At 40.1% G+C, this 121,896-nt stretch overlaps 2 protein-coding genes and 1 long non-coding RNA gene across 11 annotated transcripts; 2 read left to right on the top strand and 1 right to left on the bottom strand.

Moving 5' to 3' along the window:
• Positions 1–430: 430 nt before the first annotated feature.
• TRIM55 (tripartite motif containing 55) lies at positions 431–44,839 on the top strand. Of its 9 annotated transcripts, XM_045455050.1 has the most exons (11): positions 431–771; positions 1,352–1,524; positions 7,909–8,074; positions 10,273–10,368; positions 21,870–22,103; positions 22,449–22,471; positions 22,575–22,699; positions 23,974–24,248; positions 25,607–25,894; positions 27,208–27,295; positions 43,813–43,926. In XM_045455050.1, the coding sequence occupies exons 1-11, from the start codon at positions 604–606 to the stop codon at positions 43,821–43,823; spliced, it is 1,647 nt and encodes a 548-aa protein (XP_045311006.1). In that variant the 5' UTR covers positions 431–603; the 3' UTR covers positions 43,824–43,926. The 9 variants fall into 9 exon arrangements, with proteins under 9 accessions (XP_045311006.1, XP_045311004.1, XP_045311005.1 ...); XM_045455049.1 differs by lacking the exon at positions 27,208–27,295 and having other exon boundaries at positions 432–771; positions 43,813–44,839; XM_045455053.1 differs by lacking the exon at positions 27,208–27,295 and having other exon boundaries at positions 432–771; positions 25,607–25,859; positions 43,813–43,920.
• An 895-nt stretch (positions 44,840–45,734) lies between these two features.
• On the bottom strand, positions 45,735–47,906 carry CRH (corticotropin releasing hormone). Its single transcript, XM_045455059.1, has 2 exons — positions 47,607–47,906; positions 45,735–46,852 (listed from the first exon to the last, which is right to left on the bottom strand). Exon 2 carries the CDS (start codon positions 46,836–46,838, stop codon positions 46,242–46,244), a length of 597 nt encoding a protein of 198 aa, XP_045311015.1. The 5' UTR covers positions 46,839–46,852; positions 47,607–47,906; the 3' UTR covers positions 45,735–46,241.
• Positions 47,907–48,059: 153 nt separating this feature from the next.
• Positions 48,060–66,214, top strand: LOC123586132. The gene is made up of 5 exons (XR_006706612.1): positions 48,060–48,830; positions 56,168–56,301; positions 62,084–62,184; positions 63,941–63,983; positions 66,167–66,214. It is a non-coding gene; the product is annotated as an uncharacterized LOC123586132 (long non-coding RNA).
• The last annotated feature ends 55,682 nt before the right edge of the window (positions 66,215–121,896 follow it).

Below are 121,896 nucleotides of genomic sequence, written 5' to 3'. Positions count from 1 at the left end.
TGAAGTCAGGAAAATGATTTTTGAGACATGTTTTGTTTGTTTTCATGTAAGATGGTATGATCACACTACTTTTGGTGACCTGCTTCCTCAATTCTCCAGACAGAAATGCATTCGTTATACAGTTAGACTCTTGGGCTGCATTCTCCCCAGTCCTGGAGAAACCCGTCACCACGTTCTTATTGAGTGCTCACAGAGGGCATGGCTCAGTGACTAGGCATGCATATTTGCATTTGTTGTTGACAACTGTCAGCTTCAACATCCCTCTCCTCACAACTCTGTCTAAATGGGGTTTGTAATCCTTCTTCCCACTCACTCTCTTCACTCCCTGGGGCAGGAATGTTGGCTCCTGTTCTCTGTCACCTGTCAGAATCCATCTTCCTGTCACTGGCTTATATGGACAAGTCAGCCCACTGTCACGTGACCCCCCCTGCTGCTAAAAACAGCTCAGGCACCCCCTCTGAACCTGGGCCTGAAACAATGTCTTCCATCGAAAAAACCGTAAAGGACACTTGATCACCCAATCCTTGGAATTATTTCCAGGAAACACTTGCAGAAACCATTCGGAGCACTTTCCCTGGCAGTGCACACGGGGACGGCCAGGAGATGAGCGCATCTTTGAATTATAAGTCTTTTTCCAAAGAGCAGCAGACCATGGATAACTTGGAGAAGCAACTCATCTGTCCTATCTGCTTAGAGATGTTCACGAAACCCGTGGTCATTCTCCCCTGTCAGCATAACCTGTGTAGGAAATGTGCCAGTGATATTTTCCAGGTAGGTTTGTTTGGAATTTAGGGGGTAAAAAAGATTCTCTCTTCTTGGAATCAAGTCCTTAACTTGTAGGTGAATTCTTTCAGAAAACTTTATAAGGCTACATTCGTTTTTAAGAAAACCATTTTTTTAAATGATTTGCTTTGTGCTTTGCTGTCTGCCTCCTCCTTACTCCTCCTTACTCCCAAATCTAGTTTTAACTTAAATACTAAGAATCCTATTTGTTTAAAAAAAAAAAAAACCAAAAAAAAACCAAAACCTTCAAAACATTGAATCTGCTTCAAAATTGTAAATGAATTGCTTCCTAAGACATTAATGTTAGAGTTTCTGGCTAGAGCTTTTGGTAATAAAAATGTTGGATGGAAAAGTGCCTCATGCTGAAAATGGTACATGGCGGTTGACTGTGGATAAAGTGCTGGGCCTGTATTTTAGGACCACTTGCTGCTAAAGCCCTAAGGGATTATCTTATGGCCAGCTTAAAGTAGAAGTTGATCTTGTTTGTAGTAACAGAGAGTGAAAAGAAGTCTCAGAAAAGCTACCTGTGGCATTACTTAATTCCTCTTTTCTTGCTTGGCAAGAACAGGCCTCTAACCCGTATTTGCCCACAAGAGGAGGCACCACTGTGGCATCAGGGGGCCGGTTTCGCTGCCCATCCTGTAGACACGAAGTGGTTCTGGACAGACATGGGATATATGGCCTTCAGAGGAACCTGCTGGTGGAAAATATCATTGACATCTATAAGCAGGAGTCGACCAGGTACTGTCCCTTCATGTGTCACACCCATCTGAAGCTTGGTTTTGTGTATTTGTTTGTTTGTTCTAACAGATCAATCTGTCCAATGCTCATTTGCCAATCACAGACATTGTCTTACAGGAAAATGTTTTTCCAAGTGAGTCCTTACCAGTGTGAGAATCACTCATGGAAAGAGAAGGGAGCTGGTGCCCAAGACTTTGCATCAATTTAAGAATGAAGTAATTCATTAACACTAATCTGTTCAGTAATACTGAGAGAGGCATAATGCGGCCTACCCCTCTCAGCCCTGTGTTACACATATTGTAGACATTTCTGCACTTCACAGGTCCTTCGTAGCTCCCAATTCTACATAGCAGAAAATTCACAGTACAAAACTTTAAGGAGAACTAACAGAAATGGCATTTTCCAAAATAGTCCGGTTCCTAGTTTAGACAACAGTCTCACCTTAAAATTGTCTAGATGATCATAATAAAAAACAAATTTCTCTAACATAGTTAATCATTGTATGGACTCTGGGAAGTTACAAAGCAATGCATAGTCCTGCCCTTCAGCAACTTAAAGTTTAGTGACATGGGTGGGTGGGGGAAGAAGATGGCATTTGGGTTATGTTTCTCTACTCTCTAGATTGTATTTGCTGCATACTCTCAGCATTCACCTGTTGGATTGATACTCAGTATATGCATCCATTCATTAAAAAAAAAAAAAAAAAAAAAAAAAAAGGCTTCTTCCTCATCTAATCACATTGGCTATAGAGTTCCTTTCCTAGAGACAACACCGTAGTAGTTCATTCCTAGAAGGCATGGTATGAAGAGCCCTTTTTCAATTGTACACAGGTCAGTCCAGTCCACAAAGCTTGATAGCAATATTGAGACCATCTGGAAATGAACTCATTGTGATTCTTATTAGGAGACATGTATTTATGGAACATCTGCAGGGCTTTAAGAGCCTAGCACTCTTAGAAGGAAAGCTGTTCCATAAATCTAACATATAATTATTATAATCATTATGGCTATTAGTTTCTGCTTAAGATTCAAACTAAATTAGATAGTGCCAGGATCTAGATGGAAGTGGGGGAAGAAGAGTAATTACCGATGACATATTACAGAGATACAGAGTCAGCTATTTCCTTTGCTTCCAAAGTGTCTGCAGAAGAAGGAAAATACTGTTGTTGCTGCTGTTGCTTCACAGATCTGATTTCATTGTTTTACATTACTTTAAAATGCGAATACACACATTGTCTCTTAAAAAAAAAGTCAACTAATAACCAACCAATTATTAAGGGTGTTGATATAAGAACTGATTTAGTGCCTAGTACAGTGTCTTGCATAGAATAGTTGCTTCATAAGTGCCAGCTAATTAAGCAACACCAAAAAGCTTCTTACATGTTCTATTTATTGCAATAATTTCCTTTTGCTACTTGCTACAGTGAGAGCTTGAAACATGGGAAATAATAACAATGTTATGAAATCCAGAGAAGAAAGATGTTAAAACCTGTAGCATTAGCAAAACCAAAAGACATGTCCTTACTTTAACTATAAAGTCTACATGTGCATCTGCCAAAAAAGTGCCCAGGTGCACAAACGGTATAAAGGTAATGAACCAAATTTCCAACAATGAAGCTTATAGCTGGGTGGACCAGTGATGTTTTTCTGATTATCAAGTTCTTCTTACACTGTTATTTCTTGAACTTGAGACTCACCTTGGGACATTTTTACTTGGTAGTAAAATCACAAGTTGCACAGAGGGCCCAGGTACATGTTTGGGCATACACCCAGGTGTTCCCTGGAGGCTGTCAGCCTTGCCAGCCCAGAACCCTGCGCCTCAGAGAACATTAGGCAACCTTAGAATAACCTTGGATATTCAGAGTGAGAGGCACCCATCTCTGGCTCACAGTCATTGGTGTGGGGGCAGAAAGGAGAGGGGCTGGTCAACTCTGACCTCCCACAGAAAGACCAGACATTGTAGGTCTCAACAAAACCTGGCCTTATCTCGAATAACTGCCTGGTGCTGAACTAGCCACAGTTTGGAGAGGTGGACACGAGAAGGAATTTATTTCATTAACAGTAATCACAAAAATCATAATTAACTTTATAATAAGTAAAACTAATATGTGCCAACCACTGTTCAGGGTGCTTTACACATGAATCACATGTAATTCTTTAATCTGCACAACAATCCTGTGAGATTGTGATTATTATCATTACCTTATTAAAAACTTTGAATATTCTACCCAAACTAACTCATATACATAATTTAAACATTCAAATAGTACTAGGACACCTCTAATGAGGCCCACACTCCCACCCCACTCTCCACCCCCAAGTCTCACTCCCCAGAGCCAACCACTTTTAATTGTTTTAGCTGTTTTTCTGTTCTTTATCCCCCGGTGACATCTGTATATTACAGATCTGTGTACTCCTATTTCTGATTTTTCAATTTAGACATTCTCTATGGACTTTTCACTGCAGAAAGTCAGGACAGTGCCCTCACGTCGTTGGGCTTCACCTACTTTTCCTCTTCCCTGGGTTGAATCCTTATTTCCTAGAGCCTACGTCTCTTTGTTGGTTTTTTCTACTGTTTTATATGGACCACATCCTCAAGCAATCTTCCGAAATATGCAAAAAAGTGCCCCGCTTTTTAGCCTCCCCCCACACTCCTGCCTTCGAAATACCTGGCTGCCGCAGTTGCAGAGCCTTTCTGGGGTCCCTCAGCTCAAGTCAGCTTGCTCCTCTCAGCCTTCTCCCCCGCAGGCGCTTAGCAGAAAGAAGAGTCACTTCCTTTCATCCAGAAGTTCTCAATTTCCCACATGTGGTTGACATCCCTTATCTGCTGTCATGTTGCTCATTTTTTGTCCTTCTTGACTTATATTAGAATGCGATTTTTAAAATTTCCCTACTCTCATTTTAGTGGGATTTCCATAGGAAACACAAATAAAAAAGGCACATGTTCATTCTGCTGTATTTAATTAGAAGACCCTCAGGCCAATTTTCAGATATGAATAAAAGCTGAGCCTCAAAGAGGTTAAGTAACTTGCCTGAGGTCACACAACCACCACATGGAGAAGCTCAGCTGGAATTAAGCTTTGAGATAAGTTTGACTTCAAAGGTACCACCTGTAATGCCTCACCAAGACCAGATGCCAACCCTTCAGGATTCACCAGGATGGTTCCAGGAACCTGAGACCAGAGACAGCAGGCTACAGACTCCTGGAGACTAGGCAGCACTGAGTGGCTAGGGGCCACTGCCAGCATCTGAAGCTGAGTTCTGAGCCACAACTGTGAGCTCAGCTACCCTCACCTCATGAAACTGCATTTACATCTTTATTCTACATGCCTGTTTGACCCAAGTCTGTTATATGTTTTAAGTTGTCTAAAGGTCTCTATTATACACTCGCTTTTAAGTGGGGACGACTCTGGGCCTGTGTAACCACCTAAACAAGAAAAACCTAATAAGGAATATGGGACATCGTTCTCAGTCTGTATTGCATTATGGAAAAATAATCACAACCAAAAACTAAGCATACAGCCTTATGGCTGTTGCCACATTTCCAAAGTGTTTGCGCGTACTGTATATATATATACACATATATATATTGTATACATACATATATGTACTCACAGACCTGAGCTCTGGTCCAGCTACTGACATCAGAACAGCACTTGGATGCAAGCTGCCCTCAGGAAATGCTTCAGGGAAGTGAGCCACAGAGGCATCACCTGTGCCATTTTCCAGGACACATACTCCAGATACATGCTTGACATTTATTATTATGAGGTGGAGATATATGGGACAGAAGGTATAGGAGGTGGAGAAGCCTTTGAACAAGCGAAGAGCAAACCACTTCTAGTCTCTAGAGAACCTCCAAAGGGCTTTGTCATTTATAAATGGAGTCTTCAGAATGTTGTCTGGTTTCTTTGCCACTCATGAGTGCCAAGTGACCCTGGTTTTCCCCCATATTTCACATGCTTTCCCCAGATGAATTAGAGCACAAGGAATACTGTCCATTAATCTGGCAAAGTCTCTTTCATTTCTCATTCATTCAACAAATATTTACTGAGTACCACTCTATGCAAGGCATTGTTCTGTTTTGGGCACCAGGGATCCAGCAAAAAAAAAAAACAAGACAAACCTGCCCTCATGGAACTCACATATTTGTGGAGGAAACAGATAGACCTGGGAAGGAAGATACATTTCTTGGTTGCAGAGTTCACTTTCCTCAATTGACTTCCAAGGATATGGCAGAATTTCAAGTTAGGAAGCCACAGATTTCATGGAAACCATATTGTTACGAGACCAGGTGAAAATTCTTTTCACAAAAATCTCAAAGCTGGAAGCCCATACAATTTCCTCACCAGACCCAGGTCTTACCCCCACAGCCCGGTCTCCTTGACTTGACTCCTACCTAGTGATTTATAGATATAAATCAGTATATTTTCTGCCTTTCTCTGAGTTCTGGGGCTGCAGGTATGTGGTACCACACATCAGTATCAATGGTTTACAAACCATTTTATTCATGTCTCACACTAGAAGTACATTTTACATTGTGATCCAATGACCATTACATACATGGATGGATATAGATATATAGACATGAAATATATACTTTTTGTTTCCAGTGCACTTAGATACATGTACATACATATGCATGTAAAACATACACATGCATCTATGTACACCAGAAATAAAAGTTTCAGGTATCATTACTTATTCTTACTAGGTGTAGCCCATGTATTTACTGTCTATTTTAGTTTGATTTTTAACAATGCTGGTCATGACCTCTAAATTGATTTCATGGCCCATAATAACCAATTTCACAGCCCATAAATACCTGCGGTTTTTTAAAAAGTGGATCTTGGTAACAACAGAAAAATTCAGTCCCAATCTTTTTTTTTTTTTTCAACGTTTATTTATTTTTGGGACAGAGAGAGACAGAGCATGAACGGGGGAGGGGCAGAGAGAGAGGGAGACACAGAATCGGAAACAGGCTCCAGGCTCTGAGCCATCAGCCCAGAGCCTGATGCGGGGCTCGAACTCACAGACCGAGAGATCGTGACCTGGCTGAAGTCGGACGCTTAACTGACTGCGCCACCCAGGCGCCCCAGTCCCAATCTTTTAAATAACGATGCTTATAAATATGTGTTTGGGAATATGAAGAAAGGTTTTGGATTTGTATTTACATTTTTCAGATACCTCTGAAAACTATTAACAACCTTGGTCTTAGATAGGATGTATAAGAATTCCAGGTTTTTGCGAGGCAGACTACACCCACATCTCTCACCATGTTCTCCAGAGGGGGCCTAGAGCACTACAATTTGACATAATTTTGATCTTGATCATCACACATAAATCACACTGATCATTAGGAGAATATACAGGGCCCCACCACACGCTGTGAACTTGAGCCGTTCCAGGTGATTCCACAGCAAGTTATTCTTAAATAGTAATGACTTGTCACTCCCCTTTCATGCTTTCAATTCCTCATCGCTTGGTCATCGTCTCACTAACACATACAAACCCAATGCTCCATTATTACCTGTTGCAGTTCCGAAAAGTTTGGCTGATGCTGAACTACTGGGAAAACTAAAACCTGGGGATTATCTGTGAGGTCCTTACTTCCAAGGTTACCACCATGTCCCAGAACAGCATTTTGCATTTTTCTTATTGCTTAAAGTACTGTTCACAGTCACTGAGCACACAATACCCACTCTTAGTCCCTGCCAAGTCCTCAATCGGGAAATTATTTACATTTAATGTTCTTAATGGCAGGAAGAGACCCAAACAAATTAATGAAGCACACACGGACATGTTCCTTCTTACACAGAGCTATTTCCATCAGTGCCTAGACTAATAATCAGAGATTTGGACTCCTCCAGCCCACCTCTATCTTCCTTTTGGTGGGAGAAGTGTTTGCTGGAGGTTGTAGAGTTGGGACCTAGTGCTTCTGCAAAGCCAACGTAAACTTGAGATTTAGCTTATCAGCAAACACTCCTTCTTTACCCATAATTGGGAAGTATCTCAAGAGACTTGTAAGTGTGTGCAGACAGTGCTGGAGCACACTCCTAACAATTTTCAGGAATTTTACTAGCTGTGTTTTAAACCGTCAATAAGTTTAAATCAGCCATGATGGGAACCCTCACCACAGAAATTGTCAAACACTACAGATCAGAGTGTCCATGTCCTATCCCCTACTCCAGGCTGGTCGTTAGATATCTATCAGCACACCACTGCTAAGCCCAAAGGGCAACTGAATTTGGAGGTTTCCGAGGACAAGAACAGGACCTTGGAAGTTTTCTGGAATAGCAATACTAATCCCACCCCCCCCCACCCCCCACCAACTCTGCTTTGCTGCAATGGGAGCTGACACATTTATCTGCCCACCTCCTCCCAGACCAGAAAAGAAGTCTGACCAGCCCATGTGTGAGGAGCACGAAGAGGAACGCATCAACATCTACTGTCTGAACTGTGAAGTGCCCACCTGCTCTCTGTGCAAGGTCTTTGGGGCACACAAGGATTGCCAGGTGGCTCCCCTAACTCACGTGTTCCAGAGGCAGAAGGTAACAGAGCCTCTCTTCCTCTTCTCCAGCCCCTTCCGAATTTCTGTGTGATTGGCTCTCTTTGCTGAAGGGGACTGCCCAAGCCACGTAGCCCTGAGGCCTGGCGGCTCAGAGCGTGGAGTGGTGTAGTGCTGGTGCAAACATGGCCACACACTAGATCCTCAAGAGAGTAAGGGGACTGCTAGCGAGGGAAGGGGTGCCGAGGCTCAGGAAGGTGTGCAGAGGGCAAGGGTCGCTTGTTATTTGTGCATCTGGGAGGTTGCTGAAGACAAGCAATGTGTTGGGACCTGGTCAGAGCTGTTTGAAGTTTAGACTATAGATAAGAAAAGGATTAACTTTTCACGCCAGTCACAGGAATTTTTCTTCATTCACTAAAAAAAGCTACTGTTTCCTGCACCCTTCCCAGGCCTTTACTCCCCCAACTCCTACTGTATTAGCCTTCAAGTCCAGGTTAAACTGGCTTCCTAGGCTTTCAACCTAGGCCGCTTGCTAAAAGGACTCCTCTCAGTTTGGCACATGTCCCAACCCCCCGCCAGGGCATCAGCCTCCTCACCCTGACCAACCACAGCATGTCCCCAGCTTATCACTAACCTGCCAACCCAGTTTCATCCAATGGCAAGTAGCAACTTGCCCATTTGATGCAAATAAACGTGCAGTTGTGTGCTTAAATAGATGCAGCCACTCCCCACACCTAGAATTTGAGGAGCTCCATATCTAGCTCCTGTCTATGAAGAATCACACGTCCCACATTTGGTAGATATTTTACTGTGAGGGTCAGAGTTGGAATCAAATGTGAAAGCCAAACTTTTGGGCAATACCAGTCATGACCAGTGAGTGCTAACTGCCAAAAAAGCAGAATTTAGCAAGACATCTGTAACATTTATTTATTTTTCAATCCATTTGTGGTTTATTTCCCCTTATCCTTCCACACCCACCCATCCCCCTCAAGTCATGGCATGTTAGAACTGAATGGTACTTGTTTCACACGATTTCCCTCAGAGCCCTAGGAACTCGAGTGGGATGGACAGGACAGACTGGCAGGACTTCTACCCCACTCCTGTTTGGATAGAGCAGCTTCACTCTTATCTACTGGGATTCCACATTAGCTTCCTTTTTCTGAAGAAAGGGTTCTGAAGCTTTACAATGTTTTACAACCACTGTTCTGGTCCAACCTTCCCACTTTATATCCAAGAAATTTAGGGTCCACATTGATTACATGTTTGGCCAACATCATAAACAAGTTAAAGGCAGAGTTGAATCAAGCAGGTAGGTCTCCAAAGTCCCCATTCAGTGCTCCCTGATAGCCAGTCTTGGAAAGCAGAGAGGAATTTCAAGTTGAAAACCCTCCCCTTAGAACCAGTCAAATGCTAGAGTTTCAAGTTTGTAATAACTTAGTCTAGTACGTATGTATTTGCACACCTAGCACATAGAAGGTGCATATTAGTTGAGTCAGTGAATAAATGAATATTTACTATTGAGTCAGTGAATAAATGAATATTTACTATTCTCATTTCCCTAGTAAAATGGATCCTGAGCTACACTAGGAAAATAATTCATTTCGGGTCTCTGAAGTCACATATCGGACTCCACTGAATTTATAAACAATATTTATAATTACTTAGCTTGAATATGCTATTCTCTATAATCTATAATTTAGTGTTTATGATGTTATTAGCAAGGTCAGATCTCAGTCTCCATTAAGAATTTGGTGAAAACTTCTTATGTGGATCTTGAGAAACTTAACAGAAACCCATGGGGGAGGGGAAGGAAAAAAAAAAAAAAGAGGTTAGAGTGGGAGAGAGCCAAAGCATAAGAGACTGTTAAAAACTGAGAACAAACTGAGGGTTGATGGGGGGTGGGAGGGAGGGGAGGGTGGGTGATGGGTATTGAGGAGGGCACCTTTTGGGATGAGCACTGGGTGTTGTATGGAAACCAATTTGACAATAAATTTCATATATTGAAAAAAAAAAAGAATTTGGTGAAAACTATGAAACTTCTTCCCAAATACATTTATATACACATCTAGACAGAATTTTATTACAAGACCAGGAGGTTCACAGGCCTTATAAGCCTGTTACTCCTATGGGGTTCAGTGGACACTGGATTAGGAATCCATGAGGATAATACTACAATTTATCTACAATCAGGGCTGACTAGAAAACTCCTAAAACTTTGCACCCCTCCTTTCTCTTCATTAGTCTGAGCTCAGTGATGGCATTGCTGTCCTTGTGGGAAGCAATGATCGAGTCCAGGGAGTAATCAGCCAGCTGGAGGACACCTGTAAAACTATTGAGGTAAGTCAAACAACTCCAGCTGGTACACCAAGTACACCAAGCCTGAACTCCTAGGGGGTTGTGGCTGCCTCAGTGCCACACAATCTTTCCTTATAGAATGACTGCCTTCCTCATATGTCTCTAAAACATTCTCCTCCTGGCTCAGGAAGAGAAGTTACCATGTGAGTCAACAAGGCAGATTTTACCACATCTACTGGGGTGGTTGTTACATTTGCTGTTTTTTTTTTGTTGGTCAATCCATTTTAAAAGATTAGTTAGAAGAAAAATCAATTCCCAGTAATGAAAATAAGTGTTATCCACCATTATAGTACTATTTCTTTGTGGAAATCCAAATTTCTTAAGGAGTACTAGTTAGTGCTTTGGAAAATCATGTGCAGGTTTGAGCTGCATATCTACACTCTGACAGCGGGGCCACAAAGGGGATAGCAGAAGGAGGAAGATGTGTCTGTGGTTACAGAATGATTTAGTCATGGATTTCATTGAGACCAGAGCTCTGGCTCATTCATATCTGCCCTCTGCCTGGCCCAGTGCCTGGAACATAATAAACACTTGATACAAACTTGGTGAACAAATGCATAAATGACTGGCTATTTAGCTCACACTGAAGCTTGGCATATAAGAAATACTGTAAATCCACCCTTCCTCAAGATCAAGTATAAACTGTGTAATTGCTGAAGGCAAAAAGCTGAAACCTAAAGAGATTTAGCTATGTGGCAGATACCTTTTCAAGAACTGAAGATTCACAGACTAGTTAAGCCAGGCTGCACAGAGGACAGGTGCAAGACAGCTGGGTTGAGTGCAGGTCTCTGGATCTGTAACCTGGAGCCATTTATTACTCCCTGCTTTAAGTTTTGGGGTTGTTGGTTCTTGTAGTTGGACCTCAGATGCAGTGTTGAGGCATTGTACTGCTCAGTCTGTAGCATATTGTCTGTATTGCTGTAGGCAAAGCCCCTCTTATCTACTTATTTCTTTTTATCTCCATATCCCAGTCCTGTTCTCTTCTCTGTACATAACCACTCTAACATGTTTGGTGTTCTGTTCACTTATACTCTTATAAAATGTTGATTATTTTATATGCACATCTTTTACTTTTATAAATGGTAATGTACTATATTTCTCGTTCTGCTTTTTTTAAATTATGTATTATGTTTTAAAGATCCCTTCTCATGTATGTTCAATCCTTCATTTTTCTCCTCTGTAAAAATGGGGCATAGTACCCACCTTACAGAGTTACTGTGAAAAATTAAGCATAAGCAAAATGCTTAGCACAGTGCCTAGTATATGGTGAGTGCCTGATAAATACCCTGTTTTATTTTATCATTAGAAAGGCAAATTCTATCAGAAGCCAAAGGCTGGTTCCTGGATAATCACTTCAAGACATTGGCCATAACCATCTCATTTTAGATTTCTACACCATTAAAATCAATGTCCTTTCTTCTCCATACCTATATTCCTGTAAAGATCATGATAAATCTGGGATCCATTTACAGAAGGGAGGTTTTCTTTTGGTGAAGAGCCCAAAGAGATTACAAAATGGACAATATAAACTCTTACCTTTTTACTTATTTACAGTAAAGGCCAAATACAACTTAATCAGTAAACCATGAATCAGCACTCCAGTGTGGTGCCATGTTGAGTCTTGGGTGTATAAATAGGAGTGGGTTGCTTGTGGGTAAGTGAGGTAATCTCTATACTCATCTCTGGTCAAGCCTTCATCAGAGATCTCTGTCTGGGACATCAAGGCTGCAGAACACATACAGGAGAAAAGCTCTGGGGGTCACATTTGGCCTTGAGCAAAGAAATGCAAACAAACCGGGCTCCCTGTAGCCAGCATGGGGGGGTGGGGGACACTGAGAGGGCGGTGAGAGATTTGACAACTGGTTTTCTTCCTGGAGGCTGGTCAGGGGCACAATAGGGAGCAGCTGTTTTTTCTTTCACTGTGAACAAGACAAGCAGGAACAGGTTTGAAATTAAGTCAGGAGAAGGGATTTAGTGCAGATATCAGGAGGAACTTCCAGGCAGTGAGGTTTAGGATTATTACTCCTATTATTACTGATAAAAGTATTCATCAAACATGACACACTTTTATAAGTACTTTCACAGGCTACTAGACAGATGTAATTGTTCCCTGTAGGGCTTTCAGATGAAGCTGTAAATTGGCAGGAGTCTTAAAAGTGTCCATCCCTTTTACCTATTTATTTCACTTCTGAGATTTTACTTTAAGGAAATAAAACAGTATAGAATGTATATATTCATAAATAACCCCTATATATATTTATATGGGGAAAAACTCCAGAAACCAAAAGGTTAGGAGTAATGAACAGTGGGACTACTGTCTTCCTTATATATTCCTATATTTCGCATTTTTGTAAAGAGACCTGGACATTTTTTTAATAATCAGTAAAATAAATATAGAATGAATGTTGCTCAGAAAAGCACAGTTCTTTCCGATCAGTTTAGGAGGCTCATCTGCAGATGTAGGTATTGGCTCAGAGCCTCATGGAGGTCTCTGATTTTATGATCCCTATTTGATGCAAATATCCTCCATTTGAAGAGGACAGAGGACAGAGACACTGCCACAAGTGGCCACATGGTGCACCTGTAATCACTAAAGTGCTCTCCCACAGAGCGTGGGCAAAACACCAGAGGCTCACTTTGCGAGCACTAGCCTGCAAAGCTGCATGTAGTGAAGCACACGAGGTTCTTGGCTTAGAGTGAAATGATCCTACCTTGCAGAGCAGGTGAATTCTGTACCAGAGTTCAGGGTCACAGAGCAGAGCTCCTGTGTCTCCCATTCTCGCTGGGGTAGTTGTTTTCCTTCCTGACTTTGCTCACCACCTGCCTGGAAACATTTTCTGGGAAGCCATTGGTGGCTCCTGGCCAGGGGGTGGGGAGCTGTTGTTTAAAGAAGTCGCTCTTCTGATTGGTGAAGAACCCCTCAGGGATGGGAAATGGAGTAGTCCCTGGGTGGGCACTATCCTTCCCCAATTACCTTGCCTCTTCCCACATGGGGCCCAGACACCTGCCCTTTGGTAGGAGTGCCCATCCCTTGTACGTGTCTAATTTTGTCCTTGATCATGTAATGTCTTGCAGGGCTGGTCTGGTCAGGCACCTGGCCCAGGATCAGCCCTGGAGAGCTGCCGAGCTTAGGCTAAATCACACTGTGGAATCCTTGTTATCATTTAAAAATAACGTATGCTTTCCCTTTCTCCCTCTCTCTCTGCTGCTCCCCAGTTCATGCATGTGTGCTTGCTCACTCTCAAAATAAGTAACATTTTAAAAATTAAAATTAAAAGGGGCACCTGGGTGGTTCAGTCAGTTAAGTGTCCAACTCTTGATTTCGTCTCAGGTCATGATCTCCCAGTTTGTGGGAAGAAGCCCCGCATCCGGCTCAGTGCTGACTTTGCAGAGCCTGCTTAGGATTCTCACTCTCTGCTCCTCCCCTGCTCTCTCTCTCTCTCTGTCTCTCTGTCTCTCTCTCTCTCAAAACAAATAAATAAACATTAAAAAAATTTTTTTAAATAATGTATGCAATTGATATGAGTTTACAATGATTATGAGAGTGGCTTTGAAAAGAGCTGTAGTCATGAAAGGGCAATCTGAACTGTGTCAAAAGGAGGAGTGGCATTTTTTTTCTCTTTGCTGTGGATCTGACAGTGGGTGAAGGAGCCTTCAGCCTTTTTAGTACTCCTAGCTGAATGTCGCACAGGCTGAGATGTTCCCAGAGCTCTCGACTGCAGGTTGGAGGGCCTTCTAGGCTGTTCTATATAAGCCCAGCATGGTCTGGAGCTATACTTGCCTTTCCAGCCCAGGAAATGTTCTGGGATAGGCTAGGACTCAGAAAGAGAGCTGCTGGTTGGAGTGGACAAGTGCACTGCCTTGGGAGCTCTCTGTTTCCAGAATACTGTGCTTGGCTTTCCTTCCTCATTGCTAAAAATCATAACCTCTGTCTCTGTCTTATAGTCTTTACAAAGGGCATTTATCCTATGTCACTAGATACCCAAGAGAGTAGCCTATTAATTCCGGTCCTCCTGAGGCTGACAGACAAGCAGACCTAGAAATAATCCTGTTTTGTATGGATGCATGTCTAAAGGAAACAGCTACAAGTTGAATAATAACTATTTGATCTTGAGCATTTCCATTATCTGAAAAATGAGGACTTTAATAAGATCCGCCAATGATTCTTCAATGACAACAAACCTATTGTATTTCCAAAACAATAATTTTACCCAAATAGCTTTTAGGACACTGTCCATGAAGTTACAAATATGACATATAAATATTGTAAGAATCACTTTAATAAGCATTCCAGAATTTTTAAGGCAACATTTCAAAGGCAATAGAACATATGCTTAAAAGAACAGGTTTCAGAGTTAGACTTTTAGCTGTCATTTAACTATGTGACCTTGGGAAGTTACTTAAGCCCTTTGTCCCTCAACTTCCTCACTGGTACACTGGGGTTAATACTACATTCTTCACAGTGTTATTGAGATGACTAAATTGGGGTAAGAGGCACATGCCAGGGGCTTGATAAGTGTTACCTCATATTATTCTCATAGTCAGCTTGGAAAGACGACACTTATTGTAACAATGCTAATAATCATTTGAACCACTGGAGCATCTGGAGCATCTTTTAAGCAGTATCAGAGTAAGACCTTCAGGGTCCTGAGTAATTATGATGCAGAGCTAAGCAACCCCCTTCAGATGGAAAAACTGAACATGAATGGCAGGAGATATTAGCCCTATTATTTATCTAAGAGGCAAAATACTGGCAACCAAGGGAGGCTGAGGCTCTTCTGGGAGACGAGTTGACTCTCTACTACGTATGGGAGCAAATTAAATAACTTCTCAGCTTGCCATGGGGCTTGTGGCTTTCACTGAACCAGAGGACCCAAGTCAGTATGGCTCACTGGGCTCTCTGCTCTAGAGAGTTTGCTCAAGGAGTTTTAAATGATCTGGAGAAGAACCCCAGGAGTAAGTTTTAGAGACCCATTGATTAGAACATAATTGTTCTTCTAACATGAAGTGGGTGGCAACGTGATATGGTAGAAAACAGCATGAGTTTGGGAGTCTGGAGACCCATGGCTGCTGGGTAGAGTTGCTCTGCTGAGCACTGCACAAGGGGACCCCGCTGATGGGAGAGGAGCTGAACTCCAGTTCATGTGCCTGGAAGGAACACCTTATCCTCATTTGTCTGCCTCTTTTCTTGTATAGCCCGGTGGAGACCCACTTTTTCATCCTAGTCTGCACTTGTGGAACTTCTCCCAAGTGCTAGAAATTGGGGCTTTACCAGTAAATGTTGACTGATTTCCTCAGGAGAATCTTTCTATTTTAATACAGTTCTCTCTTTAGTAATATTAATCTGCTTCCCCCCCTTCTTTTGGGGGTGGTGGGGAAAGGAAACCCTATTTGGCTTAATGAAGGGAATTCTAAAGTACTGTATTTCAAATGTAGCTAACTGAGCACTTCCAGACCCAGAGCTGCAGCCCCAAACGAGAGTGTGCGGATGAGTGCTGGAGGTATGCAGTGCGTATGTGAATGGGCTGGGTAGAGCCACAGTTGCTCAGTGACAAATGGTGGGCTAAGAGCTTATCTTCAGCTCTATTTTGGTCACAGAGGCATGTTCCTTACATGGTAAGAGCAGTGGTTACAATTGTCTTAGGTTTTCCTGTCATAGCCCTGGCACATTCTCAAGCTGGGACTGACATTGCAGGGTCCGGACATATAATTTATGTCTTAATACTGTAGATAACCACTCTGAAACTTGCCAGGAATAGGAAGAGGCATTTTAGAGACTTAAGACACTGAAATATCCCCACATTTATCTGAAGTCATAGAGTCTTGGAACTGTAGTCAAAAGGGACCTTGGCAATCATCCAATCCCAACCCTTATTGTACAGATAAGAAAATCATCCTGAGATTAAATGGCTTCCCTAAGGTTGCACAGTTTTCTTTTGAGCACTAAACGAAGCAGAGTCTTGGAGTATCTACTTAAATATCTATTTTCTGGGAACATAGAAACTTTTGAGGACTGAATATCCCTAGATACAAATCATATTTCATTCATTCACTCAGTCATTCAGATCATATTTCTCAGGTGTGCATTATACACCATATTCTGCACACATAATACTGGAAAATAGTGATGAACTAAACATAAAAGATTCCTGCTCTCAGGAAGGTTTTATTCTAGTACAGGAGTTAGACAATAAAACAAATAAATAACAAGATCATCTCAGAGAGTAATAAGTGCCTGGGGGAAAAGGTGAGTGACTGAAAATCTAGCCATTAAAAACAACAGGATGATGGTACTTTGCTTGTCTAACTATCTACTCTTTAGTATAAGATTGTCTATTGTTGATTTTTTTCCATGGAAAGCTCCTTTTTGCAACTGCATATCTTATATCTTATTACCATTAAAATATAAAGCAGACTAAAAATTAGAACTTGTCAGTTTTAACATTTCTATGAAAGCAACAGCTAAACAATGGGCTTTAGATGAATATTAAAGATTACCTACTCACTTCGAAGGAAATGACCAAATGATTACTTGATTTTTTTCTTTTTAGCCAAATATTATGACATTGGTTAGAAACAGATATTCTACCTGTCATCATTTTGCCTTTTTAATATGGGCAGCATAGTTTTCCCTTTATAAAATCACCCCTTTTTGGTATATTGCATCCATACTGGGTTCACCTTAGAGATGGGATGGATTTTATTTTCATTCAAGGATCACGGACAACTTTTATTTTGTTCTTCTAAGAAGCCAATACATATAACTGTCCTGGCAGACCCAGGAGGTAGGTCATGTTGCAGCTGGAGGCTATGCATCAGAATATGCTTGGAGGCCAATGCCTAGGGCATTCATGATGGAAGTTACTTCAGTTGCTAAACACACTCACCCAGGTATGCATGCATGCACATGTACATGTGTACACACACACACACACACACACAGGACATAGGAACCACAGATATCAAAAGGAAGAAAATGGAGAATATTTGAAAACATAAACTTGAAAGTTTAAAAAGTATGTATCTTGATTCAATTACTATCCAGAGACGTTGGGGGAGGGAGAAGGTACAGAGCCAAGAATTTTTACTGAAGACTTTTTTTTAACCCAGCCTTTTTACTGAAATAAGTAAAATAGAACATTAAAAGCAAAAAGAAATCTTTGAGGTGAGGAAGTTTTTGTGGAGAAGAGATAAAGACGGTTGCTATCACGCTTTTGCAGGTAACAGTCATCCTTTAAAGTGTGCTACCTGCAGACATTTTGATAATGCAGAAGTCCACGTTTTTCCCATTCCATTTTTCAGGTTACTGGAAAGTCACTGTTGAAAGCATTTCAGGTCCACATTTACAAAGGCACAGTAGGTACTGAAATTCAGAGTAATCACTCACTAGTGAGCTGGCCTCTAAGAGCATATTTTTCTTTCATAGCATATACTTGTTCCCTAATTTCCTCGGAGGAGGGAGTTGATAAGCTGAGGCGTTTGTTGTTAACTGACCTTCACAGCATTTTGAAGGTCTTGTAGTCCAGAAAGATGGAAGGGTGCCCACCTTAGTCTTAATGTATTGCTTCTACCTCAGAGAGAATAAAAAAAATAGAAGAATTTTAATTTCAGGGAATTATTTCTCATTTTAATCTGACATTAGGTTAACCTGAACATCTCAAGTTCATTTCTAAAAGTCTGTAAGTACTAGTTTCATAATTCCAAGAAAGAAGCATACTTTCTCTATTTCAGAAACCGATTTGTCTGACTCTTAGCATATTTTGCACAGAATTATACTAAAGGCACATTAATGAAGAAAAAAAAGAAGTTAAGGTTTTTTTTAAATTAGAGATTAGAAAATATAATAATTTTTCTACCCTTCTTATGAACACTGGAAAACTACGGCAGGTTTTCAGATCTTCTAATGCCTGGTACATAGTAATTAGTGAATTTTGCTGAAAGAATGAACTAATGAATATAATTCTGAAACAATTGGAGTTTTCTCATCTTTAAAAACCTACTTACTACAGAGTAGATTTGTTAAAAGACATATATTCAGTTCACAGTACTTCACATAAAATTTTTTTCAAGTTACTTTCAAGTATTTCACAGCAAGGTGTGGTAGGAGTAACAATGACCCAGGAGTTCAAAGTCTTTGGCTATAGGCCAGGAACTAACAATAAATGGCAGAATGCCTTGAGAAAGTGATTTAACTCTGCTGGGTTTCAGTTTCCACATGAGTGAAATGATTGGTTTGGAGCAGGTTACTTCTGATATTCCATGCAGCTTCAAAGTTCCACAATTAAATAATTCAAATCAAGGAAAATAGGCTTCAGCACTTCTTTGTTTGAGAGACCTGGGAAGTATGGATCCCCCTACTTCTCTGCCAAGTTGACCCCTCCCTCAAATCAAGGAAAATTGGATCTAAATTTAATAAGCACTGATATAGTACCTATAATATGTCATGTAATATTATAAGTGCTTTATACAGTATATAGTCATATAATAATAATAATAATAATGATAATCAAGCATATGCCATGCACAGGATAGAATTTCCTATACTGTAAATAAGTAAATAATATAGATGCTATTAAAATGATAGATTCAATATAGTACAAATCAATAGAAAACCAGAATGTAAATAAAATAATACTTGGAATTGAAAATAATGTATAAATAAAGTGGCTATTTCACTTAAACCACTAAATCAAACACTAGCCATGACACATGACATCAGTCTCATAAATAATTTGGCTTAGAAGAAAACGTTTGAGAAACAAAGACATTGTACCAGTATCACATCTTAATACTCAGTATATATGTTTCAAGTGCACAATTCATAAGCTAGAAACCATCATATGTTTGCAGTAAACAGTAGAGCTTCTGAATGTCAAAGAGACATATTTCAGGAATGCAGTGGGCTCAAGTTTGCCTGTAAGCTTAGAACAGAAAGCAGTCCAGTGAAAGAAAGTTTGATTGGGAAGCTACTAATTGGCTTCAGTTCTGAGGCCTCGTAATAGTCCAGATCTCATGCTAAAGGGCTGGAAATAGACGCAAATTTGGCAAGCCCAGCAATTTCCATGTCTGGACATGCTGTATGGACCCTAGTACTATTACTTTGACAACTGCCAAGGTGCTCCATGGATTTTCATCCCCTCCTCCAATCTCCTCTGTTCCTGCTCTTTCTTTAGTCAGGCATTACTTCCACTAGGAAGTTTTTCCTGAGCCACCCACCCACCCCAGCTCCCTTTGAATGGCCCCCATCCACATACTTCTATAAAACCTGGTATAAAGCTCTAAGATATTTAAATTATTCAGCCTACTAGGTTATTATTGTATTATTGGCCCATAGTCTTTCTCATTCAGTGAACCTGAGCTCCTTAAGAACAGGAATTATGCTTTAGTTCATTGTTGGGTCCCCAGAACCTTGCATAGTGCTTGACACAAATGACATGCTTAAGAACCGATTGCTAAATGAATGAATGGATGCGGGATGATAGCATTAACCAGTAATTACTATTAAAGTGGTTAGAATCATTGGATCTCCATCATGCTTTATTATTGGTTAGAAAATGTGATGAGAATTGTGTTCCAAAGGAGGCAATGGAGTGAGGGGTGTTATTTCTTGTTAATTTGTGGAATATCTTCATAATCAACAATTTGCTTTAGGTTACCCATTTTTTCCCTTACTCTGAGAATAGTAGAAAAATTGTGGAGAAATGAAACACATTTTTAAAAACACAGTTTTAAAAAACCTGTTCAACAATATATACTGAACATCTATTGTCCGAAGTGGTATGTGTCCCAGAGAGACTCAGATTCTATCTTTAAAGAGACTATACTTTAGATATTTAAGAAACTCATGTGAAAGAAGAAAGTGATACTTGACATCTAAGAGACCAATGTTTACTAAAATGAAAGAACATGTAATAAGGGTTACACAAAGTTCAGAGATGTCAAATCAATTGGCTGCATTCCCAAGAAGCCCCCACCAGACAGGAAAGCTATGTTGGATCATCAGGTCTCAAAACTTGCTGTTAGCTATAAAGTTCCTGGACACAGAGATGGTCAGGTCCAATGATACTGGCATGTATACATAACAAGCTTACTGGAACTTGAAAAAGCAAAAGGACAATGACCAGGCCATCTGGAAAGTTAATGATGTTTTAAACATGGACTCAAAGAGAAGGGAGCTAGATGGTACTGGAGGTGCTTCCGGCACACAATGCAAATGCATAAGTTTGAATTCCCATACAGCCTTTCTCTCCAGGAATCAAAGACCAGATCCCATATTTCTCTGTCTCAGACAGTATTGGATAAATAGAGGACCAGGTGAATATAGGTGTATGGCATAAGTGGTAACTATTATGGGATTTCAGAAGAATTAAAAGACGGCATTCAGTCATTGAGATCAAAGACAGTTTTATGGAAGAAGTGGTATTTCAACCATGTCTTTAAGATTACTTAGAGTTTGCAACTATGAATTGGGAAAGAACATTCTATACAGAGGGATGATGATGAGCAAAGAAAGTGAGTGGTTCGTTTTTGCTGGACACAGGGTATGTGATGAAGAACAGTGCAATGTTATGAAGGAAAGTTGGAACCAGGTCAAGGAGAAGCTGGAAAGCCAGTTATGAAGTTTAAATATTATTCTCTGGACAATGATTAGTCAGAGAAAAACACTATTCCCCAGACAAATGTACTCCAGGAAAATGAATTTGTTTGTAGTGTATGAGTTTGCTTGAAGGAGGGAATCCCAGATACAGAGGCTGGTGGGAAGCTTCCGAATCTCCAAGGGAAGACTGAAACTAGAACAGCAACAGTATAAGTGGAGCAGAGAGAGACTGAAGGGTACAAATCAGGAAGTACCATAGTTTTTCCTTATACACACACATATACACACACTCACTCCAAAGCAAAATATAAGCCTTAAGCTATATAACCAATATATATATATATAAGCTATATAACCAATATATACATATATATAACCTATATATATATATATATATATATATATATATAAACTGTTTTAATTTCTATGAAATTCCCCATTTACATAGAACATATTGAAAATTCGTTGGTCCATTTAGTCAATTTGGTTGATTTTAGATTGTCTGAGTATCAAAGTGAGATTTTCAAAACATCAGCACAATGGGAATCTATACCCAAAGGACAACTTCAAGGGAAAGAAAAAATATACTGTATAAGTAAATTTATCTCCCGAAGTATCCAGGTGATTTTTTAAAAATATTTATTTATTTTTGAGAGACAGAAGAGTGGGCAGAGAAAAATGGAGAGAGAGAATCCCAAGCAGGTTCTGTGCTATCAGCACAGAGCCCAACAAAAGGGCTCGAACTCATGAACCATGAGATCATGACCTGAGCCAAAATCAAGAGGCAGTTGCTTAACCGACTGAGCCACCAAGGCACCCCAAGGTGATTTCTCCAAATAGGCACTCTTTTAAACACTTTCTAACATGAGCTAACTTCAACTAACAGGAATGCTGCAAAAAACAGAAACAGGAACTTTGTGAGAAGTTTGATTACCTGTATGGCATCCTGGAGGAAAGGAAGAATGAAATGACCCAAGTCATTACCCGAACCCAAGAGGAGAAACTGGAACGTGTCCGTGCTCTGATCAAAAAGTATTCTGATCACTTGGAAAATGTGTCAAAGTTGGTTGAATCAGGAATCCAGTTCATGGATGAGCCAGAAATGGCAGTGTTTCTGCAGGTAAGTATTCTTTCAGTACCTGATGGAACTAACCAAGAAGGTGGGTGCTGGAGAAGTAGTTGTCATCATATTTTTGTTATTTTATGCACACAGCATTTTGATTTATTTTACCAACTAAACTATAAGCTCATTATGTGTTCATGTCTCCATCTGTTTAAACAATTTCATAAGCATATATTTAAGGGACCATGACATCGCTTAAATATAAGAGGGTTCCGGTATAAAACAGCAGTTATTCATGGCATTTAGAAACTAAGCTCTGAGATTTTCAGAGTCAGCGGAGGAAAGAATAAAGTCTTTGATGAAAAGAATTTAAGTAGGTCTGTCTTTTGTTTGCTTTCACAGAATGCCAAAACCCTGTTACAAAAGTAAGTAATTTTCATTTTATGGAAAAATGCATACTTTTCATTTTTACCCAAGGCTATCAAATGTTAAACGGTGACAAAAAGTGGCAACTTGTCTTTGTTGCAGAATTTCTGAGGCATCGAAGGCATTTCAGATGGAGAAAATAGAACATGGTTATGAGAACATGAACCACTTCACAGTCAACCTCAATAGAGAAGAAAAAATAATACGCGAAATTGATTTTTACAGAGGTTTGTTATTCTTGTGACCATTTGGCCAAAGTTGCAGGTGTGTGAAAGCTGCAGATGGATTCAGCAGGAGAGAAGGGGGATTCAGAATCACCTCCAGAATGGATGTCGACAATTATACAAGGATCATAATCCAATGTGAAACTCCATTTCATTACAGATTCATAGAGTTGGTTGACAGTGTTTATTTGGCTTTGCACATCACAGTGCCTGTTATAATGCCATGACTGGGCATTTGACTCTGGGTAGTCAAATACTTAATAATTGATGGTGATGATGATGTCTCAACATCAACCCTACACAAGGTATTGACTACAATGATGTGAAGTGTCATAAAGTGCAAGGTTAAGGATGAGATAAAAACAAAATGTAGATGACATTTGGATAGATATTGTAGCACATCCACTTAATCAAACCTCAGAGGGCAAGAATAGTAATGAGTCATAGAATAAAAAAACATCTGGAAATAAAACTGGCTCTATGTGACCAGCTATATTTCATGAGTTATAAATGCACCCCTACCATGTGGTCCAGAGACTCTCCTGGAAATTTGTCCTCATGAAGTAATTAAAAAGAGGAAAATAACCTTGGAGCTGATCAAAACTTTGATTGTCTTGATTCATCCTAGCCCATCTAGGTCACAAGACTCCTTGGCTAGACCTCTAATAATGCCATGAAGCTGTATTAGTGTGTACAGATGTAACTTCAGAAGCAAATCTTCAAGATGAATCTTCCTAAAATAATTACTTAATATTGTCTCTCCTTAATATTGCCTGAGGGAATATTAAGATCAATGTGTTAGGAAAAGACTCATGGCATAAACTGTGGCAAAAGTCAGCATTCACTGAACAGAGGAGGTAAGAAAGTAAAAGAAGGCAAGGGTAATGTATGTGTTCTGAGATAGGGAAGAGAGTTGCATTTCCATTTAATTTGGCAGAGATACATTAGTGACAATCCCAGTCCTCCAGGAGCTTGCAGATGTGACAGAGCATGATATAAATGTGACCAGGCTCTGCACAGTGGTACTGAAGACGCACTTTGCACTGGAGAGGGAAACAAGGAGGATGGTGATGATTGGGCCCATCATCACATTTCTCCTGCCCACATTTAACTAGAAGCACAAGCCCCAGCATGACATACTTGGGCCACAGTCCAGTATCTGATGGAGAAGATTTCCCTAGCCCTGACCTTAATCTGGGCTGGAAGTACTGGCCATTAATTGATATAATAGCTGCAGTGGTAGTTATAATGATTTTAAAAACACGTTACCTTACCAGAAGATGAAGATGAAGAAGAAGAAGAAGAAGAAGAAGGAGAAGAAGAAGGAGGAGGAGAAGGAGAAGAAGGAGGAGAAGAAGAAAGAGAGCAAGTAGAAGTGGAAGAGGTAGAAAATGTTCGAACAGAGTCATCAGGAGAGGATGAAAGTCCAGAGAAAGCCTCGGAGCCCTCTCAGCTGGCCTCAGAGCTCCAGGCTGCCCCAGGGGCGCTTCCAGTTTCCTCCCCGGAGCCACCTCCGGCCCTCCCACCTGCCACAGATGCCCCAGGGACACAGGTAATTGTTCACAAATGCCTTCCTACAGGATTCACAGGTGTGTCCTTGCTGAATAGGCTAAACAATTTATTCTGCCTTAAGAGAAAGGTCATACAAGGCCAGACATTTGTATCTGGAAGACCAAAGAATTCAGCACAGGCAGTGTCAGGGAGAAAAGTCCTCTAGATGATTCAACAGGTTTGGTGTTATTATAACTGGTTGGCAAGACCTAGTTTAACACGATTTTCCCACTAGAATCTGAGGCAATCTTTGGAAATTGTGTGTGCATGGGGGAGGGGTATGTGTATAACATGTTAGTTCACAGCCATGTCACGCAGATTGAGTCTGCTCTGGATACAGAGATGGAGTACAGAGTAATAAATAATCTAAGGTGAGAAATAAAAATGAATGTCCCTTCAGAACTTTGAATTTTCTGTAGATAAAAAAGGAAGTAAACAGAGAAGCCATGTTAGTTTATGTCCCTATCACCTACCCTGAAATATAACCATATCTTTCATTAAGTGGGCAAACAAATGCCATCTAGTTTTCTAGGTATCTGTCATTTGATGAGATTGTGTGTTAATAGAATTGTTTTAAAATTTTCTTAGGAGATAACTCATCCCAAATTCTGTATCTGATTGGCTGACTCTTAGCTTCTAAGATGTCACTGTCCAGTTTTCAAGTCCTTGTGCTGACTTCATGGCACCTTCAGCAGAGAGGTCTCAACCTATGGAGTTTGTGGACAATGTAGATTCATCAAAAAGGAATCCTGGTTTTGCACCTGCTTTCAAAATGGATTGAGATTATCTATAGAAACAAAACCTCAGAGGGGAAACTCTGAATTACAGAATTATATTCTATGCTCTGTCTCCATAGGAAACCAGGCTGAAATACTGTTAATGGTTCCTAGAATCTTGAAATCAAATTGCACTGAATTTGAAAGAGGTGTGGTAACTTAACAAGACTTGGATTTGATCAATAAGACCAATCTGGGATTTTAGGAAAGAGGTTTGGGGAGCCCACCAAGAATGTCAAAAAATTAATCGTGGCCAATAATTTGACCTTTCTCCTATATCTGCTATTTTATAAGCAACCTTCATTTTAGTCGTCCACTGTCTTTCTGCCCAGGCTGCCATCTAGGGAAGGACAAGCCCAGGAAAGAGAAGGCACATGCAGGTGCCCAGAGAGAGGAGTGCTATCGTCTTTCCTTCCCTTAGCACTTGCAGAGGGTGGGATGAACTAAAACATGCGCTAAATCAGACACTGCACAGAGAGCTCACAGTTTTCAAACCCAAAGGGAACTAAAATCAACTGCATTTTCTTCTTCTTCTTCTTCTTCTTTTTTTTTTTTACTTTTGAATTTATCTGTCCTGATTAAGGGGGAGGTTGTGCCCACTGGCTCTCAGCAGACCACAGAGTCTGAAACTCCAGTCCCTGCAGCAACGGACACTGCGGATCCCTTGTTTTACCCTAGTTGGTATAAAGGCCAAACCCGGAAAGCCACCACCAACCCACCTTCCACCCCAGGGAGCGAAAGTCTGGGACACATAGGGCCTCCTGGTTCTGAGGATTCGAATGTGCAGAAGGCAGAAGTGGCAGAAGCTGCAGCCAGTGAGAGGGCAGCAGTGAGTGGTAAGGAAACTAGTTCACCAGCAGCTACTTCTCAGGTTAGTGTTGATGCTCTTGTGTCTGAATGCTTCCCCCTGCCATCTAGCGTCCTGCTGGAATCACAGCAAGAAAGAAGGGCTTCCAAAGGGGCAGAAAGAAACCATGGCCTTGGGAAAAACACAGAAACAACTCATTCCCCAATTTTGGCTTGTTTTTTAAGCCTTGTAAAACAAAACAGAAAAAAAAAATTGACTTCACTCTACCCATATGTGGTGACCTCACACCTGGTTCCCCAGGGAGGTGGTCCACGCAAGCCTGGCCCTTAAGCATGCAGTTTAAAGCTGCTTTGTCTGCAGTGACTGGTTTCCCTTCGCAAAGGCCACTTGCCCTTGCTCAGCCTTTTGTGTCCTCCTTGGGCTTCTAAACACTAATCACCTGCTTTTGTGTCATTCCCAGCAACCCTGAAGGAGCACATTTGAACGGAGTTCTAAGTCTGCTCTGGAAAATAACCTCTGGTTAATTCATGGATTCTGGGAGTGTGTTGGCTATGGCTAGACAAAGATAGTCTTGCTTGATTAAACCAGTGCTTCCTAAACATGTGCTGCTGGGAGCAGAAAAGCACAGGTTTTCCTACTTTTGGGGTTTTAAGGGTCACTTAATACTTTTTTTTTTTTTTAAATATAATATACTTTGAAGGCCATGTCTTTTTCTTATAAGGAGTTAAGAAACTCCTAATGTTTGCATGGCTCAAAGATTCCACAGAAGAAATATTCTACAATTTCTTTACAAGGAAGGATGCTCATGGTTGCTCCATACCCATGAACATTCTTAAATGATGTGTGGATGTGAGTGTTGCTCAGACAAGGGATGTGAAAGAAATACTCTGTTTCCATGCTCCTGGGTCATCAGGTGATTATGAACAACAAACAGCAATTTTAAAAAATCAGAAAAGTACTCATTGTCTTGACTATCTGCTCAAGTAAACCTTAATTTCATGAGATAATAAAAGGAAATTATGTTTGGGAAACTAAAAGTAACATGCTTTTGTGTCATATATTTATTTTCACAAATGAAAAATGACAAAAAATAATTGGTATGAGGAAACATCTTGAGGTAGTTTTTAGGTTAAAAAACGGAGTATAATGTTTTCTAGAAAATTTATGGGAATTTTATTTCTAGAAAGTTAATTAACTTTCTTATCTATTTAGTGGAAGTTGAGTCAGGAAGAGCTGTTTTCTGAAAACCGTGTGAAATACCCCATAATAGGAGCATATAATAGGGCTCCAAACCAAAATGCAAAATCCATCTAAATGATGTTGAAAAATATTATTTGTGATAATATCAGTGAAGCTTTCTTCTTGTTTTCTCACAGGAGTTAGCAATCTGCCTAGCACTTTTGGCTTTTCTTATACTTCACTACATCTGGCGTCAGATTCAGTGCTTGATTTTTACTTTAATGGGTAGGAAATATTTTCTTTTCCCTTAACTAACATCTCATATAGTTTCTTCCATAATGTCCCTACTCTATAGGCTCAGAGATAAATTTCTCCCCAACTTTGAGGTTCAGCCATCTAAAAATTTGAACCAAGTTCTAGATAATAGTAATGGCTTCAAACTCTCTACAATGTAATCATCTCAAGGTGACTTCCGGAGGGGTAATTGCTCCATTATCTAAACCTGCATGGAGGGGCAAATCCTGACTCAGAATAGAGACTCAGTGGGCAATTATTCAGTAATCCAGTATAAGTGGACCCTCCAAAATGGCCATTAGGACAGGCCAGTTTCAAAAGTTGTCAATAATGCCATGAGGATTCACGGCTTTTAAAGTAGAGGGAGGACCAGCAAAGGACTTGTTCAGGAATATTCAGGGTTTCCACAGATTAAGAAACCACATTTCATTTGCTTACATCAGAGGCACCCAGGAGGCAGCCGGATGACTCCTGTCAAAGATACATAGGAAATTCTTGGCACTGGTGGGAATGTGGGCCAGGTGACTTCTCAGTCTCTTTGAAACCTCTACAGTCTTTCCTGAGAGAGATCTCTGAAAGATATCCTGGGTGCAGCAACATCAAGGGGATTTCAGCCAGGTCAGTTCTGAATGAATAAAAAGCAGAAGGAGCAATGTTCATCTACCAGACACAAGAAATGAGAACCAAAGAAGAGTCATAAAGCCAGCACCCTTTATTTTTGAGACACCTTTCTCAAAGTCAAGCATTTTCTTAATTACTGTTATAAGATTTGCTTAGGGATGAACATCTTACTCTTTTAATAGCCTTTTGAATATTATCAGCTTAACAATATTTAAAGATTCAAACCTCACATGCTTTTGAGTAAATGACCCTGCTGGACCTGATGCCCAGCTCCCTGTGCCTGTAGCTCAAAAGCAATTCAGGGTGACTGGTACTGAAAGCCCTCAGCTATTTCTGGCTCATTGACTTTTTCCTGCGTTGACATTGACTCTTCTGGAAGCTCCCATCATAGCTCCTTTCTGCCTCATTAGCTGTCTGTTCAGCAATGACAGTAGGATCTCCATGGGTCCTTGTCGTGTCTGCAACTATGTGTGAGTAGGAACTGCCCCCAATGTCTAATAGCCAGACACCTTGTACCCTAGAATGTTCCTAGTGTCTTTATAGTCTGCTCATTATTTGCAGTGAAGAGCAGTGGGTAGAAGTATTGGCCATGGACTCAGTGGGGCAAATGGAGAGAGAGAAAACTCCATATTTTATTGGAATATCCTGAATAATTGTGGATCTGAATAATTGTCTGAAGAGTTCAGTTTACATTCTGAGAATTCAGGTTTGGGGCTTTGTTGCCATACATTTTGTAATGCGTCTCAGAGGCTGCAGGGGGAGAGTCATGCTTCTCGTCTGCCATCCACTGAGCCCATGTGGTGCGCCTTCACATTCACATGCCTGCAAGATAAGGGTGAGGCAGATGGGAGAGCAGTGGAGTAGGGTGATTGACATTCAGTACTGCAAAGAATATGGACAGGTTGATAGAGATCTCACCATAGTATCAGATATTGCTGGCCTCTGTGAATTTTTTGCCGGCCTGATTTACTTTCAACACCTCAGAATCCAACTCACTAGACTAGTATTTGTTCAATGCAAAGTTAGCTTATTGGAATTTCACACTTTATCATTAGTCATTCCCTGGACACTTAGGATGCGATACAAAAGTTCTTGATTTCACTGATGGTCTCAACTTTCTTTATTATGTCAGGGAATAATGTTGCCTTAGAATCTCAGAAGCATCTCAGGCCCACTTGCTGATTTGTAAACTCACTTCAGTCACCTTCAAACTTTTAAGAAGGCAAATGTTCTGTTCCCACATGCTTTCTTCATAGCCATCCACATAGTGAAACCTGCCCTTGCTTTTGCTGCCTGTGATTTCTGATACCATATAATCTCTACTTTATCCTGTTTATTTTAATGTTTATTTATTTTTGAGAGACAGAGCATTAGAGGGGAAGGGGCAAAGAGAGAGGGAGACACAGAACCTGAAGCAGGCTCTGAGCTCTGAGCTGTCAGCACAGACCCGATGCAGGGCGCAAACCCACGAACCGCGAGATCATGACCTGAGCTGAAGTCGGATGCTCAACTCACCGAACCACCCAGGCACCCACTACTTTAACCTGTTTACCTTCTCTCTTCACCTAATCATATAGGCAGATTATGTGTTAGAAACTGGTCATGGCAAAAACTAGACATCAGCAGTCTCCACCAGTGGCGAACTGGGGTTTTGCTTTTTGTTGGATCAGAGGAGCACTGTTGTCTTCCCTGCCTTCATTCTTGAAAAAAAATTTTTTTTTTCTCAACAAGGCTTGGGTTCAGCCTTGTGGAAAAACTGAATCTCACAGAAGAGAGATTCTTCTGCAGGATGCACTTTGAGCCCTGTTAACATCAGATTTCACCCAGGAACCCCTGTGAAAGAGGTCACAGGTCACATTGTGCAAAGCCCCTGTGCATGAACTACAAAATTGCCCTCTAAGTCTCCACCTTTCTAGGCTGTACGCTCCCTCAATGCAAAGAGAGTTTGGGGAAAATAACATTTGATCTACTTCATGTGTTAATTTTTAAATTTATTTTGCAAAAGTGACATCCCACCCTAGTCAATCTTAGACAGCAGGGCAATAATAAGGTGGGAAGAAAGCAGGTCAGCTGTCCTTGGAAAGCAGTCTCTGTGAGCCTCATCTCCCAGGCATGCCTTGTTGTGGCCATTTCTGGGTCCAATCTGCTTCCCTCCATTGCCCTTCCTCTTCCTACACAACTTTCATGCAAATTACACCCGGGTGTTAACACAGGGACCACTCCCATCATCGATACCCGAGGACAGTTAAGTATTTTATCGGGAATACATGTGGCAGTGTGATTTTTCTAGAAGTGGGAGCAGCAACAGTGAAAGATACCCCCTGTTCCCCTTCCTCCCTTCCTAATGAGGGTTAGCAGCCTTGTGTGGAAGAATTTGTCCAAGCTGTTTAATGGGAGCTATTCAGGGCACAAGACTTTCCAGAGAAATGTCTTCTTATTTGGTGGATTAACCTGGCAGCTGCCTCAATCAAGGTCACAGGACCTCCCATTCCCCCCCCCCCCCCCACCACATCCCAGTGAGAGTCACTTGCTTTGGAGATAGGGACTTTCACATTAAAATCTCTATGATTTCTGTCTCTATAGAGAACCACAACTCATATATTTCACTCATATATTTCTGAAGTTACAATTATAAGAGAACCTAAAAGTTTTACTATATTATAACTATTTGTTTTTTTAAGAATAGAATATCTACTTTTCACATTCCATTTCTCAAGCCTGAAAACAGACAAACAAGTTGGGTAGAAATTCTGCTAAGTCTCGGGCACTGGAAAGATCAATGAAGTTAAAGTTAGTAAAAAGGACTTAGGTTCCCATCCTGCCGCTTCTCTGCACTGACTCTGGGCATTTACTTTTATTTACTTTCATCTTCCCACTGAGAAAAGGAAGCAACTACTCAATGAAAAGATTCATCTATTTACACATTAGAGAGTGAGAAATTTAGTACTGAGAACTTTATAAATTGTTTCAGGATGTTTTCGTTGGGAGGGTTATGGAGTCAGGCCTGACACAAACCATGCTGAGTGACAATAATAACAAGTTCTCAGTGAAATAGCTCAGTGCATTTCTCAAAATATGTCTTGCCTTGAAGCTCTTATATAAATGTCCATTTCCCAAACTGTTTTCTAAATCTCTTCCTAGGTACCCCTTTGGCTGAATGTTTCCACAGCTGCACTTATCCCCTTCGATGCTGTAAACTCCATAAAATCTATGATGGTTCAACACTGAAGTCCTTCTAAAGGCACTTACAGCCCTCACTGCCCGGTATAGCAAATTATTAGGATATACAGGAAGTAACAGAACACTACATGTATGAAGAGATGCAAGATATGTGGTTTAAAATTTTACTGATTTTAAGTGTTACACAGTACAATCGCTTTTGACAAATATGTAGCCTTAGATAGTCACTACCACATTAAGATGTAGAATATTTCCATCTCTCCCCAAAGTGCCCTCATATGCCTTTGCAGTTAATCCCCTCCCTGCATCCCAGTTGGTACTGTGTCAATCTTTTACTTGGTAGCCATTCTAATGGATATATATGGTACATAGTTTTAATTTGCCATTTTCCCAATGACTAATGATGCTTAGCATCTTTTCATGTGCTTCTAAGTCAGTTTAATATTTTCTTTGATGAAGTATTTGCCCACTTTCTTTGGGTTGCTTATCTTATTAGAGAGTTGTAGAAGTTCTTTATGTTATTTTGCATAAAACTCCCTTATCAGACATGTTTTGCAAATATTTTCTCCCAGTCTATGGCTTGCCTTTTCATGTTCTTAAGTGTATTTTGAAGAACAAGCATTTTTAGTTTTGATAAAGTTCAATTTTTCATTTTCCCCTTTATGCTTTGTGTTTTAAGAAATCTTTGTTTAACTCAAAAACCACAAGGATTTTCTCTCACATTTTCTTCTAGAATTTTTATAGTTTCAGCTCTTAGGTCTAAGATCATTTTAAGTTAATTTTTATATTGTGAGATAAGGATCAAGGTTTTGGATCTTGTTTGCTTATTTTCTATATAGATATTTGTTTATTCCAGCACTATTTATTAAAAAGGCTATCTTTTCTCCCCAGTGAACTACCTTGATGATTCATAGAAATTCAAATGACCATATATGCTCAGGTCTACTTGTAGACGATCTGTTTTGAACCATTAATCTGTATCTTTGTCTCTCTACCAATACCACACTGTTTTGATTATTATAGCTTTATAGAAGTCTCTAAATCAGGTAATGTAAGGGGTGCCTCGGTGGCTCAGTCTGTTAAGTGTCCAACTTCAGCTCAGGTCATGATCTCACAGTTTGTGAGTTTGTGAGCTCTATGCTGACAGCTCAGAGCCTGGAGCCTGCTTCAATTCTGTGTCTCCCTCTCTCTGCTCCTCCCCTCCTTGCATACTCTCTCTCTCTCAAAAATAAATAAACAAACAAAATTAAATCAGGTAATTTAAGTTCTCTGCTTTATTGGTTTTATTTGGCTTTATTGGTTTTGCCTACTTTTTTAAAAATCTATTTTCTATTTCATTCATTTCTGCTCTTTATTATTTTCATCCTTATACTTACTTTCGATTTGATTTTCTCTTCCTAGTTTCCTAGGGTGAAAACTTAAGTTATTGATTTGAAATCTTTCTTATTTTCTAATACAAGCATTTAATGCTATAAATTTTCTTCTAATCACTGTTTTAGCTGCATCTCACAAGATTGGTATGTTGTATTTTCATTTAATTCAAAATATTTTCTAATTTACCTTGGGATTTGTTCTTTGACCCATGAGTTATTTAGATGAGTAGTGTTTATTTTCTAGATATTTGGAGATTTTTCCAGACATCCTTCTGTTTGATTTCTGGTTTGATACTGTTGTGTAGAGACAATACTCTTTATATGATCTCAGTCCTTTTAAATTTAAGATTTAAATTTAAGAAGCTTAAGGTTTTATGGCCCAGAATATGATCTATCTTGGTGAATGTTCCAAGTGCACTTTTGAAAACATAGTATTTGTTTAGATAAATGTTCTGTAAAGGTCAATTAGGTCAGTTGATCAAGTCTCTGATATCCTTATTGATTTTCTGTTGACTTGTTTCATCAATTACTGAGAGAGGAAGTTTGAGGTCTCTGATTATAACTGTGGGTTTGTCTATTTACCTTTGCAATTCTATCACTTTTGCCTCATGCATTTTGAAGTTTTTTTTTTTTTTTTTAATTTTTTTTTTTTTTTCCAACGTTTATTTATTTTTGGGACAGAGAGAGACAGAGCATGAACGGGGGAGGGGCAGAGAGAGAGGGAGACACAGAATCGGAAACAGGCTCCAGGCTCTGAGCCATCAGCCCAGAGCCCGACGCGGGGCTCGAACTCGCGGACCGCGAGATCGTGACCTGGCTGAAGTCGGACGCTCAACCGACTGCGCCACCCAGGCGCCCTGCATTTTGAAGTTTTGTTTAGGTGCATTCACATTTAGCATTGTTACATTTTCTTAAAGAATATATCCCAAGATAAGTGTTAAACAAAATCCTTTTCTATCTCGTGTGTGTGTGTGTGTGTGTGTGTGTGTGTGTGTGTGTGTGTACCTGCTTTAATGGGTATAAAGAAGGTCCTTATACACATGTACTATCATTTAAAGTAGCTTAGCAAAGTTAGAAGGCAGGTGGGGAGAGCCTGGAGGAGAAAGGTGCTGATAATCTTTAAGATGTTCCAATGTCTGGCAATGGGGAAGGCCTCATAGCCCAAAACCAACAATCCTGTCTCCCCTTCCTCACCTAGCCATGCCCGGGGCCAAGCATAGCAAGAACTGAGATAGCTGAGGTACCTAATGATTTTAAGTGACTAAGCTGAGCTTAATGATTCAATGACTACTCGTCACTGGTCTGTGGTTCCCTATTTTTAGTTCTGATATAAATTGCTCTATAAGCTAATGTCTCTGTATATTTTCATGACACACTTATGCCCTAATTCACTCCTTATCTTACCTAAACCAGATTTTACAGAACTGCAGAGGCCACCCTGTCATGGGCCAAGGACTTCCAGCACCAAGCTGTCTTCTTGCTAAGAAGTCCAAGATTCCCAAGCCAAGTGTTAGCAAGCAGGTGTACATGGTACAAGTGTTTCCAGATTCTTCCTATCTAGAGTATCATGAGCTCAGGCACAGAACATCAGAACCACATTGGCCTCCTACACATTTGAGCTCTTTACTCTAAAATAGCAAAAGGGATGTGTGGAAGTCAAGGCCAGTGGGAAAGTGTCACCAAGGAACACCAGCCCATACTATCTTAGTTCCCAACCCAGGCACTATAAATGTTGTCCTATGAGGTTACAAAGGTGCTCCCAGAGGAAAATAAAAAAAAAAAAAAAAAACATTTCATGAGAGAGAGAGAGAATGGGGGAGGGGAAAGGAAGGAAGAAAGGAAAGAGAAAGAAGAGGAGAGGAAAGGAGAGGAGAGAAAAAAAAGGAAAGGAAAGGAAAGGAAAGGAAAGGGAAAGAAAGGAAAAGAAATGGAGAGAAAGGAGAAAAATAGGAAAGGAGAGAAGGAAGGAAGAAAGAGAGAGAGTGAAGAAAAAAAAATCTATGGTTTAAATGGTTAAAAAGACAGGCAGCGGCTAGCAAAGAGTCTTTTCCCTTCTTGAAGGGTTTATTTCCTAGGTTCTCAGAAACCAATACATGTGTCCCCGGATTTGAGACCTTATCAAATTTCTCATCATCCCAAAATTCAGTCTCCTTGAAAATATTCATATTTTCCTAAACCAGGATGAACACTAGGCTAGAGTTCCAAAGAAAAGCAGCCAGGTGGAGCCCTGGGTTTCCATAGGTATCACAGGCCAAAAGATAAAATCATTTTCACACAAATGACCTCTGAGATCAAACCATTCATCCTGATTTCAGGGGCAAGCTCTACTTGCCACTTGAGACTGAGAGGTGAGAGATGTTGGAGGCTAGAGGGCTGAAAAGCTGCTTTTCTGAGTGAGATTAATCTCACAAAGTATTATAGAACATTTTTAAAAATAAAGCAGGAGACTAGGAACATGATTTCCCATGAGTGTGACTATAGGTCCTGTATTCTTTGAAATGATCTATTTAATTTTCCAAAACAAACTGAAATGAATGAAAATTTAACTATGTTCTCTCAATTTAATTGAGGGATTCAAGGTGTCAAATTATTTTCAAACAGAAATCCCTGCTGAGAGTGACTGCTTGTGTTTTACAAATTAGAGGAGATTCGAGCTTACAAATCGCTGATATACCAGCGCCCTGACTGTGCTGGAATTTAAGCTTGGTAAAAATAGAAAATTAATCAGTGCTCAGGACTGGCCTACATTTACTGCATAACACTATCCAGGACTTAATAAACCTGGCAATTATAAGAAGCTATGATAATAAAATGCAGTCATTTTACATAAAAAACTATAGGAGAGAGCAAGCTATAGGAGAGACCATTACATAAACATTATTAATGCTTTTTCATTTGTATCCTACAACCGCAATTCTTTCTCTGGCTTTTTTTTTCCTGTTGGGAAAGTGACATTCTAATCACTGTCAATTTGGGGGCTTTTCTAGAAGGACAAAAAAACCCCAAACAAACCCTACGCTAAAACTGTAGGCTGTATTTCTCAGGATCAAATAGCATCCTTGTAAAGGTTACTTTAATAGGAAGCTAAAATGGATGTATCCATTTTAAAGAGGGAAATGTAATATACATTGTTTGTGAGGGGTGTAATGAATTCATCCCCCCTGGCAACCTGTACCTGCAGCTCCACAATTCCATGAAAACAGTAACGCAGGCACCAGGGAGAGCTCTCTGGGGGAGTTGTTATGACACAGCTAGTTGAGTTTTGCTTCCTGTGTTTGAAAACTGTTTATTATTCGGATTTAACCTTAAGACCCTTGTTAGTGTTGTACATCCTGTGGATTTTTTCTGTCTTTATTTACATATCTCAGTGGATTCCATGAAAAATGCCTTTTCCCCCAGTGCAACCCACAAAGCAGGGAATTCATCCACCATCGTTAATGCATCTGAAAAACCAATGCCGCGTGGCAAGACTGTAACCAATGTGTGTACGTGACTCTATCATTTAGTCTTTCACAGAGGTCCTCTCAGTAATACCTCAGGACAGTCTTGTAAAGTAGGAATTGTTAAACTTGCACATTTTACAGTGGAGGACCACAGAGGAGGAGTGACTTGCTCAAGGTCACAGAGCAGCTGGAGCTTAGGGCCCAGTGATCCGCTGCCCTCCGCCATGGCACAGAGTGCGCATGTGCAGTGTACTGTTCGCCAAGCCCGCATCTAGGAAACGTGAGTGAATCCCCACTTTACCCGGGGTGATTGATGACTGAAGCAAAAATAGTGTGACGAAGGGCTCCCCTGCTTTGACTGACCACTCTTGGCGCATCGGCACAGCCTCACCGGGCAAAGAGAGGACGTGTCTAGGCCTCCACTGCTTGCAGGACTGTGGCTGACCGTTGCAGTGACAGCATTCCTGTCCCTTAGTTGCACCCGTGCTACTGCTGGCTCTCAGTCTGACTTCCAAGGGTGGAGCTGGCCCCTCCCTTGAGTCTCACATGCTCGACAGCTCTAGCTTTGTTCTTTGGATTTGTAGTCATTTATATTAATAACCCTCAGCTCTCTCGTTAGAGTTACTTTGAGCAAGTTCCTCAACCTTCCTGAGCCTGAGATTTCTCATCCATAAATTGGGCATAATAATACTATCAACCTCCCATTGCTCTTGAAGACAGCCTGTTTGGCCTATTTATCTAACACAAGGCAGGAATTAATGATCTAACCAGCAGCTCTTTGTAATTCAGTTCTGTCAGAAAGGGTGAGAACACACACTCCATATTGAACACATAATCGGCAGGTCCATATCTGAGAAGAATGCTGGCTTTAAGTTTGTGCCAGGCTGTGATACCAATGTTTTAGCTTCTTCCTGCTCCCCACCCCATCCATTGACCTCATCAATGCCTAAACCATGTTTCAAAACACACCAAACGGTATACACCATGAATCTGACTCTGGGTTAAGAAAAAGCGAGTGAGGTTAATTTCTTCTTGTTTCATAGGCCTGAGGAAATTACTCTGGTTTCTGGCCTTACCTCAGCAAAAAGGAAGCAGTTAGTGACAATGAAGCCCCCAAATCAATTCCCTCCCCCCATTTCTTTACTTAGTGTATACAGTGGTAGACTCCCAACAACAACAAAAAAAACGCTTTTCAGTGGGTGTTTTCTTTCTAACCTCTTTTCTTCTTTCTCTAGCACTCATGGAGAGTGTGCTATATTTACACAGCTCTGTGCTTCCTCATGTATCCCAGTTGCTCCATCATGAAGCAGAAATGTCTGTATTCCTGTGGAAGAAATGCCCACAATGGAAGACCTGCCCAGCAGAACTTCCAGGGCTTAGACCCTCAGCTGGGAATTACAGACCATGCCTCATTTATTCTTCAGACACTGCTGCCTGGCTCAGGCTTTTGGCTGCATTCTCTTTTCCAGGCTGGAATCCATAATGCTTAAGATATCCAAGGGCCTGTGGTTCAGGAATGCTTTGTAGGGGGCAGGCCGGTGCTTGAGTTTAGTCTTTCTGAATAAGCATTCTAAGCATGACCTCAGCAATCCTATTCACACCTGTTTCTAGCATCTGGCTTTGAGCCTCTAACCTAGCCTAGTAGGTTCAGGGTAGAGACAGCGTGGTTGCCCATTCAGCAGCCTCAGGTCTAGTTTTATCCCTTCTATCCACATTCCTTTAAGGCAAATGAGTTTAATTATAAATGTGCAAGGGTCTTCTTGAATTGGCCAAGAAACACTGGCATTTAACAGGTAGTAATAACCAGATCCTTCTGTCAGGTGGAATTTGTGATTGGCATTCATAGTGGCAGAGAGCAAATGGAGCCCAGTGTGGAGGCCTGGACACAAATGTCCTCACTGCCCCCAATATCATTTCAATGGCCTGGCATAGTGGTTCCCATGTCCACCACAGTTATCCCTCAGGATAAGACATGGACATTTCCATGCTATGTGTGGCAGGGGTGTACATTAAGCCATCATCATCCATTAATGTCTTAGCTGTAATTCAGTTTATCAGATAAATTACTATCACCTGGATAAGCTGAGGAACTGGAACACAGGCAAGTAAATGATAACGGATCAGGATCATGGGTGGAGTAGAGAATGATCATTTGGGGAAAGGCAGATGCTGGCACCTCATGGAACCCCTGGGAAGCTTAGAGGAGGCCTGAGGGCATTGGTTACTGGTCAAAGAGCTCACTCTTTTACTTTAGGCCAGCTAAAAAAATATTTTCCCTCCTAAACGTGGCTACCCAGACTTGTGCCAGAGTGAATATCAGGAAAGCATCTGTTTAGTTTTGTTCAGTCAGTGAATCATGTGGTGCAGGATGCATTTAGTAGAGGGGGCTGCTAGTATTGCCCCCACACCAAAATAAGAGCACGTTCACGAAACTGCACCCAGTTATATCCCTATGCTAAGTGCCCAAGGACACATCTGGCTTCAACTGAGCACTAAAGGCAGTTTCATGCTTTAATTGTCAAGAATCTTGCCAAAAGAAGCATGTTGGCTTAAAAAACAAATCATTACATTTAGCATAAAAATCAAGCCAAAGACCCCACTGATCATTTCTCTCTTTTCTTTGACACTTTCCTACTAAAAACTAGCCTACCCTTTGGTTAACAGCAACAAGCTTGTGTGCCCATAGAGACCAAAAAGGTAACATTCATGAAAAAGCAAGCCAGGTAAAAGAAAAATGTTAATAAAAGCATAAATACAAGCTATAGTTTGCTTTCCTCTTAATTCTGAGCATAGCAACTATAAAGGAAAAATGGCCACCGACACCAGCCTTGCAGCAGAGGAGGGAAAATGGAGTGGTGGGCATGATGGAAATCAGGAGATAGAGGGAGCATACCCAATTTATAGGGACAGGGCTGCTCAGCTCTCCATGTAGGTTCTGGATTGCTACATTTCTTCTTCGTCAAGAGAACCTGCAAATCCAGATTTTAATGTGAAGTCTCCTATTTTTTTTAATTTTTAATTTAAAACTCACATAACATAAAAATTACCATCCTAACCATTTGTAAGCATACAATTCAAGTGTTCAGTATATTCACATTGCTATGCAACCAATCTCCAGAATTTTTTCATCTTGCAAAACTTAAACTCTTGTACCCAGTAAAAAACAACTCCCCATTGCCCCCCTTCCCCCAGCCCCTGGCAACCTCTGTTCTACTTTCTGTTCTCATGAATTTGACTACTCTAGATACTTCTTATATTCTGTAAGTGGAATCACAAAGAATTTGTTGTTTTGTGACTGGCTTATTTCACTTAGCATAATGTCCTCAAGGTTCATCCATGTTGTACCATGTGTCAGAATTTCCTTCCTTTCTAAAGCTGAATAATATTTTACTATATGCAAATGCCACATTTTGTTTCTCCATTCACCCACTGATGAACACATGGGTTGCTTCCTTACACCTCTTGGCCATTGTGAATATTGCTTCTATGAACATAGGTGTGTGTCTCTGCTTTCAACTCTTTTGGGTGTACACCCCAAAGTGGAAGAATTGCTGGATCATATGGTAATCCTATGTTTAATTTTTTGAGGAACTGTCACACTGTTTTCCACAGCAGCTGTACCATTTTACATTCCTACCAACAGTGCACAAGAGCTTCTATTTCTCTACATCCTTGCTCCTGATTTTTTAAATGTTTTATTTATTTATTTTGAGAGAGTGAGAGAGAGAGAGAGAGAGAGAGAGAGAGAGAACGAACAAGCAGGGGAGGGACAGAGAGAGATGAAGAGAGAGAATCCCAAGCAGGCTCTGTGCTGTCAGTGCATGGCCCGATATGGGACTTGAGCTCACAAACTGTGAGATCATGACCTGAGCTGAAACCAAGAGTCAGATGCTTAATCGGCTGAGCCACCCAAGCACCCTTGGTCCTGATTTTTTAATGTTTGCAACTAATTGAAGTTTTTGTCAGAATACCACTCAGCCACACAGTTCAGACCAAGTAAACACTGTCCATAATCTGGAACTGTCCTGTGCACAAAGACAGATGTCTGCAAACCTCTGACAGAATGCATGTTCCTTAATCCCCATCAACAAGAAATGATTCTAGATGACCTAACTTGTCAAGGATGATGCCAGTACATTATGCAGTTCTTGGTGGAAGAACCTCTCATCTATGACCCTACTCATCTATGGAGTAAAACCCTCATACTATAATCTGACATTAATTTTTTTTCTCTCACAAAACATTTGGTAGTAACAGGGAAAAAATTCAAGATTCTGTTTCTGAGTAGGTTGGGTTCATGAATATCCAGCATTCTTAATCAAGTTCATCTAAGAAAAATAGTCTTTCCCTGAGCAAAGGTATGCCACTCCCTTCTATAGTCTTTTGTGGATCTTGACTAAATTTCATTTCATGGTTGAGACAGGGGAAAATGCTGCCTCCCTATTCCACTTCCTGCTTTTATTTTATGACTAAAACTCATTTCTCAAATTATCTGAAGCCCCATAGTGATACGGCCCAGTGTTAAATGATGCTTGTAAGTTGGGTCACCTCAGGAAAATGTGTAATATTTAGAAATAATATAAGACTAATAATCATTTCTTCATCTTTTTATACATCTCAAAGTAAACTGAAGTGTAGGACAAGCTCAAAAGCAGAGGGAAGTTCAGTGCTTGTCATTTTCTGTCCTTTGTTTGGCTTCAAAGAACATCTATATTCCTAAGAGATAGCATTTCCTGTATGGAGGAGAACCAGCATTTGGAAAACTATTGAAAGGAATACATATATACAATTACATTTGAGGAAGGCTATAGGAAAAACGTCTGCTTATGATTTAATGGGCTGTACTTACAGAAAGAAGGTTTCTAAATCTTTAATTCATTCTTCCTTTAGGAAAGAGCCATATATAGTGTTAGGCCACTTGGAGATACACAACAGGGTCATAGGTAATCATGATTACAATATGCCACAGGAATTAAATCCTATAAATAATATCCAATTCTGAAAAGATGAGCATTGCAAATATAATTGTCTTTCCTTACTGAGGGTCACTGCTGCTGTGTATAGTTCCTCATAAGAAGTCCCAGGCAATTCTGCATGGTAGAGGAGGCTCTTTACTAATGTAAGAAAAAAGGAAGGAAGGAGGGAGGGAGGGAGGATGAGAGGAAGGAAAAAAGAAAGGGTGGGGGAAGGAAGGAAGGAAGGAAGGAAACACATTTTTAAAGCACTTAATATAAGTGAGGTATGTACAAAGTGCTTTGGATATATTTATTTATTCAGTACTTACGACAGCCTTGTAAGATAGGGTCTCATCTCTGTTTTACAAAAGAAAACACTAAGGGCTTAGAGAGGTTGACTGACTTGTCCAAGTCATACAGCTAGGAAGTGGTTAGTCTGGGAATCAAAACCAGGCTAAACCTCTTGGCACAGAACTTTGCTGAGATGGTTGGTGGGTCCTCAAGTTTACATAAACAAGACCAAGGGGATGGTATAATCATCTAAAAATACTCAGGATAAATCTCTGCTTTTGGCACCCACTCTGACACTGGCCTTTCTTCTCTGATAGGTATCATCTGTCCATATTGTTTAGAGGAAAATCTACTAACTGCATGAAAACATGGGGATGTAAAAGCAACAAACCAAACTACATGATACCAAGTTTTGAAGGTTGTTAGGTAGTAACAGCTAGAACGGTTTAAATGGAAGATAGATTTTAATCTCAAGTACAGAAAAGTATAAAAATACATACAAATCCCAAAGTAGTACCAAATGGTTTGTTAGCTACCAGAAGTTTTGCAAAGATTATATCCCTCTACAGAAAATACCTTACCCAACTAGTTTTGCCCTTTAGATATTTCAGAACAGCTGTCATGGAAGATTCCTCTAGATTCAGGCTTGCTTTCAAGGAAAAGAGGCTACAACATGAACACTGATGGTCTGTTTAGGCAAAATTTAGTATTCACACCTAAAGGATGCTTAGAAATCATCTGATCTTTTACAGAACAATTGATACGCCCAGATCATTTGGTTTGGGTTTTTGTTGTTGTTGTTTTTTGTTGGTTTTGTTTTAGTTTGGTATGGGCTTTTTGTTTTTAGGATTAGAGTAAGGTGACTACGGTAGGGAAGAGAAGAGTTTGAGGTACATAAATAGGCACAGAATTCTGTCTGGATGTTGTTTTTTCCACATCAACTTGAAGGACACTGAGGTATCTAACCTATTACCAACAGAATCTAATAACATAATAGCAGCCTTTGTTCAATAGTCCAATTTCATTTGACGTGTCAACTATTCCTTCATGGAAAACTACATGCATAAGTTTTATTCTACTGTATCTAATATGATTTCATGGCCCTTTTAAACTTTCTTTTTTTTAAAAAAAATGTTTATTTATTTTTGAGAGAGAGAGAGAGAGCAGGGAAGGGACAGAGAGTGGGGGGAGGGGAGGACAGAGGATCTGAAGCAGGCTCTGTACTAATAGCACAGAGTCCCATGTGGAGCTTGAACTCAGGAACCTTGAGATCCTGACCTGAGCCAAAGTTGGACACTTAACTGACTGAGCCACCCAGGCACCCTGGCCCTTTGAAACTTTCTATTGAGGAACAACATGGCAGTGGGAAGGATAATCTCAGGGACCTGGGACAAATTTATTAAACTTGAAACATTACCCCCAAACTTATATTTAGGGTAAAATCTGGGAAGGTGTAGGAAAAATACTCATTTTTCACTCAAAACTATTTTAAGTGGCAACAAAACACTATACTTACCAAAGTTCTGCTTTGTCATGCCAGCTAGTGTCCATTCATGTAGCAGCTTCATAAAATCACTCAGGGCTTCAGAGTTGAATGCATGTGCCTACCTCATTGCTTTGAAATCAGTGGCATTCTAACCCAGTGGGATAATTTTACCAGTGAGGTCATCAGAATATATTAGCCCATCTTCAGTAGTTCTAGGAAGAACTGTGTTTGTCAGAGTACTTTTAAATGTACAGAGTTTGAGTTTATACATCACATTGCATTTCAGCAAGACTGCTTTATAATTGTCCCCCATTTCATTGTTATTTTTTAAGCTTAAAACAACAGAAATAAATTTCACTTACACGGTTAGATTGATCAATTACTTCAAAAATCACAGCTGTATCTGTCTGGTATCTATAAAAGATAGGTACCTTTTAAAGAGATGGCTATATAAAAAATAAAATTTTATGTTATTAGATTTTATTACCTAGAGAAAAAAAGTCCTTTCATTCATGATTTGCTCAAAACTAAGTCTGCAGCATTGCAAAAATTATACTATTTACATATGTAATATACAGCACTGTATAAGTTTAAGGTATAAATAATTTGACTTACATATATTATGAAATGATTACCACCAAAAGTTTAGTTAACATCCATCATCTCATAGAGGTGCCAAAAAGAAAAAAAATGTTTTTTTCCTTTGTGGTTTTTTTTTTCCCTTGTGAGGAGAACTCTTAGGATCTACTCTCTTAACAACTTTCAAATATGTCATACAGCAGTATTAACTATAGCCATCATGTTGTATGCTGCAGACATTTCTAAATCCAAATTCCTATTAGTTCAATGCCACTTTTACCTCAGTAAATTATGTATAAGTGAACTTAAAAAAAAAAAAAAGAATAGCCTGGACTCTTTCCCAAGAACTTCCCTCCACTGCATGCATTATTGCTGCCCCTTTTTGGATCATGAGTGTGAATTACTTTCAGGACTCTTGGCCATAGCCAAGAGGGCCTGAGCTTGCTTTCTATCCCTAATAATAATTATGCCCTGTATAATAATTATTATTATTATCCTTTCTCCTAAGTAGAAAAGTGACTGGACGAACCCAAAAGGACTAGGCTCTTCTTCCTCTGATTCAGATTTTCTTCTATTGCAGACTGGATCTGAGGACCCTCCCCTCCAGGTACAGGCTGCAGCTTCGGGGAGTGGGAATGGAGCTGATTCTGAGCCAGCTCGCCACGTCTTCTCCTTTTCCTGGTTGAACTCCCTGAATGAATGATGTTCATTCCAACTGTTGCCCTCTGTCTGCCTGGCTGAGATGCACACCAGCAGCAGGGAACCTAGATGAAATTAATACAATGCAGGTGATGAAAGGGACCTCTGAACAGGATTTCTGCAAAAAACCAAACCAAAACAAAACAAAAACCCCTTTAATTCCAGATGACTTTCCAGAGGGAAAACAATTTTGAAAAACATAGTTGCTGAAAGCATTGGAAAAAAGAAACTTGATCTTATGAAAATCTTTTATTGTGTGGGAAACATTATAAAGAGTATGTAGGTGTGATATGTGTGCGTGTGTCTGTAACAAGTGGCAAGTGTTGAAAAAGTATACACTATACTCTTGTCTCTAATAGGCATTGGCTTTTGTTATTATATCATAGTAGCTCTTATTCTTTCTTCTTTAACCGTGCAGTTGGTCAGTGAAATTCAGTGTTAATTCAGAAGTGACTGATTTATCAATATATGGACAAAAGGTAAATCATTGACCAAAGATATGAAACATTTTACAAAGGTTTCCTCATTTCCATAACAGATGTCACTCATATATCCAGAAATGTTCTTTAACTCTGGTGATATTTCCATAGTCCAGAAGGCTGAAGGCCTGGGACATTTCTTGTGACATTTTTCTAATCTTAGTTAGATGTGCAGATATCAAGCAATTAAATTGAAAAAGAATTTCCATCAGCAATTGTCTACTTTCCTTATGTATCTACTGAGGCACCAACCTGGTGAACTATAGAATAACTGCATGTATTTAAATATATGTACACATACAATACACATATAAAATACATGTATATTTAAATCATGCTTTATTTGTCCTACCATGATGCCTCTTTCCAAACATAAGTATAACTTTATTCTGTATGAACTCTTAAATAAATGCTGTTTTTAACAACTTAGTCTTATAATGACTTATTCAGTGTTTCATGTTATCTTATTAATATATCAGTCAAGTGTATTTAAGGGGTCCCGCGGGAAGAAGCATCTACAGACATCCAAATGAATTTTGAAGTATTAAACATTCAATTGAATTTCTGTAAGTTGTAACTCAACTACCAAAGATAAATGCATTATAAAACTAATTGGCTGCACCTGTTCCATTTTAGAAATGCTAGAGATAATTTGTATCCTTAAGAATTAAACTAAGATTGGTATAGACATAAATGAGAAGCGCACTTGTGAAGTTATTAAAGTCAAAATACTTTTTATATAAAAAGTTTCCCAAGTGCCATTTCACAGCATTATATTTAAGTGTAGAAACTATTGAGTTTCTCCTATTAGAAGTAGGCACTGGCAAATAGCATAGAAGAAGTATATTTTATGGTGCTAATGTAGTAGCTTCATAAAGTGAGACTTCCTCATACAAAAAAAAAAAAAAAAAAAAAAAAAGGCAGCATGTTGGCCCTAGAGTTTGGAGGAATGCCCTGCCTCAACATTTCTCTTTTCCTTTCCTCCTTCCCTGCCCTTTCCAATTATTTAACATCTTCTAGTTAATCAGGGTTAAATGTTATTTGTATTATGAATTGATCTACCATTCATAGAACTACCAAGTCTTAGAGCTGGAAGCAACTTCCCAAATTATTTAACTTAACCTCAGAGGAGTAACCTGAGGTACACAGATGAGTCCAAGGCGACTGCAGTATCTGTGTAAGCCACTTGACATATGTTTGTATTTTTAGTAGGAAATTAATGCAAAGAGTTTTCAGCACTTCTTGTGCTGCTGTCAGGTCGAAGGAAGCCAGGGGCTGGAAGTTTTACTCCTATGAATACTGAAAAGGAAAAATAAAGTCATGATTACCTTTGCAGCTTTTATTAAAAATATAAATGTTCGACATTCTCTTACACAACCAAATTGACCAATGATTGGTAAGATGTTTTTATTACTGAAACGTTTACAAGGAAAGGTTGATTCAAAGAGCTTACAGATTTTGTTTCACCTATCCAAGAGAATGACACTCTCTTTGGCTCAGACCACAACAAAATAAATTGAGTGACTTCTGCCTGCTTCAAAACATTTCATTCTGGGTCCATACTTTCTAAACACCATTAAAGACACCTGGAAATGGAAACTAAAAGTAGACAATACAAATAACATTTTGCTGCTGTTACTGTGTGTGAATACACTTTGTGCATGCTAATTAAGGAGTATAGGCTCTCTTGCTATACATCGTCTAGGCTTCAAGCTATAAAAAAAAAATAAATGGTATCAGAGCAACGCTATGGTACAGAATACTGTATTTGATTTTTTTATTATTTTTTTTGCGTGCTAAATACTGCATCCTTTCGGCCAAACGCACAGTTTTATTTCCCAATAATCTCCATCAGTTTCCTGTTGCTGTGAGCTTGCTGCGCTAACTGCTCAGCCCTGGCCATTTCCAAGACTTCTCGGAGGAGGTGGAAGGTGAGATCCAGCGAGATGGGAGGTTCCTCGGATCGCCTCTGCCTCTCGAGTGTCTCCTGGCGGCTGCCGAGGGCGTTCTCGGCTCCGTGCTCAGCTGGACCTGCGGGGCTGTCGAGCGGGAGCGGGCGCCGGGGCAGCGGCAGCTGCTGCAGCAACGCTCGGAAAAAGTTGGCGGCCGCTTCGTCCGGTGAAAGGCGGCTGCCGCTGCCGCCAGAGACAGGTGAAGAGGCGGGCAAGAGGGGAGCAGCGGGGCTCTTGTTGAGGTTACCCAGGCGGAGGAAATATTCCTCTCCCATGCGGAGCAGGATGGGCCGAGCCTGTGGCTGTTGGGGCTGCTGGGGCTGCGGCGGCAGCTGGGAGAAATCCAGGGGCTGGGGCTGCTGAGGGGCCTGCCGGGCGCCCGGGATGGGTCCCCGGCTGAGGAGGGCCCTGCATGGCGGGCAGGGCAGGAAAGCCACCAGCAGAACGCCCGCGGACAAGAGCAGCGGCAGCCGCATGTTAGGGGCGCTCGCTGCGGCACAGAGGTGGGCGGAGAGCAGAATGAGAGAAGGGAAGAGAGAAAGAGTTGGTCAGAGTTTAGCTCAAACGGAAGGTGCGCTTGGGGGTCTTCCTACACTTACACCCGTGGACCTGCCTTAGGCGTTCGGACAGGCACTGTCCGCGGTGCTGAAGCGCCCGAACTGGGACTTCTAGAGTTGGGGGGCGGGGCGGGGCAGGAAAGGGGACGCCTACAAGGCTCAGCACCAAAACTCAGCCCCACGCCAGGCTGGAGTGACCCTTCTCCTTCTGAGACCCTCGAAGGGTCTCTGAGTCCCCTTTCTAACGATCCCCAAAACTGATTCCCCGAGCTCTCGAGAAGATCTACAAATTTCATATCACACCCGCTGTAAATACCCGCCCGCCTTCCGGATGTTTCAGCGTTGTCCTCCCAAATGAGAACTGCCTCCTCCTCCTCCTCCTCCTTCTCCTCTTTCTCTATCCTAGCCCTGAAGTCCTTCTCTCAGGGGTCGGGATCGATGGCGGGGGAGGTGGGGGCTCGTCTACACCGCCAGTGACGAGTAACTGGCAGTTTGAAAAACGATTAGCAACCGTCTAACTTTGCTTTTGACACATCCCAGTTACTATCAGAATCTTGAGGCACAGTCAGCAAATACACGCACACACTCAACATTCGGCCCCACCGGGACACCTGGCTCGGCCTCGCACACCGTGGCAGCCCAGGCAATGCAAAGTTGGAGGCACATTTCCGTCTAGGCGCTCCCTACCTTCTGAGGTGCTTCTGCAGGTGAGTGGGGCGCTGCCGCCTCTCTGCAGAGGAAAGTCTCCGGGGCTTTTTCAAGGGTTTTCTTCTTTTCTCCTTTCTGTCTTCACTCTCTTTTTCTTCTCTTCTCCTTCTCTCCAGTCTCTCAACCGATTTGGGCTCTGAGTTTCTCCACACCAGAGCCTGGAGTGGGATTTTATAGCGTCGACCCTCTTCAGAAACCACGCAGCATTTGCCTAATAAGCTGACGCTCTCTTGACAGCTCGATTGCGTGCTGCCTCTGCTCCTGCATAAATCATAGGGCCCTGCCAGAGAACGAGGGGCAGAGTTTTGCTATCTCAACACTGAATCTCACATCCAATTATATCAACAGATATTTATCGCCTCCTTGGTGACGTCAACGAGCCCTAAAATGGAAGGGCTTCTTATGACTTGTCCATTGACAAAAATTCTTGAATGAGATTTCCCAAGTATGAAAACATACTGACCTCTTACTATGAAAGGTGAAATTTAGGGTCAGAAAAGAGACATCGAATGAGAGGGGAAGAGAAGAGTATGGGACAGGAGGTCTATCAATGCAGAGTCCTGTGGGGAAAGCAGCAAGCAGTTACAGGGGATCTGGATCCCGCTTTTTTCTCTCCCCCTGACTTCCCTGACCAGTTGTCTCTGAAAACACCTCAGCATCTAAACATATCCTTTTGCTAGAGACAAACTGTCCCATCACCTTTCTGCCTGGTTAAGGATGATGAACAAGGAGATGGAAGTGCAGGGACATCCAGCTTTTAAGCTTCTACCTGCGTTTTCTTCCCAAGAGTAAATAAAGGAATTGTGAGTTTGCACAAGCAAGACCAATAAGTCTCTTGAAACAAGACTCAAGTCTTTTAAATGATTGGCAGGAGCTGCTTCCGTGATGAAGGGGCCCAAACCAGGGTCAGTTGGGGATGCAGCAAGATTTTAAATTCCCCCAGAAACTCACTGCTCCTCCTTTGTCTCTGTCAGAATCCAAAATTAATTGTTGATTTTTCTGTTCCCAAATTAGAGAGAGAAAGGACAAGCCAAAGGTGCATGAGTTACACAATCTTCATTTGGTCTACTTGATGAAAACCCAATGAGAGAAGAATCCATTCTAACTTCCTGTTCTATATTGGGAGAGGCGTAAACTGCCTGATAACAAGGCTGAATTCATCATTTGCATATTTTCACTGATGAATACTGAGTCTGTAAAAAGGTAATCTCATTCATTTTACTTCTAAATACTATCAACATCCATTATGGTATCCATATCAGGACACCCAGGTGTTTGGTTTTTTTTTTAATCATTTCTTTTTCCAAATTTAAACGTGCTCCATGGAAGCCTGATAAGTAAATAAATGTTCTCTGCACTAACACAAAATGGAATGATAAGTCTGTAAAACCATACTCAAATTCCACATTAAATTGACACTATCATATAAGTGGGAGGCAATTACCTCTAATTTTGCCATTCAAAATGCAATTCCAAACTCTGGTGTCTATGATTTAATTCAGCTTATAGATAACCATCAGAGTTGTTTATCAGAAATCTCCCATTGCTCGTTTCTGGTTAGCTCTGCTGCTTCCTTTGTAGCTACATAACAAATGATGCAATACATATTTCAACTCCTATTTTGGGTCTATACTAATTCACAACTGCTCTTAGAAACAAAAGGAAGGTAGAAAGAGAAATGATGGCAGTTTCCAGAGAATTCAGCCCATAGTTGCTCATTGTGCTATGGAATGTACTTTTATACGGAATGTACATAAGAGAACAAAAAAATGTGTCTTCTAGGAAAGATGCAGATTGTTAAAAGAAAATCAGAATTATAGAAAATGGTTGAGCCTCTATAGCAAAGCAGTGTTTTATGTTGGTAGGGGGCATACAGAACCTTGGTTTTTGTTATTGTGGGCTTTCCCCCCCTTTGAACGGATATTGACTTTTTTGCTTACTTTCCTTTATGACCCCTTCACTGTCCCCATTGGCAGAATCAGCTTAGATATCAATCTGGAGTTGAAAGTAGATTTGGAAGAAATTGTTCAGGTAAATGGATTCAGAAGAAGAACTAGGAAAAGGATAAGAGCATGAATTTAGCTGGGGAGGCCTGAGAGCTCCCTCCAGAGAAGACACATGTTTTGGACTCTAAACCCATACCCCTTAAGACCTCTCTCCTTTGGGCCATATGGAGGATGTTGTTTTATTATAGCTCCCTCATCACTGTTGAATCCTTGCTGTGAGATTTTCCTGAAGTAGGTAGTTGGTAGAGGACAAAGTGGCTCTGAATAGGGGTGATGACAAAAGGCCTGGATCCCAGAGGAGTAGGAACTGTGCACAGTAGCCTTTACTCTCCACAATTTATCCAAAAGTTAGATCTCATCAAATCATTGAACATTTACATTAGAAATGACTTGAAGAGATCATTTGGTTTATTTTTTTTCCTTTTTAAATCTTTTATTTTTTTAATATGAAATTTATTGTCAAATTGGTTTCCATACAACACCCAGTGCTCATCCCAACAGATGCCCTCCTCAATGCCCATCACCCGCTTTCCCCTCCCTCCCACCCCCCATCAACCCTCAGTTTATTCTCAGTTTTTAAGAGAGATCATTTGTTTAAATGAGAACCAGAGAAGTTAAGTGACTTAACTGGTTAATGGTAAAGTCAGAATCAGAACCCAGTTCTTTGGACTAGCAGACTGTACTATTTCCATAATATAACAATACCCTTTGGAAACCCGCCCCCCTTTCTAGCAGAGACACATAAACAAACAGAAGTAAGAAGATGAAGTTAGATAAAGTGACGCATTTATACACCATTCCTACCCTTTCCTTATATTAATAAATCTCCTAAGGAATGAGAACACAGGAGATTTTCTGTAAGTGCTGATGCCCCTGGAACATGATTTTATATTAAAATTTTTTTAATGTTTATTTATTTCTGAGACAGAGAGACAGAGCATGAGTGGGGGAGGGGCAGAGAGAGAGGGAGACACAGAATCTGAAGCAGGCTCCAGGCTCTGAGCTGTCAGCACAGAGCCCGACTCGGGGCTCAAACTCACAAACCGTGAGATCATGACCTGAGCCAAAGTTAGTCACTCAACCGACTGAGCCACCCAGGCGCCCTAACCTGGAACATGATTTTATTTTTTTTTAATTTATTTTTTTTAACATTTATTCATCCCTGAAAGGCAGAGAGAGACAGAGCGCGAATGGGGGAGGGGCAGAGAGAGAGAGGGAGACACAGAAACAGAAGCAGGCTCCAGGCTCCGAGCTATCAGCACAGAGCTCGACGCGGGGCTCGAACTCATGGACCGTGAGATCACGACCCGAGCCGAAGTTGGCCACTTAACCGACTGAGCCACCCAGGTGCCCCTGGAACCTGATTTTAAATCTCTGGGTGCACACACTGCAATTTACCTTTCAGCTGAATCTTGTAGTTATAACATGAGGTTTTTATATATATTGCCAACTTAAGATACATTAATTTGATTTTCCACCTTAGTTCATGTTGGAGAAAAAAGATCTTTGGATAAAATATAGTTATGTGGTTCTCAAAGTAATGATATACACGTGCGACTGAAGACATAATGTAAGGCAAAGGACGTATATGTGCAGTACACTTAATGTCCAAGTCCATAAAAATTACCACTGACAGATTTGATTTTACATGTAGGAATAACTTCTTGAAAGTAGTCACGGAAAACTAATCTAAATGCTTTTAGAACCCAGAAACACAACCCAAGGAACATGGGCATAAAAACAAGGATTACTTTACATTTTAAACCACATTTTTTCAATAAAAACATACTATAGGGTATAGTTAAATTTTTAGAGGCATGACACAGTAGCCCAATAAACAAAGAAGTATCAGAAATAATAGATCACTGCTTGGCTTATTCCTGTCATCTGCATCTCCTTGCACTTTTGAGGAGTATCCCAATATGTGCTTCTATTAGCAAAATGCAAACAAAGTCTCTAAGTTTGCTAACTGGAATATTTGTTGAAACGAATCTACCATCTCCAGTGACAGCCTTTAGAAATGCCTAAGGTAGACAGATGTTTTGGCAACTGTAATTGTGCTTCAGATAGATTAGTAACTGCCTTCGGCTTCCATAGGCAGTACTAGGGAACGGATCTCCAAGCACAAATATGTAACTGCCTCACCAGTAACAATAACTTTCATTATCAAAGCCATTCATCCACTTAGCAGAAAACTTGGAAAAAATCATAAAAGTGTAAAGAAGAATACAAAATTCCTCAGATTCCAGAATCTAAATATAATCTCAGTTAATGTTTTACTGTTTCCCTTGGGAATTTTTCCTGAGCACATGCATTTATGTAACTGAGATAACAATATGTTCTTATCTTTGAATCTCTGCTTAAAAAAAAAAAAACAAAAACAAAACAAATCTCTCTCATTTAAAACTTAAAAGAAGTTGGTTGAAGCAATCTTTTCCATGTTCCTAGATTAGGTTTAGGACTTGTGCTCAATGCTCTCCTAACATCATATCATGATTGTCTTCCATCCATAAAGCTCACATTTTATTTTATTTTTTTATTTATTTTTGAGAGAGAGAGACAGAGCACAAGATGGGGAGGGGCAGAGAGAGAGAGGGAGACACAGAATATGAAGTAGGCTCCAGGCTCTGAGCTGTCAGCACAGACCCTGACGTGGGACTCGAACTCATGAAACATGAGATCATGACCTCAGCTTAATTCAGTCGCTTAACCAACTGAGGCACCCAGGTGCACCATAAAGCTCACATTTTCAAATCGTTACTTGTACAATATGTATCTTTCTTGCTGGACTATAAGCTGTGTGGCAGAGACTTGCGTATTATAAACTTCCATATTCATTACTCCCAGCCCCTAGCATAGTGCTGAAACATATAGCTGATAATCAATAAACCTTCTAAATGGATGAACTATATAGAAAACTTGTTGAATGAATGTATAGAAAATGACCTATAAGCCTATCATCAAGAAATAACTAGATGAACTTTTATAACTAAAATTTTATAGTTTATTTTTTTCATTTAAAATATCTCAGACATGTTTCTGTATCTAAATGATATCCATTTTATTGACTACAAGGAGATGTACCACAATTTCTATTCATTCCTCATTGTAGATCACCATCCTAATGACCTGCTTTTTAATTTTTCATCTACATCTGACCCTTGTACCTTTAAGTACATCCACAGAATCATTTCCTGATACTTCAAATATAAACAACATCTCTTAACCCTCCAGACTGTGAATGAGAATATTAGTATCACTTCAGCTTTTCACATAGCTTTCTGCACCTTGATCTACCAGGCTTTCTCATCTGTAGATTGTCCATGTTAATAGTTGTCTCACTTCTAGATTGTCCATGTTAATACTTTTATAATCATTAAGTCTTCTGTATTTTTACTATAGATTGACCTAAAAGTTAAAAAGCAATACAGTTTGTAATTATTGACTGTGTAAAAATTGTTCACTGAATAAAAAAGTCATAGACTTTGATTACATTTCCTTGCCTTTGTTTTATAATACCAAATCACCTTTTTTTTATATTCAGTCTGATTTTTCCTAGAATTACTAGAATTTCCTAGAATTACTGACTTAATTTTGTTCCCATTTTTCTTTTAGATTCTCAATCATGACAAATCTGTTCCCTGTGTTTTATCATCCAATGTTGCTGATGAGAAATCCAATGTCATTCTGATTCTCATTTCTTTATAGGACCCTTTTCCCTCTCTCATTCTCACTTGAAGACTTTAGTATTTTGTCTTTGTCGTTGATGTTCTGAAATTTCACAATGCTATCGGGTCTTTCTTTACTTATCCATTTTAATTTGGAGATTCTTGCTCTTCAAGTGTAGGAAAATTTCTTGCATTACTAACTTCTATGATAATTTCCTCCACTTTCTGCTCTTTCTTTCTGGGACTTCATTTTTTTTTTTTTTTTTTTTTTTTGAGAGAGAGAGAGACAGAGAGACAGAGGCAGAGAGACAAAGACAGAGAGACAGAGAGAACACGAGCAGGGGAGAGGCAGAGAGATGGAGACAGAATCTGAAGCAGGCTCCAGGCTCTGAGCTGCCAGCACAGAGTCCAACCCAGGGCTCAAACCCACCAACTGCAATATCATGACCTAAGCCTAAGTCAGACACTCAACCGACTGAGCCACCCAGGCACCCCTCTTTCTGGGACTTCTTTTATAAGATGTTCCCCCTCTGCTGGCCCTCTATGTTTATTATATTCTCTCCTTTTAGGGCTCTTTCTTTTGTGTTCTACTTTCTGGGAGGGCCTTAAATATCCTACGGTTCTTCAATTAAATTTATTTTACAACATATATTCAACTTCCAGGCTTTTTATTCTTTCTCCATCCTTTGTTCATAGCTCTTATTTTTGCTTTATAATTTAACTGTTTCTCAAATTTCTTTAAGAGTATTAAGTAGGAAACATTAACCTTCTTTCCCTGAATTATCTGTTCCATCCATGGTCATTTTTAAAAATGTATTTTCTTGGTTTCTCTATTTTATGTTGGAGACTATCCTTAAATCTCTTAAGGTAAACTATGTATAAATGGTGGTGCTCTCATATTTAAGAATTTGGTGATACAGGGGCGCCTGGATGGCTCAGTCAGTTGAGTGACCAACTTCGGCTCAGGTCATGATCTCACAGCTTATGAGTTCAAGCCCCCCATTGGGCTCTGTGCTGACAACTCAGAGCCTGAAATCTGCTTCGGATTCTGTGTTTCCCTCTCTCTCTCTCTGCCCCTCGCCTGCTCATGCTCTGTCTCTCTCTCTCAAAAATAATAAATACACATTAAAAAAGATTTTTAAGGGGTGTCTGGATGGCTCAGTCAGTTGAGCACCGATATTGGCTCAGATCGTGATCTCACAGCTTGTGAGTTCAAGCCCCCCAATGGGCTCTGTGTTGACAGCCTGGAGCCTGCTTCGGGTTTTGTGTCTCCCTCTTTCTCTGCCCCTTCCCTACTCATGCTCTGTCTCTCTCTTTCTCTCAAAAATAAACATTAAATTAAAAAAAATTTTTTTTAAATAATTAGGTGATACAAAGCTTACTGGGAACTCTCTGTGAAGAACAAGGATCTTGTCACCAAGCAGCCTACCTCTTAGGGTGATCAGATAGTGAAACAGTCACCTATCAGTGTCAAATTACACAGAACTTTTATCTGGAGCTATTCAATTTAGCTGTATTAGTCTGTTAGAGTTGCCAACACGAAGTGCCACAGACTGGGTGGTTGAAACTAACAAAAATGTATTTTCTCATGTCTCTGGAGGCTAGAAGTCCAAGATTAAGGTGTCAGCAGGGTCAATTTCTTCTGAGGCTCATTTTCTCGTCTTGCAGATGGCAGTCTTCTCCCTGTGCCTTCGCATGGTCTTTCCTTTGTGCACGTCTCTCTTAATCTCATCTTCTTATAAGGACTGGGGTCATACTGGACCTCATACAACCTCATTTTACCTGAAGTACCTCTTTAAAGGCCCTATCTCCAAATACAGTCACATTCTGAGGTACTGGGGGTTAGGACTTTAAGACAGGAATGTTGGGGGGATGCAATTTGGCCAATAATAACATACTTTGCAAATGTTTCTTTTCTTTTTGCCTAACAGGTAGATGTTTGAATGTTCAACATTCTCCACAAGGGATGAGAAAGGTTGCTAGAGGGCTTGACTCTTCCAAATATAGACCTTCAAGTATCCTCCCTATTTTGACCTCTTTTCTCCTTCTTGCCTTTGGTGATACTTGGCATTTCTATGTCCTGAGCCCCTCCTTGGTTCTGTAGGTGGGATCCTTCCTCAGCCGCCTGTTCCTTTGTGTGCCTCTGCAATAGCTTCCTTACCTTCTTCCTCAGACACCACTCCCATCTTCTGTGTTCTCCTTCCTCAGCTACCCCCTTTGCAGACCCTTCATCCTCTCTGCTCCACTTATTTCAGAAGTTTGTTAAGCCCTCTTACCTGCATATAGTCCTCATCCTAGTCTATCTTTTTGGGTTTATGCTATCACTTTGATGGAATCTCAGAGGGAGGGGAGGTAAACACACATGTGTTTTGGAAAGACTTCTCTGAACACAGTGTTGGAGAGTAGATTGGAGGGGCATGGAGGCACACAAATGAGTTACGGTCTTCAGGTCATTAACACTGGGTCTCTGTAGCATGAACATCACATGCCAGTGATGACAGGAGCTGTACAAGACAATGGCAGGGTCTCCCGTGAGTGCTCCAGGAGCCTGGGACACTACCCATGGGCAGCTACACTCCTGTTTGGGGGTTTATAGGGGCAGGGCTTCCTTTCAGTTCCCCATCAGTCAATAATTCTCTCAGCATCCAGGAATCATGGTGTGCTTCATCTCCTTTCCTCAGAAAATGGCAAGAATTTTGTTACACATCCCTTTATTTTTCCAAAAGTTAGGAAGTTAGTTACCCTGGAGAGATGACTCAGATCAACAGAAAAGGGGCACGTTTCTGCTTCTCTAACAAGGCCTTGTGTTGACAGACAGGACTGACCTTTCTATTTACATCATAATACATCGAATTTTCTGTTTTAGGCTCCAGATAATGGATGGAGGGCAATGAGAAGATGCGTGTGAACTTTCTGTCACGAAGGGCAATTTGCAGGAACTAATCATCTTACAATGGTTGGTCATAAGAAAGAAATCCATCAACCAAGCATCCTGCATAGGTATTTATATTCATGAACATCTCTTGACTCTAAAGAAAGATTTCTCAAAGAACTCTCCTAGGAATTTACTGGTGTTCCATAGGGAAAGACGGAGGAGGGGGATGTAAAGAAAGGTTAAACACATTTTTTTTTTTCAACGTTTATTTATTTTTGGGACAGAGAGAGACAGAGCATGAACGGGGGAGGGGCAGAGACAGAGGGAGACACAGAATCGGAAACAGGCTCCAGGCTCCGAGCCATCAGCCCAGAGCCCGACGCGGGGCTCGAACTCACAGACCGCGAGATCGTGACCTGGCTGAAGTCGGACGCTTAACCGACTGCGCCACCAAGGCGCCCCCTAAACACATTTTTTAACGCAGGATTTTCTAGTATTTAAAAATTTTTCTGCAGTGTAAATCCTCAAGTCTTCAGTGTTTCCCAGACTTATTTGACCACAAAGCAAGTTTATTGTGGCACTAGTTGGGAGATACAATAACTCAAGGCATTTTATGTGGAGTCCAGCTACACTTTCTTTGGCATCCATATTAAAGTCCATGATTAGAGCTACTGAGTCATTTTCTACCACTCCTGGAAGAAACTTTAAAGATAACATTTTTTTTTTGTTTTTTGTTTTTTTTACCCTTCAAGAGAGGGTTTCAGGATATGGGGAAATGCCATTTCCAATGCTTCTCAGGATTACCTGCCCTGGGAAGGGTCACCTGGGAAAGAGCTGTAGAGCTCTCTCTCACCACCCATAAATGGTCAAGTACACTTCCTGGTGAGAAGAAGGACTTGGTCTCTACAGTAATTTAGCCCAGTCAAAATCTGTGGGCCTATCTTGCAAAGGAGGAACTTCTTTGAGTGTGAAAAGACATTAGTGTCCTAGACAAAACTGATTGTAATGGGTGATACCGGGTTTTTCACCAAAAAAAAAAAAAAAAATTCAGTCACTCAAGAAGTAGTAGGCAGTGAGGACCCATAAGGGTGGACAGAGATGACAAGTAGCCAACCTTTAGCAGCTGTGGATTTCAAAGATGCTGTTTCTCATTGTGGGTGTAGACCTTTTTTGAACTTTGCTGCAAGCTCTTTTCATCTCCAAGGCTTCCATCATCCATTTGTGGGAAATGTGATGCTAGCTTTCATTATGAGAGCTACAGTTATTTTTCTTATATGTATGTGCTTGTTCATCTGTGTTCTAGTTCTTTTTGAGATTACTTCCCACCTTGTAGCCCGTAACTCCTAGTACACTACTTACATGTGGTGTTTGCTTGGTTGTTAGATTGACTATGTCCTACTTAAGAGGACATTAATTCAAGGTGATCTCACAACTGTGAGTCAACAAACTCTTGAAAGGATGGCTATATGAAACCTGTGTGTGGGAAAGAAAGGATCTGTCTCATTTGCCACAGTCACTGTTCTCTTTTCCATGAATTTTAGAAGTGATCTGAGCAATAGTGTTCCCAGGATAATGAAAAAGATTTTAATGGCCTCAAGCGGCGGTGAAGTTTAATGCTCCTCTTATTCATATAAAGTTAAATATAGATACATACTTGAGCCTCACCTCATTTTCCAATTTGTTTTCCTTGTAGTTTAAGTCTCAATAGCTGTAAAGTTCTGTCTTGTGCCAATGTACTCTTCGCAGCAACAACAATAATTGCAATAAAGGGATTTTTCAAATTTGCATGGAGAAATACAATTATATAATCTGATAGATTTCTTCTGTAAAAAGAGTTACTCAGCTTTTTGAGGCAGAACCATATCAGATTCCTGTTTATAATGGAATCTGTTCTCTTTACTTGGAGATTTCCCTAAGAACAACAAAACTCTTCAAAGCAGCCTTGCAAATAGAACACCTGGCTCCGTGTTCCTGTGGGGATATACCCTAGAGTTCTGTACGGCAGTTGTCAGATTACCTCAATACAGTTTTGACTCTATTATTTCCTAGGTGGGTGACCTTGGGCAAGTTATTTAAATTTCCAAAACTTATTTCCTTATTTGTCAAGCCAATATAAAACGTAACTTTCTTTATTTGCCCCTCTTAGGGTTATGGAATTAAATGGGAGTGAATTCAGGGCCTAAAACAGAAGAAGCAGTCAATAAACATTAGTTATTGCTGTTGTGGGCTAATGATGTGGTTACTGTTACTGCTGAAGGCAGTGATTCTATTTAATCTCAGCTCCTCAGAGCCTAGCATTAGCTCAGTATTTACTAGGCTTATGTTTATTAATGAAATAAAATAAATGTAATCACTGAGATTTTCTTTTTCTAATACCGGAGGTTTTTCAGCCACCCAGATGATTTAGAAAAAGAAAATTTGGGGGGGTGGATGCGCCTGGGTGGCTCAGTCCGTTAAGCGTCCCACTTTGGCTCAGATCATGATCTCACGGTTCGGTTCGTGGGTTCGAGTGCTGACAAAGCCTGGAGCCTGCTTCAGATTCTGTGTCTCCCTCCCTTTCTGCCCCTCCCCTGCTCACCCTCTGTCTCTCCCTGTCTCTCAAAAATAAATAAACTTGAAAAAATTCTTTTAAAAAGAAAAAAATGTTTAATCAACAATTTTTTTTTTTAAGAGCAGTTTTAGGTTTACAGAAAGAAGTGAGCAGGAAGTACAAGGAACTCCCAGGTACTCTCTCCCTCCACCTAAGTTTTCCCCCATTATTACTAATATCTTGCACTGGGATGCTACATTTGTTACAACTGATGTGCCAATAATGTTGATACATTATTACTAATTACATTATTACTAATTACATTACTATTACATTATTACTAATGTAAAGCTACAGTTTACATTAAGGTTCACTCTTTGTGTTGTATATTCTGTGAGTTTTGACAAATGTATAATGTCATGTATCCACCATGACAGCGTCACACAGAGTCATTTCACAGCCCTAAACATCCCTTATGCACCACCTATTCATGCCTTCCTACCTCCCCCTCTACCTCCAAGCCCTGATTGCTTTACTGCTCTTATGCTTTGCCTGTTCCAGAATGACATATAGTTGCAATCACACAGTCTGCAGCCTTTTCAAACTGACTTCTTTCACTATGCATTTCAGGTTCCTCCTTGTCTTCTCAAAGAAGACTTTTACTTCAGAATAGCATAATTTTGAGCTGGGAAATATCTGTTTGGCTGATGTCACTCTATTTGGGAAATGCTCACTTAAGGATTATTTCTGTGTTGAAACTTCTATTCTTAACTTAATCATTTATCCATTTAACTGAAACTAGGTGTACTCAAGGGGGAATTTTACATTATAAGGAGGGGTTAAAGACAACAATAAAATTCCTAATAAAAAATAAAATACAAGAATATAAACATCCCTTTTCTATACTAAGATCAGTGAGTCCTTCACTTCCCAATGGGAGCTCCACTGCCCCACAGGCTGCTACAGACCTGCCATGTTCTCCAAATTTGACCTGGATGGCCACTTGCATCAAGGTAGCTGAGAGCCCATTTTTTTCTCCACACCCTAAATGTTCTTGGATGACCTTACTATTATCCATTCTTAGTTTCTGCTCTAAGGTTAGGCCATAAAATATAATCATTCATCACAATTTTTAAAAATCTTCTTTTACTCATCTGTTTTCCTGCCTCAATCCCCAGATGGCCCCTCCACCCCCTTCTTCAGCCAGAGGGAGGCAGTGGGGACAGCATAGGTGCAGCTGCCTTCACGTCTTCCCAGGAGGCCAGCCCTAGACTAGCAGGCCTCTTCCAAATATCATTTCTTTAATAATTGCATGTTCATCCTGTTCCATCAAATATTCTGAGATACAGTTTCTTGTGCACCCCTTCAGCTTCCTCTTACCTCCACAATGTTTACACCTTTCAAGCACTTATAAACAGTATGTCTCTCCCCACTGGTCTAAATTTAGAAAATGCATAAATATATTTATTTGGTTCCTTCAGTGGCTTTCTTAAAAGCCACCTTCCTGGGTGCTTGAACTTTCCGTAGGGCTTTTTGTGGGGGAAGATGGCAAAGAGTAGGCTTTTCACCAAACCTCCTGAAGCTACGTCATTTAGATTTCCGTAAAAGAGCTGTCATTTTCCTCCTGCTCCTATTTCTGTGTCTAATTGTGGGGGCGGCTCTTGATCTTGAAGCAGAGTGCCACTGAGATGTCCATTCCCATATACACAGGTGACCTCCTTGATATAGGGCCAGGGTGGTGAGACTGGTTGGATGGGGTTGGGAGCACCAAGAAGGGGATGGCTCAAAGAAGGGCCCTTGTGTCTATCCTAGTCTCAATCACATCCCCAAAATAATGGCAGGGCCCCTGAAGCCATGTCAGTTCTCTTCAACACTGAACACCTTCAGTGGGTCATGAATAAACATAAGGATAAACATAAACAGTGGCTGAAAATTGGGGCTTTGAGATTTTAATGAAATATAAAAATGTCAACCCATGTTTGTATCTGTTGGGATTTTATCAGAAATCTTCTGTGGGTGGATGGGTACTATGAAAGGAGCTGAGCAGGTTCTCAGAAACTAGCCACTGAGACTTCTCATCTGGACCTTTGAGACACTGCAGCTCCTTCCCTTTTGGTCAAGGAAAGTGTCTCCTTTTTATGCTTCTTCTAGAAGTCTCTACCTTCCTTATCTCTCATCTTCATTGGAACCTTGTTAAAAAGTAGATGTTATTATATACAGTCCGTAGATGAAGAACCAGAGGCTCAGAATGGGCAAGTAAGTTGGCTGGTGTCTCCCAGCTAATATATGAAGGCGTGCTGGGATCCCCAAAGAGTTTCTCTGTTCTTCCCTCCCCTTTCTTATTCAGGCCTCCCAGGAGCTCTAGGGAGGGTTGAGGTAGGACAAATGGTTTTGAAGGAACAGGCCCCATATTTACCCCATGCTCCTGGTTTGTCTCTTTCTTTAGCACTAACCACAAGGTGTGATTATGAGAAATATCACTGCCTGTGTTCAATACACTCAAAAGAACAGTAACTAAAACATCTGGGCTCAATGGGAACATCCTTGGAAACTTACCTAGGTATTATCCATAGTTATTTGCTGTTTGCTCTTGTTTTTTCCTCCTTAATTTTAATCCTCACACCTCTTCTATATAAACCATGCTGAACATCCCATTCCATCCACCCTTTGCTGTCATCCCCAGGAACAAGGGGGACAATCTACTAAAAAAAAATGTGTTTATCCAGATCTTCAAAATAGATTACAACCTCCCATCTGTCTGGACCTTGAAAACATTTACATCATTTCTCATTCTATAATGGCTGTTATGTTGATGTTTATGCTTCACACCAGTTTCTAAATTAATATTTGCTATATGGAGGCCTGCTAATTAATATGTACCTCTCCTGAAATTTCAAATCAGCTATTTGAAATGGGAGGAAGGCAGAAAGCAACTTGCAAATTCTGTGCATAATGAAGTGAGGAACAAGCTCACATAATGAAGACAAACAATTATACAACATTTGCATGATTCTTTTTTCTTACAACATGAGATAAGACACACGGAGCTGATTAGCATGCTGCCTTTGCCGTGGTCTTGCTTCTTATTTCCCCACCATTTGGTAGAATTTTCAAAGCCAAGAGCAGATCACACTGTTTTGTGAAAGTTTTCTTATATTATTCTGTCAGGCAGGGACTGTCAGGCAACCAAGATCACCTTGCCAAATTCACTCTGACATAAGTGACTGCCCCTGGGGGTGTGTCCCTCAGCTGACAAACATATGCCCAGAGGAAGACCCCAATTCAGATTCTAACCACTGAACTCAACTGGCCAAAGAGTACTGAAAATAATTCTTTCTAGTCCCCCAAATATTTACTGAGCTTCCACTATGTCTTAGCCCCCATACTACATGCTGGAGAGAAAAATGAACAAGTAAAATCCCCACTGCCCTTGAAGTAGTCACTGCTCATCAAGGAAGACGTGTTAACAACAATTATGGTAAGTGGGGTCTGTAAGTACAAAGAAGGGAGTCTACTCTGACAGTGGGGAGGAGGAAGGTTTGGGAAGAGCTCCACAGAAGGAAACTGATTCAGGCAAGCTGGGGATTCATCCAGGTGCTTGAGAGGCTGTTGTGCAGCATGGTTAAGAGCCCACCTTCTTGAACTCAAATCTAAGCTCTGTAACTTACTAGCTGAGTGACTGGGTAGGTCACATAAATTTTCTATACCTCAGTTTCTTCGTCTGTAAAATGGGGATAAAAATGGACTTACCCCATAGAATTACTGCTGTGAGGATTAAATGAGTTCTATACAAAGTCCTTAGTATGGCTTCTGGAACACATTAAGTGCTGTGTGTTAGCTCTCATTATCTGAACTATGGCAGGAGCTGGAGAGGGAAGTCAAAGCCTAAAGAAACGTTAAGTGCAAGTAAAGGCAGGATGTAGGGCAGAGGGAGAAACCCAAACAGATCTTATCATTTTGTCTTGGGCCATGGGGCAGATGGTGAACATAGCAGGAGAGCAGTTTGGGATAAGAAGATGACAAGATTTATTTGAAAAATACTGAGACTAAAGAGCCTGTGAAATATTCAGAAGAAAGATCTAACCAGCAATTGTAAATAGGAGTGTGAGCTCTAGAGAGAAGTCTGAACAAGCCTGGAGAACTGGAATCCTTAACAAGAGGTTGAAGCCAGGGCTTGGAATGGAGCAGAGTAAGAAGAGAAGCCAGGGAGGGAGCTCAGGACAGTCAAGATTTAAAGGGTAGCCAGAGATCATGGGGGAGACTGAGAAGGGGCAGTTCAAGAGTGAGAAGGAGAACCAGGAAAGAATGGTCTCAAGAGGCAGAAGGGAAGAGAGCTCTTGAAGGAGAGAGCCGTCAGAAAGGTAAAATGCTACATGATATAAAAGATGGAGAGAGATCCATTTGCTTTGGCAGCCAAATCCAGGGGTTAAAGAGCTGAAAATGCCAAAGGGAAGACTGAGAAAGCACAGAGATTTTAACAGCTGGAAGCAATCACCTTCTCTAGGGCCAGGGAAACAAAGGCAGAGGTGGGAGCCATTCAAATCCAGGCCCTTGGAGCAGAGGCCCCATGGAGCTGGGCTCTGGCCTCAAAGGAGGGAGTGCTGCCCAGCTGCTTCTGATACCTCTGGAGCTCATTTAAGGGCCTTGGGGAGCTTGGACTCAGGGGAGGGAGCCTACTCAGCTAGAGCTAATGCCTTAGAAACTTGAAGGATGGGCCCAGCAGAGCAGAGGCTGCGACCTCTGAGGAGAAGGGCATGAGGGTGCTGGCAGAAGCAGGGGACTGGAGCCAACAACTCCATCTGGGGTGTGGGGCTGTTTCTGGGGAGATGCTGACCAAAACAGCACGCAAATGGGAAGAACAAACCCTTTCCACCTCCTCCTGCCTGACAGTCTCCCTCTAGTGTCCCCTCTCAGCAACACCCAATGGAAACCAGATGACAAAGGACAAATGGAGTTTGCAGACTCCTGGTCCCAGGATCCCAAAAGAGAGTCTAGAAAGGTGGTCTGAGGCTGAGCAACTGGCTTTTTAATCTGCATAGTGACCCTCACAAGTAGAATTTTAATGGTTTGGAGGAAAGCCATCTAACAATGGGTTGAGAAGCCAAAGTCAAGACAGTAAATCAGGACCATTTTCTCAATAAGTTTTGCCATAAAAGAGAGAAGAGAATAAAGTGGTAGACAGAGGTAAATACAATGTTCAGGAAGGGAATTTCATTGTTTGTTTGTGTACTAAGAAGGAAGACCCTAAAGCAAGTTTCAACCTGAGCCCATAGGAAGGTGAGTTCCATACTGATGAGTAAAAGCATTTCTAGGAGATAGGAAAGATAGAACCCAGTGTGTAGGTGCAAGGATTGGCCAAAGGCAGAAGCAAGAGAACACTGATTCCTGTGAGAGGTGAAGACGTTTCATAAAAAAACAAACAAAACACCCACTTTGTAAGTGATGTGCTGAGTCCTACAAAATGATCTAAACAGAAAGCACCTCTCCTCTCTTCCCCAAGGTCTTCCAGGTCTTCACACAGATCATCACTGAGGCCTTCTTTGACCACTCTATCTAAAATTTTAACCCATCCTTCCCACATACATGGAACCCCCCCATTTGTCCTCCTTAGTGTTCACATTCTATCTTAATTATCAGATTTATTTGTTGTCTCTCCAAAAGGCAAGGATTTTTGTCTGTTTTGCTCATTGTTGTAATCCAGAATTAAGACAATCCTTGGCACAAAGTAGGCACTCACTAAGTATTTGCTGAATACATGAATGAATGAAACCCCCATGTGTAAGTACTACTGAAACAGAGAATGGAATACACGTATCACTCAACTAGCATTCAGACACTTTCTGCTGGGCCCTATGGCGGACATGGGAAAAGAATATGGAGGAGTCTCTTCTATCATAGAATTTATAATATTTGAAGAAATGAAACAAATTTTCCCATATGGTAACAAAAGAGTGACTGAACCCTGCCCTCCTTCATCCCAGACTTCACTTTCCCCTTCAGATTGGTCTCCAATCATCTCTCTCTCTCTTGGATCCCTGGAGACTCAAAGTCCACAGCATTTTTTCTGCTCCCAAGCCCAGGATTCAGTGTCTTCAGCTGGTCAAGGTCAAGGTCATGGGCTCCAGTGGGCAGAGTTCTTGGCCCCTCCTGGGAGTAAGATTAGAAGGTCTGGGCCCACTTGTGCAGCTTTTTCACACCTGACACGTGTGTGTCTTCAAAGCCTCATCAGAGCTGACTTTGATGGGCAGCAGAAGTCCTCCAGGCAGCAGGCTGCCAATACTGTCAGCCCAAATTGGGTGATGGGGGGTTGGGGGTCAAATCACCATCTGTCAAGGTGTTAGAAGAGATCTCAGAGTGCTTTGTGGATGCTAAGGATGAAAAATCAGCAACACCAAATGAGTGTGTGCTGTTCTTAGAGGAAGCACTGGGTAATACTGCTATACTCTGGACTATTCTGATAAAATTCTGTTTATTCCTTTTTGAGCAAACCCAAATTTAGTGCACCCAATGTGTATGCATACATACACATGCCACATAGAAATGCACAGACATCACGCACACCCACAATACACAAATACAGGCAGGCACTCAGTGTGTGTGCGGACACACACACACACACACACACACACACACTGCAATGCTTGTCCTCAGCCAGAGAGTTGGAAGAAATAAATAATACACGAATGAATGAATGAAGTCGGTATTTTATCTGTAATCATTTAATAGAGGATAGAACATAGTAGCCATCTACTCTCAACCTCCCAGTTTAAAGCAGTTTCTTACTGAGATCAGAGTTTAATTTCTTTTTTAAAACATGCAAAAGTTTGAGGTAAAGGGTTCCTCCCAAAAGCTTTTGCTGTTACTAGAGTTTATTAATTCAAGGAATCCAGATAATCTGTTGGGGACTTTTTCCTTTAAAGAGGAGAAATCTCTCTGAAGAGAACAAATCAGGCTGAAGCAGAAAAGTTGAGTTCGTGGAAAGGGCACGAGACTAGGAGTCAACCGAACTGGATTCCAATCCTGTCTTTTCTACTACTGTTAGATGCAACTGTGTGCAAATTACTTCTTCTCTAAAAGTCTCAGTTTTATCATTTATAATTTATAATAAAGGTGAGGTAGGAGAGCCTTTAATTTACATATAGTGCACTGACCATCCATACTCATCTATATTCTGCCCTTAGACTTCCTAAAATAGAGAAAGCCACAGATTGATTCTCAACTGGGTAGGAATTTTGCCCTACTCCCCAGGGACATTTGTCAATGTCTAAAGATACTTGGTTGTCATGACTGGCATCTAGTGAGTAGAAGTCAGGGATGCTACTAACCATCCTTCCATGCACAGGACAGGTCCTACAACAAAGAATTATGTAACCCAAAATGTTAGAAGTGCCAAATTTAAGAAATCTTGCTCTTGACCCAACAGTTGATCTCACACTTTAAAACCCTCTTCTTATTGGCAGACTGACAGATATCTATCTACCCACTGTTATGGACTGAAAAGTATCCTCCCCCAAATTCACATGTTGAAGTCCTAACTCCCAGTACCTCAGAATGTGAATGTATTTGGAGATGGGGCCCTAAAAAAGAGGTAATTAATTTAAAATGAGACCATTAGGGTGGGTCCTAATCCAATAGGCCAGTATTTATAAGAAGAGGAAGGAACACCAGAGATACACGCACTCAGAAGAAAGGCTATGAAAGGACACAGTGAGAAGATGACCTTATGCTGGCCAAAGAGTAAGGCTTCAGGAGAAACCAAAACCTGCCAACACCATTATCTTGGACTTGCAGGCTCTAAAACTGTAAATAAATACATTTCTGCTGTTTAAGCCACGTGGTCCATGGTATTTTGTTTTGACAGCCCTAGCAAACTAATATACCCATTATGTAAGTAACAAGAGGATTTTTTTCCAAAGCAATGGAATGCCCACAGAGAAAAGACCTCAAACCTGAGAATTATGGGTCCCCAGGATTATTGTCCACTTCTGCACATCACATTAAAGGCAACTGCCAACCTGAAAGCATTGACCACTCCCCTTCCCCTTACACACACACACACACACACACACACACACACACACATACACACACCCCTCAAGATCAGTTTATTGTCTGGTTCTTAAATATGATGCAATAGCCAAATATCACGGGACTTTTCAGGAAATTCCATAACGTAAGAGAGAGGCCAAAATAAACAAGCAGAATATGTCATTCTGAAAGGAACAGGTATACTTTGGAAAAACACAATTTAAACTTTAAAATTTTTCTAATTAATATTTTTAGAAATAGGGGCGCCCAAATGGCTCAGTCAGTTAAGCGTCCAACTTCAACTCAGGTCATGATCTCACAGTCCATGAGTTCAAGCCCCATGTCAGGCTCTGTCCTGACAGCTCCAACCTCGGAGCTCAGAGACTGGAGCCTGCTTCGGATTCTGTGTCTCCCTCTCTCCCTGCCCCTCCCACTCATGCACGCATGCACGTGCACACACTCTCTCTCTCTCAAAAATAAACATTAAAAAAATATTTTTAAAAAGGAGTAAAAAAAATTATTGCATCAGCAAAATATAAATAGCTAATGAGGAGGAACTATTGTAAAATGAAAATATGACTCTGAAATTCAAATAAATTATGGATACAATCTAATAAAATCACAAAGTAGAACAAAGAGATGTGAAAAACTAAGAGAAAATCTAAGATATATAGAGAATCAGTCTAAGAAGCCTCATGCCAAATCAATGGAGTGACAGAGAGAGAAAACAAAGAGGAGTAATCATCAAGGAAACATCACAATGGTTTTCCAAAAGTCAAAGGGCATGAGTGTATAAATTCAGATGCCAATCAAGTGCCCAAGGCAATAAGCTACCTAAGTCATATAATGCATGTACACGTGCATACATACACTCTAGACTCAGTATTATAGACGTTTTTTTTGAGATTTGACATTTATTAATTGATGAAATACTAATTCTAAATTCCAGTGTTGAAGTTGTCCATCAAAAGAAGTCTTCTCAAAATCTTTTGCAGCAAAGTGGGTATTTGAATTATATCTGAAAAAAATTGCCTATATTTTTGAGGGTTATTATAATACACTGTGCAGAATTGGACAGATGTTCTGTGGTTTGGTTTCTCTTTCTTCTCTCTCCTGCTTGCTCTATGCAACAGTGGCAGCTCATTTCTCTTAGGCTGGAAAGCCCAGCTCTTGGAAGTAACATCCCTCCCACACCTGGTTACAAGTAGTGGTTGTGCTATACACATCATCATGCTTAATGGTGTGGTCCTTCCTGGCCTCTTGTACTGAGTTTCCTTTTTAAAAAATAGCTCTTGTAAAAAGGCACAATAAATCATTCCATGCAGAGATACTTCAGTGGTTCCTAGGCAGTCTGTTGACTGCCCTGGACATCTCAGCAACACCCAGTGCCAGGCATTTCAGTAATAAAGAGAAGATACTAAGAAGCTTCAGTAGGAAAAAGAGAAATTTAAAAGATACTTATAAAAAATTAAAACTCTGACCAGCATCAGACATCTTATCAGCTACACTAGATCTGCGAAGAGAATGGACCAAAGGCCTTCAAAGTTCTGAGTTAAAATGACTGTCAAACTTGAATTCCATACTCAACCCAACAATCAAGGATTAGGGTGAAAAGAGCCATTTCCACAAATGCATAAACTGAAAAATACCACATTTCACACTTGTCAGCAATATGACGCTGAGATCCCTGCCCTACAGGAATGCAGTTCCTTGAAGTTCTAAGTCCCCTCCTGGTGTCTGGGAGTTAATCATGCCAGATGGAGAGAACCGAGCTCAGATCTGGTTTTGCATGGGATCTGGTCTCCAGAAGTGTCTTCTTTGAAACTTCCTAAGGCCTCCTCCAGTGCCTGGGACCAGCAAGGTTCAGCAGAACCCTCCTGGGAGGCACCCTAGCCCAGACCAGGATCCACATGGGCCCTAGTCCTCTTTCATCCCATTCCTGGTGCTCTTCCAACATCTTACCCTCCCCATATGCCAAAAGGTTTCCTGAGGTCCTGATTGACCCTGGTTCCAGGAGGACATCCTAACAAGTGGAATGCTCATGCTACAAGGTTCAAAAATCCTTTCATAGAATCATGTAGATTGGGTTGTCAGAATGGCAGTGATGTGATGATTTTTAGTGACTTTCAAACACTGGACATAAGACAACGTTTGTTCATCACCAACAGACCCTTGACTTAAGCTGCATGTGTGAACCCATGTGTCAGCTCTTGTCTGGCTTTGTTTTATGGTGCTATGTCTGATCATTAGCACCCAAGGGCAACCCAGGGTGGCAGCAGGTATCCTTTATTCTAAGTGACCCTGGTTGATGTCCTCTCCTGCTTCCATTGGTGTGAGGACATCATGCTTTTCCAGGTCAGCTAAAGCCAGGCCTGCTGAGAGACAGACATTCCTTGTGCGAATAAGACCTCTTTTGTCATTCCTTCTACAGTCCTCTCTGCCTGTGGCAATGAATGGAAGGTAGGGTGCACTTAACATTAACATAATCACTTTCTAGGAATATAGTGGTTGCTGCATAAAGAATTCAAAAGAAGACAGAGTTGAAAGATATATTGTTCTATATTTATGTTATAAAATTCCAAGTGGTAAATTCAACACAACCAGAACACAATTATTGTTCACATTTTCCTGCATACTCTGGATAAGAAATGCATTTGTGGTCATCATCAATGAAATGCAGCAAAAGCCTCTGAGGGAGTCAGTAGAAGCCAATATTCACAAGTGCCTTGATGGATGACACAGCATCATAAGTAACAACAACCAGCATTAATAATGGTATTACAGAATTGCAGAAATACAGATCTATATTGCTTCCATGTATAGTATTGTGAGTATCATGAGTAATAAGAGTATTGCTATTTTTTTCTCATGGTAGGAGACAGAAATAATGCACTTGACAATAAAGAACATGGAGAATAAAGAAGAATCTTCACATATACTGATTGAATATTAAATATATAAGGCTCTATCCAGTATTCTAAATTAGATCCAATAAAACACTACATTTGACATGTGCCTATGAATTTTATAATACTTTTTAATACAATTATTTATGCAGAAAGAGGCCTCAAAAATTATTTGTCTGAGGCCTCATATACCTAGGTGCAGCCCTATATTTAGGAAATTCTTTTTAGGATCTGCATTAGACCATCAAGTAAATTTGAAAAATGTAAACAAAAAAACTGAAGTCTTGGATCCAGGACATAGGAGATTTAACCCAGAAAAGAAAAGAGAAATCTCAAAATAACAAATATGAACACAAATTTGGAAATCAGTTAGTATAGATCTGAAAAGAATGGAGTGTTTCTGGGAGGAAAAAAGAGCACTTGAAAAATAGCTAATTCAATTCTAAAATTTTGAAATGAGAAAATAACAAAAGCAAAATTTTGATTAAAAAAAAAAAAAACGTCAAGTAGAAACTTGTGCAAGAACAAAATGCTGGTGAGAGGCAATCTAATCATTGTCTTCTACCGGGCTCTACAGTAAACCACATTTACTTAACCACACTTGCTTGTAACCTTTTATAAACATCTTATAAACAAGACATGAGACACTTAATTATGATCATAAAACAGAATGTAAATGTCATCAACTTTAGCAACACAGACATAAAATTTCAAATGATAGAAACTGAGAAGTGGGAAGAGGGGTAAAGGAAAAGGTGGTGTGCCAATGGCTTCACCTTTTATTTTTGTTTACTTTTTTGAAGTTTATTTATTTATTTTGAGAGAGAGAGACAGCATGGGAAGAGCAGAGAGAGAGGGAGAGAGAGAATCCCAAGCAGACTCCATGCTGCCAGCACAGAGCCTAACACAGGGCTCAATCCCATGAACCCATGAGATCATTACCTGAACTGAAATCAAGAGTCAGTTGCCCAACCAACTGAGCCACCCAGGTGCCCCTGGCTTCATCTTTTAAAGTGTGAAGTCAAGGATTACAGATTACAGCCTCATGATAAATTTAGAAATAAAATGGTATACTTTCTGCAGTCACAAAGTTACCCCATGAAGAAACTAACAAAACTGATAAGACTATATTGGGGGGCTGGATAGGAATGTGGTAGGTATAATGAACTAAATTTTCATATTAGAGCACTAGATACAAGATAATGTCTAAAATTGAATTCAGCAAGATATTATCTTCTACAGAGTGGGATGAGATGGAGTGGAGGTAAGAAACTTATTTTTCATTACAAATATTTTATTTTAAAACTATATGAAGTATTTCTTTGCTAAAAAATAAATTTTATGCACAGCGAAGGAAACAATCAGCAAAACTAAAAGGCAACTGACAGAATGGGAGAAGATATTTGCAAATGACATATCAGATAAAGGGTTGGTATCCAAAATCTATAAAGAATTTATCAAACTCAACACCCAAAAAACAAATAATCCAGTGAAGAAATGGGCAAAAGACATGAATAGACACTTCTCCAAAGAAGACATCCAGATGGCCTACCGACACATGAAAAAATGCTCAACATCACTTATCCTCAGGGAAATACAAATCAAAACCACAATGAGATACCACCTTACACCTGTCAGAATGGCTAACATTAACAACTCAGGCAACAACAGATGTTAGCGAGGATGCGGAGAAAGAGGATCTCTTTTGCATTGTTAGTGGGAATGCAAGCTGGTGCAGCCACTCTGGAAAACAGTATGGAGGTTCCTCAAAAAACTAAAAATAGAACAACCCTATGACCCAGCAATTGCACTACTAGACATTTATCCAAGGGATACAGGTGTGCTGTTTCAAAGGGGACACGTGCACCCCCATGTTTATAGCAGCACTATCAACAATAGCCAAAGTACTGAAAGAGCCCAAATGTCCATCGGTAGATGAATGGATAAAGAAGAAGTGGTATATATATATACAATGGAGTATTACTCGGCAATCAAAAAGAATGAAATCTTGCCATTTGCAACTACGTGGATGGAACTAGAGGGTATTATGCTAAGTGAAATTAGTCAGAGAAAGACAAAAATCATATGATTTCACTAATATGAGGACTTTAAGAGACAAAACAGATGAACATCAGGGAAGGGCAACAAAAATAATATAAAAACAGGGAGGGGGACAAAACAGAAGAGACTCATAAATATGGAGAACAAACTGAGGGTTACTGGAAGGGTTGTGGGAGGGGATATGGCCTAAATGGGTAAGGGGCATTAAGGAATCTACTCCTGAAATCATTGTTGCACTACATGCTAATTTGGATGTAAATCTTAAAAAATAAAAAATAAAATTAAAAATAATAAATTTTAAATATAAAATAAAGTATGATGGCTGGACAAGATGATTTTTAAGGTTCTTTTAACATCTAAAATCCAAGGGAAGTGCTTCCAAATCTTAGTCCTCTCAGAAGGAACCCTGGAATTTTTCTCTTCAGAAAGTCTATCGTCTGAAGAGAAGCTAGTCCATGCCATTGGGAATCTCACAAACATTATTTTGATATATGTCAAATTTCCACTCGTGACCTTATTTTATCTTCTCAGTAGTTCTATGAAGCAATTATTATAATCATCTGGGTTTTAGAGATGCGATTCAATGAGACTAAATTAATTTTCCTGAGTGATGTGGGCTTTAAATTGCTAGAATGCAGTTGAATGCATGGTTTCCTCATCACTCTAAGTCCTTTTCTTTCCCATGATATTATGCCTCTTGTTGGGCAGAAAGAGAAAAACAAGAATAATTTTCTTCCCAAGAGCCAGTAGCTCAGCAAGATGTTTACATAAATGCACTGCCCTGTGATTACAGGTTAGCTCCTTTGGGAATCCAATGGAGAAGTCTGGTAAACTAGAGCCTCCTTCTCTACTTGGGCTCATGAACATTGGCAATCTGTCAGCACACTTCACCAAAGCTTCAAGAACTTACCAAAAGACCGACCTGGAAAGGCCCACCTAAGTGATTGGCACCATTGTAGTGTAGAACATCCAGAGGGCACTAGCTATGACCACTTGGGCTCCCCAACTGCAGCACTTTTCCTTATGTTTGACCCACTTTGACTTTTGCAAATCCCAAGTCATGGTGATATACTCCTACATTTCTTTTTCATGCTGCAATCTGGAGGATGCTTCCAGGACAAGTGGTCAGGAGTGGGGGCACTCCAGGAAGATTCTGGGTGAGATGCAGCTCATGCATGCCAGAGAGAACTTCCTCAAACCTGTCTTCCCAGGGAGCACTAGACCACTAAAATTATCTGCATCAGACTCCTGCTTGGTGCCACAGGGCTACGGAGTTTCTGAAGAGGGTGTGTTTCATGTTACTATAATAATAGAGTCCCTGACCTGCAGGAGAGAGCTTATATAAATTTCCCCTGAAAATATTTTTTATTCCAGTGGCTCTGCCAAATTGCAAACTGCAACCTCGCAGCAATTTTGTGAAGTCATTGTGGTCCCCTGGTCCCCACCTGATTCCTTCTCCTTCCTTTTCTAAGTGTTCTCCTTTCCCCTCCCCCAACACTGGCTTTCCAGAGATGGAACTCCACAGTGCACCCTCCATTTGGGCCAGAACAACACTGCCTCTCCAGATTTCCTCTTCCTTCCCTCTTGTCTCTGGGCCACATGTAGGAGACAGGCCAGTTAACTTGATAACTAATTACACTGTATGCTATACATTGATGTACTGTCCCTCCCAGTAACACGTTTGCATTCACAAGAGGCCTTCAGTGCCTAAGTCTAAGTGCTTGACAGATAGAGGAACATGTGGGCTCTGGCAGGTCTACTGATGTAGTGGCTATTTTGAAGCAAATAACTCAGAACTCCTCAAATCACCTCAAAGAGCCAACACCTGATGTCACTGATGCAGTGTGCCAGAGCCATCCTGGGGCACACTATGAATGACATGGGCCATTTCAAAGTCCCATTGTCAATGGTATTTTACAGATATTGTTCCTTGGCCTCTACGTATTTCTTAATATTACATTTAATATTATTTCAGTTTCATAGTCAGGTCTCTGGCCACAGTAAGACCCAATTTACCAAAATTACACTATTTAGTAAAATAAACTCAGAGTATTGATAGTGATTATTTTCACATTCCAAAGAAATAAGTCGACAGTTTCCTTGATATAGGGACTTATATTTTTAATTCATGTTTTTAAAAGTACAAAAAGACATAAAAGGAATACATTCAAAGGCTCAAATTCATACCTAAGAAAAACAAGACATAAAAAGGTAGTGAAATAAATATGAGGAAAAGAGCAACTTACATATAAATCTTATAGAATCATGTTTCATATTCTAAATGAAACAGGAGCCACACAATGTTTTAAATAAACATATAGGCTCTCTTTTAATGGCTAGGATATACAAATTTAGCCTAAATTTCGTGAATGGATATGCAATAAACTATTTATAACATTTTCTCTGTTCTACTTAACTTATGACTAATCCTAAACCATTAGAGAGTCAGATGGCTGAGTATTTAAAGAAGCAAGCATCCCAAATAAATAGAGGGCCATTTCTATTAAACCCGGAGCCCCAAGCCCCTTTAGATATATGGCTATAGGGCCACTCACCAATAGCTACAAAAGGAGGCTACAAAAGGAATCCTATAGAATCCTGTAGTTTGAAAATAAAGAAAAACAAAGAAGCTTAGGATCTGGATAGCATGGTCATCTGGTGGGGACCAGAGGACTCCCCAGGCACCTCTAATAATTTCAAAAGCAATTTTCAATTTTCTATATACTGCATGAAATTCTACCACATGGACCCTTCTCTCGAAAATTTCAGAAATAAAAACCTGCATCAACTGCTGATTTTTTATGACACCAACATCTCAGAACCTCTCAACACCTCCTCCCCCCACAAGAGAAATCTCTTACAAAACAAGGCTGGGTCTGCCCCCAAAGCCTATCATTTCACTAACACTTAAAAATATTTTCTCCACATTTCTCAAGCAGTGCTCAAAATCGTCCTGATATATATAGAGCCTCCTTTGTGGAATAACAAGATTATTTTTATCATTTCTGATTCTCAAAATCTGACCTGTCACCAAAGAACTTCTAAAAATATCAGGATGATAATGATATCTTTCGTCATTTCCCTCCTAGCTAATGGTTGCACTACTAGGGTTGGGTTTTATTTATTTTCTGAGGGTCCTCTCTGATCACAACACTCATCATTTCATTGCTTCAAGATGCAGGACAGAATAGCTATCTTGGGAAAGTAGCTGATTTTTCTCCCCACCTTTAAAGATAAGGTGTTTTTGCAAAACATTCAGCTCAATTCCCTCTCTGCCTATCTCCTAAATCACATTTTTGAGTTGGAAGTATGTTGGAATGGATCCTGGAAAACAAATGCTGACTGAGGAGAAGCATTTTGTTCTTTTCCCACAGCCAATTCAATTCAGCACAAGCATTACCGAGTGCCTACTATGTGCCAGGGATATAAAGATGAATAAAACACTCCTCAAATAGCTCACAACTTATCAGCGTAGGCGTCCCACTAACAAAGAACAATAATATGCTATGATAAGAGCTATAATTTTATTATTGTTTGCATAAACATACAAGAATGAAAACACCAGTAAGGGAACAACAAATACTGTCGAGGGAAATCAGAAAGGAAGTGGGAAACCAAATGATATATTAGAGATAGATCCCAACAATCTCTTATTGCTCAGAGATTCTGTCCCAATCTTGATATATCTGAATTTGAAAACAAAAACAAAAACAAAAACAAAAAACTGGTTCTAGAGAGTTGTCAGAAGCATCTGCTTTATGGATCGAATTTGGAATATATCTATGAGGGTAAGTCCTCCCCCATTTATTCTTGGGAGTTCATTTTGGTGTCTTTTTTAGTTATGCATAAATTGAAGTACCTACTCATTGGCCTTGCAGAACCCTGAATGAAGGAGGGTCCAACTGTAAAGCCTTCACATGGAGAGGGCTCATTAGTCTAACCAATGATAAATTCTATCTTCAGACTGGGCAAGATACATCAATATGCTGTCAACTAATATACTGCCTGTTACATTGTCAACAAGCTTTCCCATACTTTGTATGTCTGGAGAGGATAAGATAAAGGAGACTTCTAAGCATGGACAAGAATAGGCCCTTGTTTCAGGGGCAGGAGGCTAAGGCCTACAGAGGAGAGAAAGAACCAGTAGAAGACTGTCTTCATAGGGACATGACAATGGAATCTGAGAATAGTGATATATGGTATCTGATTGAGGTTCTCCTTTTCTCAGTAGTAAGGTTTGTTGAACATCATTACCTCATATTGTTGTCTTTTACTAAGTACTGGTGAATAAAAAGAAGCTTCTATATCCATGCTTTGAAGCAGAGTGAACTAAAGAAGGCTGTGACAACATCAGAAAAATTCTTACGAGATGGCCAGAGGTGATGGTGGAAATGCTGGAAGAGGGGTGGGGCGAGGGTAGCCACCTGGCTGAGTAGCAAGGGAGAGATCTGGGGTCCTAAGTATTCCTTTTACAAACTCAACAAAGCCTCCTGCTTTCAGCCCTGCTCAACATCCTTGCCTTCAATGATTCCATATGTTTCCTACTCTAAGCCTTTCCAAGGTTCTACCTTAGAATTGGCTTGGTCTCATTCCTTCTTGTTGGCTTCTTTCCCCTGCAGACATGCAGCTTTCAATTGTCCCTAGTCTACTAAGCATGTTACTGCCTTTCTGTTTGCTTTCTTGCTTTCAAAATTGAGTTTTTCCCTCTCACCATCTCTCCTTTCTCTTGTTCTTACAGGTTCATGCATATTAAATTCCTTTACTGTGAGATTTTGCACAGGAGTGGAGACAAATGCATGTGTTCAATCTGTGATTTTTTTTCTCAGTATTTTTTATTTACGTATTCATTAACATTTTATTTACTTGAAAATAACATGACACCAGGACCTTGTTTAGAATTAGCACTCAATCCCTACAAGGGCTTATAAAATCAAGACTCTCAGGGTTGAAATGAATGTAAAGGTCAATCCTTTCTGAGTCCGAGCTTTCATCAGATGTTTAATCTAGGAAACTCCTTAGCTTGCCTGATATAAATTTAATTATATTGAGTAAAAATGCATAATGCTAGTTATTATTTTGCATATCCTTATATATCCTATTTAATAATACTAACAATATCTGCTACTTAGGATACACTTTTCATGTGCCCCACCCTGTGCTATGGGGCATTTATGATGCCCCACAATCCTATGAGGGAAGTATTATCAGAGTCCACTTCTCCTACCATCCCCAACATTTTGCAGAGAAGAAATTGAGGTTTAGTGAAGGTTAAACTCTCTTCCTGACTGCTTGTAGCTTGTACATGACTGGCAGAGCCTAGTTTTGAATCAGCTTTCTCAGATTCCAAAGCTTATCCTCTTAGCTGTGATGGTTCCAGATTTAGGACTGTAAGACCCTTAAAGAACTTAATTGTTTTGCAGGATGTCTGGTGTGTGCTTTCTGCTTTTTTTCACTTGTAGTTTTTTTTTTTTAATATGAAATTTATTTTCAAATTGGTTTCCATACAACACCCAGTGCTCATCCCAACAGGTGCCCTCCTCAATGCCCATCACCTGCTTCCCCTCCCCCACCCCCATCAATCCTCAGTTTATTCTCAGTTTTTAAGAGTCTCTTATGGTTTGCCTCCTTCCCTCTCTGTAACTTTTTTTTCCCATTCCCCTCCCCCATGGTCTTCTGTTAAGTTTCTCAGGATCCACATAAGAGTGAAAACATATCTACCCCAATGTTTATACCAGTACTTTCAACAATATTCACTTGTAGTTTTTAATCATTAATACTGTTGTACTTGTTTGCTGTTGCCTCCATTTGGGTCTTTAGGGTTAGACCACACCAGTGGTCCTGGGCTGACTTCTGCTGGCTATTCAGATTACTTTTCTTCTAAATTAATATGAGCCCAGGAAACAAAAATAATTTTAAAATTAGTTTGGGTCAAAGAGTGAAGGCAAATCTGTTGTCAAGAAGACATGCTAATAATTTCAAGGTAGATGGATCCATTTATCACCCAAATCACTATTGCTTACATATTGAGTATAGTTAAATTAGCATGTTAACCAAGCCAAAGATACTGGATTTGGTGCGTGATTTTTGTTAAAAATAACCACACGGTTTTCCTGTCAACAATTTCAATGGTACAATATTAGAAGAGGTAGATGTAGTAGAAACTACCCAGAACCCCAAACCAGAAGATCCTGAAGACCACAGCTCTGCATTTCTGTATTTTGAACAATTCATCTAATTTTTCTGAACCACAGTTTCATGATCTGTAAGAAAGAGAACCTAGTGCACAACGGTATTTTGAGCACAACTGAGACAATGTATGTGTAAGTGCTCGGCACAGAGTAGGAGCTTAATAAAAGCTCATTTACCAGTTTGTTCCAAGAGACTCTAGCAAGGGTTGAATTAGTGCTTGTTGAATAAATTAGGGAATAGGAGGTACACTGGAGGATATGTTTAAGCAAACAGAAGAGGTTGGGTGCCTGAAATCTTTTATCTTTTGAAAGCATCCCCAAGATTCCCAGGGATGGTCCCTCTAATTCCAACAGCTGTACTAGTCATGGAGATAGGCCAGAAACTTGGAATTAATTGTCAGCCTAGATAGCTGTGCTGAGATCTGCAATGTGTGTGGTACAGTACTACCTGTGACTTGCTTTACCTCTGCCATTATTGGCTGTAAACCATGCCCAGCAAATCTCAGCATTAGGTTTTATCTGAGTGCAGAAGATAGCAGAATCTTCTCTTGAACTCACCAGGGATGTCTTCCAAGGATAAACAATGCCGTGGGAAAGAAAATTTATCTGGGTAAATACTACCATCCTCTGATGTCCAAAGTTTGCTAAACATAAAGTTAAACCCCAGCAGAAAAGCCTTCGAAAAGTTTGCCTTTGTCCTAGGTCTTCCAACATCAGAAAGACTTCAGAGAGAAAGGTGGACATTTTTACTCTCTTGGGTATTTGAGAATCATGGCTCAGACTTGAGATGGCATTGAGGACTCCACAAAAAACTGAATGCCTGGCTTAAATAAGAGCAGCCCCCCCTCTGCAGATGTTTCTACAGAATGTCCAGTAGGGCCCTATATACCAGGAAGATATAAAGGGTACAGCCAACTCCTGTGGAGTCATTTCAGATTAGATCAGTCTTCCTAGAAATCCTTGGTATTCAGTACCAGCCCCACAATGGATGCTGCAAATGCCTTGACATTTTGGATTCATGAAGAAAGGAGGGCATGGGGTAACTCATCTTAATAGCTTTCCTGGTTACCCTCAAATGGTCCTATCCTAGAGACATGTACCTCTCAAGCAAGAAATCATTCTGACTTTCAAAACTTCTATAAAAACTGGTTCATCACAATGGTACAGTGAATAGGGTCCTTAGTAGGCCAGGAGCTGCAAAAGACTGAACTCTAGTCCCAGCTCTGTCACTTATAGAATATTTCAAGCTACTTAAACTCTCTGAACTTAGGTTTGTTTTTTTTTTTTTAATAAAAAAATTTTAATAGAATATGGGACCAGATTATCTCTCTGGACCCTTCTAATTCTAAATATTTCTGATATATCTATTAATCTGACAGGTATGAACTGAGATAATAGAATTGCATGACTAGCAGTGAACATTCCATAGCTAACACTACAGTCAAATACTTCTTGTTTTTTTCTGTTGAGTGCCTGACAGAACTATGAGTTATAGGGTGGGGCCTCTGGACCCTGTCTGAGCTGCCCACACCAGAAAAAAAGATGAGTTGTGGCCTTAAAGCTACTGAAAAGTCCTATTTCTCATAATCTAAGTAACTTTGACCTATGCACCACAGCCTGACAATTAAATTTCTCTCTCTTTCTCTAAATTTCAACTAGTGGGTAGGCTACATTGAGAGTTAAACTATTCTGAGGTAAAGATATCTCTTTTCTCTCATCAGAGCCTAAAAAGCTGTCAGTGCCAGTTTCCTTATTAGTAACCAATCTGCTTGTTCAGACGGTGCCTCACAGTTTATACCAAGTGAAAATGCTGTTCTCCAAGAACAGAGGAGCAAACACAGCTGAGGAATCAAGTAGAGCTGGGATGGTTTGCAGAAGGCCACAGGAGTTGAAATTAAATGTGCTGTTCACCTCACCAAGACAGGGAAAGCAGAGTGCTGTTCAAACTAGTGATGTGTATGTGGTGCCAGGGAAAACATTCTCTATGGCTGCGTTCAAGGAATTGCTCAGCTCATGCCTTGGCCCATGACTGCTTTTTCCCTACATCAAGGTACTCTTTTGAATCAGCACAAGTGACACAGTCTTCTCTACAGGAACTGCTGCCAGCTTGACAAAATAACCAATGAACCCCATTCTCTTCCTGCCAAGCACAGGAAACACGTTGTGTACCATCTGCACCCTAACCTGTGACTAGTGAGTCTGGAAGCTCGGTCTGCACCCCCAAAAGACTCTATGGCCCTTGAGCAAATGAGCCTCAAGGAAACCTGCTGAGGGTGGTTTGTCACGAAACAACAAGACCTCTAAGACAGGTGGCCGTTAGTCCCAGTGGAGGAAATAAAACAAGGAGGATACTCAAAGAAGAAAAAGTTTTCATGGAACTCCATGTGAATATCCTGGGAAGTAGGACATGGGTAACGGAAGTGAGGGAGGGATGGTGGAGTGAAAACTGGCATTCTGCAAGATCCTGGTAACAGAGAGCCCTGGATCTGAAGGCAATGGAAGTATATTGGAAATCTAGCAAAGCCCATATTTTCTGTGGGCATTTTCGTTATCTTCCTTAGTCCCTGTCCTCTTCAGCTGATGGAGCCAATGATTCTGTTCTGCAGTCCTGGATACTTTCAAAGAGACAAGTGAGTAATTTTCTGTTTCCAAAGGCCTCTATATTCCTTGATTCTCCCTTTAAGCAAGGGCCAGATATTAACTTTTTGGAGATGTAGGTGACATTACCCATTTCACTGTAATTAAAATGAAAATATCTTGCAGAATTAAAATGTATCACCAGAAAAGCCAAAAAAGTCAGTCATTTGGACATGAGCACTGAAAGTCTCAACATGCGTTCTTCTGTGTTCTTTAATAATGTTCATTCCTCTGTCATAGCTTGGTAGTTATCTGAGTGTAAGTACTTTTTTTTATTCTGGCAAAATATACATCCAGAAAAGTGCACATATTAGAAGTGCATAGCTTTACAAACTGAACACAACCCTGCAAACAGCACCCAGATCAAGAAACCAAAAACCACCAGAAGCTCTTTTCCTCACCACTTTCAGCTACTCTTCCCCTGAAGAGCAACTATTATCCAGCCTTACAACAGGATAAATGAGTTTTTGCTGGGTTTGTACTTTAGAAAACTGAAATCATACACCATATTCTCTTTTGTATCTGTGTTATTTCTCTCACCATTATTAGTGAGATTAATCCCTACTGTTGGGTGTAGCTGTAGATTATTCTCATCGCTGTGGACTATGGTATCCCACTATAAACATACCACACCGTATCCACTCTGCTGTGATGGGTACTTTGGTACTTCCGGTTGAGGCCTATCAAATAGTGCTGCTATGAACATCTTGATACCTGTTTTTGATAAACATACATAGTGAGCCATATTTTCTTATAATGTGTGGCCCTGCAGTAGATGATCATGTATTTATCTATTCTTCCAGACCACATTTAAAAAAGCTCAGTAAGAGAGTACGTGCTGGGTGTATTTAGAAATCTATTAGAAAAAAATAAGGTGATTAGACATTCACATCAGCTCTCCACAATATTTTGGCAGTTTATTCTCTAAAATCAAGCAACAACCACTAAGCTGCAGCCTTAATTCCTACTGCTGTAGGATCACAGCATTCTCACTTGACAGACCCTTCCCTCCTCCTGGCAACGGCTCGTAATCACCCCAGTTATGTCGTCTATTTTCAGCTCATACAAATTTTTTTTTTCAAAAATACTTTGTTTCAAGTCTAAATTTTCTTCCTTAAAATTCTTTGATTTTTAAATTAAAATATAAAGATAAACCAGTTCAGTCTAGTATCCTATCTTCAAAATGACAATGAAAAATATTTTATAGGAATGTGCAAGAGAATAACCTTTCTATTGTCTTAGAGAAGATCCTGTGTTCTGTATTTTAATATGGAAACTAAATGAGAAAATTCAGAAAAACTATTCCCAGGCTGTGTGTGTGGTAGGGGCAGAAAGTGGGTGATTAAAACATGGTCCCCAGGGGCACCTGGGTGGCTCAGTTGGTTAAGCATCCAACTTCAGCTCAGATCATGATCTCAAGGTCTGTGGGTTCAAGCCCTGCATCGGGCTCTGTGCTGACAGCTCAGAGCCTGGAGCCTGTTTTGGATTCTGTGTCTCCCTCTCTCTCTGACCCTCCCCCATTCATGCTCTGTCTCTGTCTCAAAAATAAATAAATGTTAAAAAAAAATTAAAACATGGTCCCCAAATTCTTTGATGTCCCCTCCCCTAAACAGGTAGAATCTGGGTAGACTGTTACTGGTTTGACCAACTGACTACAGCAGAAGTGATACGTGTGACTTCATGGCTGGGTCATAAATGGCCATGTGGCTCCCATCTGATTCTCTTGGAATGATCACTTTCAGGATGTTCCCTCTCAGAATCTAGATACGTGCTGTGAGGTACCTCAGCCACCTGGAGAGGCCACATGTAGGTGTTTTGGTCAAAAATGCCAGCTCAGCCCGAGCCTTTGAATCCCAGCTGTTATGGGATTGAATTGTGTCCCCCTGCCCCAAAAGATATGCTGAAGTCTAACTCTAAGTACCTCAGAACGTGACTTCATGTGGAAATATAGCCATTGGAAATGTAATTAGTTAAGATGAGAGCGTCTGGAGTAGTGAAGGCCCTTAACACGTCCTTATCAGAGAGAGGAGAACACCATGTGAAGACAGACACACAGGAAAGATGGCCATGTGAAGATGGAGGTAAAGAGTGAAATTATGCTGCCTCATGCCAAAGAACACCTGGGGCTGCCAGAAGCTGGGATACACAAGGAAGGATCCTCCCTTAGAGCTTTTGGAGTGAACATGGCCCTGACAACACCTTGATTTTAGACTGCTAGACTCCAGAACTGTCAGAGAATACATTTTTGTTGTTTTAAGCAACCCAGTTTGTAGTATTCTCTTGCAGCATCCCTAGGAAACTAACACACCAGCCCAGGTGCCAAATACCCATGTGACAAAGCCCTCAGTGATGCCGGCCCCTCGCCAATCGAGTCTTCTCAGCTGAGGACCCAGACGCTGTAGAACAAACAAGCCATCCCCAATGCACCATTTCTGAATTCCTGCCCCACAGAATGTGTGAAGCTGGAGTTATTTTATGCTTCTAAGTTTGCAGTATTTTGTCGCATCCTATTAGTAAGTGGAGCAGGAGCCATCGGAGTTTCAGGCACAGCAGCTTGAGACCAGGGACCTCAGTCTATACTACACAAAAGACAGACCAGTCATCTCTGCTCTGAAAATGTGCTCAGCAGCAGAGTGTCCATCCACAGAAAAGAGTAACTCAATTGGGTATTTTGCAGGAAGCATGGGCATCGAACCTGGAATAACTGGTATGGTAAGTCAGGCAATGCCGTAAAGGATTTCATGTAGACTATCTCATGGAATCCTTAGCCCAAGGAAGTAGGTCCTATTTTGGGGTCACTTTTACACATATAAACTAAGAGGTTAAGAAACCTGCCCTGAATCACACAGTTCATAGTAGTAAAGCATAGGCTTCACACTTAAGGAAATGGCACCAAGAATCAAGGAGTTTACTACAGTCATTGGGAAGAATGGATGTGTTGCAGCTGGTTTCCAGTGCACCAAATGTTTATTTGCTGGTGCACTGGTCCAGTGCACCAGTGACCAAAATGTTTATTTTCTTACTTAATGGACATTTCTTGAATTCTACTCTGTGTTACTGTGTCACTTTGGGAAGGCTCAGTCTTATGGCCTTAAAGATTCAGACATGTAAACAAACATCTTTTTAGTTCAGTCCAAAGTTGAATTATTCAAAAGAAAGTGTCTTGATTAGGAAAACGAGAGAAAATAAAGAAAACAAGGAAAAAGGGACAATAGGGTTTCCTTGCTGGTAGAAGCAGAGAGAAAGTTGAGGTCAATGATAGTTAAAGTTCTAAACTAGAAAACAAGTTTACGGTAAATCAAGCAGTGAAATGTGAAATTTAGCTGTGATTGGGTCCTATGAATCCAAGCAATTGCTCCACATTCTCTCAGTGGCCCAAGGCATCCCATGAGATCAAATCTAGCACAGCTGGGACAAAAACACCCATGATCACATCTAGATGAGTTCACCTTCTGGACTCATTTTCCCTTCAGTTAAAATATACCCTTCCAGGACTCAAAGGAAAGAAAAAGGAATAAAAGGCAGAGAGAATATGTTTGGTGGAGGAAGGCATTTTCCTGCTGTCCAATGTTCAGAACAGCCTGGCCACAATGGTCCCTCAGAGTGGTCACCTGGGCAGATGAGCAGAGAAACAATTCTGTCTGTGTCTGTGATGGACGGCCCTGACTGTCATCCAACCACTTGAAGGGTGAGGGTGTTGTACTGTTTTGCAAAACTGGCAGAAATAGGTCAACGAAGCTCCTGGAACTTTAGCTCATTCTCCTGGCTTTTTGTCCCTTCAGCCCAGTCACGACTACTTTAACCTTTTCTTCAAGTGGAATGTTCCTTCAACAACTTAAAATAGTTTCCAAAAATGTCTCACAGGAAAGAGAAAAGGTGAAAGTTACATGGATCTGGCTTAACCATTTTGTGAGCTAAGATGAATACTTTGATTTTTATTTCTGATAAATTTTATTATTGCTTTAATAGGAGAGAGTGAGGGGTACCTGGGTGGCTCAGTCAGTTAAGCAGCCAACTCTTGGTTTCAACTCAGGTCATGATGTTATGGTTCATGGGTTCAAGCCCCACATTGGGCTCCACCCTAAAGGCACAGACCCTGCTTGGGATTCTCTCTCTCTCCCTCTCTCTCTCTCTCTGCCCCTCCTCTGTTTGCTCTGTCTCTCTCTCTCAAAAATAAATAAATAAACTTTAAAAAAAAAAATAAAAGGAGAGAGTGAAAGGCATTTGGGAACGTTCAGTTAGGGAAGGAGTTTGGTCTGGGACTTCCACAGACTGTCTATCATATGCAGCACCTACTAGTCATCTGTGAGGAATGGGAGAGACTGAAACCCCTAAAAGCCAAACAGTATTCCTTGTTTCTGCTCATCAGACAGCAACTCAACCAGCTCTGCAACCAGTAGAACACAGTGTCTGCTATTGCGAACCTTTTATTAACTCAACTGTCTTTATTATGTCTAATGGATGTGGAGACAGCATCACAACCAGAGCATATTTGGAAATAGTCTCAAAATTCTCCCAGCCAACTGAAATATGTTCTATAGCTCTTAATGTTTGCCCTTTCTCCATATGAGTTAATCAAATGAGATGGATATGAACGGTCAATAGAAGGTCCAATGGGAGGAAGGCCTCTTTGAGTCTCCTGTCACACACAATAGTGACTGAACATATGATGAATGAGAGACATTTCTGTCATCAGGTTAACTTTAGTGTGAGAGGCAGTATATTTATAGTCTGGACCAAACCTGGTGGGTTTGAATCCATGCTCTGCAGTTTACCAGCCATGCAATTTCAAACAATCTCTCTGCGCCCCTTTCCCTCATCTGTAAAATGGGGACAATAAGAACATCTATCTTCTAATATAGTTGAAGTCAATAAATGAGCTAATATTTAAAAAAGGCCGTATAATAACTGTGCCATAATGTGTTTTTATTGTTTGTTATTAGTGTGGGAAAGGGAGCAAAAGAGAGGAATAAGATGAGACAACCAAGACCCTGAAAGATAGAAAGCTAGTCCCAGATTCTGGATCCTCCTTCTGAAACCACTTTAAACTTCAGCATCCATGCTGGTCCTCCCATCTGTACGGAAAGTACATTCAGCAAGAAGAAAGAGCCCTTAATGCTTGCTCTCAAGTCACCAGAAACCCAAAGGAAGTCACATAAAACCAAAGTGAGATCTCCTGCTTTTATTACTGTATATGCTTTGTTATAACCTGTTGACAAGCTTCCCTGTGATGTATAATTTGTAGGGCCAAATAATCAAGGATTATTTGAAAAACATTTGGGGGGAAAAAAAATCAAGGGTAGATAAGGTTGAGTGGATTTGCCTAGCTGTGAAATTGCTTAATGCAGAAAAGTAGAGTAGAAAATGGATAATAAGTAAACCATAAGGGCTACCTTCTCTCCAATCCTATATCAAGATTGGTCCTTTTTCCATAATAAGTGGTATTCCATGACAATATGCCTTAGACCTCTTCCTTTAGGAGTCACTGTCCCTTAAACTCAGTATCCTTCCTCCTAACACAATGCCTGGCACATAGAATACTTGGCTTTTCAAACAAGAATGACTGGATGGATGGATGGATAGATAGACAGATATAAATTTCTTTGTATACCTAATGCATTTGAAAGACAAGTATCTAGTTTTTCACAAATCCCCAAGATCTTAATTATGTAAATTCTGGATTTCACCCAAATCAGTTTTCTGTACAGACATAGGCTTTCCATGCATATCATTATACCACAAATTGTCTTTTCAATTTCCACTAAAATTTTATCTCTCACTTGATGAGCAATTTTTATACTAGCTGAGACACCAGCTGAAATAGTTTCACAAAGTACTTTTTTCTTCTTTCTGTGGAGAATATATGGTGAATTACTTATATTCATAGAACAGGGTCACTGTTAAATTTCACATTCCACTGCCTGATTTACCCAAAACTTCTGTTTTCTTAAACTATAACTGTCTTCGACCACAACTTTCTCTTTACTTCTATAAGCAACACTGGGCTACCTTTCTTTCAAATCTTTTTCTAAAAACCACAGAAAATTCTAATTCTTTTATTTTATGAACGCCACAAAAGATGCAGAGGTCTGGGCAGTCAGCTAGGTGAACTCACTACCTGAAGGTCTTGATCTCACATACTAGTCTAGAAATATGACACACAGAATTTGCTCCCAACTTGAGTCCCTGTGATGTAATATCTCAACTTCCAGGCCACCTCCACTCACACTATATGACTTCTCTTTTCAAAAAAGACTCCCTCAGTAACAACCAAATCTCATATGTACAACCAGCTGAGGAATGTGACATTGATATCATCAGTATTTCTAAATACTTTCTATAAAGTAAGACAGGGATCAAATATGGGGTTTTCTGGTCTTCAGCATTTGTTTAATGGGTTGGAGGAGAACTTCAATTTTTTCAGTTAATTCAATATAGTTTCTATTGAAGATAACACCATTCACTTTAAGACTTAGAAAGGAAGGGATATTTTTGATAAGGAGTGATGTCAAGTACTGTATGCTATGAGGTAGTACATGTAACTCAACTATGTATATATCTTTGCTTTGTGGGCTGGTCTTTCAGTTTCTAGTCCAAGAATTCAAGCCAGCCTCTGTATTTCTGGGCTTTGAGGTTTGAGCAGATTGAGTACTACTTGCTTGAGGGTGCTTGAGTTATACCCTATGAAATTAATTTTAAATCTATCTGAATATTAAGATAAGTTGGGTATCTCTAAAGATATTTCCTCTGATGCCTGGAAATAGAAAGAGCTTAACTTTCAAGTCTGCTATTTAAATCTCAAATGCTTCCACTAGGAAATCTTCTTGCACAAAGGAAGATGCTCCTGGGCAGAATATTCTTTTTTTCTTCCCTGTTGGCCCTGGTTCTGCTTTCATCTTGGTCTCAGCCCAATCCATGCCTCATTAAAACCATTCCACTGTGGACTGATGAATGGTAAGGAAACCAATGACATGTAAAAGAACCTCTTTCCTAACAATCCCAGCTTCATAAAAGACAAAATCTCTTTATTGATAACAATACCTGACACTGGAACAGTGCTTCACCTTTTCAAAGCCATTGCTTTCACAGGCATTCTCCTCTTAGAGCTCTCTGAGGTTGGCAATTATCACAGTGAAGTGCTTGTAATTATCTGCTCAAGCCTCTTGACTGTTGTGAGACTAACCCTGGGATCTCCATTCAGGGCATTAGATGTAACTAGGTTTCTAATTACACATTATGCAGCTTTGAAATGAAATGAAATTTTGGATTTCATTCAATTAAGAAAATACATTTAGATCCCACTTAGAGACACAGCATCCACCATAGCAGCTAATGGCTCTGACCTAATGGTAGCTCAATGGCAATGCTACTTATCCACACATACCCACCTCTTCATGGTGGTCACTTTGCCCAAATCAGTTGGGCAGTAATGTGAGTCAATTATTAAGAGGCTGGTATAACTCCATTCTTTTAATGAAACAGATAACCTTACATAATCATTGAGGGTTTAAAGCATGCTCTGAGTTTACTTTATAGCAGTTTTCCCAAGTGGCGTGAACATCAGAATGTCCTGAGATGCATGTTAAAATACCCTCTTCTAGATCTATCAAATCAGATTTTCCAAGGGATTCATAGGCGCAGGAAGATATGAGAAGCACCAGTTTCATAAAAATATTTATCTAAAAAAGTGATTGCAAAAAGAGTTCAATTTTATTTTGAATATTTATGAAGTGAATGCTGAGTCCTTCCTGCTAGATTCTCTGGCAGATAAAAGGGCAAAATAATAAACAAACAAACAAGCAAACAAATAAATAATTTCCTTTCTCTGTATCATGAGTTTTGCATATTTATCTCCAAATCCTCATGACAAATGCATAAGGTAAGTTATAGATTCCATTTTAAAAATAAGGAAGCCAGGGCTCAGAAAGGCTAAGTCACTTGCTCATATAAGTAATAAATCATGGAATCTCAGTTATTCCGGCTCCTCATCCCATGGTCTAATCACTACCTACACTGCCTTACTTTTCTCCTCAAGCAAGAGAAGATACATCCCTAGAGCAGAATACAAGCAAATGTTGTCTGTGCCCAATGAGGGTAGAGATAGAAGTTATAATGGCATTAAGCAAAAAACTTATTAATGTCATCTGGACATAGCAGGAAGACTTCAAGGAGGCAGCGGGAGGACAGGTAAGATTAGGCAGGTGAGAAGAAGGGAGTGTACTATGGGGAGGAGGAAGGGCAACACGAAAAAGATGATGGTGCTGTTATTATCAATGGGTATTTACTGAACACTTAGATGTCAAACACTTTCTATGTGCTTTAAAGGTGTTCTCACATTCAATCTAATCCTCACATCAGGCCAGTGAGAGCAGGGGCTTAAAATCTCATTTTGACTTAGCTTTAAAGGCCACCTATAATAGAGAATAATTAAAGTCCTGACATCTTCTCCCTATTTCAATTCCTTCCCTCCCCCTTGTTCCCAGCCACACCTCAGGGACAAAATTCACAGAGGGTATCCTCTGTAAGTGAGCCCAGACAGTGATCACAGGGAGGCCCAGCTTAAGTGGGGTCCCTGACACATTACAAACGCCATAGAAAACTTTATTTCATGTTATCAAACGAATTCTGAAGTATGTGGGCTTGCGAAAACCTCATTTGAAATGGGCTAAATTGTTGATGATAATTAAATTTTCAGGGCTTTTCAGAAAGTTCCACTGCCATCAGTCACACAACAGTCACATTGTTCTGCTCCATGAACTTGCTCTCATCAGAGCATAAATCCTATGTGTGGCCCTTTGTGTGAGGCTCTGAAGGGTCCTAAAAGGAAGGCATGTGTTCCCAGCAGGGGGGGGTGGGGAGGGGGTCAGGCATAGAGAGCACTGCACAGCCAGGAAGAGTCACTTTTCTTCATGGTTGCTTTTAATGTTCTTCTGAAAAACTTTATATGAGAATTTACATAGAACTGGGGACAGCCTTTAAAATAAAGTGATCAGGGGCGCCTGGGTGGCGCAGTCGGTTAAGCGTCCGACTTCAGCCAGGTCACGATCTCGCGGTCCGGGAGTTCGAGCCCCGCGTCAGGCTCTGGGCTGATGGCTCAGAGCCTGGAGCCTGTTTCCGATTCTGTGTCTCCCTCTCTCTCTGCCCCTCCCCCGTTCATGCTCTGTCTCTCTCTGTCCCAAAAATAAATAAACGTTGAAAAAAAAAATTAAAAAAAAAATAAAATAAAATAAAGTGATCAATTTCAGTCCCTAATCTGTGTCCCCTCCTCCCTCCCCCCCTCCTCCATCCCTAGGCACCCAGTATCTTCATGCTCCTGAGAACTCAAAAGCTGGATAGGCTGGAAGCGCAACATCCCACTTCCTCACTGTCTTGCTAAATCACAGAGATGAGAAAGGAATCAATCATGTATTCAACAGAGGAGGCACATCACAAGTACTCCTCAAATGATAAGCCATTTAATACTCACTAGAACTTTAGGCATAAGATACTTTTATTGGTGAGGAAAATAAGGAAAGACTGAAGGACAGTCATATTGTTAATAGGTAGCAAAATAAGATTCTAATCCAGGTCTGAGTCAAAAGCCATCATTTTCTAGTGTATATGTGCTAGTCTGGATCCTCTGAGAAGCAGACATGGTGACAAGATTAAACATGTAAGAGTGTGTTGGAGGAACCTTCTTAAGGAAAGGAGCAGACAAGAGGGCCTTCCGATAGAGAGACAGGTCTGACTCCCGTGAGGAAGAGGGGGAGGGAGGGAACTGGATAGGAAGAGCCTCGGACTGCAGCTCTGATGGGGAGTCTGGCGTCAAAGTCACCAGTTGGAGGAGTCCTGCATCCCTCAGGAGAGGACCTGTGCCAGTGCTGCATCATGTTCAGCCACTGGCTGGGAGCAGCCTGGGGAAGTTGGCCTCAGTGTGAATGTGAGGGCGAATCTAGAGAAGAAGCAGCTGGTGCTGTCAGATCATCACATTCCCATGGGAGGAGATTTGAGTTATGAATTTTCATGGCTACCACAGTCACCCCACTTCATGGCCTGATCTACTTCTCTACATGGGAAGTAGAAGCAGCTCCTCCATGCATCCCAGAGGCCTCTCTTCCTGAGGGGAAATGTGGACAAAAGAGGTAGGTGTATGAACAACAGTACCCATTTCTGCAGCTGGTCTTGGGATCATGTCTGGTTCTTCTATGCAAGCTCCCCCCACTATGCATTCAAAGGGCTTGGTGGCTTGCCTGGAAGTTTCATGCAAATCTTCATTCCCAAGGGGTTTGAGGCCTTGGCAACAACATCCTCCTTAGGATAGGATGCTGACATGTGATCATTCACAGTCAAAACGGGGCAGAAGTGTTATCAGTAGATATCCAAGTGGATTGCCTGGGCTCTGCCTGTGGTCCTACCTGCCCCTGTGTGTAACAGCAGCCCTACCCCCTCCTGCCAATCAGTGGCAATTACCCCTACCAGGACAATGACCCTTGCTTGCTGCTGGTCCTTGGAGATGAGTCCAAAGAGCTTTGGTGGCAATCTTAGCTTATAGTTCAATGGAAATTTTGTTGTGCACTCTGGCAAGAGCATATACCCACTGGGGACCAACACTTTCAATCTTGAGAACAGGAAGCACAAAATCCCCTAGTGGATCATTTGGAGTGATGGAAAGTGGAACCATTCCTGCTTCTACCTCTGGTTTCTAGACCCATGTATGAGGGCTCAGGTTGATCTCTGTTGCTGAAAGGTTGGACACTGGGAGGCAGCAATAACTCTCATGCATGGTAAGTGGGAGTCCATGCTATTAGGCCCAAACTAAGTTTTCATCCCTGCCACCTTGGCCCTTACATTCATATGCCCATTGTGCCAGTCTGGTGACTGATGAGAAGGCTGCTAATCTTAACTGGCCAAACCATTTCATCTCCTTGGTTATTTAGTGCCTCTTCTGTGGCGGATGTCTTCTGGTGAGTGTTAATGTGTGATATAAAAGCCTTCCCACTTCAGCCCACTTCTATACTTCCATTCACAGGCCTCTTAGTCCAGATCTTGTCTCCAACCATCCCATCCTTTTTCTTCAAATCCCTGGCCAAATGTCTTGGTCATTGGCCATTGCTCAGAAATCTATATATATTCTCAACTTGAGCCACTTCTTCTACAGAGAACAGATGACCAGGGACACTGCCTGCAGCTTCACCATCAAGAAGACCTTTTTCTCTTCATGTCCTTTAGAGCCATCTTTGAATGTAGCTGTAACGCAGCCACTGTCAATTTCAGCTGTACCAACATACCAAGTTGACCCATTCTAAACCAAGATAGGCCCTTTTCCTCCTCCTTCAGCTGGTCTTCCTACAGGACACCCTACAGGGTCACTGATTCAAGCAGGGAAAAAGGTGCCAGGGTAATAGTGCTGGGCTACACAGAGATCTGGGCGACCTACTTATGGAGCTCACTTGGGCCCTCAAGTGCTGCTTGCTCTTGACTCCAGATGCACGATTTGCATCTCTCAAAGAAATGCTAGTGGGCCCATCTACTCTATGACTTGGGAGGGCACAAGCCCCAGCTCCTAATGAGTAGCTCCAGATGCATAATCATTTGGTGCCATATGGCCAAGCAATCCATCTTTACCAGGGCCCAGTAACAAACCAGGAACTGCTTCTCAAAAGATATTAACAATACTGTATAGCACACTTAAAAAATTAAGAAGGTAGACCTCATAGTAACTGTTCCTAGCACCATAAAAAGGGGGGGTAAAATAAGAGGTAACTTTTAGAGGTGATAAGATATGTTTATTAATTTAATTGTGGTGACAGTTTTATGGGTATATGCATATGTCCAAACCTATCAAAAAAAAAAAAAACCTATCAAAATAGTTTTCAAATAGAAATTATACCTCAATGTAGCCTTTTAAAAAAGGCATTTCAATTGTCTACAGTCAAATCTTAGATTCTTAGGAACCTGCATTGTGATTCTCCCACTGGGACTTGCCATAAGCTCCATACTGGATCTTTTACCATCACTGACAATTTCAAACTTCAGTCAATAGGGTTCTAGATCTGTAATGAGCTTAGGTCTGAAAACTGAGCAAGGGACTCTGACTTTTTATTAGGATACTGCCTTCAGCCTCCTGTTCCTCAATTCTTGCCTTTCCCTGTTTGTAGATTAATTAGCACCCTTGTAGGCTACCCAGCTGCTGCACTTTGAGGATGGCCATGTTCTATTAACCATCCCATACTCCCTGGGGAACCAGCCCTTGGCTGCCCCCCTGACTTGGCCAATCATTACAGGAAGCACTGCCACCTACCCTCCGTTACTTTGGGGCCGCGTCTTCATGATGTTACCAAAGCTAGTTTGGGGATTATCTCTTCTACTATGACCTTGGCTTGTAGAGGAGGGCCACCAGTGAACATCTTACTGATGCTGCTGCCTCTCTCTCTTCCCTGATGGCCTTGATGAATGCTGTGTCCTCAGGAACTCCCATGGAATATAATCCTCTGGTTGTATCACATAATATATCCACTCCAACATGCCCACCTGTCTATGCTTTTTTATTACTTCCTCTACTGTCTGCTAAAGAAACACATGCATTTTCACTTGCCATAGCTTTTTCCAGATTGCTATGAGCCACCTTAGCAATGAGTTTGCCTCACTCTCCGGTGTCTTAGCTTGGGCTGCTATAACAGAATACCACAGACTGAGTGGCTAAAACAAAAAACGTTTGTTTCTCAAAGTAATGGAGGCTGGAATTCCAAGGTCAGGGGCCAGCATCGAGTTCTTGGTGAAGGCCTTCTTCCAGGTTCTGGCCTTCCTGTGCACGGTATTCCTGGGTATGTGCATGTCTCTCCTTCTTATAAAGGCGTTAATCTCATCCTAAGGAACACACCTTCATGACTTTTTCTAACCTTAATTACCTCCCAAAGCCCTCTTCTCCAAATATCATCACATTGGGGATTCAAGTTTCAACATATGAATTTGGGGGGGGGGGTAATATTCAGTCTATGCCACCTGGTCCTTCCCAGGTGTTAAATCCCACATCCCAAGAAAATGAATTCTTGTTAATCTAGCCAGACATTCCAGCCCCCTTGATCAAGTGTCCTCAAATCTAGTTCAAGAGGTATTTCCTTGATGGCAGGTACATTCTAGCTAATTCTTGAAGCTCCTTTTGTGCTCAGTCTCTTTCCTTCTTCCTCAGGCTCAGCATGTCCTCAGTCAGGTTATGCTGGGATTTAACCTGTTATCCACCAGGCAGCCAGGTGAGGAAGTGAGAACAGCTCCTCTTGTGTTGTGGAGGTGAGGCCTCCACAGCATCTCATAGTGCAGGGCAAGTGCTACCATGTATAAGGGTGAACTCTGAGGATTTGGGGAAGTCTGAAGAAACATCCATCCAGATCCCAGGTTTTCTCAACCAGGGCCCTGATCTTAATATGACAGATCTGCCTCAGCTGAACTTCTGAATGTCTCTGAGCGCTGCAATTCTGTCTAAAGATACTGCTCAGCTGGGTCTCTTTGTGAGCTATCAAAGACAGCTTCTGGCTCTCACAGTTAGCCTTTAACTTCTTGTCAAAGGCCCTCACTTTCTCATAGAAAGGCCCCCATCTCATTCTCTCCAGGGCATCAGTGCAACTAAGTAGTAACCAACTTTTGCAGACATCTCCCTCTCTCCCCACGATTTTCAGTTTGCCTTACTAAAAGAGCATTTTCTCAGGTCACCACAGGTTAAAAGTTGAGCGTCTGGGCCTCCACCCTGTGCCAAGGATGACCATGCACTATATCACTCAGGATGGTACCCTCTTTGCCTGCTGAGCTATGAGGAAGCCTGTTTCGTAAATCCATCTTACCACCTGCTTCCTCAGACCACTCTTGGCACCACTTGTGTTAGTTTGAATCCTTCAAGGGTTATATGTGCAAGAGGTTTGTTAAGGGAAGTGCCTATGAAGGATAAAGGTGAGGGAGCAGGAGAAGGCAGGGAAGGCCTTAAACCACAATGCGGGTCTGACACCTGTGAAGGAAAGGGAATGGGAGGGGTCTGGGTAGGAAGAGCCTAGGACTATAGCACAGTTCTTAGAAGGGTTCAGTTGGGCTGAAGGGAGTCTTCCAGTAAAAGTTGCTAGAGACCCACATCTCTCAGGAACAGTCCTGCATTACTACCCTTGCTGTGGTCAGTCATTCGTTGCAAGTGGCCCACAGGAAACATGACATGGTATAAACATGGCAGAAGTTCCAGCAAGCTAGCAGCTGGGTCTGCCAGTTAACAATACTCCCGACAGCAGGAGATGTGAGCAGTGCATTTTCATGAGCACCGAATAATGCACTAATGACCAAACTAAGTCTGGCCAAGATGTTAATGACTGATAATGGCTTGAGGCATTAGTCACTCTAAATAACATTCACATTTTGATAGTTCTATACAAAGATGTGACAATAACAGTAATTTTAAGATGTATAACAGGACCATTGGAAAAAATAATTTGGTGCAATTGAGTCTTCTTTACTCTCCTCAAATCATACTATATAGGAAGCTATTCTATATGACACATATGCCCTTGATGTTCCCATAAAATGGAAATAGTACTATTTTATAATTCAAAAAATGGTTTGGGAAAGGGAAAGAACTGCTCAAAATAAAGCCCATTTCTGCCTATCTTAGGCTGAAAAGTGAGCAGTATTACAATTGAATGAAGCCATTTTTCCACCCGCATTTTTAATAGCTAAGGAAAGACACTGGTGGGCCAGCCTGCGCAGACTCTTAAAACTGGAAGGAACCCTATAAATCATATCCATTGTACATCAACCTCCTGCCTGGTAGCAAACCTCTGTGCAAGGTTCTCACCCCAAATTCCCAAGAGATTAATCATCCTTGGCTTGCACACCTCCAGTGACAAGGAACTCACTGCTTCCTGAGGTAGTCATTTTGTGGCTAGACTACTCTAACACTACGATGTTTTAAAAAGTGATTGAGTCAGTACTCTTTGCCATACTTGGCCATGTTTTTCACAAATGATTTCATTGACTCCTTATAATGACCAGGGAGGAAGATTTTTTTCCCATTTTAAAAATGGGGAGTCTGAGATAGAGTGGCCATTGATGTGCTCACTGCCATACAGCTGGAATTCAACTCCAAGCCCAGTTCTATTCCTTAGTCTTCTCCCAAATGCCTTAGATTGTGTTGGAATCAGTCTCTAGTGTCCACTTTTACAGATTCTAGTTAACACAGAATAATCCTAATATTACTACACACATGATGTCTCTTCAAATATTTGCATAAGGTCTTACATTATTCTATGACATTTTAACATCCAGATTAAACATCCACTTTCTTCAGCAATTCCTCAAATGCACAATCCCCAGATGTCCCCAAACATGCTCACCCAGACACACTTCTAATATCCCTCTTAACGTGGCACACCCTAAAGTAAACACATCTTCCAGGCATCTTATGACTTGTACAATGTGGAAGAAAACCATCAACTCCTACTCCCCACACACTATATGCTTCCGTTAATGCAACCACATCATGCTACTGACTCAATAAACTTATAAGAACTTAAATCCCTAGGTCTTTATCACATTATTAAATTGTATTTCACATATTCTGTATTGGTAAGAGTTGTGGCTTTTTTTTAAATCATATTCATTCTGTTTAACTTTAAACATATTAAAAATCAGTCTATTGCTCCAGCCTGTTAAAGTTCTTAACCTCATGGTAGCATTTGAAATCATGTGATCACTTATAAATTAGTGTTTTTGAAAGAGTATTAGTGTTTTGAGTTAACAAACACTGTAGAGACCAGCCTATCCAATTATCACCTATTACGGTACCTATTAAGACCTCATTCCCTCCTTCCACTTCTATCCTAACATAATGCCCAGTCTTCCTTCCTACTCACAATAGCATAGCCCCTTGACCAGAAGTATCAGCTTCACCTGGGAGCTTGTTAGAAAACGCAGACTCCCAGGCCCCAGAATCTACACTTTAAGAAGATTCCAGGTGATTTCATGTGCACCTTAAATGTACCAGTCTAATGTACCTGAGCAGGTGACTCAGCTCCTCTGCCTCAGTGTCCTTGTCTCTCAAAGGAGGGAGAAGGATAAGAAGCTAAAAGCCCTATAGCCCCTAAGTCCTCTAATTCTATTTCCTCTTACTTCCTCAGTTGCCTTGAATTGTCCCCAGAATTGTCCTACAGTTCCACTGTAAAGGCAGAGGAAAATTGATGACTGATACAAAGATATACCTCATCCCTTTCAATATTAATAGCCATTAATGAGAATCTTTAACTCAGGAGTGGCAAGGCTCTGCATTTGCAGCCTAGAGTCATTCGATCTCTGTCCTAATTGAATACCAGAGTTTTAGCTGAGTTCCAGAAATGATAGTAGTTCAGAGACCCATGCCACAAAAGGGCTCTGAGATGTGTCCTATCCACTTTGGGAGAGGGGATCTCTCCACATAAGAAAAAAAGCATAGGCTCCTTTGGAATCAGTAAATCATAGTTCAAGTTCTAACCAGTGTGCTCATCTGTAAATTAGGAGTAGTAAACTGTGATTATTCCTGGGACATGCTGGGACATAATCCATGAGATTATTCCTGGGACATACTTAGCGCGGAAGAACTCAATAAATGCTCAATATTGTTTTTATTGTTATCCTTCTGTATCTAAAACAGGGATAATTTTAATTATCCCACAGCATTGGTGTAAATATTAAATAATGTGTATGAACATACCTTCTAAATGGTTACAAATTACCCAACATTTGCTTTTTCTGACTTTTCTTGATCATCCACAACATAGATGCCTAACAGAGAACAAATACCAAACAAAGGTGTATAGGTTTCTATCCTCTAAAAACCTGAAAATCAAAATAAGGGTAAAAAGGAAAAGAAAAATAAGCCAGAGAGGCAGGGCCCCAACCAAATTTATTGCAATGTCACCACAAATCAATATTTAATCTATGTGTATAAGTCAGCATTCTATAGGCAAACAGAACCAATGGGAATGACGGGGGAAGGGCAGGAGATTGATTTAAGGAAGTGGCTCACACAATTGTGGAGGCTGGCAAGTCCAAAATCTGCAGGGAATGCTGGCAGACCAGAGACCCAGAGCAGAGCTGATACTACAGCCTGAGTCCAAAGACAGTCTGGAGGCAGAAATCCCTCTTCCTCTGGGAATAACTCAGTCTTTTTCTCCTCAAACTAACGGGATGAAGCCCACCCACCTTATAGAGGCAATCTGCTTTACTCAAAGTCTACTTAAATGTCTATTTGAATGTTAATCTCATCTAAAAAATACTTTCACAGACACAGTCCAATGGGTGTTTGGTCAAATACCTGGCTACTATGGCCTGGCCAAGTTGATAGACAAAATTAAATATCACACTATGTTACAGGTAAATACCACCTCAATACAATTTTTATTATATCTTGTCTTCTTAGCTCCATGTACAGCTTATTCCACTAGAAAAACCAATGATTGCTTTGTTCTGCTTGTCTACTGCAATCACAATAAGGAATTGGTAGATCCCTTTCATTTATTTTTTTTTTAAAGGAAAAAAAGACTCCAACTTAGTGTGAATGATAATATAGTTAATACTGTTACATGAATGCAATATACCAGATAGTATACTAGGTATTTTGCATACATTCACCATGATAACACCCACCAATCCTGCCAGCTTGCAACTGTCTCTCTTCTACTACTAAAAACATTAAGGTTTCTAATAGTTGTAATACCTTACCCAGTATCATATAGTCAGTTGCAACAGAACCAGAATTTGAATCAAGTTCTGTCTTACTCCAAAGCCTTTGCTCATTCTCCTGTCATGCTGCTGAAGGCAAAGACATCTTAGCACAGTGAGTATGTTTTGTTTTTTTTTAATGATCTAAAATTTTTCAAAAGCTGGAACAAACAGCTCTGCCAACTTTTCTATCCTTTTCTTCCCTCTCGCTCTTCACTCCATTAGTATTAATATCATTTTAGGTGACAGAGAACAGACAATTACCATTCCCTGTACATGTCGATTTGTTCTAATAATATATTTTCCTCCTTTCGAACTGATTTTCCTTCACCAATTATAGTAGGTCTATTGAGAGAAAGTTATTGCATTAAAACATAGATGCACAATGTCAGCTGCAAAGGTACCTTCTTTTCCTGGGTGGTCACTAAATAATGCCAATCTGCAAGAGGTCAGATCAGCTTCTCAGTGCTCTCCTGGGCCCAAAGACAGTCATTCTAAGAGAAGTGGGGTGTGTGATCCTCTGAGGACTTTATTAAGCACTTTAAAGTCTGGACAGAGAAATAAATTGTCAAGAAAACTCATGAAATTCATGAAGAGAACTTGACCCAACTAAAATGGATTGACCAAAAGAAAGAGGGTCTTTTTTTTTTTTTTAAATAAAAAAAGATATTGCTTTTATTAGTCACATAATGATCTTTTAACTATTGCTACTGCCCCTTAATCATGTTTGTTGTATAAAAGCTGTTAACACAGACGTTGTCTCTTCAGCAGGAAGCCCATAACTGACATGTGTTGTCACTTTAGGTAAGATCCTTATATCCCTTTAAACCTCAAAATACTCATCTCACAATTTTAAGAGGATTACATGAGATAACACAGTGAAAAGTGGTTTAAAACTGTAAATCAAACTATTCCAAAATAAAAAGCTTATTTAAATAAAAAAGAAACTGGCTTCAAAGCCCTTTGTAGTCTAATCTTTATCTGAACAGTTTAATAACCCAAAGTTGAGAACATCCAGTGAATGCTGGCACTGCATTCAAGGGTCAGCATCAATCCCTGTGCTCGGAACAGCTCCCCTAGCTCACGTATACCCAGCTTCCTTAAAACAATACACAAAGTCCCTGATCTATGGTGCAGAGCATACTACACAGAGCAAGCACATCTGTGACAGTTCATAGAAAGAAAATTGACAGAGGCTTCTCATATTTGTCAACAGTTCTAAAAATTTACATGATAACGACAAGTTGTGAAGCTGAGAGAAACTTTTCAGTAATAATAATAATAATAACAACACATTTTAACAACCATGATAAAAAGACTGAATTGTCTTTCCATTCTTGCTATAGAAAACATTACAAAATTGTTGTCATAGGAAGAAATGGTAAAGAATTTACAGCCAAAAATGTAGGCGAAAAGTTCCATAGCAATGTGTTAGGCATTTAATTTTGTGACATTTGTTTTTATCAGCTCTTTTAAAATCTGTACTTTGCTATGATTTCTTGGTATACATAATTCTGTATCTAATTTTGAATTTCTAGTTTTGTATTCTTTTTCTTAATAAGAAATAACAAAATTATATGAGCTTTTGGCCTTTCAAAGCTGAGTTCTAGGGGCACCTGGGTGGCTCAGTCCGTCAAGCTTCCAACTGTTGGTTTTGGCTCAGGTCATGATCTCATCCTTAGTAAGTTTGAGCCAGCATCAGGCTCTGCACTGACAATGCAGAGCCTGCTTGGGATTCTCTTCTGCTCTCTCTCTGCTCCTCCCCCACTTATTCTCTCTCTCTGTCTCTCAAAATAAATAAATAAACTTAAAACAAAACAAAAACTGAGTTATATCCTGATTGCTGATTCTCCAGTAAGAGAGAATGTGATAAAAACCGTGATTTGGGAAGGCAAGAGAAGAATTCAGGTTTAAGTCCTATCCAAATTTCTTTTTCACAGTGATTATTCTTTTTATGCCCATAAGAATATAAGTTTACCTTAATTTGAGAAACACAAGGAAATCTTTGTGAGAATTGCTATAAAATGGGTGTCTGTCACACAGTAAATTCAATAAAATAGTCATTAATATTAATTGGGGAAATGTTTATAATAAATGCAATGGCACATTCCAGCTCCCCATCTTATATAAATAATAATGAGAACATATATTTTATTTCAGCTACTATGATTGCATTATGAATTCTTATGTAGAAGATGATAGAATATAACAAGTAGCAAAATGAAAACAAAGCCTGAAAATAAAGCACCCAAGCCAATGATAAGTTGAATAAAACTATCATGATATTATACACCTGTGATGCATGATTTATAATAAGAAATAAATATATTTTGTCTTTTCCCTATTCCTGGCAGAGTTCTTAAACCCTCAAAATTCAGAAGTGATAAGAGCACTAAGAGCATCTTTTGTTCTTATATTTGGTCTTTGACCCCAGTTCCTGACACAGGGCTCCTGAAACCCTTGTAAATTCCTAAGTGATAAGAATACTAGGAGCATCTTCTGTTCTCATGAGGTGACTCTGGGTGAGCTCCTGGATGTCTCCTAGATGGGGCTGACCACCAGAAAGACTAAGCCAAGATGAGAAACTTAGATTTCTCAGCCCAATTAAACAGGCTTCAGAGAAGGGAAAGAGGCTACAAATGGAGTTAATAATTGATTGTAGTTATGTAAAGAAGCTTCCATAAAATCGCAATAGAATGGGGTTTGGAGAGCTTCTGGAATGGTGAACGCATCCACATACCAAGAGGGAAACACTCAAAACTCTGTGGGGACAGAAGCTTTTGTGCTTGGGACCTTCCCAGACCCCACCTATGTGTCTCTTCATCTGGCTGTTCATCTGTATCTTTTATTATCCTCTATAAACTGGGTTTTTTTCCCAAAATAATAATAATAATAATAATAATAATAATAATAATAATAAAAATAATAATAGGAAGGAAAGAAGCAAGGGAGAGAGGATGGAGGAAATCATCTTTTCATCAGCTCTTTAAGAACTGGTTATAAGAGAGAGCAAAGAGAACAATTAAAAGACTATATATATATATATATATATATAGTATATATATATATATATGTGTTTATGTTTATATTTATAATTATAATTTATATATATGTGTTCTGGGTCTTTAGACCCAACTAATTTTTAAAAGCATTTAAAAGCTGCTCTAAGGACATACAATCTAGGCAGGGCAAAAAACAAAAATCCCAAATTATCCATAGTGATAGGGTGGAATGCCAAGGTAGAGACAAGGTTATTAAGCAAAAAGACACTATTGTCATTTATTTAAATCTAAAGAATTGGCATGATTTAGTAGAAACTACTTCTAGGTAAAACAACAATATTTGTGGAGTCACTAAGAAATAACTTGCCAAACAGAGTTTTTAATAGCACCTGGCTAAAAGGTCCTATCACAATTTCTGCCAACTCTTCATTAAAATATCTACATATATATACTTGAGAAAATGAAAACATATAGCAAAGGTTGACAAGTCATACAGACAAAAATAAGCCTGGAAATCATGGAATAACAAGCTAAATCTAATAAAATATCACTTCATATACCACAAAGAGGAATATATATTCTTTTAAAACTCCTATATATTGGGGAAAAAATCAACTAAGCATCAAATTCACAAACTATAAATAGAACAAAATAAATATCGGGGCACCTGGGGGGCTCAGTTGATTAACTGTCCGACTCTTGATTTTGGCTCAGTTCATGATCTCAAGGTTTGTGAGTTTGAGTCCTGTGTCGGGTTCTGTGCTGACAGAGAGGAGCCTGCTTGGAATTCTCTCTCTCTCTCTCTCTCTCTCTCTCTCTCTGTCCCTCCCCCACTTGTGCTTGCTTGCTCTCTCTTTCTCTCTCTCAAAATAAATTAAACATTTTAAAAAATGTATCAATAGGGGCTCTTGGGTGGCTCAGTCAGTTAAGCCTCCGACTTAGGCTCAGGTCATGATCTCAGGGTTCAAGATTTCAAGACCCATATCAGCCTGCTTTGGATTCTGTGTCTCCCTCTCTCTCTCTCTCTGTCCCTCTCCAGCTCATGGTCTGCCTCTCTCTCTCTCTCTCTCTCTCTCTCTCTCTCTCTCTCTCAAAAATAAATAAACACACAAAAAATTTTGCATAAAAATTATATCAATAGAAGTAGAAAGGATTAAGAAATAGTATAATGCAGGTAAATTAATGGAATGGAAAATACAAAAGAGTGGTAATGATCAACAAAATCAAGAACTAGAGTTGCCTGGGTGGCTCAATTAGTTAAGTGTCTGACTTCGGCTCAGGTCATGATCTCATGGTTCGTGAGTTCAAGCCCCACATCAGGCTCTGTGCTGACAGCTCAGAGCCTGGAGCCTATTTCAGATTCTGTGTCTCCCTCTCTCTCTGCCACACTCCTGCTTGCACTCTGTCTCTCCCTGTCTCTCAAAAATGAATAAATGTTTAAAAAAAATTTTTTTTAAATCAAGAATTAGTTCTTTCAACAAACAAATGAAATAAACCTTTAGCAGTATGATGACAAAAAAAGGACATAAATAAAAATATTAAAAATTAGAAAGAGAAAATAATTGTAAATAGAGATATATAGAACAATATTAGATTTATAAGAAAATACTGTAAAAAATTTTGTGGAAATAAATGTAAAAACCTAGATGAAATGGATCATTTTTAAGGAAAGCAAATTATCAAAATTAACTCAGGAAGCAGAAACCTGCATAGATAGGTAACTGTGGGGCAAAATGAAAAAGCAGTCACAGATCTGACCCTAATAAAAAGGTACTAAAGCAACAAGGTTTGAGTTCTACAAAATGCTTAAGGAACACATTAATGTCATGTGGGGGATAAGCTTAGGAATCCCCTGGGCTTACACCAATGGGTTAAGAAGCACAAAGAAATACAAAGTCAATAAAATGCTCACACCCGAGTTTGGGTAAACCAGATTGGCACTCCAAGAATAGGGGGGTGCAAAGACACCCTGAGAATAGGGAGGTACAAAGGCACCCCAAAATAGAGAGGGGGTGCAGAGCCCCCAGAATAGAGAGGGAGAGGCAAAGGCCTGAAATAGAAATGACGCAAAGGTGCCCAATACATAGGAATAACAAGATTAGATATTCAGGGTGAAAGCATCCCAAATTTAGTACTATAGCAGAAAGCTGCTTTCATAAGAGAACAGGGCCAGGTTAGGTAAATTGGTGAATTGGACTATGGACTGCTGCACTGCAGGCAAAGCAGCCCGGAGTGGAGATGGTTAACAAAATAAAAGGTGTTTTGTTAACCCTGAGGTTATTCCCCCTATCTGTCTCATCCCTAGGCTAGCAAAGATAAACAGGCATGGCGGCGCCTCCTGTCTGCTGTTAAAAACCATCTACCCATCTGCCCCGTGCCTGGATTTTGTTTTATATTGACCCAAACCCCAAATACTGTATATCTTCAAAATCCCCCTTTCCCCCTCACATCCTAGTTTCTTTGTCTCTTTGTACATGCCCATCACGTTTGCAAGCCTTCTGATCTGAATAAGTATGGGCAAGGACCCTTATTCGGGGCTTCTTTCTTTTTCCAGGACATTAGCAGTCTCTCGTTTTAATCCTGCGACCGCTCTTTTGCTAGACAAAAGAGAACTTTAGACATAGAGTCTATGACAATATCATGTTATTTACACTATTTTGGAGCATAAATAAGTAACTTCTCAACTCATTCTGCTAGTCTATCCTAACCCTAATACCATAATTGGGTAAAAATAGCAAAAACAAATGCACGCACGCGTACACACACACACACACACACACACACACACACACACCCCTACAGGCCATTCTCACTGATGAATGTGACGATAAACATTCCTGTGTGAAATACTGGAAAACATAATCAGCAAGATAATTATTAAATATGCATCATATTCAGGCAGACTTTATCCCAGGATTGCAAAAATTCCTTATTAGGAAGTCTACTGATGAAATTAACAAGATTAAGAAATTATATGGAAAAATTTAATCATTTCAAATTACTCTAAAATTTTTTGATAAAAGCAAAAACCTTTTCTGAATTAAAAAAAAAATACACTAGCAATGGGGGGGGGGACTTTCTTAAGGTAAAATATATCTTCTAGAAATATAGAGCAAGTATTACACTTAGAGTTGATATTAAAATAATTCTTACTAAAATCCAAAGACAAAAACGCAGACAGGCAATATCGTACTGCAGCTTTTACCCAATGCATTAAGATGGCAGAAAGAATGAGAAAAATTATCATTATTTGTACAAAATAATGTTATATAATGCAACAGAATCAACTGAAAACTATTAGAATTAATGAAACCACTAAAATTGCAGGATATAGACAATCCCCCAATCCTACATATTAACAATGATCAATTTTAAAAGGTCATTAAAAAATGATTCTATTCAAACTAGCAACCAATAAACAAACAAACCTAGTAATAAACTAACATAGGATCTATAAAAATTAACTGAACAACATAACAGAAGATTGGAATAAATAAGGAGAAAAACCATTCTTTTAAAATTGCCAGTTTCCCCCAAATCAATCTGTAAATTCAATGTGATCTCAATACAAATCCCAACAAAATATTTTTTTTTCAACGTTTATTTATTTTTGGGACAGAGAGAGACAGAGCATGAACGGGGGAGGGGCAGAGAGAGAGAGGGAGACACAGAATCGGAAACAGGCTCCAGGCTCTGAGCCATCAGCCCAGAGCCCGACGCGGGGCTCAAACTCACGGACCGCGATATCGTGACCTGGCTGAAGTCGGACGCTTAACCGACTGCGCCACCCAGGCGCCCCTCCCAACAGAATATTTTTAAGGGAACTTGACAAAATGGTTGAAAAAATTCCCATGAAAGAAAAAAATATAAAAACAGCCAACATGTTTTTGAAACAGAAAAAAACAACAGCTTTTCCTATAAGATTTCAAAAAACACTAAAAGGTTGTTAATATTAAAATAGTATAGCATGGGTTAAGAAATAAATGGAGAATAATAACAAATGCAGATATAGTAGGCTCTGTCACTCCTTCCCATCCCTCGCCACACACATACCTGTGTGCATGAGCACACTCTTGAGTTTGGCTACTATTGGATGTGACATTTCATATCAGGGACAGAGGACTGAAACAGAATATTCAATAAATAAATAGTTGAGAATTTGAGATGTAGGGGAGGAAAGATCTTTTCTTCTACCCATCTCAGGTTCTCTGCTGGGGCCGTGTAAATTGGACTGACAAAAGAGCTTAATAAGAGTAAAGCACAAATGTATTTAATATAAATCGTGTATGACACAGAAGCCTTCATAGGGAATGAAGACCTGAAGACGTGGTTAAATATGAATGTTTTTATACTAGGTTTGAAGGGTAGGAAGTTGTGAGAAAATATAGGACAAAAGGGTATGACAGAAGGGTAGTAAACCAGGAGAAATTCAACAAGGCCAGTTTGTTTGGATTCCTCTTGGCATCTTCAGAGATAAGAGTGTTTCTTTCCTCCAAGGATAAGGAGAACACCTCTCACATGAGGACCTTATGACTTGCTTTGAGGTAGAAAGGGTTGATCAAAGAGTTTTTCACGCACCTGCCATTTCTCATCTTTTTTCGACTTAAAATTTTCAAAACGTCAACCTACCATATTTTGTGATAGCATGTCCTAAACCCCATCATATGTAAAAGAATATTTCAACACCATCTGTAATAGAAAGAACTTAAAGGGGAAGCCCTGAAACTAAGTATCTATCAATAGGAGGATGATTAAACAAATTACAGTAGTCTATACTATGGAATACTATACACTTATTAAAAAGAATAAAGTGGACCAATTGTACAGGAATAAAAGATCTGTAAAATAGATCAATTGGAAATGAGCAAGTGTCAGATGCTTCCTTACAAAAACAAAACAATCACTATACTGACATATGTATGTATGTACATATACATATATTAAAGAACAGTGAAATGACTAGAGAATTATGTTCTCAACTGTGAATAGGGGAATGTATGTGTGTATGTGTATGTTCGGGTGAGAAGAGGTTTTAAAGGAAGATTGCCATATTTTATTCTACATCCTTATTTATTGTTTTAATCTTTTACAAGAATGTAATTATGTACTGCTTATACAATATTCTATAATTTCATAAACAACAACATTCAAACAATCAAAATTTTATCTCCTTTTGGGAGAAATACAATAGCATAAAAAGCCCTGGAACATATTAGTTCTGCCTCTTAAAGTCTCTGGATTACCATTTCCTTATCTATAAAATGAGGATTTTGACTAGATTATCTGATTTCCCTAATAAACTTTACATTTCTATGAGCCTATAAAATATAATTAAATATTTTTCACTTTATGTTTTATACTTTATTTTTAATTTGTATTTAACAATTAATACATCAATTTTACAGATACATTACCAATGTAATAAACAATTAAATTTTTATCTAAGTAAATTTTGTCTGCCATGAATATGATTACCTAATTTCTATATTTAAAAATGATACTTTAGGGGGGCCTGGGTGGCTCAGTCAGTAGAGCGTCCGACTTCAGCCCAGGTCATGATCTTGCGGTTTGTGAGTTCAAGCCCCACATCAGGCTCTGTGCTGACAGCTCAGAGCCTGGAGCCTCTTCAGATTCTGTGTCTCCCTCTCTCTCTGCCCCTCCCTAGCTCACACTTGCACACTCTCTCTCTCTCTCTGTCAAAAATCAATAAACTTAAAAAAAATTTTTTTTAAATGATAAGTTCTTTATCATATCAAAATTGCTACATGCCCAACGAATATTATAATGAAACAAAAGATGCAAATCAGACAATGGTTCTTGTTGGGAAGATATATGGCTAATTTGACTTTCTTAAGCTCTTTCTCTCAGTTCTATTCTTTAAGTCTGAGAAAAGAAAATGACATAATGTAAAATTTCCATAAGAGAAGACAGGCCCTTCTCTAGAAGAAGTAAAGAGAGAAAAAAGCTAGAAAAAAAATGCCCTTAATTTGAAATCTTTAAGAAAATATGTTCTCAATTCTTCAAGGTATTGAGACAAAAGTAAAAGAACTTTTTTCTTAGAGAGGAAAAAGCATTTTCATGCAAAATTGCCTCAATAATTCACCTAGAACTTTCTCCAGATCATCACTACCGTGGTAGTGAATACTAAAGGAAAGAAAAAAAGAACTTGTAGGTTCATCAGTGAAGAGTTCTACCTTCATAAATAAACTACCTGGTCACTTAGAATCCAAATACAATTTGTATCCTATTTCAGCAAGACATTCTTCAGTCCATTTCATTTTAAAGTAAACATCAATATCACATGACATCCCATAACAAAGAAATAAAGGAAGCAAATTAAATCTTGAACAAATACCTCTTCTTTTATTTCAGCTAAACAGCAAATTTGGCCCCTTTACCTTGTCACCATCTAAAAGAAATCTACACTCTGTTCTACACAGAATCTTTTCTTTTCAATAAATTCAGAAATTTGCAACATAGTTGAGGAGAAGATTTGGAAGGAAATATCTCCAGGGGTAGAGGTGTACAGGCGTGCGCGCGCGCACACACACACACACACACACACACACGTATCATCAGAAAGAGAAGGAACCATTTTCACTGCAAATAGAAAAGAGAAAATATATTCACCTATAAAACTTTGACTTCCATCTCTTCATATATTCATCCATGGGCATTTGGGGGGCACTAAGCACAGTTCTGGGAATGCAAAGGTGAGTAAGGCACAGTGCCTCAAGGACACAGTCTAGTGAGAGAGACAGAGAGACAAATAATTACAATGCAATATGATTACTGACAAAGCACAGATATGTAAAGAACTATGAGGAAACATACAAAAGAGAGCCTCTAAACTATGTTTTGAGAAATCAGGGAAGGCTCCATGAATATTTGAGCTCAGTTTTGTATTACTGGCAGAAATTCCAGGATTAAGCAGAATTTCCATTACTTCTAAAGCAGGAACGTTAGCCATCGACAGCAATAGCTAAAAGCACCAACCCAAAGATAGGAAGAGAAAGGAAGAAATGTCTTCTGAGGTACACACAGTTGGGGAAATGGAAAGAGTGCATAAGCTCAAGAACAAAGCAGGAATATCCACTCTTCCTAATTCCGTTCAACATTACAGAGCAAAATGGCCAAATAAGATATTCCTCGCTTGATACCAAAATCCAAGGCAACAAAGGCAAAAATAAACAGTTGGGACTACATCAAGCTAAAAAGTTTCTGCAAAGCAAAGGAAACTATCCACAAAATGAAAAGGCAAACTACCAAATGAGAACAAAATATTTGCAAATCATATAGCTGATAAGAAGTTATCCAAAAATATATAAAGAACTCATATAACCCAATAGCAAAAAAAAAAAAAAAAAAATCCAATTAAAAAAGTGGGCATTGTATCTGAAAAGACATTTTCTAAAGAAGACATACAGATGGCCAATAGGTACACATAAAGGTGCTCAACATCACTTAATCATCAGGGAAATGCAATGCAAAACCACAATGAGATATCACTTCACACATGATAACAGAATGGCTATTATCAAAAAGGTAAGAGTTAACAAGTGTTGGCAGATATGTGGAGAAAAGGGAATTCTCATACACTATTTATGGGAATGTAAATTGGTATAGCCGCTATGGAAAACAGGATGGAGATTCCTCCAAAAACTAAAAACAGAACTACCCTAAGATCCAGCAATCCCACTTCCAGATATTATCCAAAGAAAATGAAAACACTAACTCAAAAAGATATATGCACCTCATGTTCATTGATTGCAGCATTATTTACACTAATAGGGAAACAACCAAAGTGTCCAATGATAAATGAATAAATAAATACACACAAATGAATAGATATATACATACACAAAAGAATATTATCTTGCCATAAAAAAGAATGAAATCTTGCCTTTTGTGACAACATGGAGGGATCTTGAGGGCATTATGCTAAATGAAGTAAATCAGACAGACAAATACTGCATTATCTCACTTATATGTAGAATCTAAACAAACTGAACTCAGAAACAGAGAACAAATTGGAGGTTGCCAGAACCAGGCTTGGGTGGGGATGGGAGGGCACAAATATGTGATAGTGGTCAAAAGTACAAACTCCAGTTATAAAATAAATATGTCATAGGGATGTAATTTACAGCATAGTTATATAGTTAATACTATAGTGCATAATTTTGGATATTTGAAAGTTGCTAAGAAAATAAATCTTAAAAGTCCTTATCACAGGAAAAAAAATTGTAACTATGTATGGTGATAGATGTTAACTAGACTCATCGTGATGACCATTTCACAATATGGTAAAACCTTGGATTACAAGTAACTTGTTCTGTGAGTGTTCCACAAGATGAGCAAACATTTCTAATAAGTTTTAACTTGATAAATGAGCAATGTCTTGCAATAAGAGCAGTATGTGATGCTGAACATCACATAATCACAACTAAGCCAATGGTTCTTCCCTCTCTCTCTCTCTCTCTATCTCTCTCACTGCAGGATTGCGGGAGATCATCTCCCATGCTTGGATGCTCAGTCTCAGTCCGTGGTGTTTGGCAGAAATCAGTGATTCTTCAGAATATTGGAAGGTGCCCACAACGGGCATTAGTGTATTTTTTGTGACTTCACAGCGCCTATGAACAGTCCTTTGCTTTTCCATACAAGAGTAAGTTTAGGAATGCTTTGCTTCATTCTAGGTCAGGCTGCCTGCAGATACAGAGCCTTTCCTCTGCTGCCTTACTGCCAGTCACATAAATGTAGTATATGACAAGAGTTTGTTAATACTGTACTGTAATCAACATCCATGTGAGTGTATACAATGTCCCCCATGCAGAAAAAGGTTGAAAAGAAAGGAGGTAAGAAGAAGGAGATGATTACGATGGAAGAAGGAAATCATCAAGAAATACAAACGAGGTATGCAAGTGGCCAAAAGTACAAGATTTTATAAGTCTATGTCTGCATCTCCTCTGTAGGGGAAGAGGAGAAAAAGGCAGAGGAATCTCTCCCTTCAAATGAGATTAGGGAAATGTGTAAAATGTGGGAAACTGAAAATTTTGTAGAAGAGCACCACCCAAATAAGGCTGTAGCAGTTCAAGTACTGAATCTGTTTAAAGACAATGCAATGTCACATTTCCCCAAAATCCTCAAAAAGATGCAAAAGCAAGTGTCATTGGATAGGTTCCTTGTTAAAGTTGCATGAAAAGAAAAAGATTCCATTGAGCGAATAGACAACAGTGATTCTATTAGTGATAGTGAAAGTAGTCCTACACTATAACCCTCCTCTCTCGTCTCCCGTCTCCCTCACATCAGCCCCAAAGAATTTCAAATGTTAAATGCAGGCTAATTGTTTATATTTTTTTATGTTTTGTATTTTCTTTATTATTTTGTATTATATTACAGTATTGGAAGCATTTTTATGTGACTATTTTTGGGTTGTGGAACGAATCATCTGAGTTTCCAGTGGGGAAATTCACTTTGATATACAAGTGTTTTGGATTACAAGCATGTTTCCTAAATGGATATGTTCAGAAACCAAAGTTTTACTGTATATACAAATACCAAATCATTATGTTATACATCTAAACTAATATAATAGTATACATCATTTGTACCTCAGTATTTTAAAATATAGACTAAAGCAAAAAAAAAAAAAATATATATATATATATATAGAGAGAGAGAGAGAGAGAGAGAGACTAAAGCAAAAAACAAAACAAAACAAAACAGGATGAATGCATCCAAGATTAGGTAAACAAGATTAGGCAAACAAGATTAGGTAAACCGGGCAGAGGCTCCCAGTATAGGAAAAAGGTATAGGAACAGGAAATATCAGGATGAAAGTATCCAAGATTAGGTAAACAAGATTAGGTATTCAGGGCAGAAACACCCCCCAATTTAGTACAATAGCAGAATGCTGCTTTCACAGGAAGGAAGGACAAAAACAGGAAAACATGACTTTAGACAGCAACAGGGCAAAGTTGCCCAGAGCAGAGCTAATTAGCAAAAGAAAGGTGTCTTGTTGACCCTGACGTAGTATGCTCTTTCTTGTCCCCTAGGCAAGGTTAGGTAAGCAGAGGTGGTGTCTCTTGTCTGCTGTAAACAACCACCCATCAGGTGCCAGGATTTTGTTTTGCATTAACCCAAACCCCTAACACTGCATACCTTCAAAACCCCCTTTCCCTCACACCCATGAATTAATGTTCACTATTTTATTGTCTCTTTGTACACGTGCATCACGCTTGTAAGCCTTCGGATCCTAATAAAAACAGAGCAAGGACCCTTACCTGGGTCTCTTGTCTCCTCCCAGACATTAGCCTCTCTTGCATTTTAATCCTGTGCCTGCTGTCTTGCTGGACAAGAGAGACCTCCAGAACCAGAGTCTACAACAGTCCCTCCTACATATACCCTCCTCAACAAAAAAAATTTGGCATCCATTCATACACACAAGGGCCTTTGGTGGAGCTTTGAGATCCAGGTAGGAGACTGTAAAACCCCAATGCAGTCCAATACTAAGTACAGTGGGCTCTCCTCACACCTACCAGGGTCCTGGCTACAGATTCAGACACTGCTCTGTACCCCCAATAACACAAATATAGTCCCATTTAGATATGGTTCTGTCACCAGTACCCTATGCCAAGGGATCTGGGAGGAGTCGTGCCAACCCATGTGTATCATAATAGACATATAGACCTTGGTCCTGGCTGTGGACCCTGAAGTGGTCCATGATCCAGCCCTACTCCATCTAGGCCATGACCCAGGAACCCCTGGAGCCTGTCAAACTCAGTCAGACTGCAGATTCTTATATATGTATGTATGTATGTATGTATGTATGTATGTATGTATTTAAATTCACATCCAAGTTAGTTAGCATATAGTGTAATAATGATTTCGAGTAGTCCAGTGGTTCATCCCCTACATGTAACACCCAGCGCTCATCCCAGCAAATGTCCTCCTTAATGCCTCTTACCCATTTAGCCCATCACCCCACCCAACACCCTTCAGCAACCTTCAATTTGTTCTCTGTATTAACAGTCTCTTATGTTTTGCCTCGTCCCTGTTTTTATATTATTTTTGCTTCCCTTCCCTTATGTTTATTTGTTTTGTATCTTTTAAATTAATTTTTTTTTAACGTTTATTTATTTTTGAGACAGAGAGAGACAGAGCATGAACAGGGGAGGGGCAGAGAGAGAGGGAGACACAGAATCTGAAACAGGCTCCAGGCTCTGAGCTGTCAGCACAGAGCCCGACGCGGGGCTCGAACTCACGGACCGCGAGATCGTGACCTGGCTGAAGTCGGACGCTTAACCGACTGCGCCACCCAGGCGCGCCATGTTTTGTATCTTAAATTCCACATATGAGTGAAGTCATACATTTGTCTTTCTCTGACTAATTTTGCTTAGCACAATACACTCTAGTTCCATCCATGTCGTTGCAAAAGACAAGATTTCATTCTTTTTGATTGCCAAGTAATATTCCATTGTGTGTGTGTGTGTGTGTGTGTGTGTGTGTGTGTGTGTATACACCACATCTTCTTTATACATTCATCACAGACTGTAAATTCTGAAAAGTACCTGTAACTGACTCTAGCTCAACCCAGCCACAGGTCCATTAACAGTCTTGCTGGTACAGGGACCTCATACGAGATGCTCCTATCTGCATTTCCGGAGATCCAGAGAGGGCCCTCTATATGGCTGCACTTACAGCCATAGTCTGCCAGTTTGCCAGAAGTTCTGAAGGTCCAAAGTCCCAGCAAGAGACACTCCCATCCATGTACCCAGAGATCCTGAAAGGATCCTATGCAGCTGCTATGTAAAACAGTACAGAGGTTCCTCAAAATTTTTAGATACAGCTACCATATGATCCTACTTCTGGGCACATATCCGAAGCAAATGATATCACTATCTCAAAGAGGAATATGCATCCTCATACCATGTTCATTGCAGTATTATTTACAACAACCAGGACATAGAAATGTGTGAATGGTGAATGGATAAAGAAAATATGACACACACACACACACACACACACACACACACACATATATAAGATATATATACAAAAATATGATATAATAAATGTTTTGTTGTATATATTTATTATTATATAAGTAATAAAACATTTATTTCATATATATATATACATATATATATGTATACATATATATATATAATGGCATACTATTCAGCCATAAAAGAGAAAGAAATCCTGCCATTTGTGACAACATGGATAGACCTTGAAATCATTATGCTAAGTGAAACAGGTCAGACAAAGACAAATGCTATATGATCTCACTTGTGTGTGGACTCTTTTTTTATAAAAGCCAAACTCAGGATCCAACATAGCAGAGAAGTAGGGGGACCCAAAGTTCCCTTGTCCCTCAAACACAGCAGTGTTAAGGCCAAAGGACTTTGAACTCCAAGAATCCGGACTGCAAAGTGACAGAAACACCTCCAAGGACCCACGGGGACAACCTGACGGGCCATAGGTGCATAAATGGGAACTGGGAAAGATAAAATGGGCCACATAGGTACGGATGGGAGGGATTCCCTTCTGCAGAGAGACAAAGGGAAGAGAAAGAGAGGCTGGGGAAGGGTAGGACTCTATCCAGATGAGAGAAAAACCACAGACTGGGAAGGAGAAAAATACAATCTCTAACTGTGGGGCTTTCTCCAGACTGGGGCCAGCTGCCCTGTTTGCGCACCTGGGAAGGAAGGGAGCCAGTCCCAGTCTCAGTTACTAGTTCGAGGCACAGTCCACAGTGGGAGAAAGCAATCCCCTCCCTGGAGTGCTACGGGAAGAAGGTATATAACCATTCAAAGGAAAAAGACTGCCTGCACCCACCAGCCAGAGGCCGTATATCGGTGGTTCATAGTGGCACTTCTCTGGATCTGGGGCGCACAGAGCGGGACCTTTTAAGACATGGGGGCTTAAGTCCCAGCCGAGAGCCAGGGAGGCGTGGGAGTCAGTGGAGTGAGACAAACCACACTTGTGGCACTGTCAGGCAGTTCAGGGAGGCTCTTCCCCAGAACCCGGCTGCACGGAGCAGGACCCTTTAAGATACTGAGGTTTAAATCTCAGCTGAGCGCCAGGGAGGCATGAGAGTCAGTGGAGCGGGACAAACTGCCTCATCCTCGCCTGCGGCACCTAGGACAGCCTGAACAGAGTGGTTTGGGATACCCGGTCTGTGGAGGAGAAACTGGGGTGTCACCATTTTTTTCCCCATCACCAACAAGGTGGGGCTTCAGGGAACGGTCAGCAGGCCCAAAGTGGAGGCGAGACCCACCTACGTGAAACCACGCCCCTTGGTGCATATCTACTGGAGCCTGATTGACACTGACCTCCAGACCAGCACTGCCACCGGTTCCAAGGCACCCAGTGGTTTTGATTTCTTATTTAATTCTCGGACAATTCTTATATATATATATATTTTTTCCTTCCTTTTCTCTTCCTTATTTCTTCCCTCTTCTAGTCTGCTTATTCTGGTTGTTGGTTTGTTTAAGCAGACATATCTAATCTATTCTCTTTATACCAGTTCTACACCTCCTTCTTTATTTTCCTCTCTCTCTCTCTCGACTAACCGTTAGAGGTTCTCTGGTCAATTTTCTTTTCTTTTCTTTCCCCCCAACCCTGTCATTTCTCTCCTTGTATGGGATAAGGCCTCTTCCATCAGCACCACCCACACCCTGTTGTTTACTTATAGCTGGTGTTTCTGGTTTCTTGTTTTTGGTTTGTTTGTATGTATGTTTGTTTGTGTGTTTTCCTTTCCAGGGCTACTTCAAGGAACAAATCAAAGCACACGTGGTGGAGGGTCCAAAATATCACTACCAGTAGGGCTCTAAAGCAACCAAAGTCACAAAAACAGAGAGCAAGTAACACATGCCAAAAAAACACCTCTTGAAGGGCCATGCCTTGTAGTGCTTGCAGGTGCAGGGCACATAACAAGCCTTTAAAACACATAAGAGACAGAAAACTAGCCAAAATGATGAAACAGAAGAATTCTCCTCAAAAGAAATTCCAGGAAAAAATGACAGCTAAAGAACTGATCAAAACACACAAACAATATAACTGAACAAGAATTTAGAATAATAGTCATAAGACTAATTGCCGAGCTTGAAAAAAGGCATAGAAGACAGCAGAGAATCTATTGCTGCAGAGATCAGGGAACTAAAAAATAGTCATGATGAATTAAAAAATGCTGTAAATGAGGTTCAAAATAAACTAGAGGTGGTGACAGCGAGGATTGAAGAGGCAGAGGGGAGAATAAGTGTAATAGAAGATAAAAAAAGATGAAACTGAGAAAAAAAGACCACCTTCTAGACCACGAAGGGAGAATGAGAGAACTAAGTGATTCAATGAAACATAGTATCTGTATCATAGGAGTTCCAGAAGAGGAAGAGAGAGAGAAAGGGGCAGAAGGTGTACTTGAACAAATCACAGTTGAGCACTTCCCCAATCTGGGGAAGGAAACACACATTGAAATCCAAGAGGCATAGAGAACTCCCTTCAGATGTAACTTGAATAGATCTTCTGCACAACATATCATAGTGAAACTGGTAAAATACAAAGATAAAGAGAGAAATCTGAAAGCAGCTAGGGACAAATGGGCCTTAACCTACAAGGATAGACATAACAGGATCAGAAGACCTATCTACTGAAACTTGGCAGGCCAGAAGGGAGTGGCAGGAAATATTCAATGTGCTGCACAGGAAAAATATGCAGCCAAGGATCCTTTATCCAGCAAGGCTGTCATTCAGAATAGGAAGGGAGATAAAGGTTTTCTCAGACAAACAAAAACTGAAGCAGTTCATCACCACCAAACCAGCCCTACAAAAGATCCTAAGGGGGACTCTGTGAGTGGAATGTTGCAAAGACCACAAAGTAACAGAGACATCACTACAAGCATGAAACCTGCAGATAACACAATGACTCTAAATCTGTATCTTTCAAAAATAACACTTAATGTAAATGGATTAATGTTCCAATCAAAAGACCTAGGGTATCAGAATGGATTAAAAAAAAAAAAAAAAAAAAGACCCATCTATTTGCTGTCTGCAAGAGACCCATTTTAGCCCTGAGGACACCTTCAGATTGAAAGTGAGGGGATGGAGAACCATCTATAATGTTACTGGAAGTCAAAAGAAAGCTGGAATAGCCATACTTATATCAGACAAACTAGATTTTAAACTAAAGGCAATAACAAGTGGGGTCTATAACTTGTGGGGTCCATCCATGAAGAAGGGTTAAGAATTGTAAATGTTCATGCACCCAATTCATAGCGCCCAAATACATAAAACAATGAATCACAAACATAAATAATCTTATTGGAAAGAAGGTGGTAATTACAGGGACTTCAATACTCCACTTACAACAGTGGATAGATCATCTAGGCAGAAAATCAATAAAAAAACAATGGCCCTGAATGATACACTGGACCATATGGACTCGACAGACATAGATCACATACTGGGTCACAAAACAGCCCTTCATAAGTATAAAAGAATTGAGATCATACCTTGCACACTTTCAGATCACAATACTATGAAACTTGAAATCAACCACAGGAAAAAGTTTGGAAAAACCTCCAAATGCATGGAGGTTAAAGAACATCTTACTAAAGAATGAATGAGTCAACCATGCAATTAAAAAAGAAATCTAAAAATATATGGAAACAAATGAAAATGAAAACATGACAGTTCAAACCCTTGGGATGCAGCAAGGGCTATCGTAAGAGGAAAATACATTGCAATCCAGGCTTATGTCAAGAAACAAGAAAAATACAAATGGCAAAATCTCCTAAAGGAACTAGAATCAGAACAGCAAAGACAGCCCAAACCAGCAAAAGAAGAGAAATAATAAAGATCAGAGCAGAAATAAACAACATAGAATCTAAAAAAACAGTAGAGCCGATCAATGAAACCAAGAGCTGATTTTTTGAAAAAATAAACAAAATTGTTAAACCTCTAACTGGGCTTCTCAAAAAGAAAAGGGAGAGGACCCAAACAGATAAAATCACAAGTGAAAATGGAATTATTACAACCAATCCCTCAGAAATACAAGCAGTTATCAGGGAATACTATGAAAAATTATATGCCAACAAACTGGACAACATGGAAGAAATAGACAAATTCCTAGACACCTACACACTACCAAAACTCAAACAAGAAGAAATAGAAAATTTGAACAGACCCATAACTAGTAGAGAAATTGAATCACTTATCAAAAACCTCCCAACAAATAAGAGTCCTGGGACAGACGGCATTTAAAGCAGAGTTCATACCTATCCCTCTCAAACTGTTCCAAAAAATAAAAAGGGAAGGAAAACTTCCAGACTCAGTCTATGAAACCAGCATTACCTTGATTCCCAAACCAGAGACCCAGCAAAAAAGGAGAACTACAGGCCAATATCCCTTATGAATATGGATGCAAAAATTCTCAACAAGCTACTAGCAAATCGAATTCAACAGCATGTAAAAGGAATTATTCACCATAATCAAGTGGGATTCATTCCTGGGCTGCAGGGCCGATTCAATGTTCACAAATCAATCAATGTGATACATCACATTAATAAAAGAAAAGATAAGAACCATATGATCCTGTCAATTGATGCAGAAAAAGCGTTTGACAAAACTCAGCAACCTGTCTTCATAAAAACCCTCGAGAAAGTCGGGATAGAAGGAACATACTTAGACATCATAAAAGCCATTTATAAAAAGCCCACAGCTAATATCATCCTCATTAGGGAAAAACTGAGAGCTTTTTCCCTGAGATCAGGAATATGACAGGGATGTCCACTCTCGCCACTGTTGTTTAACATAGTGTTGAAAGTGCTAGCATCAGCAATCAGACAACAAAAGGAAATCAAAGGCATCAAAACTGGCAAAGATGAAATCAAGCTTTCACTTTTTGCAGATGACATGATACTACACATGGAAAACCTGACAGACTCCACCAAAATTCTGCTAGAACTGATACGTGAATTCAGCAAAGTCGCAGGATACAAAATTAATATACAGAATCAGTTGCATTTTCATACACCAATAATGAAGCAACAGAAAGAAACATAAAGAAACCGGTCCCATTCACAATCTCAGCAAGGATCATAAAATACCTAGGAATAAACCTAACCAAAAATGCAAAAGAGCTATACGCTGAAAACTATAGAAAGCTTATGAAGGAAATTGACGAAGATACAAAGAAATGGAAAAACATTCCATGCTCATGGATTGAAAGAATATTGTTAAAATGTCAATACTACCCAAAGCAATCTACACATTCAATGCAATCCCAATCAAAACTGCACCAGCATTCTTCTCGAAGCTAGAACAAGCAATCCTAAATTTGTATGGAACCACAAAAGACCCTGAATAGCCAAAGTAATATTGAAGGAGACAACCAAAGCAGGAGACCTCACAATCCCAGACTTTAGCCTCTACTACAAAGCTGTAATCATTAAGACAGTATGGTATTGGCACAAAAACAGACACATAGACCAATAGAATAGAATACAGACTCCAGAATTGGACCCACAGAAGTATGGCCAACTAATCTTTGACAAAGCAGGAAAGAATATCCAGTGGAAAAAAGACAGTCTCTTCAACAAATGGTGCTGGGAGAACTGGATACCAACATGCAGAAGAATGAAGCTAGACCACTTTCTTACACCATTCACAAAAATAAACTCAAAATGGATGAAGGACCTGAATGTGAGGCAGGAAACCATCAAAACCCTAGAGGAGAAAGCAGGAAAAAACCTCTCTGACCTCAGCCGCAGCAATTTCTTACTTGACACATCTCCAAAGGCAAGGGAAACAAAAGCAAAAATGAACTATTGGGACCTCATCAAGATAAAAAGCTTCTGCATGGCAAAGGAAACAATCAACAAAACTAAAAGGCAACCAACGGAATGGGAAAAGATAGTTGCAAGTGACATATTGGGTAAAGGGTTAGTATCCAAAATCTATAAAGAACTCACCAAACTCCACACCCGAAAAACAAATAATCCAGTGAAGAAATGGGCAGAAGACATGAATAGACACTGCTCTAAAGAAGACAACCCGATGGGCAACAGACACATGAAAAGATGCTCAATATCACTCCCCATCAGGGAAGTACAAATCAAAACCACACTCAGATACTACCTCACACTGGTCAGAGTGGCTAAAATGAACAACTCAGGAAACAACAGATGCTGGAGAGGATGTGGAGAAACGGGGACCCTCTTGCACTATTGGTGAGAAGGCAAACTGGTGCAGCTGTTCTGGAAAACAGTATGGAGCTTCCTCAAAAAATTAAAAATAGATCTACCCTATGACCCAGCAATAGCACTACTAGGAATTTATCCAAAGGATACAGGAGTGCTGATTCATAGGGGCACTTCTACCCCAATGTTTATAGCAGTGCTTTCAACAATAGCCAAATTATGGGAAGAGCCTAAATGTCCATCAACTGACGAATGGATAAAGAAGATGTGGTTCATATATACAATAGAATACTACTTGGCAATGAGAAGGAATGAGATCATGCCATTTGCAGCAACGTGGATAGAACTGCTAGGTATTATGCTAAGTGAAATAAGTCAGTCAGAGGAAGACAGATATCATGTTTTCACTCATATGTGGAACTTAAGAAACTAACAAAAGACCATGGGGGAAGGGAAAGAGAAGAAAATAGTTATAATCAGAGAGGGAGGGAGGGAGGGAGAGAGGCAAACCATAAGAGACTCTCAAACACAGAGAACAAACTGAGGGTAGATGGGGGGGAAGGAGGAAAGGGGCAATGGGTATTGAGTAGGGCACTTGTTGGGATGAGCACTGGGTGTTGTATGTAAGCCATGAACCACAGGAATCTACCCCCAAAACCAAGAGCACTCTGTACACACTGTATGTTAGACAATTTGACAATAAAATATTTTAAAAATATATACATATAGAAACAAAAAAGCCAAACTCATAGAAACAGAGAGTAGAATGGTGGTTGCCAAGGACTGCAGTGTAGGAGAATTGGGGAGATGCAGTCAAAGGGTACAAACTTCCAGTTATGAGATGAATATGTTCTGGGGATCTAGCATTCAGCACAGTAACTGTAGTTAATAATACTGTATTATATACTTGAAAGTTGCTATGAAAATGTATCTTAGGGATACCTGGATGATTCAGTCAGTCAAGTGTCCAGCTTTGGGTCAGCACATGATCTCATTGTTCATGAGTTCGAGCCCTACATCAGGCTCTGCAATGACATTGTGGAGCCTCCATTGGATTCTCTCTCAAAAACAAACAATAAACAAGAAAGGAAAGGAAAGGAAAGGAAAGGAAAGGAAAGGAAAGGAAAGGAGGAAGGAAGGATGGAAGGAAGGAAGGAAGGAAGGAAGGAAGGAAGGAAGGAAGAAAATGTATCTTAAATGTTCTCACCACATGAAAAATTTGTAATTATATGAGGTCATAGATGTGTTATTTAACCTTATTTGTGGTAATCATTTCACAATACACACATGTATCAAATCATCACATTTGTACATATTAAACTTATACAATGTTATATGTCAATCATATCTCAGTAAATCTAAGGGGAAAAAAACACACTCCAGTAAGTACTGTAAAACAAAAAGGCAAGAAAATAAAAAGGCAAATACTGGAAAGGAAGAAAACTATTTTAGTTCACAGAAGACATGATTGTGTAAATAGGGAATCCTAAGGAAACTACAAAAATTACTAGAATAAGTAAAGTTTGAAGGTCAAAATATAAAATTTATATTTTTATATAGCAGTCACAAATAATTATAAAATAAAGCAAAAAAGTTATTTACAATAGCATCAGAAACATAAAATAATTAGGAATAAATTTAACAAAGGTTGGGTGAGACCTCATATTGGAACTATAAAACATTGCTGAGAGATATTAAAGAAGTCCTAAATCAATAGAAATAGATGCCATGTACATGGATTAGAAGACTTGATATTGTTAAAATCTCAATTCTCCCCAAACTAGTCTATAGATTTAATGCAATCCCCATCAAAATCTGCACCAGCTTTTCTGTAAGATTCAATAACTTGATGCTATGAAAATATAAATAATGTAGAGTGGTCAATCCAACACTGAAAAAGAAGAACAATGTTAGGGAATTCACACTAGTTGACTTTAATTTCTTATAAAGCTACAATAATCAAGACGTGGTATTGGTTGCCTCTGGGTTGACTGCAAAGGGACATAAGGGAACTTTTGGGGGCAAAGTAAAAGTTCTATATCTTCACTGAGGTTATAATTTCACAGGCATATAATTTTTCAAGATAAATATTTGCATACTGGCCTGTCCATTCTCGGTACTTGAGATACATCAACAGACAAAAAAAGAAGCAGCAGAAGCAGAGGAAATGAAGAAGGAGAAAGAAGACGAAGAGAAAGACGAGAAGAAGGAAAAATGCCTGTTTTCATGATAGGAGTCAGAAGAAAGAGACAGATAATGAGGAAAAAGTATAATAAAGAAATTATATGATATGTTACAAAATGACAGTATTGTGGGAAAGAGAAAAGTCCAGTAGGCTAAAGGAGCTGTGCTGGAAGGATGCAATTTTATACTGAGTGATAAGATCTCAGCAGAGCAAAGACTTGAAAGCATATTCCAACTTCTTAGAGGAAAGAGCGTTCCAGGCCCTCAGTACTAGGAAGTGCA

This window comes from Leopardus geoffroyi, chromosome C3 (assembly GCF_018350155.1).
Source record: "Leopardus geoffroyi isolate Oge1 chromosome C3, O.geoffroyi_Oge1_pat1.0, whole genome shotgun sequence".
Classification (NCBI taxonomy): Eukaryota; Metazoa; Chordata; class Mammalia; order Carnivora; family Felidae; genus Leopardus; species Leopardus geoffroyi.
The sequence above is the reverse complement of the archived record's forward strand: the minus strand, read 5'-3'. Positions and strand labels throughout refer to the sequence as shown.

What these genes read in the sequence shown, in the direction of transcription:
- TRIM55 (XM_045455048.1), top strand. Translation starts at nt 604, where the DNA reads ATGAGCGCATCTTTGAATTATAAGTCTTTTTCCAAAGAGCAGCAGACC. An exon ending in GTGCCAGTGATATTTTCCAG is followed by an intron (nt 772 to 1,351) that starts GTAGGTTTGTTT and finishes TGGCAAGAACAG; the next exon opens with GCCTCTAACCCGTATTTGCC. An exon ending in CAGATGCCCCAGGGACACAG is followed by an intron (nt 24,249 to 25,606) that starts GTAATTGTTCAC and finishes GTCCTGATTAAG; the next exon opens with GGGGAGGTTGTGCCCACTGG.
- CRH (XM_045455059.1), bottom strand. Translation starts at nt 46,838, where the DNA reads ATGCGGCTGCCGCTGCTCTTGTCCGCGGGCGTTCTGCTGGTGGCTTTC.